Source organism: Ursus americanus, chromosome 36 (assembly GCF_024610735.1).
Source record: "Ursus americanus isolate L20-20 chromosome 36, mUrsAme1.1.p, whole genome shotgun sequence".
Lineage (NCBI taxonomy): Eukaryota > Metazoa > Chordata > Mammalia > Carnivora > Ursidae > Ursus > Ursus americanus.
This window is the reverse complement of record NC_142162.1, coordinates 6,783,932-6,905,827: the sequence shown is the minus strand read 5'-3', so window position 1 is coordinate 6,905,827 and position 121,896 is coordinate 6,783,932. Positions and strand designations below refer to the sequence as shown.

At 45.1% G+C, this 121,896-nt stretch overlaps 1 protein-coding gene across 1 annotated transcript; it reads right to left on the bottom strand.

The window, feature by feature from the left end:
• Positions 1-2,808: 2,808 nt before the first annotated feature.
• Positions 2,809-66,520, bottom strand: GLDN (gliomedin). The gene is made up of 10 exons (XM_045812159.2): positions 66,125-66,520; positions 34,676-34,727; positions 27,001-27,018; positions 26,542-26,649; positions 15,643-15,780; positions 13,372-13,500; positions 10,629-10,712; positions 10,405-10,530; positions 9,252-9,402; positions 2,809-6,679 (listed from the first exon to the last, which is right to left on the bottom strand). Exons 1-10 carry the CDS (start codon positions 66,485-66,487, stop codon positions 6,202-6,204), a joined length of 1,647 nt encoding a protein of 548 aa, XP_045668115.2. The 5' UTR covers positions 66,488-66,520; the 3' UTR covers positions 2,809-6,201.
• Positions 66,521-121,896: the final 55,376 nt, after the last annotated feature.

Genomic DNA, 121,896 nt, shown 5'->3' with positions numbered 1-121,896 from the left:
CATCAAAATCCTAGAGGAGAGCATAGGCAGCAACCTCTACGACATCAGCCACAGCAACCTTTTTCATGACACTTCTCCAAAGGCAAGAGAAACAAAAGCAAAAATGAACTTGCGGGACTTCTTCAAGATAAAAAGCTTCTGCACAGCCAAGGGAACAGTCAAAAAAACTAACAGGCAGCCCACGGAATGGGAGAAGATATTTGCAAATGACACTACAGATAAAAGACTAGTATCCAAGATCTACAAAGAACGTCTCAAACTCAATACACGAGAAACAATCAAATAAAAAAAATGGGCAGAAGATATGAACAGACACTTTTCCAATGATGACATACAAATGGCTAACAGACACATGAAAAAATGTTCAAAATCATTAGCCATCAGGGAAATTCAAATCAAAACCACCCTGAGATACCATCTTACACCAGTTAGAATGGCAAAAATGGACAAGGCAAGAAACAACAAATGTTGGAGAGGATGCGGAGAAAGGGGATCCCTCTTACACTGTTGGTGGGAATGCAAGTTGGTACAGCCACTCTGGAAAACAGTGTGGAGGTCCCTTAAAAAGTTAAAAATAGAGCTACCCTATGACCCAGCAATTGCACTACTGGGTATTTACCCCAAAGATACAGACGTAGTGAAGAGAAGGGCCATATGCACCCCAATGTTCATAGCAGCATTGTCCACAACAGCGAAATTGTGGAAGGAGCCGAGATGCCCTTCAACAGATGACTGGATTAAGAAGATGTGGTCCATATATCCAATGGAATATTAGCCATCAGAAAGAATGATTACCCAACATTTGCTGCAACATGGACGGGACCTGAGGAGATTATGCTAAGTCAAATAAGTCAAGCAGAGAAAGACAATTATCATATGGTTTCACTCATTTATGGAACATAAGAAATAGCAGGAAGATCAGTAGGAGAAGGAAGGGAAGAATGAAGGGGGGGTAAACAGAAGGGGGAATGAACCATGAGAGACTGTGGACTCTGGGAAACAAACTGAGGGCTTCAGAGGGGAGGGGGTGGGGGGATGCGCTAGCCCGGTGATGGGTAGTTAGGAGGGCACGTATTGCATGGAGCACTGGGTGTTATACGCAAACAGTGAATCATGGAACACTACATCAAAAACTAAGTATATACTGTATGGGGACTAACATAACATAATAAAAATTATTATAAAAAGAAATTTAAAAATGAACTACTGGGACTTCATCGAGATAAAAAGCTTTTGCACAGCAAAGGAAATAGTCAACAAAACTAAAAGGCAGTTGATGGAATGGGAGAAGATATTTGCAAATGACATGTCAGATAAAGGGCTGGTGTCTAGACTCTATAAAGAATTAATCAAAATCAACCCCAAAAATAATCCGGTTAAAAAATGGGCAGAAGACACAAACAGACTTTTCTCCAAAGATGACATACAATAGGCCAACAGACATATGAAAAAAATCCTCAACATCACCCATCATCAGGGAAATACAAATCAAAACCATAATGAGATACCACCTTACACCAGTCAGAATGGCTAAAATTAACAACTCAGGAAACAACCGATGTTGGTGAGGATGCAGAGAAAGGGGAACCTTCTTACACTGTTGGTGGGAATGCAAGCTGGTGCAACAACTCTGGAAAACAGTATGGCATTTCCTCACGAAGCTAAAAATAGAGCTACCCTACAACCCAGCAACTGCACTTGTAGGGATTTATCCAAAGGATACAAAAATGCTGACCCGCGGGGCACCTGCACCCCAATGTTTATAGCAGCGATGTCCACAATAGCCAAACTATGGAAAGAGCCCAAATACCCATCAACTGACGAATGGATAAAGAAGATGTGATATATACACACAATGGAATATTCCACCCACCAAAAAGAATGAAATCTTGCCATTTGCAACGACATGGGTGGAACTAGAGTGTATTACGCTAAGCAAAATAAGTCAGAGCAAGACAATATCAGACGATTCGCTCGTATGTGGAATTTGAGAAACAAAACAGATGAACATGGGGGAAGGGAAGGAAAAAATAGAATGAAATAAAAACAGAGAGGGAGGCAAACCATCAGAGACTCTTAACTCTAGGAAGCAAACTGAGGGTTGCTGGAGGGGAGGTGGGTGGGGATGGGGTAACTGGGGGATGGGCATTAAGGAGGGCACGTGATGTAATGAGCACCGGGTGTTCTATGCAACTGATGAATCACTAAATTCTACCCCTGAAACCAATACTACATTCTATGGCAACTAACTTGAATTTAAATTAAAAAAATAATAAAGGGGCAAGATTACTATTTTTAATGGGCTTTTCTTTTTGCTTTGTAATCTTTTATTTACAAAAGTCATCATCAGTGCACACAGGGGCTACCCAGTAGCACGGACCCTCCAGGAGAGTTCTGAAAGGAGCTCTACAGGTCACACCAACAGGTTTTCAAACAGTATTTTTCATTATTTGGGCCAGTTTTATCATAAATTTATTTTAGAACTAAGAACCCTTTTTTGCTTAGTGCTGGTATGAAGTGTCAACTACCTAATCGAACAGGCCAGCGGACAGAAACCATGATGCCGGCTGTGGTCCCGACCCCTCTCTGCAGCCCCTGAATCAGGCTGTGAGAACAACAGGGTCACTCTGATTCTCCGCAGATATGAACTATAAAAGTAACAACAATCATTTCTCCAGAATTGTACAATTTTCACAGCATTTCTCATTTCACATAGAAAAATGCAAGGAGGTAAGAATACTGTTAGACATTTTACGGATGAAACGGAGGCGCCGAGGGATGAAGATACCTGCCCCAATCCACACAAAGTCAATTTTTAAAAATCTGTCCTTTTTTATTTTTAGGCCAAAAGGTGATCCTCTTTTCAAGTTGCTTTGCCTATGCCAATAAGTTAGCAGATCTTCATTGCATTTATATAGTTGCAATTATAGTTTTACAGCTTTCATGTTTTCCTATAAAGAACACACAGTCCATAGCAATGACTTTTCAGTTTTCAGAAGGAGTTAGCAAATTGCAGGAGTTTCAACAGAGGAGCAACCAATGTCATTCTTCAACAGTATTGTTTTTGGTGGTTACCTTCTCCTTTTAAATGTGACATGTAAATTAACAGGAGAGAAAAAACAGAATACACTTGTTTCAACACCTGATTGTATTCAGCAGGGATTATTTTACTGACTAACGTCAAATAAATGACAACCAAAAAAGATCCATTCACCATGATTCACTCATTGCTCAGAACGGTTCAGATCTGTGGTCACAGCCTGGAAGTCATGGTTTTGAATAGCGCCCTCCACCGGTCACAGCAGCGGACTGAACACTGAAAAGCCCCGTCACGTACTTCCCCAGATGGTTTGACATCAAATAGTCACAGCCTACATGTCGTCTTGCACTTGGGAAAGGACTCCTGGCTCTTCAAGCATCGTAGGGTCTCATTTGACCCTTCACTTTACAACCTTGAAGGTAATAGGACTATGGTGGCAGGGTGGGGGGGGCGCGAAGCAAAGACCAGAACACCTCATTTTAAAACTTTCACCCCAGATCTGTTTCTCTGTCCTAACACCTGTGCTTAGTGATACACTGAGACCCTAACTGCACGGCTTCAACAGGGCACGTTATCAGTTTGAGAGGAAAATGCTTTGAAATAGGGTCCGGCCTACAGTTGAGGTTGGGAGGACGGTGTTATTTACTTTCCAGGGGAAAGCTATCTGCTTTAGATTAAAGAAGAATTGGAGCATTCTCTGCTTTGATTCTGACATCAGAAGTGCAGATATTTGGAAAGTGCTCTAAAACAACTTTGATTATAAATGACAGTGTAAACTTCTAAAATGATATCTTGGCTTTGAAACATTAGGTTGTATGTTCTTTTTTATCAGGGAGCCCAAACTTTTTTTTTTTTTTAATAGAGTAGTGCTTGCAGGCAAGATTGAGTAAAATCTTAATTCTTGAAGTTTTCCAAATCTTAAAAAAATCTCTCCTCCATGAAGACAGACTTTCAACCATATTATAACATTACACATTATACCTCAGTCAGACTCCGTTGTCCTGGTAGTACTCTGCCATGGGAAAAATAAAATCCCAGAATGAGCTTTTCTAGAAGTATTATGATTCCATCCCCACAATTAAGGGAGCCAGGATAGCTCAGATATCAAGACGGAGGTTTCTAAAAAATTTGCTCTAAAAGGAGTACTACTAAGTCAATAACCTTTTTTGGTTGCTACCAGATATACAATTAGTATTGTATATGTTACTATTACTAATATACTATTACTATGAAACTATATTCATATCCAGGTCCCCTGTGTCCAGAAACAGCAATGCATATATTTAAATACTTTAAAAGAAGACTAGTATTCATTAGATATATTGATCTTAAACATGAATCTGAAAAGTATTTTTTTTTCAAAGCTATGCTGACATGACTACAATCAGTCTGATAGAAAAGTGGAGAAAAAGTTTCAAATATTGGCTATTTTGAGAATACAGCAACAGTCCCCAGTAGCTGCCTAAGTGTTTTTAGGGGTTAGGGGGATTTAAATATTCAAATCTGTATGGCCCCTAATTTTTAAAATGCTTCTATTAATAAGGCATGAAGCCAGAACGCAGGGCCACTGAGTATGAATGGGAACTCACGGGGAAAAACGCCCGAGGGCATTGCTCTCCTCCCACACACACATGAATTCAGTGAAGGCAAATGGATGAAAAATCCCTAGGTCCCCTTTCTGGCTGTAAGACCCCAGTAATTTTCCAGATTCCGCTCTCCTCTTAGCAGCCCTGCCTGGACCCCAGGCTGCAGAATGTCTAAAGAACAGATATGGCAGAAAATATATACTTAAGGGCATTCAGGTGCAAGTTAAGCTGGATTTTTCTCCTGGCGTCCAAGGGGACCCCATCACATCCTGTAAACCTATATTAGGGAAAGAACAGTTTAGGAACTGCTTTGGGGAGGGCCGCTTCATTTTATGCTGTTCTCACCCTTCCCCTCGACCAAACACCCAAACCATATAAATCGTTCCTTCTTAGTGTGGAACCAAACAAAACATAATAAACTGCCCCTGGTGAATAAGCCTTCCAACAGTCAGGTTCACTTTATATCCTAGCTCAGGGGTCGGCAAGCTTTGGCTGTAAAGGGCTAGAGGGTAAGGGTTTTAGGGCCTTTGCGGGCCCCTACTCGACTCTTTTGCAACGACTCAGTTCTGCTATTGGACAGCAAAAGTAGTCAGAAACTAGGATACGTGCGCAAATGGGTGTAACTGTGTCCCAGTACAACTTACAGGAACCAGCAGTGGGCATGCTTGGCCTCAGGGCCATAGTCTGTCCGTCCCCGCTCTAGGTAATAGCCACATACGGTGCCTCTCCCGCAAACTGCCAAGGGCTTCCCGTGGTCTAGCCGGGTTCATGCCTACTTACACAATATTTACTTCTCTGAGCGCAGAGGCGTCGCTGGGGAAGAAGCCGCCAGGGTGACCCAAGGAGTCGGCGTTTATCCACAGCTGCAAATCAGCACTATCAGAGATGGATGGGAGCCTGCAAGGGCCTGTGTCTGTTTCACTAGCAAAGCCGAGCATGCGGCTGTGCCTGGCTTTTGCTAATCCTGGAGCAGCAATCAGGAGCTGAGGATAATGGTCATTCTGGTGCTGGGGTGGCAGGTGTGGAGGCAGAGAAAGGTGATAAAAAAAGGGCACTCTGGTCCCTCCGCAGCCTGAAAGGGTCCATGAGGCTTCCCAAGGCACTGAAAACAAGTCAGTGCTCAGGAATTCACTGCTCAGCTAATTGGGCTTAGAAACGCGGAGGTACATTTGCTCAGCACGTGGCCAAACGCCCCAAAACCAAAACCAAATGTATAACAGTCGTGACAGCAGCAACAGCCAAGAACCACAGTTTCCCACAGGTAGAGGGATTCTTGCCAGTCCTCTTCGCCAGCCCTTTCATATTACCGGTCAGGAAAACAAGGCCCGAAGAGGGAGGGGTAACTCGCCCAGCTAGTCTGTGGAGAAACCACCCAATCTCAGCCATTTTGGCTTTGTCTTTGCTATTTTCTCCTCAGGAATCTGAACTTCAAGGGGGTTCCCTGACCATATCAACACTCATATCATGAGATTATGACAGCCGAGTACCTGGTTACCCTAAAGACAAGTTTTATGTTGGGGATTAAATGATGCCAGAGAACATCTGGAAGTTTCTGAGGGGAACAGGTGCCTCTCCTCACTGGTTTAATGGAGATGACAAAAACTGCACAGGGTAAAGCATTAAATGGCCATCTTCCCACGAATATAAATGCTGGTCTCTCATATTGTATGATAACATGGCAAGAACAGACTGGGAAGTTCTTAAATCAAAGTTAGCATTGATCTGTTTCCCTCCTAACAAATCAAAAGCAAATGTTATCCTCATATCTTTGGTGTCTGTGACATAAAGGACCCCCCGGGCAATGAAGGCGTTGCCGGCCTTGGCTCTGGGGTACGTGGTATTGACGTGCTGTCCCACCGAGAATGTCCTCTCATCCAACGGGGCGACAAGAATGCTCGAGCCGTCCACACTTGAAGCATAGATAATCCAAAGCCCCTTTTCATCCACAGCTATATTGAAGTACGTCTTGGAATTTGCAAAGAGGTATTTTCGATCAAAATACAGGGCATTTTCAAGCTTCAGAGTTTGGGAGGTTTCCTGGCCAAAATCAAATCTGAAATGTGGAAAAAGGCAGATATGAGTCAGCGTTTCTGTGGACAAGGGTGGTTTTGTTCGTGACTATCCTCTGTTAAACTGGGTGGGGCCTGGGACTCTGCATTTCTAAGTTCTAGGTCTTGCCCATACTAGTGGTCTACCCACAAGGCTCTGTGCATCAAGGATGTCAAGGACGGTCGCTACATGTGAGTGGCCGCCTGCGAGCCACGTGACCCTGGAAACGTTCCTTACCCTCATGACTCCTCAGGTGTTTGCTAACCTCCTGAAATGCCCTACGATTCTTAGACCTGCAGGCGGCCTTAAAAATGATCTAGTCCAGTCTTTGCATTATACAAATGAGAAAGGAGAGGTGACTGGCCCGGGAACGTAAGTAGCCAGAGTTTGAATTTAAGTTTTCTAACTGCAAGTTTGCGGGTTCTTCCTCTACCCCTGCTGGAGTTGTTTTTTTTTTTTTTTTTAAAGATTTTATTTATTTATTTGACAGAGACAGAGACAGCCAGCGAGAGGGGGAACACAAGCAGGGGGAGTGGGAGAGGAAGAAGCAGGCTCATACCGGAGGAGCCTGATGTGGGGCTCGATCCCATAACGCCGGGATCACGCCCTGAGCCGAAGGCAGACGCTTAACCGCTGTGCCACCCAGGCGCCCCCCTGCTGGAGTTTTTAAGATGAACATGTCACAGCAGTCTAAATGAAGCGGGAAATCGCCCGCCGAGAAGAGATGTAGCAAAGTCAGTGTGGTGAAGTCAATGTTCTCATCAGGAAAGTGATTCGGTAACTTGACCTGCGGCGTGGACTCCCCCTGCCCTCAGCTCCTGGAGGCTGTCTGCTTATGCAGACTCCACGCCCAGACCAGATCAAAAAAGCTGATAGTGATCCAAAGGTTACCTAACTCCAGGAATGAAAATTCGGAAACGTTAGGCTAAAAGAAAAGAAGAACACAAGAGGGTGCCATTGAGCAGCAGAAGAAACGGGGACAGTGGGACTGTGGCTGGAGCCTCACAAGCTGGAGGCCAATTAGGAAACCCTGGAGCAAGCGTGAGAAGAAGCCAGAGGCAAGCGAGGGCTGGAGAAGAGCCCGCCTGCCCAGCTCAGCTCACGGGCTTCTCCGAATGCCTGGAGGTCAGGACTGCCAGTGCTCTGGTATCGGTGCCTGGCGGCTGCGTTTCTCAAAAAAGCACACCTCCTTCGCAGGAGAAACGGGGTCTAATTCCAGCCTGCCCCCTGCCCCGCCACCTGCGGCTGGCGGAGAGCAGGGCTGCAGGACAGTCCTAAGCAGCACATCACACGGGCTAAGCTTCGTTTGAAGCCACTCTTTCTTGGAGTGGCTGATCCTCTTTCTGGGGCTCATTCACCCCAGAACTCCCTCACCACCCTCACCCCTAGGTAAACACAGCCCGGGGGCAACAAGGAGGAGAAACACATGAGGAGAAAGGGCACAGGAAGGAGTGCGTCTGGGGAGTGCTGGCTTCTACATAGGAGGGGGGTTGGTTGCTGTTTTCTGTTAGCACAAGACTCTCCAAATGAGGCAGACAGGGAGATGTTGCAATGATGGGGGGGCCGGGAAAGGGGGGGATGCTTCCAGCCCCAACTAACGTGTGTCCCCAGCCTAACCCACACTCCAATGCCAACAAGGTTGTTGTGGCTGGGCCTCATCGAGGGGAGGGGGGAAGGTGGGAGAAGAGGGACCCAGTTTTCCCCCAGATCCTTATCTCTTGTTTGGAATGACTAGGACCATAGCTTTCATCATACTGGCATTATTTCAGATCGGACTCCCGCTGGAGGGCTGCAGGGGCCCTGGTCCATCCTCTCATTTTTACTGGGGACCTGCAGACCACAGGAGGTGGCGTCTTGTCCAAGGCCACGGAGTGAGTAGGCAAAGCTGGAACCTGACCGAGTTCGCTGCTTTCCTGATTTGCCCAAGATGACCTGCTTCTGTCTCTAAAACCCAGAACTTGATGTCTTCTTCAGCCACAAAGACAGAATTTAGCAGTTCTTTTGGGGAGCCAGGAAGACTTGGCTCAGTCTACCCAGATGGCCACCTCCCTCCCCTCTGGGGGAGCGAAGGGGAGGAGAGGTGGCCTGGCCAGGGCTCCATCGGGATGACAGATCAATCTAAACACGAAGGTGCCCGACTTTGCCCTGTCTTCAGTCTTCAGTCTTCAGTGATCTGAGCTGCGACATGAAATTCTTCACACCCCAAGTTTTTCAGAATACAAGTGATGCCTTCCTGACAGGGGAGTGCTAGGTTCTGCCTGCCTCTTTTTTCAAAAGATAAGAAAGCTGCAGCCCTTATTACTCCAGATCTACTTCTCTCTGGTTCTGACCCTACTCCTGGTGTCCCCACCAGCAGCATGCAGACCCCAGGCCGGGGCTGGGTCATGGGGCTCACTCACTGTGTCCTGTGGTTCATTCAGTCAGCAAACCCTGACCGACCCCTGTGTGCCAGGCTCTGGGGCAGAAAGATGAAGGAACCATGGTCCCTACCCTTAGGCAGCTCTCAGATAACGAAAGCACCACACAGGTGCTGTCTGGGATGCGTGAGGAGGGCATCTGTGGCCTGAACGCCTCACCTCACTATGGTGTTGGAGCCTCCTTTGTGGTAGTAGAGCGAGTTGTTGTGAACGGCATGCCCGCAGCCATGGAAATAATACGGCAGGTGCACGAGTGTGTAACTGCCATTCAGCAGTGAGGGCTGGTCTTTGAACTCCTTCACCCTGATGCCTGCAGGGGAGAAGCCAGGGAAAGGCACAGGAGTTAGTCGGGAGGGAGTTTAAAGGACGAAAGTTGAGAGCGAAGTGTCTTGCAAGGGTCCGTGTCCACGTTGGAGTCTCAGACTCCCAGATACAAAGGCCAGTTCTCTTCTCTGGATTCCTGAACCGTCCTTCAAAGGTAGAAGCCACAGAGTTGGCTTTGCCCCTCCCAGGACAACTGTATGGCTCCCTCCCAGACCACTCTGGATTGTTTATAACCTCTTCTATCAGACTGACAGAGGCTTGTCCTGGGAACAGCGAACCCTTGGCGCTTCTGCGATCCCCTCTGCCTGCTCCTGCCACTGCTAACTGAGTGTTCCTCTTTCCTTCTGAGCCAGAGTCCTTCTCAGATGCTAAGCTGGGCCGTCACTGAGCCCTGATGAGATGAAGCAGTGTCTCAGCAATCGCTCTGACCAGTGAGTGTGGCCAGACCCCTTCTGGAACGAGGCTACTGCTACCACCGCTGGCCATCCCTGACCACGTCTCTCTGGGACCGTGCAATCAGAGTCATGCTTCAAGGCAGTATGCCTGCAAGCAGGCACTTCACCTTCTCCCTGGGCTCCCTGTCCAACAGATCTCTAAGAAAAATGGCCAAAAGTGCCCTCCTTCAAGAAAGATGGACAGTGCACAAGAATTTGACATTTCTTCCATGTTATGGTTTGGGGCTTATAAGGCTGTCGTCATAATGCTATTTGTTTCCTTCTGGATCCTTTGCCTAAAACTGGATAAGCTACACTGGGAGCACCCTGGTCCTGCCCCAGTGACCTGAACTGCAAGGCTCATCCCCAGTGAGAAATCCCCAACTGAGAAAAAATGTGCTGCCCATGCATTCGTGCTTTGGAAACAAAGAGCAGTTCTGTGACACCGGTCGGCAGGTGTTTCAGACACACAGACATAGAAAGAGCCTGCAGGCAGGCACCCGATGGAGGGCACAGCCCCCGCACAGATCTGCCTCCTTGCCAAGGGAAGGTACCTGAGAAGTGTTCAGTCACCCAGATCCGCTCATCACTCTTGTGCGCAGACTCTCTTATCCACGTTCCAAATGTCTCTTTAACTTTCAGGACTTGGGTTGGACTTCCGATGGAAGCGATCATGGATTCTACCAAAGGAAGAGAAAGGAAAATCACTCATCTACCAGCTAGGACTTTAAGGCATCCAATTTCTGAATTTCAAAACAAGACGCTTTGCTCCATGTACCTGCTGGTGGAGAATGGTGATCCCCGACCTTCTCATCAGCTTTTCCAACCAAGGTGCCATCGTTCGGTGTAACGCATGTCTCACCTACAACGACGACAGCAATCAGAGCGCGTGCAGGCACTGCGGTGAGAGTCCTGTAACTTCCTAACGGGCGCTTTCCCCACTTCACTCCAGGCTCTAGTCCTATAAGCGTCCCTTACAATAGGCCCACCGCATTTTTGGTTGCTTGCTTATAAGCAACAAGTCAAATACTTCCAATTCCCCCCACCCCACTCCACCCTCACCCTCCGCTTGGGGAGTTCCCAGCAAGCTTTCCATAATCACAGTTGCTAAAATAATGCAATCCCAAGAGAATGTCAGTCAAAGGGAAAAAGTGGCCTGTTCAAGCCCTCAGCATTCTGGGGTGGGGGAGGGGAGAGCCGTACTGACACTTTCCTGGCCCCTCTGGCCAGGTGGTATCGCTATCATGGATTGCATTTTCCTGGAAGGATTTATACCTTCAGGGAAGCTGATGGGACCTCATGACAGGGTGGCCCCCTTTATCTTGTCTTCCTGGACTGCCAAAGGGAGGAACCACAGAGGAAGAAGGAGCCCGGAGATGTCTGAGCTCCCCTCCACCATTTCCCACTCGCGTCTGCTTGAAGGTCGGTGGGACATGCAGGTCCTCAACAGGTGGCTGATTCACAGTTAGTTTGAGGCTATCCCTCATCCTACCTGGGTTGCAATTGTTCCCTTTAACAGATGGGCTTAATTCAGACCTTTGGCGAAGAGGTGTCCAGGGTTGGCAGAAGCAGGACAGAAGGGAGGAAGCCAGCCAGTGTGAAGACAGAGGGAGTGGACTGGGGAGAAGGACCTGGTCTGGGGCAGGATGGGGCAAATCAAGCTTTCTGGACTTCAGCCCACTTGCCTAGACCAATTCTGAGAGGTTCAAATCACCTGCTAGTTAGGAGCTAGGGGCACCTCCATTGTTCCAAGGGAAGCTCACAGGTTTCTTTATCAGTAAAATAAAGGGCAGGACCCCCTGTACTCTAAGCTTCTTTCTAAAAGCGGGATGAGCCTGTGTTTCCCTGAAGTCCTCCTGTCCCCTGCTGAGAGCAGTCCTGGGGACAGTGTTATCACTCCCCCACATGCAATCCTGCTGCCTCTGAGTTTCATCTGGAGTTTCTGTTAAGGAACGTGGGTTTTGCGCAGGAAAGGGACAGAGAGACCCTCCTGTTCTTAGTCTGAAGAAAAGGCTCTCATTAATTCATGTTGTACCAACCTGCTTCTAAATCTGCGGGGGCAGGTGGGGGCTTAAAGAAATGGAATTGGAGGAGGAGAGAAGGCCACGTTCAGATGCAGGATGCCTGGCAACCGAGCACTCATTTCTAGAAGGCAGCGTGGAAGATTACGGCCTCTCATTTCAAGCAGTTTTCACAACCCTGAGGCCCAGCCCCTGCTGACCAGCCTCTTAGTCGGAGGGCGAGGCAGGGGCGGGTCCTTCTGCAAGCACCCGTGTGCTGGCTGACACAGCCTATGGCAAACTGGGACTCTGCAAACGCTCAGCTCAGACTCCCCTCCCTTCTCCCGGGCGAAGGTTCCCGCTTGGGTCATTGTGGGAGGGCAGCTCAGCAAAGAGCTGGCGCTAAAGGAGGGGGTGGTGCTGAGCGCCGGGCAGAATCATAATCAGGCTCCACTGACTGGGGGGTGGGGGGTGACATCTTTGAGAGCACAGATTCGCCCACTCTGACTGCTGAGTGTGCCCCCCACACTGTCTTCCCAAAAGAAGAGGGCACTAAACAGAACGAAAGAGCATTTAGGGAAGTGGCCGTGAAATCCACAGCAAGAGTGGAAGAAACTCCAGGCAGGCTCCTCCTCTCTGTTTGCCACTGAAGTCATGGCATCAAGTTGTGCCTTCTCATGGCCTCAGCAGGTGAGTAGGTCCCAGGTCACCTCCCTGGGGAGAAGTTCTAGCATCACCTTAGAAGTATTTCTCGTTACGATGGCCCTTCATTTGTAATTAGCTTTCAGTCCCATGGCCACCTCTGTCACCAATTGGCCCACAAACAAGTCCTCCTGGCCTTCCAGAGATCAGGCGTCCCTTGCCCTTGGTTGGCTTAGTCTCAAAGTGTGAATTTCCATCTCTGAAAGGAAGATGCTCGAAGAGCAGAGCTTTAGAGGCAGGCAGGCGTGAATCCCAGCTCTGTCACCTACTGACTGAGTGCCCTTGGGCAAGCTACAGGGCTCCTTGGCGTTTCAGTTGGGATCTGTAGGTTGGTGGCACTATCGATTCCCATATTGTGGCACCGCTGGGAGCCTCCAACAAACTAAGCACTTAGCACCGTACCCCGCACATGGTTAGCACGCAGAGCTTAGCGGTGGTGAGCGCAGAACCGTAGTACTGTGTCTCGCCGGCATCAGCCAAGCCCTTCATGCTCCCAGAGCAAATGGCTTAGCCTTTGAGACTGTTTCAGGGGAGAGGGATGGTGGGTTTGGCAAGGAAGAGGAATAGTTGGGATAAACGGGGGGGGGGGGGGGAGGTAGGGAGGGGAGGGTATGGGAGGCCCAGTTCTAAACCTGCTACAATTTCTCACCCCCAGGGCAGAGTGCTCAAGCAGCCCACCAGCCTGGAGCAAGGGGGATCTCTCACTTTAGGCAAAATCTCCACCCTCTGTTTAAAAAATCTGGTTGCAAAGCCTGGGTGAAGCCTGAGAGTTTGGGATCATTAGCCAAAGAGGTGGGTTTCCTGGGAGGGGCTGGTGACCTGCACACTGGCCATTGAGCATGTTTGGCTGCCGAGGGCCTTTAGGTCTTCTGCTTCCGGGTGGTCCTGGAGGACCTGGAGGGCCCGGGGGTCCGGCGGGGCCAGGCGGGCCTTGGTCACCTTTGGCACCTGGTGAGAGAGAAGGGGGTGGGGAGAGAGATTGGTTCAAGAACCATAAAGAGAGATGGGTTTCTCCCAGGGTAAAGGAGAATGAGCAGCTCCAGGGAGGATGGCTGGGCTCCCCCTTCCCAGACCTGACTGCATTCTAGCGCTCGTCCGCGCAAAGTTGAGGAAGCACCCACAGCCGGCGCTGCGTTCCAACTCTGTGCTGGGAACCGTGCTAAGAATTTTACAAATCTCCTCCCCGTTGTTCTCCCCACCCATTCTGTGAGATGGTGCTAGTAGCCCTTCAGTGGCCTGAGTCTTGGGGAAGTTCAGTGCTTTGCCCAAGCTCACAGCTGGGAACAGGGCTGGAACTCAACCTCAGGTGTGTCTCGCGACAAAGCTCATGCTTATTTCTCTGGCCATGTGGAAGGATCTCAACCTTGACTGCTTACTAGAGTCACCTAAGGAGCTGTAATACGATGCTAATGCTGGGATCCCACCAGAACAATTAGATCAAAATGGTGGGGAGACTGGTCGTCTGGATTTTTGAAAGCCTCCTCAGGGGAGCCTGCCCAGCCTGTGACCTTGGGCAGGCAGCTGAACCCTCTGAGCCTGTTTCTTCCTTTCCAGACTGAGTCTCATCCTCCCTGTCTTGCCCTGTGAGGAGCCACTGAGGTCACTGGCGTGAGTGCACTCACTTTCGATGGCCAGTGTGCATGGGTACAGTCCTTTGCAGGTGCTCCTGTCTGGACCCATCATGGATGCCATGAGGCTGGACCATTTAGCCCTTTGGTTTTACCCTCCTGTCCTAAGCTGACTGGTGATCTCAGGTCTTACTAGCTGCCTCTTCTTGGCCAGACCAAATAAGCCTTTCCAGTCTCTCTAAAATGGGCAAGCCAGGGTCACAGAGGCTAGCGGCAGGTCCAAGCCCACTCTGAAAGGGGCAGAGATCTGGCGGCAGGGCAGACATGAGCCATCCTCATATGCCTCGTTTGCTGTCTGGCCAGGGGACACTCAGCTCTGCCCAGTGTCTGGAACTGGGATAAACTCAGGGCGGTTGCTTTTCTGCATAGCTTGTGGGCAGCCCTCACTTGCTAGGTACTGTAGGAGAGTGTGGTATCTGGCATGTGCGGATTCCCATATAACCGAAGTGGAACATGATCTCATATTTTCACAGTATATTCACCTATATTTGATCCTGTCAAATCCCTTCTTAAATTTTCTGTATTTTGCATAGCAACCTCCCTGTTTAAGAAACAAAACGTGCGAAACATAATTTGAGCTTTGGGCTTAGCACGGTACCTGGCAAACAGTAGGTGCTCAACACATTTTGAGTGGCTAGATGGGCGACTGCTCCAAGGTCCTTGCTCTTGACTTATCATCCTAGCTTCTTCAGGACAGATGTCCTGTCTCACTCACTCTCATCTTCATAGTCCCAGCTACTAGCAAAGTCTTGACTTCATAAATGGTGTTCTTTGACATTCACAAATATTTATTGAATACATAAGGAGAGTTATGTTTTTATGATATACGTCCTCTGAAGTACTGTGGTTATAAAGTTCTTCTGCCTCTTCCTCCTCCATGACCATCAGCTGTCACCTACTCTTTCCACCATGTCTTTCTGTGGTTTGCTGTGCCTCTCCCCCCCTCACCCCTCCCAGGTGCCCACTGTCTGCTCTGAACCTGGGCTGGAAACCAGAAAAAGGAGATCAGTAACCCATGTCTGCTCCAATTCCATGTCACAAGGCTTAGGATAAAGATCTGAAGATGACCCTACCCGGACTGTGAAGAAAATGCCTGAGATTTCTGTCACTTGTCCCCGGAAGTATCTTAAGTTGCTTGCTTACTTGTCTTGTTCTAGATTGTGCTAGACTTAAGAGATATTTGAAAAAAGGAAGTCCCCTTCATCCTCATTCAATCTAACCATGATGTTGAGACTGGAGTTATCTAAACTACTTATGCTTAGATCTCAGATTTGGTCTCACCAACATTGGGATAACATGCATGGTTTTCTCCTTTTTGAAAGCACCTAACTCTAAAACATGCCGCAAAGCAGATGGGCACAGAGAGCAGGTAAGGACAGAAGACCCAAGCAGCCTTTCTGCTAAAAACCAGGCTGGGTTCTGGGCCTGTTCATCTGAGAGAGCCCGAGTGCCAGCTGCTTACCTGTGGGGACCACATCATTGGACACGTCCCCTTTGTCTCCTTTGTCACCCTTTGGCCCTGCTGGGCCCTCATTTCCAGTCAAGCCCAGCTCACCAGGGTCTCCCTTCTCCCCTGGAGTTCCTGTGGCTCCAGGCAGCCCTAAGGGGAGGAAAATGATTTATTAGCCTGTAATGCAAGAAATTCTGGTATACCACGTTGTAATATTGTACGTTGTCCTTTTAGGGTGAACAACCAAATACGTAACATTTGTGACCATTTGAGGACAGCAGCATGATATAAACTCATTAAAGACTAGTATTCCCAGGTGGTTCTTCTGAATATTTTAGGGACCTTTGGCTGGCCCAACAGGTTGGAGAGAGGAATGAACCAGAAAAGGGGCAATCACAGCAAGAACAGAAGGAAGGTAAGGCCTGATCCGAAGTCTGCCACCCCGGGAGGACGGAGCGCGCAGAGGGGTCTGTGCGGCGCCCTGAAGGGTGGGTGTTGTCCGCTGCCTTCTGGGTCCCTTGCTCACAACATATGGGGTGGTGGGCCGCTCAGTCATCCTAACTCTCATTGTAGGGAAGCTGCAGCTCAGGCTTGCAGTGCTCATCACTGAGGCCACCAAGTGAGCAGCAGAGATCTGATTCCGTGCTCTCTGTGCATTCCAGTGCAAAATGTTCTTCATCAAAAGAGCACAATGGGGGGCGCCTGGGTGGCACAGTCGTTAAGCGTCTGCCTTCTGCTCAGGGCGTGATCCCAGCGTTCCGGGATCGAGCCCCACATCTGGCTCCTCCACTAGGAGCCTGCTTCTTCCTCTCCCACTCCCCCTGCTTGTGTTCCCTCCCTCGCTGGCTGTCTCTCTCTATCAAATAAATAAATAAAATCTTAAAAAAAAAAGGAGCACAATGGGTAAAGTTGCTGTAGCACAGCGTTAAGGGGGATGGTGATAGTGCAAACAAAATCCGCAGCGGGCGGACTGTCTGCCTCTGTTCCCGGGGAGCCATAACTGCAGGGATGGCAGACCTGCCCCTCTCGGCTAGACACGGGCAAGAGTCTGGGCAATGGTCCCTCTCAGCAGGGATCATGGACCGCACAGCATTCTGATCTCTGGGAGGAAGGAAGCAAACTAGGTGCATGATACGATTGCTCTGGTCCCTGCTGGCAGGTAGTTTCCAGACAGCAGCAAAGGGAGTGGTGCCCGAATAGAGCCTCGCAATTTCCCCGAGGTGAGGAGACAAGAACCAGAGTCTGGGAAGGTAGAGGGGGCTAGGTTTCATGAGACAGAAGGAGGTTGTAAAGACGGAGCTCTGGAGAACTTCAGAGGGCTCTCCTTGGGTCTGCAGGGTGCATCTCTGCAAGGCAGAGCAAGAACAAATAGGAAGTTCCCTGTACAACTCCCCGTGCTTGCCCAGGGAAAGGGCTTCATTCCCACCAGTCAAAGCAGAGAGATCTCAGAAAATGATAGGACGATATTGGGTAAAGTTCTTGGAACTCTTGTCTCAGTACTGAGGCTAAATTAGCCCAAGAGTCAATGCTGCTGTGGGTCCATTATAACTAAGGCTAAAAACCAGCTTCAGAAGTATGAAGCAGAGCTGGAAGCGGCTTTGCTGCCAGAATGGAGTCCACGATTTGAATCGTTCAGTGAATGTCATGTAGCCCATTAACAATTTAAGAAAGAAAAGGATCGTATCCTCTCAGCAGATGCACAAAAGGCATTTGTAAAATGTAACACCCATTCTTAATAAAAATTCTCATCAAGGAAAAAAATAGAAAGAAACCTCCTCAATCTGAAAAAGGGCCTCTCTAAAAATGCCTATTGCTAACCTCATCCTTAGTGATGAAAGGCTAACTGATTTCTCCCTAAGAACAGGAACAAGGCAAGGGCATCAATACTCATTTCTTTTATTTCACACAATACCAGAGGTCCCAGCTAGTGCAATAAAGAAAAAAAGAAAGAAAGAAAGAAAGAAAGAAAGAAAGAAAGAAAGAAAGAAAGAATGGAAAGGATGGGGCTCCTGGGTGGCACAGCGGTTAAGCGTCTGCCTTCGGCTCAGGGCGTGATCCCTGCGTTATGGGATCGAGCCCCACATCAGGCTCCTCCGCTGTGAGCCTGCTTCTTCCTCTCCCACTCCCCCTGCTTGTGTTCCCTCTCTCGCTGGCTGTCTCTCTCTCTGTCGAATAAATAAATAAATTCTTAAAAAAAAAAAAAGATTGGAAAGGATGGATTCAAATCATCTTTATTTGCAGATAGCCAATTGTTTTGTAGAAAATCTCATGGAACCTATAAAAAAGCTACTAGATCTTCTCAGCACCCAGGGACCCTGGGGCCCTGAGAAGGAAAGGGATTGCCTAATATCAGGCAGAGGTATTGCCAGATATGAATCTATTAACACAGTCCCCTATCTGCAGGGCCCACATGCTCATTTTCACAACAGCTTCCTGGAGATACTGCTCAAAGTGACAGATTTCAGGCAACAGGGAAGAACCAGAGGCATGTTTTAGTGCAAACAGACCTTTAGTTCCTCTCAACCTCTATAACCAAGAGGGCTTAAGATCCAACCATTTTCTTTTCTAATTACCCTGCCGGTCCCGGAGATCCCCTCTTTTTTTTTTTTTTTTTTAGACTATTTATTTATTTATTTATTTATTTATTTATTTATTTATTTATTTATTTAAGAGAGACAAGAGGGGCAGAGGGGGACAGAGAGGAAGAGGGAAAGAATCTCAAGCAGATTCTGCAGTGAGCATGGAGCCCAAAGCGGGGCTCGATTTCACAACCCTGAGATCATGACCTGAGCTGAAACCAAGAGTCAGATGCTTATTGGACTGAGCCACTCAGGGGCCCACCCCCACCCCATGTTCCTTCTTATAGGCTCTGGCTAAGTGACCGCCCACAGCCCCTCTCTTACGCTCATCAGCTTGGCTGGTCCCCACTCTCCAGTTGTCCTCCCTCCAGATAAACACTCCAGATTTTAAGATTTGCACCCACCGCATCCCCACTTCCTACCAACCCCACAAGATTCCAAAATTCCTGTTCCAAGAGAATCCGAGAATTCGGGATTGGAAGGCACCTTGGAGGTCATTCAGATTAACCTCCCGTGGCAGCCTAGAAGCCTCTCTACACTACCTGATTGGCTCTTCTCAAGCCCTGTCCGCAGTGGGGAGGTTAACACATCCCATCATAGATCGTACTGGAAACCCTGTACTGCCCTCAAAGGCGATATTCCCCCAAACCTACATCTGCAGCCCTTAGCACCTTTCCTTTATGCCGGGGAAGTGATACACACTCCATATGGCATTTGCTCTTCCAAGTTCAAGGGACCCTGCGCGGACCACCCCCAGGAGGACGGCAATGAGCTCAGGAACCTTCAAGTGCCGGTCACTGTTAGACGACGCAGGGCACAAAGGCGTGTTCGCTGGACTTCAGCCAACCACAGAAACCGCATCTTCGTGAAAGCCCTGACCTGCAGCCGCTGCGGGCGCTTAGAGCCCGGGCTTCCCGCCGCTGCCCTTGGCCGCGCCGGGTGGACGTGCCGCGCGGCTGGAGGGGCTGGGGACACGGCGGGAGAGGCCGTGCACAGGAGCAGGGGCAGCCCCTCCGTGGCGGGCGCGTGCTCGGCGTGGACTCGGTCACGCAGACGGCAAACCGCGCGTGCGGGGAGGGCCAGGCTTCCCTCGCAGCGGCCCCAGGTCACCCTTGCCCACGGTCGCGAGGACAGCTTGCTGGAAAGTGGCGCATCCCTCAAGAAGAGCCCTTAATCAGGGGCCTCTGCCTAGGAAGACGTCCTTTTGTGGGGATTTTAAACAGGCAATCGGGCACATTATCCGAAGGACACAAGAGGCGAGAACGTTGCCATAGAGCCGCTCCGCGCGATGCGCCGGGGAGAACTGACACCTTCTACAGGTTTCACAGGACCCAGATTGCGCCGCGCTCAGGGAAAGGGGGTCTTCTAGTTCCTTTGGGGTCTTCTCTTTCAGGCGTCTATTCTAGTCACAAAGAGCCTCTGCATCAGCATCCGATTTCCCCTCCATTCCTCCCTCGTGTGCCTTTGCTTTCTCCAGGAGGCCGTGTGTGAGACCGGAAAGCGTTCATTCCGGGAGGCGGCTGTGGTCCTGCCGCCCCCACAGGGGTGACACTCTGCCGCTAAAGATATTAAAGACCTTTGCTGAAGAATGGATTTTGACTCTGAGCGGGGCGCGCATGATCGTTTTCTCCTCTTCTGTTAAGGAAGGGTGAGGGTGTTCTGTCTCCATAGAGTCTTTCTCTCATGACAGGTGCCTCCGACAGTTTCCTCTCGTCCCACCTTGGCCGTGCCCTGGCCCTCTGGCCCCCTGGCCCCCTGGCCGTGGCACGTCGGAGGTACAGCACCGCCTAATCCCACTCACCGCCGGAGGTCCCGCGGGGGGGCACTTTTTCCCCTGGCCTGACTCAGCGGCGCTGGGCAGCGCTGTTACACTGTGCGCATCCTGGCCCCCCGCACAGTACGTCCCCCGTGAGTCCCGGCAGGCTTCGAGTCAGCGCATTCTGCAGAGAAGAAAGGCCGGATTCTGCTCCTCTGCCTCATGTGCTAGGAGTGGCTCTCTGCTATTTTCCTTCCCCAGGGGCGCCCACTCAAAACAAACTGTCTCACCAGCTTTAGAGTTGGGGGTTGCGTGATGTTGCTGGGGTCAGCTTCGGCATCCTCGCGGCAGGGGGTGAGGGAGGATGGCTTATTTTTGACGGAACCATCTGTCACTGACGGAGGCAGGGCTGCGAAAGGGGGCCAGGGGGTGTCATAAAAAACCCGGTCCCAAGATGGGGATGAATAAAGAGGAGGGCATTTATTTCTGTTGCATGAGGATTCGATTTTTAAAGAAGGCGATGCAGTATTAACTCTTAGTGAGGAAGCGAGAGACAGATGGGGAAAAAAGCAAATGCTTGGTTTTGAGGCAATGGAATGTCAAACTTCATAGAAGATGCCAGTTGCAAAACCGACCATATTTAAGTCTCTTTAGTTCTTCTCTCCACATCTAAGTTGATGTTTTCAAATGAATACAGGCATTTCAACTTACATTTCCCTCTGGGTTAAAATCAAGTTTTGGAAACAATAGCTAACACCAATAGGGCACTCACTACGTGTCAGGCCCTATTCCAAGCTCTATATAACTTTCTCATTTAATCTTCTAGATGGCCTTATGAGGTTGATACTACTATTGTTCCCATTTTACAGATGAGGAAACTGGCACAGAGTGATTAAGTAACTTGCCCAAGGGCACACAGCTACCACCGGCAGAGCCAGGACCCAAACCATGCTATCAGACGCTGGCTGCAAGCTATTCCACTGTTGTTCTCAGCACTGCTAAGGTCAGAAACCGAGGGTTATCTCCGGTACTTCAGTCTCCTGGAAACAGTGGTTAGGCTAGAGCTCTATACTCTGGTTTCATCAGATTCTTCATCTCCTCAAGAGCCCACAGGGGCTCCCTGTGGGCTCCTGCAGACATGCATCTGGCCAGGGTCCCCTCCGGCGTCCAGGGGCAGTCTCACTAACAGTCCCTCCAGGCTAGGCCTTTCTCTTCTCCCCCTGCAACGCCCTCCACGGCTCCCCTCTGATTATTTCTAAGATGCTGATCACACTTCTCTCTCTTGTCCCTTACCCTTAGCCCTACTATACAACCCATCTTCTACACAGGGCCCTATTTGTCCATTATGTGACCAGGGAAGTTCTGCATTCTCTTCTAGCTGTAAGATACGGCTTCTCTTTCACTGGACGGGAAGCCCTCACAGACAGAAAGTACACTCTATGCGTCTCATTCACACACACACGCGTGCATTCTTCATTCGTTAATTATTTAGTGAGCCTCACCTGGGCCTGGGGAGAGCTGAGCCAAATAATAGAATATATAAGACATGGTCGCTCCTTCCTGGACAAGCACTAGAGCAGAACTATTTAAAAATTAGAAACCATGTTAGAGTTGTGGGAACCCGACCTCCTCACTCTACAGATGGGACCAAGGCTCGATGGTGAAGTGACCCATCCAAGGCCTCAGAGCCGGTGGGGGACCGAGGCAGGTGCTCCCGGAACTCCTTCCACTGCCCTCCTCTGCCTGGAGAGCAGGGAATAAGAGGCACAACATCCACTCCGCCCACCTGCCAGGCTATTCCTCACTGAGCTGCATACTCTTGCTCACGTTGTGCAGGCGTCTCTGAAGGGCTGGGGGCCTCCCAGCCTTCCCCGTAAGACTCAGTGTCAGGCTCAGGCTGGAGGGGTCCTCTGCCCTACGTCCTGCAGGAATTAATGGCACTAGCTCCCAAGGCCAGGCCTCCTTCCCGTCCGCTCCTGCTCTGTGGCACCTCTGGGGCCGCGGCTGTCACAGCTGGGGGCCGGGCCCTCCAGCCTGGAAGCTCAGTGTATAAGAGCAGGGGTCCAGGAGTCAGAGACACCTCCTCCACTTCTGACCTTTGCGACAGTGGACAAGTTACATCCATTCGTGTCAACAGTGACTTTATTGTCCCTCTTGGCTGCGTGTTCCAGGCCCTGGAGTTTAGTTCAAAGCAAGATAGACATGGCTTGGCTGTCATGGACCTCCCATTCTCCCTAGGGAGTCAGACCACCAGCGCATATACAAGCAAACGCAAGGAGAGGGTTTCTGGGAAGGGATATGTGTTTTGACAGAACAGGGAATGTGACCATGTTGATGAGGCAGGGGCTAGACACAGAGGTGGGGGACGAATTTGAAGAGGGGTGACAGTAGAGCTGAGACCTGCACCAGGACTAGCTGCAGGAAGAGCAGGGAAAGAGTATTTCAGGCAGTGGGCACAGCAGTGCAAAGGTCCTGGGGCAAGGGTGGGCTTGGCCTGTTTGAGAAACAGAAAGATAGGGCTTCTTCATCTGGAAAAAATATGGCCAACAAAAATATCCATCTCCTTAAGGTTGTTTTCAAGAGCAAATGAGATAAGTATAGAGAGTCCATGGTAGCATGCCTGACAATAGATATTAGCTACTTGCATGCTATTGTTCAGAGGAGCACTGCTAGAGGGCATAGTCCAGCCTGAGTACTGTCTCTGTGGAACACAGGCTCTTTTTCCCATTTTTAGAAACAGTACTTGTTGTCCCCTCTTTCTGGAATGCACACCCACTCCTCCTCTCTCCCACCCCTGCCTGGCAAACCACCATGGATCCTGAAACTCCCAGCTGGAATCATGCTTCCTTCTCCACAGTCATGACCCTGGCCCAGCAGGTCACATCCTGTGTGAGACCCTGCAGTGCCTCCCTGGGAGCTAACCAGGAGACCCAGACTACTAGTCAGAAGGCTCTGGAAGGGCCTCCCTTCCCCAGCCACACCTGTCGGGCTTTTGTGGGTGCCATGCACTCCGCCTGGGCCGCCCTCTGCCCGCTCACATCCTTCAAGTCTGACCTCAGACTTTGCCTCCCCGACCGTCTCTGTACTGTATCTCTTAACCCCCTGCTCTCTCCTCCAAACGAGTAGCTCACATTGTGATTGCAGATGTATTTGATTATCGACTGTTAAATTCTGCATTCCCACCAAAGATGGAAAGTTCCAGAATAGGGGTTGCCTCTGTTTTGTTCCCCCACTGGCGCTGGGAACCTGTTCAATAAATATTTGCTGACAGATGTTCCCACCCTCTCCTGGTATTCTTGCTACTCAGGGCCGTTCTTGGCCTCCTTTGCTGGCTCATCCCCCTCCTACTTGGTCATTAGACGTTGCTTCTCAGGGCTCAACCCAGGCCCTTCTCTCCGTTAGCTCCCTCCAAAAGTGACGGTGCCCATGCCCACATGCCCACTGGCCCCCTCACGTATACTCTAGCCCCAGGGTCTCCTCTGACCGTAGACCTGACTGCATCTCCAAGGCCCCCCTGACATCCCTCCTGGACGTTTCAAGGCACCTTAAACTCAGCACACGCCATGCTGAGCCACACTTGTTTCCCTGAACCTGAGTTGATATGGGGCTCCTCTCCTCGGGACAGAGCAGTCATCAGGGACAGAGATCTCAGAGTCGGTCTTGGGGTCCCCCTCCTCTTCCGCCTCAAATCCACCCACCCCAGGTACTGCTGATTTCCCCCCAGAATATCACTCAACTCCACCACATTCTCCGTCCCCGGGCCTGCCATCCCTTCGACGTGCACGCTTAGTAGCTTCTGAACTGTCTCCCTCCTTCTGTCCTTGCTCTCCTCGGGTGCTCTCCACGCAGCAGCCACAGTGTTATTTTGGAAAAGCAGACCTGACCTTGTCACTCTCTCCTACCTGAGACCCGTCAGTGGCTTCTCAGTGCTCTCCGAACAGAGCCCGGGCCCCCTGACCAGCTCTCATCTCTCCTCCCTGCAAGAACACTGAGTGCCAGGCAGGGTGTGCACCCATCGTAGGGCAAAGGAAGGAAGCAGAGGAAGAAAAGCACAGCTCCAGGGCTTTGGCCGGGTGACCGGGCCCTCACGCTGGAGCTCAGGGTCCAGGTCAGAACCGAAGCTGGCCCATGGTGGAGCTGTGCTTTCAACAACCTCTCCATAGAGCCAGGCTTGTCAGACAATCTTTGTGTTTGTACCTCTAGGATGGTGTTAGTCCCCCCTTCCCCTGGCCTGCGGCAAGGACAACTGCCTGGGCCCTTAGTGACTCAAGTTCTCTGCTTAACCCTAGTGGAGGCTTCTTGTTCTCATGCTGCTGACTCCTGAGGCTTCCTGCGCTGGGAGACTGCAGCAGAGGACGGTCTGTGTCCTTGCTGGAGGTCCTGTGGCATCTCCAGGAGACCAAGGATTTGGTCTCCCTCCCCTGACAAATGGATCCTGACCCCTCTCACTGCTCCACCACGGCCCCCCTGCCCTCCCTCGGCACAGGTGCAGGGGGATCCTTTCCTGGTGAGGCAGGGCAGCTCTCTGTGTGGCTGCCAATGCTCCCAGGTCCCTCCGAGTAACAACCACAGTTCTTATGATGCCAGGGCCAAGCTGACTTGGCTGCTGTCTCTCTGGCTTCGACTCCACCACATTCGCTTTGCATCCCCCCTGTCCGGCCGCTCTGGCCGCCTTGGTGTTCCTCAGACCCTGTGGGCACTCTGGACTCACACTCTGCTGGAGCCCCCTCCCCCGATAGCCCGCGGCTCCCTGTCTCCCTCCAGGTGTTTGCTCAAAGGCCTCCGGAATCCGCAGTCACCCTCATTGCCACCCCTGCCGCATACACACACTGGTCATTCCCTCTCTCCACGCCGCGTTTTCTCTTTAGCGCTTAGCACCGCATAACAGATGATTCTTTCTACTTACTGAGCTCGTTCATTGTCAATCTGCCCAGACTGGAATGGGGGTTTCACAAAGGTAGGGATTTTGTCAGCCTTTTCATTTCTGCATCTCTAGCACCTAGAACAGTTCCTGCCACATAAATAGGTCTTACAGGGATGAATGAACTTTTTCTGTCCTGGCTTCCCTGGGTCGTGGGCTACATATCAAGCACACGTCTTCAAAGCCAGGGATCTGTAAGCTTTTCGAAAGTCACCCCTTTCCCACCTGCTCCATACCCATGCTAGCTAGCATGGTGGTTTCCTCCCCCTCATAGACGGCTCTCAGAATATTCATTGCTGAATCCTCAGAAAAGGACTGGATTACATCTCTGGGGCCTTTCTGGGATAAACCAAATGTCTGCACACTGAGGGCCATCATTATTCAATGCCCATGCTCATTTATAATTATGATTATTATCTAATGTGGAAGGATCCGTTTCTGCTCCATAATTAAAGCTAGCCTTGTGAGGACTGAGCTGACTGTGACCGTGTGGACCCATCTTCACAGAGGCTGCCCCGGGAAACAGGAGCATGTCGGCTTGGCCAAGCGGCAGAGCCACTTAACAACTTTCTCTCTTTCCACTGGTTCTCACTTAAAGTGCTTCTAAGAGCAGAGGTGATGGGAGAGGGTACTGTGCCATTTGGAAGAATGTTCTAGTAATTATTCTAGCCCAGAGCCTGTCTAGGTGAGTTGGTGCCGCAGAGCTAAGAGGCTGGAAATAAACAAGATGGTTTGGTCGAGTCGGTAGGGTCTGCAGTAGCTCAGAGCCAGGCCTTCTGGAAGCCTCCTGGGGAGTCTCTCTGCCCCCTGCACTGACGCCTCCACTGTGCCACATGCTGGCTCTTGCCAGCTACATCTTCTAGGCCTGCTCCATGGACGCCCCAGAATTGGTGCTCAGAGCCCCTCAGAACTTGCCTACCCCGTCCTACAGCCTCCTGCCAGGCTCTGCACGAGCCCCTGCTTCTCACTGCTCCCTGGACACGTCTGACACTGATGTTTCCAGGGCTTTGCTCGTGGCAATGCTGCCCCTCACTGCAGAGCAGTGGAACCTCTTCGGAGACACCAGCCACAACGGTGTCATCATCCTGTGATGCCAGGACAGCAGACGCCGGCCGCCGGGACCACATGATCAGAGTGCCAGCCTAAGGGGGGCCCAGACGCTACCCTGCTACCCAAATGGTTTAGCTACTCCTCTAGCTGAGAACACCTAGGAGCCAGTATCGATCAGCTGATTTTCAGTCAAACACAAGGATTTGCTGGGCAGGAGGAGGCAGTGAGAGGACAGCACAGGACTTGAGCCTCAAAAGAACTTGGGGCGTCAGCACACACGGCCGTTACACAGCCCCTGGAGCATCCCTCCCCAGGGCTGCTTGCACTGGCCCATCCCATCCCTCCGTCTGCTTCCAAAGTAAGCAGAAGAGCGGGAATCAGTTCCCAGGGAGGCCGCTATCCAGGGAGATGTAAACCTTTGTCAGGGTTTCACCCAAAAGCATGCCCTTGGCACCTCAGCACACAGTGGCTTCCTGGCGAGAGTTAGAGCAGTCCTGCAGGCAAAGAGGAAACACTTTCTCCCCACTACATCCTGCTTGGGCCCATCCGAAAAGCAATAATTGAGATAAGCAACAAGAGAATTAACTAGAAAGTTGCCAAAATACCCATTTTTCCTCTTTTTCCAGTTGCTCCTTTTTCTCCTTTTGGGCCCTGGGGACCAGGATGTCCATCTGATCCATTGTGTCCTGGTAACCCACCAATTCCAGGAGGTCCTGCGTCGAAACATGGGAAACAAGCACATTTTAAAAAACTGTCACTGAACTTAACATGATTTGCTTTAGCCAAATGGATAGGCATCAATGCCTTTTCCAGATCTTTTCCCGCCTCTTCTCTTCTTTTTCCACCTTTGCTGCACCCCCGCTCCCAATGCAGTGACAGATGGGGAATGGTAATGGCAGGTTCTCAAGTGCGAGGGGACAGGAGAGCTTATGATTTGGGTAGAGACAAGGAGGGGGACACACTCCAGATTCTTCCCCCTTTCCCACCTCAGTCCCTCTGAGTGATCCTGGGGAACTAGCCCCCCACAACCTCCCCAGGAAGTAAGGAAATCCATGGGCTCTTACCTGGTGGGCCAGGTGGTCCTACAACAGAAAAAGAAATTTAGATGATAAAGCATGGCTGGAAGGAAGTGAAGCTAGCATCACAACCCCCAAATCAAAGAGCACCTACCCCGTCTTAGTAAGTACTAACCATCTACTGGCCCTAAGCAATCACTCCATGCCTTTTATTTAGAACCCAGCACGTTCACTCAAAAGATCCTTAAAAGCAATTCAACACTTTGCCAATCAAAATCACTTCTGCTTAGGTTTCAGTGGATTAAGAATAATTTCTGAGTGGGCTTCACCATAGATTCATAAATCAGTCATCTCTCAACATTCAGCTTTACTAAATGAGGCTTGGTTAGAACGCAGGAGGGCGCTAGTGCAGCCCGGGCCCAGGTAAGCATCGGGAATTGGTCGTGCTGTCATTGCAGGACTGAGGTCTGGCTGTCGTGAGAAAGCAGTCCCAAGAGCTCTCATTCAGCCGAGGTGTCTCCTGCAGGCCACCCAGGGCGACTGAGAGCAGGAGCTGATTCTCAGGTCCCTATTCTGTTGCACAAAAGGCCTGAGAACAATTGACAGCCCAGATCGGGTAACAAACACCTTGCTTAGTGTGTAATTACCCAAGGATCTAAGGGGTTCAGATGAACCATTTACACAGAATCTTGCAAAACAATTTTGCTTCCACAAATAGGAGAGTCTCATTGTCAATTATTTTGTTTAAGCACTCAGACAAGCCAATGGGTTTATAACATGTGCGGCTGAGGTCCTTCTGTTTCTCCAGAACATATATGATGATTACCCATATTGGAGTAGAAAGGTCTTTCTACAAATCCAAGTCTGTGACTTTTCAGAAGACCACCATTTAGTAAGCACTTACTGTGTGTACCACGCAGCAGCAATCTTGGTCCCTGTGTCTCTGGTGTTTACAATCTAGCTAGACAAGGAAGACACCCTGAAACCACAATGAAACATGAAGGAGAAAGCTACAGAGAAGCAGCCCCTCCAAAGGGTACTGGGGTGGTCTGGTACTCGGCCGTCTGAGAAGATGTCCAGAGAGGGTGAGCCTTCAGCTGTGGCCCTGACACAGCCACAGGGGTGAGGGCTGGGCAGCTCAGGTCGGGGGACCAGCAGGAGCAAAGGCACAGGGGTGGGAACTTCCATGATTCAGGGTGAGAGAAAGGAGGAAGATTGGCCAAGCGGGCATGTGTAGAGATGAGGCTGAGTCAGCACTCGGCAGGGTGGGTGTGGGGCAGCGGCATTTGAATGCCAAGAGGAGAGGTGTAGGTGGTGTCTGCCAGGCAGTGGGGAGCTACAGTAGGTCTTAAGTGGGGGCTGACACCGTGAATCAGTGTTTTTGAGATCCTCTCTGTAGATAGAAGTTGAATACAATCAGGGAACAAGATGAGAGAGAGAAAGAGAGGTGGGATGGGGAGAAAACACCCAGAGGATCTTTGTAGTTAAAATGAGGGGCAAGGTTGTGGACAAATTGGTTGGTAACTATAGAGTTGTAGGGAAAACTAGAAATTCAAGAGGTATTTCAGCAGAAGAATGAGCAGGGCTCCATATCTGATTGGGTAGGGGCAAGAGAGGAGGACTCTTGGATGATGGGGAACCGAGGATATGGATGGAAGGAGACATGAGGACTCTTGGAAGAAGTGTATGAACGTATACTTTCTATACATGCAGTTCCAATTTGAGCAAAAATGATTTGATGAAAATGGTACCACATTTTCCAGGGTCAGTGTAGCCTGTGGCTGCACGACTTTACCACCAGATGGCGCGTTGTGTGTACAGACACGTAAGGAGGTGATGGGAACAGTGGACAGACGGCCGAAGAAATCAATCATCATTCCTGACTACAGATGGAACCATATTCAGATGTGCAGATTGGTAGAAAAAGGTCACCAAGCAGGAATCGGCTGTCTATGTAGGTTTCAAGAGTTCTCGGGACAGCCCAATAACCATTTCTATGCAGCAGGAGTATTGGAGAGAGGTCCTGGCTAGAGCCGTACATTTAGGACACTTTGGTCATGGCCAAAAGTGTCACTATGGCGAAATGTGTAGATTAGGGTTTTCTGACATTGACCTGAGGTTCATTGACACTTACTGGCTACAGTTCTTAGTCATTTGAGTCCATAGAATCACCTAGAATGCTTGTTAAAATGCAGATACCCAGACCCCAGCTAGAGATTCTAATTCAGTTTGCATTTATTTTTTTTTTTAAGATTTTATTTATTTATGTGACAGAGAGACAGCCAGCGAGAGAGGGAACACAAGCAGGGGGAGTGGGAGAGGAAGAAGCAGGCTCCCAGTGGAGGAGCCCGATGTGGGACTCGATCCCAGAACGTTGGGATCACGCCCTGAACCGAAGGCAGACGCTTAACGACTGCACTACCCAGGCGCCCTTCAGTTTGCACTTAGAGTGAGGCCCAGGAACATGCATTTTCACCAAGCACCACAGGTGACTGGGAGGCGGATGGTCCTGGGTACCCCTGACCAGATGTGAAACTTTTCTGGAAAAAGAATCAGTCACTATCAACAGAGTCCTAAAGGGTTCCCTTCCTAGAAAGGCTGAGAGCTATTAGTCTGGAGGCAAGAGTAAATGTCAAGTGAAGTTGTGGGATGGAGAGAGAGGGGGACACACACTACATCTGGAGAAGGCAGGTGATAGAAGAGGCACCAGGAAAGAGAAAATGAACCAAAGGCATAGGAGGGAATCCAGGGGGTCCTGAGACCTGACACTAATGGAGAAGAGAATTTCAGAAGAGAAAGGAGACAAACACTTCCAAAGAGCTAAGAAGCAGAGTGCTATAGTGATGGTGAGCCTGTATCCTGACGCCCACTCGGGATGCCTGCAGAGCTGCCCAAGGGCCCCTTACACCGGAAGAAGCCCTAAGTATGTGTCATTATAATAATGTCAAATGTCAAATAGTATGTGCCAACTGGGCCTTGAGAAAACCATTTTCAAGGTGTTTTCTCAGCTCTTGACTCTTCTCTTCTTCACTAACAGAACCCCTGGGGATACACATGGACAGCCAAGTTCATGTTAGCACTGTATGCGGGGCTGGCCCAATGGGATAATGGAGCCTGTCTCAGGGACTTTGAGCCTTGGTTCCTACGTGGTCCTGCCTCCCACCGCCTCCCTGTTTCACACTGCCTCCTGGGCTTCTGATGCATTTGCCCCACTCCCCGCCCAGTCAAGGACTGTTGTCACCTTCCACACTGGTGGGGGCCTGGGCTGGACATGTGCCCTGAATGCCTTCATCACAGAGTGGGGTCTCCTGTGCTGGTGAGGGCTTGTATCCATTCTATGAGAATCCCACACCTGGAGGAAGATGGCAGTAAATAGCAAATAAAAAGCCCCACTACAGCAAGTGGAGCGTAAAACCACTGAAGAAAGGAGGAAGCGCTTTTCCTGCTTTTTGACCAAGGAACTCTGCGTTTTCATTTGCACGGGGCCCCACAAATGCCCCAGGTGGCTCAGAGTGTCCCAACCCACATTCCTAACCAGAATCAGGTAGAAGTCGGTGGATGCTATAGGACCTGCGCCGCTAGAGTTTTTTTCTCCTTGCAATCTAACACTGACCCGCAGTGCCCCTAGTTATGTAAACTGGAGGTCTGGGGATGGCCCTGCAAGGTAAAACAATCCAGAGAGCCCGGAGAGAGATGATCAGAGAGGAGAGGAGAGGCGGTGACTGGTGTTGACATGATGGAACCACAAGATGGCAGCACTGGGACCCCGGAGTCCCCAGAACCAACTTGGAGTGTCCCGGACTTTGAGGACAAAAAAGCCTTTTTTGCTGTGTTATGCCACTGAGGTTTTATGGTTCAATTATGACCAGAGCATGGCCTAACCTATCTTGACAAATACATCCCTCTATCCTTACAATCACTGGTAACCCCTTGACCTTTTTTTTTTTTTTTCTCAAATAAGCTTTAGCAGGTTTCTGCTAGTAACAAAGAGAAGAATTTCAATGCAGACAGGAAACGCAGGCACAACAGTTATGAGGAAGGAATAATAAAGAGGTGTAAGACTCACTTCCAGTCTCTGAGGGGGGGGCGGGGTATTGGCCAGCGGCTCAAGCTACAGTCCCCAGAGAGCCTGCCCACATGGCTCCTCTCACCACGGCCATTCCAAATCACAGGGCAAGATTTTACTACTTTCCCCTTACACCCGGGATGGTGTCACAATCGCTGTTGCCAGACCCAAGGCACCTGCTTAGCACAGCAATGACCACGAGGGATGTGGCTGACAGAGGAACACAAAGAAGCCCCCAAAGAAAAACTCCAAATAGAAACATGTCAGAAAGGGAGGCCTGGTTCTGCCACTTTAGAAAGAGCTGGTAAAAGACGCAGCTTCTCAAACCTGATAAGGCCAGGCCTGGCCCCTGTGAGATCGATAGCCCTGATTCTCTTCCTCTCCTGTTCCCAGCAGGGACTCCCCGGGGCTTGGGACTCAGGCCAGCCAGCACAGCTTCGGGCCCAGACGGGAGCCCTAGCCAAAGGCAGTGTGGCTCCCCTTTCCCTGGGGAGTCAGGAATACTTGGCCGTCCTTCAGGGATGGCCTGAGAGGGCCCTAGCTCCCACACGTGGAGCTGGAATCTCCCAACTCTAAACAACAGGCTAGCCGCTCAGTGGGGTCAGCTGAGCGAGAGCGTGAGCAGCTATACCAGCTGTTTCTGAGAACAGCCTGTCTGTCGGTTTACCACATGTTGCCCTGGCCACAGCTCTGAGGCCTCGAGACCCACCTCTGTGTGCTGGTACACCCTTTGTGGCTGCCCCTGCTGCCAACGGCTGGGCCGGTCCCAGGGCACCTAATGTGGAAAGGCGTCTTCCCGCACACATCCCCACTAAACCGCAGCTTTGGTCCAATCCCATTTATTTGGTGCATTTCAACTTTGGACTATGGCGTGGCAACCTTAAAGAATTAGAGTAGGGATGGCAAATAGGTTTTATTTCAAGTGCCAATTCTTATCCATTAGTACAGCTTTCTGGAATGCCAGAAAAGAATTACATGAGGCCATGCTCAGTGATGGCTGTGATCCATTCTCAATGTCTGCCCGGGTATAGGGTAAGGAGGAGTAACGAGTGGGGTTGGAGTCCCGCGGCTGTAAGGAGAACAGGAACTATGGATGCAAAGTGGCTCTGCCCTGAGAAGCAGTTCAGAAATGGGATAGTTTAGACATTTGCTGAAAAAGCCCATATGCAGAGTCCACTGGAAATGAAGAGTTACCCAAGTACCTGCCTTCTTCAAGATACCTGCTATTCCAGAAGATATGTCTCTGGGGTCCCAAGGACATCTGGGCTTACGGACAGGCTGCATCCCGAAAAGCATGCTGTTCGTACTCAAAAGCACAAACGGCACTAGCAAAACCTGTAACTACTCTAGAAGCTGAAGGGCCCTCACTATTTGCCTGAGAGGTTCTAGGCTGCACACATCTGTCCTTGTCTCCATAGCAACCACAGCTGTCTCCAGAGAAAGGAGCAGGGATGGGGCTTCACAGTCAGAGCTAGACTAGCCTCAAGTTGCCGGGCCTGCTTTTTCAGAGGTCAGTCCCGTCTAAAGCTAGATCTTATTCTCAGGCCAAGGGACCCGAGCCCGGGGTCTGCTCCGGCAGCCGCTCCTGCCCACATCTTCCTGGGGCTCTGGACCAAGGCCCTCTGCCCTTCTCCCTGTAGTTCCTAGTTCACTCCCGGGTCCTGTCACCTTCCTGCCCCCAGTGCAGACGGCGTGGTCTATCCCAAGGTACGACCTCACTGGGCAACCTGTACTTTTCATACCTAAATTTTAATTGAAGAGCTTTCTGCGTTAAAAGGGGGCCCAGTTTCAAGCTGGCATGAAGGGAGAAGGTGCTGATTTTTGAAAAGATTTCGAGGTGCCAAAGAACAACCTCCTCGACCCATTTCCAACACAGATGTGATTCCCAGCCCCCCCCCCCATCTTCCCTAAGTGGTTTTAACAGCTCCATCTGCATTCACCGAACAGCCTGGCTCTCCTTCTATCACTTCTATAATAAATATCAAAAAGGAAGAGGCTTTTCCTGTGCCTCTCAACGGGGCTTTTGTGCCTGTAATTCCATCCATCTGAGCATTTCTCTAGCGCTCATTACTGTCACACAGGGGAACTCTGAAAAGGACTTCCAAAGATGGAAGAAAGGTGCTTAAGACCCAAGAGTTTCAGAGTGAAGGACCAAGCTGTTCCGAAGATATTTAGTTTTCTGTGAGGGCCGAAATGTGAGTTGAGTAATTCAATTAGCATTTTCCAAGAAGCCATAGGATTATAGCTTTTCTCTCTAAAACTAAACTAAGCAAACAAGAGGCAGACTTGGACTCGGGGTTCCTCGGGGAAGTGTCTTTCTTACCAGCCCACCGCCCCCAATTTAATCACTTCCATAGACCACCATCGGTTTAGTCGTTCAGCAACTCCCACGAAGCTCCTAGTGCATGGCAGGTAATGAGCGGTCGTGGGGAGGATGCTGGCGAGCGGATGGCTTCTCACGGCTGGATGCACACTGCAGGGTTTCTCCGCCAGTGGCGCCCTGTCAACGCGACCTCCCCAGGGCCTGAGGCCAGACACTGAGAAGGTTCAACAGAAGCTTCAAAGTCTCGTGCTTCTGTTTTAAAGTTCACGAGAGCTGTGCATTTACTCCATATCAGATTTTTAATGCAAAGATCATTTCCCCATTGCCTCAGAATGCGGGAGAGGCACAAAATGCTGTATCTGAAATCAGGCTCCGTAGGCCCATCCTTGGGCCTGGCCAGAGCCTTCCTTGGTCTGGGGTAAAACAAACTGAGTGACTGTTCTGGGGTCTGTGTTCTTCCTTGCCCCAAGCTTCCGAAGGCAGGAGGCAGGCACCCCCCCCCACCTCAGTCAGGAAGCAAGCACTCCCCCCTCAGGCAGGGATCAGGCACCCCCTCAGGTAGGACACAGGCACCCCCCCCCCCCTTAGCAGGAGGCAGGCAACCCCCTCCCAGGCAGGAATCAGGCTCCTCCCCTCAGGTAGGACATAGGCAACCCCCTCAGCAGGAGGCAGGCACGCCCCCAGGCAGGAATCAGGCACCCCCCCCACCTCAGGCAGGAGGCAGGACACCTAGGTGCACGTGGTCATAGCAAGGACACTCTCCTCCTCCCCTTCGCAACCCATTAGCCATTCGGTGTCCCTTGGCTTGATGTGCCTCCTTGTTGATTCCCTCCCTCCTGTTTATTTGTCCTTGATTTCCTGAATGGAGGGGAGCCATGATATAACCTTCCATCCCACCAGCACACAGTAGACACCACATACAGAGCACTCTTCATAAAGATGGTTTTCTTGACTAAGTAGCAGTTTGCTTCTAGAACTTTCCATTCATGCCATAAGATAAGGAAATAATTCCTTCTGATAAGAGAGTACCCCTTTCTTTCTTTTCTCTTTTAAAAATGAATGTGAATAAGGAAAACATCTATGGCCCCAGTTCAAGGTACCACACGTTTCTAATTATCCAAGACCTTGGATATTATTTTCTGTGGCTATATTTCTATGGCAATACCAAAAATATTATTTTTCATAATTATATTACAATTGATTTTCAGCTCATTCAAAACATCTGGTAAAAGTAAACCAGTATGTGTTTTTAGGTGTTCGTTCTGCCCTGGCCCTTTCGCTAGCACACGTGTGTGCGGTGTGAGCACCACTTTCGCAGAGCCAGGCCGGCCTACCTGTCAGGCAGATGCCCTTGGTGCTGTTGCAGAGGTCCACCATCACCCGGATCTGCAGGGAGAGAGGGCGGTTAGCAGCACAGAAGACAGCGGGCCCTGAACCCACCCTTCATCCAGATGAGAGCAGTTACAAAGGTTCACAGAGTCACCTCAGGAGAACATGCAAAAGTCTGAGGAAAAGTTAGCCTCAACTGAAAGAGAAACTCTTAAAAGACCTAAAGATATATGATAACAGAAGCTCATCTATCAGTATTGTCAACCAAATCTCCTTGATGGCGAAGGAATTGCTAAATCCAATTTTCGAGGCTGTCATGAGCCAGCCCTCCAGCATCTGAAGGGCTCAGTCTGTGTGGAATAAAGAGGGTGGGCTTGGTGGTTGGGAGTAAGTACCCACTAGTTGGGCGAGCACAGGCAAGGTACTCAACCTCCGGATACTTTGGTTTCCTCTGAAAAGTGTAAATCCTGTAAGCACCTGTCCTGAGTTCTGTCCCCAGCATGTGGATGCTGCCACAGATGGTAGTCATTCTCGTGCCTTGTGGATACTGCCCGCTCATCACTGGATGGCCGCCTGTGGCAGGCGGTCATGCGGCATGGTATCAGCCGGGTGTCTGGACTCCCCACACCCGTTTCGCAGTCCCTTCCCCCATCCACTCTCCATGCTGCTCACAGTGAATGTCATAAAGACCAAATCTGAGCGGGTGAGCCCTGATTCACATACCCTGCTGATTCCTTGCTGCTCTAAAGATAGAACAAAATTCCTTCTTCTCTGGACTCATCTCCCACCACTCCCCTTTCCCTTACTGTTTCCCAGCTTCAGTTTGCTCATCCACAAAATGGACATGGGAATAGTGCTTTCTTTTTAGGATTTTTGTGAAGAGTAAAATCATTTTATGTGAAGTTCTTAGAACAATCTTGGAAGCACACCCAAAAGTATTTTCCGTTTCGTGGAGGCAACAGAGAGTGTAGACAGAAGAATGGATTCTGAAGTCAACTTGCCTATGTTCAAGTCATGGCTTTGCCACTCACAAGCAGTGTGACTGGAGGGTACTTACTTAACCTCTCTGTGCTTCTGTGTTCTTATCTGTAAATGGAGCTAATAGCACCTACCTTATACCATGGTTATGTGGATTAAATGAGTGAATATTGCAACACACTCAGAGCAGGGCCCAGCACATGGTAAGCACATGCTATTTATGTTATTGTGTTAGTTCCTTAAACATGCCAAGAATGACTTAGTCAATTCATCAATTTACCATCCAGTTGTTTTCTACTTACAGATTCAGTAATTTTTAGACCCCACTAATGTGACATTTCAAAACTATGGAGAGAACTTATTAAGAAGTGGATTTGAGACAACTGGATAGACATCTGGGGGAAAACCAAAAAGTTGAATCCTTACTTCACTCCTTACACTAAATAAGTTCATTAAGCGATATTGATAAAACAGTTAAAAGTAAAAACCAAACTCAGAAAAGCACTGGAAGAAAACTTGGGGAAAAAATTTATAATGGCATGAGAGTAGGAAAGAATTTTCCAAGAAAGAAACAACCCCCATACCATATGGAAAGAATGTTTAAATTCGACTGTCTGATAATTTAAAATTTCTGCGAGAGGTAAAATACTACACGCAACAACAAAGGAGAACCATAGACCTTGAAAAACAGTTGTGAAGGGCTGGTATATAAAGAGCTATTGCCGTAAGGAACAGGAAACCAAAAGAAAAATGGGCAATGGGCCCAAACAGGAAGTTCAGAGAAAAAAAAAAAAAAGTGCTTCATTTTCACTTATAGTTAAAGAAATACATTCGAACAATGAAATGCTATTTCCCACTTCTTAGATTTGTTAATAAAAAGACTAACAGAGCACATATCCTGAGAGCGGCCAGAAAGCAGCACTCTTTCGTCCTGTTGATCAAGTGTGAAGCCATACTAACCCTTTTGGAGGGCATTTTGGCAAAAACTACCAAAATTTAAATGGGTCTACCTTCTGATCCATCAACTGCACTTTGGGATTTATTCTTCAGATGTATCCATATGCGCGTGAGGAGACAGAAGTACAAAGATGGTCATTGCAGAAATGTGGGCAAGAGCAAAAACACCCTCAATGTTTATCAGAGGGTCTTGTGCAATGACGTGTAGCATATCCACAGAATGAAATACAACGAAAAACAAAGCATTTAGATCTGCGAGAATGACATTGAAATATCTCCAAGATAAATGAAAAAAAATGCAAAGTACTGAGTGGCATGTATAATGTCCTCTCATTTATGTAAAAAAAGTGGTGTGCACACAAATGTTTCTATATGCTTCTCTCTTGCTGCTTTCAAGATTATGTTTTTGGCTTTCCAGAATATGTATGGAGGGTGCCTGGGAGGCTCAGTTAAGTGTCTGCCTTCGGCTCAGCTCATGATCCCAGGGTCCTGGGATCGAGTGCCTCAAGGAGACTGCTTCTCCCTCCACCCATCCCCCCTGCTTGTGATCTCTCTCTCTCTCTCAAGCTGTCTCTCTCTCAAATAAATAAAATCTCTAAAAAAACAAAACAGAATATGTATTGAAAGAAACCTGAAAAGCCTCAAGTGAGGGGGGAATAGAGGACTAGGGTGGGAGGAAACTGTACTAAACATGATACATCCTTTTGTTTCATCAGAAATTTTCACTCATTACTCTTTCAATTAAATTCTTTTTAAAAAGAACATGTTTTGATTTGAGGGGAAAGATTGTTTTGTCTTCTACCTAGGCTTAGTCTGTTTGCTAGGAGATCCAGAGGAAAACTCACACCTGTGTCTACTTTGTTAAGTATATCAACAAGTATTTGTTGACGGCTTTAGAAATTTATTGTGAGGGGCGCCTGGGTGGCACAGTGGTTAAGCGTCTGCCTTCAGCTCAGGGCGTGATCCCAGCATTATGGGATCGAGCCCCACATCAGGCTCCTCCTCTATGAGCCTGCTTCTTCCTCTCCCACTCCCCCTGCTTGTGTTCCCTCTCTCGCTGGCTGTCTCTATCTGTGTTAAATAAATAAAAAAAATCTTAAAAAAAAAAAAAAAAAAGAAATTTATTGTGAAACATACATATCACAGATATATCAAAGGAGCACAACTTAAAGATGAATCATAAAACATACATGTATATTCCACACCCCCTCGGTAAAAAACGGGTGCTTCTTCCCGTAACACACCAGCCCCATCAACTCTGAGACAGTATACTGTGCAGTGTTCCTCTCCCTTTCATACAAGTAAGAACACAGAGGCATAGAGAGGTGACGTCATGTACTCAAGGTCGCATCACTTCCTCGGAGCAGAGCTGGACTCAACTCCAGCTCTCCTGATGCCAGGTCTGCTCTGCTTTCTATTATGACTCTGATGATTCGCTCAACACAACCAGGCAGAAGAAATTTCGACTCGCTATTTTTAGTCATTTTCATAAATGAATGTAATCAGCTGCACTATGGACAAGATTAATTATCTTAAAAAATGTATAATTGCCCATTGAGAGAACCATTAAAGACTTCACAATGCTTCATTTGTTGCCTGGGGGATCACAGCAGAAGGAATAGTTTGAAACAACAGAAGCATCAATAGGGAAAATTAGCCTTTCTCTTTCCTCCTCATCACCGGTCTGGGGTAGGCACAGTGTCTACAAAAGACAATGAAGAAAGAATTTTCATTTCCTGACCCTTGGGCTCCATTTATATGCTAAATGTCCATTTAGATATTAATCAGTAAATTGTGTTAATCTTCACACAGAAATATTCCTCTAACAGACTTGGTCTATATAAGGTTGTACCAGAGGGAAACATATGGTATGAAAAGTTGTGGCCATAAGAAAGTCAGAAACTGTCTTTTCTGATAGTGATTAAGAACTTGGATCAAAATAAGAGAACTCAGGGGCGCCTGGGTGGCGCAGTCGTTAAGTGTCTGCCTTCGGCTCAGGGCGTGATCCCAGAGTCCTGGGATTGAGTCCCACATCAGGCTCCTCTGCTAGGAGCCTGCTTCTTCCTCTCCCACTCCCCCTGCTTGTGTTCCTTCTCTCGCTGGCTGCCTATCTCTCTGTCCAATAAATAAATAAAATCTTTAAAAAAAAAAAATAAGAACTCAAAACTCATTGTCACACAATCTAGGTTGTCAAATTATGGAATCACATTTGGTATAGAGAGCTTTCTAAATCTTAATTTAGGACTTGAGAATGGTGAAGATGGAAGAGACCTTACAGCTCATTGTTCTGGGGGTGTTAGGCTTGATCTGTCCATGATGTGGCCCTGCCCCCTCCAGCTCCCACCACTTCCCGCCTCCCCCCGCCCCCCAACTCTGCTCCAGTTACACTGACCATTTCTGGTCTTTGCTATGCCTGTAGGTGGTACTCACCTCTTTGATGACACCTCAGCTCAAATGTCACCTCATCAGGAACACTTTCCCTGACTCCCCAACTGAAAATAGCCCTAGGGGCCACACGCCATCACCTCACCTGGCTTTTTGTCTCTGTAACGTTCATCATTATCCAATATTATCTTACTTACCTCTGCATTTATTTATTATCCGTCCCTGCCTCCCAAAGAATGGAAGCATTTTGAGAGAATTTGCTCTCTGTTTTGTCTCTATGCCCTGTGTATAAAATAGTGCCTGCTTCCAGACCCAAAACTTCTCCACTGGGGAGATACAGTTCAAGTAGGAAAGTACATCAATGGTCTCGAAGGGAGAGCTTACCTTGACAGAAGGTGACAATAAATTGCTAACCTGGGTTTATGATGTGAGAATCTGATGGTGTTGGGAAGAGAATGGGTGAGATGCAGAAAAAGCTCCATAGAAGGGGGGGAAAGGCCCTCCCAACCCACCAACACTATTTGGAGGATGCCTTTTACCGGAACAAATGGCTGTCACCCTCAGTGCAATATAAAGAATGGTACCCCTGCGAGCTCAGCTTTAGTGCAGCCTTGGTCAACGTGTCACCAAGGGGGAATCACCTCCCCGGAAGAAACACCATGGCCCGTCGGGGTCATCTCCCCAGTAGGAAGAGCAATACAGTAATGGACAGCTACACCTTGTGTGGGGGACTTGTTCTTGGCAGTGACAACATATGGGTGATGGGAGTAAAGACAACCAAAATGGGAGGGAGGGCCTTGGGTTCCTCATCAGGACGGTTCTTGGCTTTGCCTGAGGAAGAATTCAAGAGCAAGCCATTTAGAAGAAGGGCCAAAGATTTATCAAGTACAGAAGTAAGAAAGGTTTATCAAGTATACTTCACAGATGAAGTAGCAGCCTCTCCTCCCAGAGAGGGAAGAGGAACCCCCTTTGCCTCTAACCAAAGGCTTTGTACATTTTAAATATTCGCTATGCATATGGGGAGGGGCTTACTCTTTAACTTCGGGTTTATCATTTACATTGGGCAGTTCGTTTTTCCATTGTCCTAGGGTTGTGAAATTACGTACAGGGAACAATTTTAAGAATGCCGAGGCCTTGTGGTTTTTACTGTCTGGTGGTCTTCCATGAGTCAGATCTCGTGACTTTTTTTTATGACTTGCTGACTTTTAAGTTAAGGGTCAGCCTAAAACCAAAATGGTTTTACTCTGGTTAACTTGTCTTCTGCATTTCCCTTCCCTCCTGACTCAAAGTGGCTTGTTCAGTGATCTTACATAACTGAGTTTCAACTTTTCCAGAAGTGTTAATCCGGGTACAGCGGGTGGTGTTGGCCACAGCACAGACACCTCCCTGCTCTGCTAAAAGAGAGTCAAGGGTTATCCCACTATCAAGAACAACTTTGGCCAGAGAATCTAAGGATCTTTGCTGGCCAGAGAATCTAAGAATCCCAGGATCTTAGCACCAGATTCTGCAATCATTCCAAGAATTAAGAAGTTAGGCCTCTACATTTATCTCTAACCAGGGAAACAGGGCAGTTAGAGAATCTCCTAGCCTGAAATAAAAGGTTGTTCTAAACTCCAGAGGTTACCTGCCTTAACAATAGCCTGGGAGATAAAGATGAGGGCATTATCTTTCCAGGCCAATGCCAGGGTAAATGGCAGAAAAGTAAGGAGAAAGCATTTCATGTTTAGTTAATATATGAAGTCTCTATCTGTCCTCTTGAGTGGAAGGAGTGCATCCTGATTTCAGCTGCTTTTCTTCCTTGTCAGTCTGACTTAGAGATCTCCAGATTTTGTAAGGTGGACATTTCTGTGGCTGTGTGATACGTACCCAAGGCTCCACACCTTCTAGTTTTGAAACAGAGTCAGTGGACAGGAGCACTGGTAAGATCTCCTTTCAAATGGGGCTTGAGGGACATCTTTTTCAGAACACCCAATCACCACGCTCTAACTTGTGACCAAGTTAGATTCTCTGAACTGGGACCTGGGAAGACTTCTTTAACCTACTGCTGATAGGCTTGAGTATAAGACATTAGAGACCTACAGTAGCTGGCCATAGTAGCACGAGATGACAAAGGATAAGCAGAAGGTTGTATACTGATCAAATTTTAAGAAGTTTGTAAGGTTTTTGTTAAGGCTTATATGATACGTCCAGTGAAGTGGGTACCTCAATCATGGGAGATCATGAAAGGTATACCCCAAGAGGGACACAGACTTTTTACCAGTTTCTTTGCTACTGTGAGGGCATCAGTCTTGCAGCAGGGGGAAGCTTTAGCTCATCTGGAAAATACACATATGGTAACAAGAACGTATAGATAACCCATATTAAATGGCAGTTGAATGAAGTCCAGCTGCAGGTGTTGAAAGGGTCCAGAGGGATGTCTGAGGTCTCTGGGAATAAAAACAGTTTTTTCAGGATTATGGACCTGACAAGTCAGACGTAGCTGGTAGACTGTTTTTGCAATGTTACAGAAGTTTCCCTACCAACGCCTACTCATAATTTGAGCCATCTCAAATGCACTCTGGTGGGTGAAGGAATGTGGGGGGAAAATGGGGTTTTTCAGGGAGCTGAGAAGCACCAAGGAATCTGGGGTTCCCTACAGCCCCAGCTGTTCACTTCATCTACAGCCATTGCTTACCCACCTTAATTTCTCTGATTTAGGAGCAGATTGTTGCCACGTTACAAGGACATCAGGATGGCAAAAATCTTACTAATATTTGTGGAGATTTTTAAGACTTATGTTTGTCCCTGGAATTAAAGAGGTTGTGCTAGAGTTTGGGCACAAGAGACCTTTTAACTGTATTTTAAAGGTTTTGTTCCCTAAGCCTGGGTTGTGACAACCAAAAATGTCTCCAGACATTGCCCAATGTCCCAAGGGGTTAGGGGAGTGGGGTTAAAAGTCACCCTTGGTTGAGAACTGCAGTTCTAAATGTTAGTCACTCTAACCAGTAACACTGTGCCAAGTTGGTCCTCGGTACCCTCTTGTTTTATCCTCAGGCAATGTTAAGAGGTAGGTTTTATTGTTCCCAAGTTACAGAGAACGATTATCTTCCCCAGAATGCTGAGTAACTTGCCCAAGACCCCGCAGCTGATTAAAGCTAGAGCATGGAATTCAACGGCATTGAGCTGAAGCAAGTATCCCCAGTGGTGTGAAATATGACCAAAGTTGACCACTATGGATTTTCTGTATGGGTTGTGGTTTCCCCGAGCAGATTTCTGGACATGCCATACTGTTGCTTAAAAAACGTCACTGGAGTTTTGCTATTCACAGGGTAAAGTCAAACCTTTAGTTAAGGACCTGATATCAACCTTACAAGCCTGGTCCGGATGAGAGCCGTGTTCCCTGTCTGGGTGCATCGTGGCTCTCACTGGCATGTTAAGTTCCCCCAATCTTCTCTTCTCCAGTCCTTCAGGTTGACCCCTGACCTATGGCTAGAAGGAAAGTGGGGTTGCATTCTTTTTGTAGCTGTCCCTCTTCGAATAAAATGTATATCTGCAGTAAGATCCCTGGGTGGCTCAGTCGGTCCAACTTTTGTCTGACTCGTGATTTCAGCTCAGGTCACGATCTCAGGGTTGTGAAATCGAGCCCTATGTTGGGCTCTGTGCTGGGCATGGAGACTGCTTGAGAGTCTCTCTCCCCGTCTGCCCCTCCCCACCTCTCCCTTTCTTAAAAAAAAAAAAAAAATGGGTATCAGCAGAATATCAAAGTGGCTCCTGCCTTTAGAAGCTAAGTTGAGGACCTCCTAAAAACTTTCTCTCTTAAAAGTTTGTGTCTTGAAAATTTCAAAGAACATTGGATTTTAAATCCATTTTCTGGGATGAGATTAAGTATGTGTAACCCATAGAGAGAGCAGATTAATAGACTGCCAAGGCCTGGGGGGTGGGGGTGGGCAGGGAAGGGGCAGTGCCTGCTCAAGGGGAACAGGGTTTCTTTTTGGGGCGATGAAGAAGTTATGGAACTGGGCAGTGATGACAGTTGTACAGCACTGCAAATGTAAGCAGCACCACAAAATTGAACACTTTATTTTATTTTATTTTTTTAAAGATTTTATTTATTTATTCGACAGAGATAGAGACAGCCAGCGAGAGAGGGAACACAAGCAGGGGGAGTGGGAGAGGAAGAAGCAGGCTCATAGCGGAAGAGCCTGATGTGGGGCTCGATCCCACAACGCCGGGATCACGCCCTGAGCCGAAGGCAGACGCTTAACCGCTGTGCCACCCAGGCGCCCCAAAATTAAACACTTTAAAAGGGTTAAAAGGGTAAATATGTTAGGTGAGTCTAACCCAATAACAAAGTATGTGTTTAGAAGTTTAACTCTTTTAGGATAATTTGTGTCCTCCCTTTCCTAGAACAACTCAGTATCCTGGGATCATAAGGAAATGTGTTGGGGGATAATCTTAGGTTAATATTTCCAACATTACTACACCACACGAAATTCTCAGGTTTAAATATTTTTCCGTATTCTGCAGAGTTATGACTAACACAGTTTTGCCTTATATCTTGTTCTGATGGGAAGATATAAAAACTGACATGGTTAAAACTGATTTTAGGAACTTCACATGTAGTTATATTTAATTTATGGCAAAAGAACAATATTGTCCCAATCTACAGGTGAGAAAACTGAGCACACTTCTTTACGTTTGGAGCTCGGAATTGAGGGGGCCATTCAGACATTTAAACTACCATTTATTATAAAAGTGGGCATTGAAACAGTAATAGTAGGAGTTACTTACTTTTTTTTTTTTAATATGTTAAGTCATTTTGGGAGTTGCTTTCCACTGTGTTAAATATAGGATTAGTTGGGGATGGTGTCTAGAATTGGGGTGAGGGGTTTAGAGGGGAAGTGGGGCAAGAAGTTAAACTAATCTGGTTCAGAAGAAAAAACAAACAATAAAAAGACCTTGTTCCCTTTTATTTTTTTCCTTCAGTCTCAGGTGATTGTGGGCTGTGTTTATATTTCAAAGACATGATAAAATGTATACAGCAAGGGACGGAGAAAGAATATAAGTTCTTCTAAGAAGGGCTTGGGTTTCCTAAGGTCAATAATTTACAAGTCTTTTAAGATACACAGGGGAAGTTTGGGGATTGATGAAGGAATAGTGAATTTTGAATTGCCTCTAGAGCTAACTTCTGTTTTGTGAAAAATCTGTAACATTAGGATCATTGCTCTCAATTCCTCCAAGAATTGGCTTATAACTGAAATGACATCATAGATTGATCCATCTGTACAAATACATTATTCTCAATTTGTTTCTTTCCTTTTGGGTACATATTTCTTTTTTTTTTTTTTAAAGATTTTATTTATTTATTTGACAGAGATAGAGACAGCCAGTGAGAGAGGGAACACAAGCAGGGGGAGTGGGAGAGGAAGAAGCAGGCTCATAGCAGAGGAGCCCGATGTGGGGCTCGATCCCGGAACTCCAGGATCACGCCCTGAGCCAAAGGCAGACGCTTTAACCGCTGTGCCACCCAGGCGCCCCTGGGTACATATTTCTAATTTTAAATTCTTCTGGTGGTATTGCATAACTCCCCTTGGTATAAGACAGGTCCCCAAAGAGGGTGCAAAGGGTATTACCTTCCCAAAATCTAGAGCCACTCCCAAACACAGCCCAAAGAAAGAACCAACAATATGATTGTCCCAGTCAGGCAGAAAGCCAAACCCTTTTATGCAAAACAAGACAAGCTAAAAGGCAGGAAGTATCCTTGGGAAAGAAAGAATCAACGAACAATGGTTTTGGATTTGGAAAGGAAGGCACAACGTGATATTTTATTTTCCTCTCTTGACTGGGTACTACAGACAGAGACTCAGAAGAACTGTTTCTGGTAAGAATGTTCACCTGTCGCTGGCTTCGGCCAGTGTTCCTCAGATCCCCTTTGTAGGCTCTGGTATCTACCAGAGTGTCCCTGGGCTGTTTAAAGGAATAATTAGCAGTTTGCAAGAAAACCCCTCCATTTTGTCAACTTTGGGGGCCCTCCTTTGAAGGTAAGGATGGGGGTGTCTCTAAGGCCATTAATTTGGCAGTCTTTTGTTTACAGTTGTATAGTCTTTTCAGAGTGGAAAAAACAATTCAGACACAGGATTAATAGAATGAGCATTCGAAGGAGGAAAGGGGAGAACAGTAGGAGTGACGTCAGTCTTATGGGTTTTTTTTAAAGCAACCTCTTACATCTTTAATTTTTCTTTAGCCTTTTGCAATGAATCTTTTGATGAGCTATTTTGGAATTCTGAAACCTTTTGGAGATGTCTGCTTGCCCATTAAAACAGGTATCCTATTCTGTTTAAATTGGCAATGCTTGCTTTCAAGTGTACTTCTTCAATGATCTTATCTAACTGGAATATTCCCCATCATGGCCATTGTGTTTCTAGGTTGTAATTCCTCTGAGGGCTGGCAGCAGCTTGATAGGACCCTAGCTGCAAACAGAGTTAACTTACATTTCTGTGTGGCCATATCTAGCCACATGTGGGGTACAACTCACATTTCTGTTTAGCCTTATTTCGGGGCCCCTAACCCATTGGTTACCAAGCCAAGTTCTTTAGGACATAAAATAAGCTTGTATATTTTTATAACTTCCAAGACCAAAATTCTAAGATATAAAATAAGCATGTGTGCTGGAAGGTGGAACTCTTAACTCCAGAATTGAAGGATATTAGTCAAGGCTTTATTTACACAATACAAGACAAAATAAACCTAAGCACCTAAATACACCAGCAGTGACCAAAAGATGGCACCATGGACTGGCCAAGAGAAGGCAATGTACACCACCAGTATTTCTAGCATGGACCAGCAAATGGGGACTGCAGACTGGAAGTGGATTCCAACATGGAACTGTAGACTGAACCAAGGGCTAGGGGACTGGTATTCTGTTAGAGCCTCCTGTCAGTCTAGACTAACCTGTTCACCCTGGATTAGAAAGCCAATTAGATGGTAACTCAAGCACAGAGAACCAAGAGTGACTCACCAACGGCCCTCAGAAACAGCGAGAAAGACAGTGAACTCAAAAGGGCTCACTGAGCACCAGGACTGTGTTTCCCATTGTCCCTGAACGCCATTAGAAGTCTGCTTCAGATCCCACCACTGCCACCAAATCTGTTAAAAAACAAAATTCAACTGAGTAAATTTGAAGATTTAATTGGCTTTATTAAAATGGTTCATGAATTGGAAGCATTGCATCTAGCAAGTAGAGGGGAGCTCTGCTGAGCTAAACAGAAGAAAGGGCTTTCAAGGCAGAGAGAGGGCATTAAAAAAAGAAGAAGAAAGGAATTTATTAGCAAGGAATGCATAGTTTAGGCAAGGTTGCCCTCTTAAGGGGAGCAGCAGGGATCTATCAGTAAATTCCCTAGTATTGACAAGGAAATTGCCTGTTGACTAGCTAAAGGTTATATTCCTTGGAGGTGGGGCAGGAGGTTGAAACTGCTGCTAGGTTAGGTACTAAGTCTTAGTTTGCTGTCTTGGCCTAAGTGATGCTATTTGGGGCCTGCAGCTTTCTTTTTAACATAAGTATATCCTGGACAAGAATGCTCGTGGCAACATTGTGATGGCAAAAGCACTTGAACAATCTAAATGTTCATCAATAAGGCAGTTGTTAAACAGATGAAAAAGAATGATGTAACATGTTATGTCCTCATCTGGAAAGACGGCCTTAGCATACACTTAAGCAAGGTGCAGTCAGAGCCACAACACACAATACAACTTTCTGGTTAAAAAAGGATACCTAGACAAGTCTGGTTAAGCACAAAGGAAAGTTGGGAGCGTCATGAACCAAATCACTAATTGAGATTCCTTTTTCTCCTGGTGGCTGAGACCAGGGGAATAAAAAGGAGATTTTCACTTCTTAGCGTATACAGTTTTAGAAGACATGTTGGGATAATGAGTGATTTTTACTTTGTTAGGTTTTTAGTAATTTAGAGGGAGAGAAGAGAGCATACAAAACATTATGCGAACTCAAAAGATGGGTCTAATGGCCCAGCTTTCCCTGGGAACCCAAACATCATACCTTCACAATTACTCCCATCACTTGGAATAACCCAGACCTCTGTTGCTTCTAGACAAATGAACATAGAATGAACTAGAACAATCATCTAGTCCAGTGATTTTTAAAGTGTTCATTAGTCATAAGATTTTTCTTTTTCCCACATAAATTGCCAAAACCCAAAACATAAAACAAATAAAAATTGAGCTACTCTGGGTGAACTGGGGTGAGGTTGGCCTTATTTATCTGCAAATGAGAGGTTTGGACTAGACATGATTTCAAATTCTGCTCCAGCCGGAAGATGGGGGAGAGGAGGTGGGGAGGGACACCCAGAGACCTAGAGTCATGGGAGGACGGAAGGGAAAGCTGAGGACCCCAGAGAGTAAGTGGAGTAGCTGGTCCAGGTTCACTCAGCTGGCTTCCAGAGCTGAGTACTATTTTCTTCCACAGGTACCTTTTCATACTGCTGAGCCTTTGCAAAAGGAACTGTCTGAATTCCACTCGAAATGCAAAGTTTTGCTTTAGTTTAGTTTGAATATGAATAGGATATTAGATTTTTACTACTTGAAAATGCATCAATCTTAAAGAAGTCTTTTCTGGGCAAAAGTGAAAGGTTTAGTCAAAAGTGCTTCTCATCAGAATGAGTATTGCTAACTGCAGTGAGTCGCCACTGTTCATCGGAACACAAAACTGCCTGGTGATTGGCTGGCTCCCCTCTTGAACTACCTTCCTCTCACCTTTTACTCTCAGAATTGATTCATGAAAAAGTAAGAGAGCAGACCTGCACAACCACACCGGCTTGCTCTGGTTTGAGCCCTGCTTAAACAATGTATGCTGCTGTGGCTTCTCCTAAGTTCCCCAAGCATAGTCTCTGGTTTATCAGCTGGAACACTGTTCAAATTCCAAGTTACCTTTCAGATCTGACCTATTCTGTAACTTAAATTCCATTTTTCTTAGACAATTGAACACTCTTGATGACTCCCTGTAATTATGCAAATTGCTGTTATTATGCACATACAAACGATCCTTTAGAAACGGCTCCAGGGAGCTGTTAATCAGCCTGCCATTGACTGTAGAGATGGGGCTTTGAATGTGGGGGCCCAGCTGCTGGAGGGTTAGACCACAGGTGTTGGAGGAATCCCTCATGGGGTCTGCAGCTGAGGTCAGCCACCCTGGACTCATCCCCGTGAAAGACGAGAACTCACACTGGAGCCAAGACATGGTGATGACAATCTGCAAATCCCAAGAGGAAGGTGAAGTTTGCCTTACATGGGGCTGAAATTCTTGAGTATGAACTTGGTCCTGCAGGCCCACAGGAAGATCAGCCAAAGGTCCAGGCATTTGTCAGCTCAAATAAGAAAGCCCTGGCCATCCCACACCAATGGCCTTGGGGCTGAATGCTCCTGTCAGTTCATCCTGACTGGAATCCTGGGAGTCCAACTAAACCCTGCCCAGCCTTCCCCAAAGACCTCTGTTCCCACTGATTGCTGCCCCCCCACCCTTTGAGCCCAGCAGCATCACCATATGGCTGGTTGTTGGCACACTTCTCATGTGTTGCTCTGGCTTCTCAACCAGATGGGCTCATCGGTAGGGACTGTTTCATCCTTTTTCTGTATGCTCCACTGACTCATTAGTTCTCTTCCCCAATGCATTAGAATGGCATTGGGCACAAAGTAGGTGCTCAATAAATACTTCATAATTGGTTACTCACTCAACTGGAAGGAGAATGTACTCCTCAACCAATGATATTATTTCTTTCCGACCAGCAGTAACATTGCTGATGGGAAGCGAACATCTAGCATGTGGCTGCCTATCTCTCTTTGTGCCTGCTTGTTTAAGATAACTTTATTTTGGCAGACATGCCGCTAATGCCTAGAAAACAGGAGCTTGGAGCCTCCAGGATTATCCTATCAGGGTTCCGGAGACAGGGCTGTCCCCTTCCTGCCCACATGAACATGACTGCAAAACCAGAAACAATTGATATTCCCCTGGTATGCAGGGAAATAACCCAAACCTTTCACGCTCTCTTGAGCAGAGGCACCTGAATGAGCTCTGCACCCAGCTGGTTAAGGCTGGGGCAGCTAGGCAGAGACTGGGGTGCTGACATGTAGGGGAGTGTCAAACATTAGTGAAAATCCAATGCCATGCTGCTATTTACCAGCTACTCTTGCTTTACTAAGTGGATTAGGATGGGGGTAGAGGCTCATCTGCCCTCCAAGCAGAGGTTGGACTACTTCTCCCTGAGGCATTTCCTTTGCAGAGTAGCGTCTGCAGAGCTGAACTGAATTGCTGGAGACAGTACAGCCTCCTGCCACCCTCCTTCTCACCCTGGCTCAGTCACTGCCCAGACGCTAACAAAATGCTGAACAACTGATTACGGAGTGCTGGTTTAGAGTCCACGCACAAGCCTCAGCCAGCCCTCTTGCATGCAAAGTCATAGAAGCTGAAGCGGCTTGGGTTGGGCTCAGGACTCATCAATCCCAGTTGGAAGAGGTGGTTCCAGCAAACATCCTCACCCAATGTCTCTGACAAAATTGCTTTCAGCTGGAATCAGGGCCCGGGGACATTTATTAACACTGGGAACATCTGAAAATGTGCAGTGCAAGTTCCTGAAGGAGCATTTCCTCCCCAGGGTGTGCTTCGAGGACGTCTTTGGGCTCTGACCTCAGGTCCAACAGTGGTGGCAGATATTTCTTGTGTCTTGTTGACTGAGCAAGACCTTGTACAAGTGCTCCAGACCCTTGACAAAATCGGACTCATGACAATACTTACTCCAAGCAGCAGCTGGGAGGAGTAACGTAGTCCTCATAAAAACAACTTTATATGTTTGTACTGGTGTTATATAAAGATATTGTTTCATGATTTGAACATAAATGAAGTGGTTCTACTTTTTGAAACATCATTAATTCATGCTATTTAAAAAAATATTAGACTAAAGTCTAGTTGCTAGCTTGAAAATGTAAAACAGAGTAAGATTTATAAAAACAGCCAGACAAAACAATAAGCTCCCTAAGCCATTGAACAGAAATTGCCATTGGTCATTACGACTCCCTTCTTAAGCCTTTCCCTTCTCCTACCAGGCACCCCTCAGAACCAACAAGTCCCGGGTTCTCAGTCTTATCCTGTGTGCAGTCCAAGTAACTGCCCCTCAGGAATGGCCAGACCTTTTGCTTTTCCATCTGTTGATAGGCTGGGTGAGAGTCATTGGCAGCAAGGAGCACTGCTCACACCAATGGGCTGACCCAACTCCAGAACCAGAAACCTGGGCCACTCTCGGAGAAGGCTCAGAACACGTCCTCCCAGTATCTCCTATGCTCACATCATTCTTCTACCACCAGATAGGAGACAGATGCAAACACAGAGATGATGTGACATTGGGCCTATCCTGAAACAGTTCTCCCCACAGCCCCCATCATAAAAAAAAAAAAAAAAAGCAGCTTAAATCAAGTTTTTAAGCTCAAATCCTTGCCCATACTTTAAGAAGTTGTCTTGGAGTGAATCGTCTATTTTCAAATCCAGCCATCTATTGACTAATTCTGGCCAATTGTTTCTTAAAAGGAAAAGAACAATTTCTTTTTATTTCTGTAGAGTATAAGCACATGCAAATGTAATGGAATAGCTTCCAAACAAAATTATATGTAACTATGAGAAAATAGCGGTGATGATTTGATCTCAAGATCTTGAGATGGGGAAGAACATCCTAAGCGTAAAAGCAAAAGGAGAACCCATAAATGAAAGGCTTTATAGATTTGACTACGTGAAATGAAAAATTTTAACTCCCCTTGAAACAAAAAAACTCTAGAAAAAAAAATTAAAAGAGAGGAAATACCCAAGGCCAAAAGGTGTGGTACAAAGAACACGGGCTTTGGAGTCAGATCCAGCTCCATCTGATCTGAATTCCAGTTCTTTCACTCACTGGCCTGTGATGTCAAGCAGCTTAACCTCTCTAAGCCTCAGAGACCTGTCAGCCATGTGGAAATTACCCAAGGCCATATGTTTCTTCCCCTTGGTATTATTAAAAGGTGCCTAATTGGGGCACCTGGGTGGCTCAGTGGGCTAAACATCCAATTCTTGATCTCAGGGTCGTGAGCTCAAGCCCTGTGTTGGGCTCCATGCTGGGTGTGGAGCCGACTTAAAAAAAAAAAAAAAGAAGAATGTCTAATTGAGCTATAAGCACCCAAAACAAGGTAAAACTCACAATGTCTAGCATCCAATAACAAATTACCAGACCTGAAAAGAAGCAGGAAAACAGAACCCATAATGGGGGGCGGGAAGCAATCAATTGAAACTCACCGAGAAATGGTATCAGTGAAGGAATTATTAAACAAAGACAATAAGACAGTTATTTTAACTGTATTCCAAATGTTCAAGAAGCTAAAAGCAAGACTGAACATGTTAAATAGAAACATAAAAAAATATAAAAAACACCTAATTCAAACTTCTGGCAATGAAAATTACGATGTCTGGATGAAAAATGCACTGAATGGGACTAAAATCAGATTAGACATTGAAGAAGAAAGATTAGTGAAGACACAGCAATATCAGCTAGCTAAAATGACACAAAGTGAACGGATCACCAATGAGCCGTGGGACAACTCTACGTGTGTAATTAGAGTCCCTGGCTGGCAGGGTGGGAGGGGGGGAGAAAAATATTTGAAAAAATAATAGCAGAAAACTTTCCAAGATTTCAAGAAAACTATAAATCGGTATCTCCAGCAAGTTCAACAAAACCCAAGCACAGGAACCATGAAGAAAATGATACTAAGGCTTATCATAATAAAACTGCTTAAACATGTATTAAAAGGAAAATCTTTGGGGTCGCCAGAGAAAAAAAGACACAATCCATACATAGGAATAAAGACAGGGATAACAACAGTCTTCTTGTTGGAAACAAAGCAAGTCAGAAGATAGTGGGATAACATCTTTAAAGTATTGAAAGGAAAATCAAAATAATTGTCAACGATGAAGGCAAAGACTTCTGACGTTTTTATGCTGACCCGTATCATGCTGGAGCTAAACAAACCACCTGCTGTTCAAATGCCTTCTTGCTCCCGCCCAGCACTTGCCTTGTGAAGTCCTGTCCATCCTTCCAGGCTTGGCCCAAATGCCGCCTCCTTCTTGAAGCCTTTCCTGACCGCCCACTGGATTTTAGTCTTACTTCTCTGAGGATCCTATTATCCTTTGCTCTGTGTCATGAGTGTTTGAGGGTTTGCCTTTTCCTTTCCATTAGCCAATAAATATGTTGGGGGCTCCTGTCTTGTTCTTCCTCATCATCCACAGTGTGCGCCCTCACCGCCCAGGATAGGCACTTAGCATTTGTTATATTAACCTACATATTACTTATTTGCTTAAAGGATTCCGTTAAACTTCTAAGATATTTCTGACTGATTTAGAAGTACCTATTTATTCATCAGCAAACATTTGATAAGCCAGGCCCTGTGCTTATAAAGGTAAGAGAATATCTCTGGGCACAAAAGGCTCACAACACAGTTAATTGGTTTAAATTGGTTGCTTATAAAAGATTTTTTTAAAGCAGTCTGAGTTTAATATGGAGTGGAGGGATTCTTGGTTAGAGCACCCCAGGGTCCAGGTAATGAATATCCTCCTGTTCAGAATTTCTACTATATCCTGGGGACACTTCCAACTGGGACCCCTTCCCAGACTCGTATGCAGCTCCCTCTTTGACCTCTTCACGTGACCATCCAAAGGAAATCTCAGGGTTAACATACCTGACACTGAATTCCTGATAATCCCCTCAAACATCTATAGTTCGGCCACCTCAGTTAATGGCGATTCTATCTTCCATCGCTTGGCCACTAACCTTGAAGTCATTTAACATCACTTCTTCCCCTCACACCTGTAATCAGGCTGTCAGCAAATTGTATCAGTTGGACCATCAGACATATCCACTTCTTATCATAGCTGCTGCCAGCACCCTGGTCTAAGGCACTCTCTTCTTTCACCTGGATTATCACAATACTATATCGAAAGCCTCCCTGCTTCCACTGCCCACCCTGCTCCCGTAGAGAGTCTAGTCTAAGCACAGTGATTTCCTTGAAAAGACAGGACACACCAATCCACTCCTCTGCCTAAAATCCTGCAAAGACTCCCCCTAAAGGTCAGTGTCCTTACAACAGCCCACAAAGCAATGTGCGAACTGTTCTCCAGTCCCCCCACTTTTCTCTCTGACCCCCTTTCTGACCTACTTCTCCGTCCCACTCACTCTGCTCCAGTCTCCACCTCAGGGACTTTGCATTTGCTGCTCTGCCTGCATGGCCCTTCCCCAGATATCCACATGGCTCGCTTCTTCCTCCTATGAGTTTTCGCACAAATGTCACGTTCTTGGTGGGGCCTTCCCCACCCACATGACTTATAATTCCATCTTCATCGTTCCCACTCTCTAATTCTTACCCCTGCTTTATCATTTTCCACAGCACTTATCACCTTCTAATACTGTAGGTAATTATGTACTTTGGTTTTTGCCTGCCCTTCCCTTCCAGAACATAAAGTCCAAGAGGACAGGGATTTGTATGCTTTCTTCAGACTGTTTCTCATGCACCCACAATAGTGCCTGGGACATACTAGGTGCTCCATAACCACATATTGAATGAATGAACCTCTGACAGGTAGAGTAGGCCCCTAATTCTTACCAATACCTGACACCATCTTCTTTTTGGTGAGTAGCATGAATTCTGAGGAAGGAATTCAAAAAATGCTCCGGGACCTACCTTCGAAACTCTTAGCAGGGCAAGAAACCAGAGTCAGAGACTGACAGATACCTGACTTTAGATTTGCATTTGTTGAGTTGTGGAAGAATTCATCAGTGAAGAGGTATTCATCAGCTACCTCGCTAGAAGCATGGCGAAGAACGGTGAGATGTATTTAAAGAGACAAGGTGACTAAAGGTGACAAATTGGAGACCAAAACTGTACACAGAGTTTTAGTTTGTGTGATATAGACAGATAAGTACAGAAGGAGTGAGGGAAGGAAAAGATGAGTGTTTTGAAGTGAGCTGAGAATCACTTGTCCTCTCCTGGCCTCTAATGGAGTTTTCTGAAGCATGAGTGTTGCTGGAATAATCTTTCACCAACCATTAGTAACAATATTTTGTGCTCACATTGTTCCCTTCAACAAGCATCTTCAGATAATTTCTGATTTTTATCTAAGCATTCTTATCCTTACCTTATAGTCAGAAAAATATATATAAACCATAACAAGTAACTCGTCAGTGCTGGGGAATGGACAAAGAATTAAGCCATTATCCCCAAACTCTGCCCTGTGGCATTCTTTGTACATAGCAAAAGCATTTGTGAAGATGTTTTATCAACCTACTCCTTACTCAGACCCCTCCTCCTTCCTCCTTGTATCAGAGAATAGCTATAGGCGGTTACTCCAGAGAACGTTTGGAGGAGGTCCGTAGGGGTGAAATGCTCACCCACAAAATAATTAGTGATGCTGTTAGCCATAGAACACTGGCTGGATGGGACCACTGGTCTGACAAACACGCTGTTCCTATGGGGTTTAAAAAATGTTGGTCAATGAAAGAATGAATGCATGAGTTCACATTGGACATGAATAAAGATGTTTGTAAAGTATGCTTAACATAATTAAATTCCCTAAATATCTAAAAAATACATATATTTTTTCCTTTTGGACCTGATAACCAGAAAAATAACTAAGAAACACCATTCTTCTAGAGGTCTGTGTGTTTCCCCCATCACCTGAGATTCCAAACTTTAGAGTCATCCTACGATCTGCCCTTTCTCTGGCAAATTCTGTTCATTCAATCTGCATTGTTTTTATTAAGGTTTCAAAATTCCCTGAAGCACAGAAAGCAAGCATTGGAGAAATACTAAATTATCAGTAATAATAAGCTAACACATACTGAGTTGTAGGCACCATGCCAAGGGCTTTACATGGATTACTGAATTGAATCCTTGTGGTAACACCTAGGATAGACACGGCTATCATTGCCTTCTTAAGGATGGGACAACGAAGCACAGAGAGCTTGACCTGTCAAAGGTCACACACCTAAAAGGGAGCCAGGAGTAAACACATAGTATGATTCTAGTACTCATTGTAAAGGCCTTTCACTTTTTAGACTTGTAAAGACCTCTCTCTCAAAGCAAAGACAGAGTTCTTGGAAGCAGGATGTTCTCCTTTCCCTGAATGCTTTCTTTCTTCAGTTATCCTTCCCCCCCCCCTTTTTTCTCTCTTTTCGTTTCATATTCAGTCTCAAAACAAATTCAACATCCTCACTTAAAAAAATTTTTTTTAATTATATTTTAGAGGGTGGGGTGGGGCAGAGGGAGGGGGTGAGAGAGAATCTCAAGCAGGCTCCACGCCCAGCATGAAGCCCAATGCAGGGCTCGATCTCACAAACCTGAGACCACGACCTGAGCCAAAATCAAGAGTCGGACACTTAACCGAATGAGTCACCCGGATGCCCCTTGGCATCCTCACTTCTAAATTAACCTGCTTCAGTGTTTCCTCAATTTTGCGCATCTCAATGTTGGATGAATCTGGACCAGATGGTTCCTTATTCTTTCTTATATCCAATTAGTTACCAGTTCAATTCATTCTCTGTCTTGGCATTTGTAGGATAAAGATTTTCTTCGCCATTTCTGATGCCACCACCTTAGCCAGACGTGAATCCTTTCTTGCCCGGACTAAGGCAATTACTTCCTATCTTTCTTCTTGCCTCTGATCTCTCCCCTGCCTGTCCTGCACGACACCACCAGACCAGTCCTATAAAACCACTTTCTTCATGACTCCTTCCTGATGAAAGATCTACAACGCTCCCAGTTGCTATCAGATTCATTCTCAACTTCTCAAGAGTGTAAATTTAAGGAATTCCCCTCCTCCTAGCCCAAACTCCCCAGCGCAGGAAGATCTCCTTCCTCGCTCTTCCAGCTTGAGACCATTGTCATTTCAGTCCCTCGAGCTTGGCGTAAGTTATCATCTGCCCTTGGAATGATTCGCCCTCCTTGCCTTCCCAAATCTTACCAACCCTACATTGCTCACTTCAAGTTCTGTCTCTTCCATGAAACCTTCCTTCATAACTTTAGTGAGAATTTATTTTCTCCCTTCTTAACTGCTCCAATGTTCATCACACATCTCACTATAAAGGATTTTCCTCTAAAGTCTCCCTGTTCAGAAAGATTGATTCCAAGGTCCTCAGGGTTGCCTAGAGGGAGAGGGCATTTTTCACCTCTGAGTGAAAATGAATCCAGACTCCAATAGTCATCCATTAAGTTACTCAAAAACTGGGGAATTATTTTGCAGTTGTCAGTTCATCATTTTAGCTTGGGTATAGTTATCCACATTTTTCCCCCACGTACTTTACAGTCTTTACGTACAGCCCAGGCAGGGTCTCCAAAGTTTCCAGCACTTTGGTGAGCACAGGAAACTTTCTGAATGGCAGTTGAAAGGTTGTTCTACCTTTTGCGTTCAGAACAAACTCCACAAATTGCATTTTGAATGACCTTTAGTTGGCCTTGTTGTTTTAACTCTACCTTTCAGTAAAGAAAATTGTGCCTTGAACTTTAGTTAAACTGGAAGTAAATTATATCTACTTAAAATATAGAGCTGTTAAAACCCAAAGAGCTACATAAAAGCAACTGATGGGCTGAAAAATGCTCTCTTTGTAGCAGAATCACAACCGAAAAGCTTCAGTTTATTTCACACAACATGACCTTTAGTCTGTAGATAAAATGCATGTAAATTAAGCTTGAATGTCAACTAGATTTGGCCAAGGATTTCTTTTACGGGAGCAGGCAGGGGAGGGTGAGTTTGAGGAATGTAGAGAAAAAAAAGTATCTTTTTCTTTTTTCCTCAGATAAGTGTGTTTTGTCAGATCTGAATCCTGTTCTGATAGTTCCCACATAGGTAATCCTATTCTCGAAAACATGAGACCCCTAAGAAGTAAATTGTTCTTCTTTCTTAGAAGTTGTTTTTGCTCTACCTTCTGCTCACATTTTGTCGATTTTCCAAATGAAAGCATCCAAAACATTTTTTAGGACTGCCACCAGCAGTAACCAGTAGGAGTTAACAACAGCTGAGCCTGTCAGAAAGGGGGTCAAGATGACTCCCTCTTAGTGAGTGTCGAACCTCGTCATTGGTGGCCATGTAGAAGGGGCAGGGGCCCAGGAAATCCTGACCAGCTCCAGAAGCCCTGTCACCGCGTCCAGGCTAACTCTATTTCGCTTTCATGACAAGGTGATTTAGGCTGGTGTGATGTCAAGCTGGTGTCAAGAGGCCAAATATTATCCCAAAGCAACAGCTGATAAAGCACATGTGAACAGACAACTTGGCATTGTGAAAGAATTGGTGATAAAGCATAAACCCCGAAACAAGATGCTGAGATAATGGGGCAAGAAGGGCTAACGATAAAGTAATAGTGAAAAATCTTCATAACAGCAACAACAAGTAGCTCCTGGGAACCTGACTACACCAGGTGCTATATTTGACCTACATCATTTCCCTTAAACCTCCTAAGGGCACTATGAGGTGCTTGATAGTATCTCAACCTTACAGATGAGGAAACTGAAGTTTGGAGAAGTCCGAAGATTTGTCCAAGGTCGCCCAGCTACAAGGCTGTGGGCTCAGGATGTGAACCCATCTGATTCCCTGGTTCACACTGCTCGCCACCACAACACACTCAGGGAAGCAACAGAGAGAATTTGGCTGGGAACCTACGAGTGAAGAAGGAATCCCAGGTTGCTCAAATTAGGGCTGCCACACAATGGCTGAAGGTGGCAGGAGTACCGTATGGAGGTGAGACTGGGCCAGCCATAGAGAGGACCCTGGGACAAGGGCACTGGAGATGATGAACAACCTCTTGGCATTGGAAGACTCATGATATGAGAAGTCATTCTGGAACTCACCCAGAAGAGGGCTTCTGCCCAAAGATCTCTCAGCCTGTGGTCTAGTGGGCAGGGCCACTAAATGACAGGCTGTTCGGGGGGTTCTGCTCTCTCCCCAGAGTGGAGTGGCACTATTCCAGGGGGCATGTGGCTTTGAGTTCCAAAGGGACAAAATTCTTTTTATCCCTGGACTACAGGCAGTATCGGCTGAAGGAAAGGCAGGAAACAGAGAGAGTGGACAATTAACTAGGCCCCAGAAGGTCCATCCTGCGCAGGCAGTAGAAGTTTAGCAGGCTTATTCCTGCTTCCCTCACCTCTAATGCTTTGGCGAGAAAGAGACTAAGGGCTTTTTAATAGTGCCAGGATCTAGGAGCAGGTCCAAATGGCTGGTCAACACAACTGCCCTGTTCTCATGGGTCCACATGCTCAGTCCTGGCCCACTTGTTTTTTACATATGTCCTTAGAGAATCATGACAGCTTATATCTACACTGAATATTTTATTTGCATGGATGCAAAATGTGTTTTGATAAAGTGTCTGAAGGATGTAACTACGGAGCTGGCTCTCACCTGACTTCCTCAATGTGCCATCACGAGTTAAGTTTATGGGTGTGTTCACAGTACCAACATCGGACATAATCTTAGCAGGCCTGTAGCTTCAAGTTCTCCTCCACCCTTAATAGACACTCAGAAGTGGCTTCTGACATGCAAACCAACACAGCGTCAGGTGTGACATCCCAAGTGCCCATGTGCACCTGCTGCTTTAAGGAAGGCCAGGGAAACATACGCAGGCACTGCATGTGGGTTTGTGCCTTTGGCTGCCCTGTCTTTTCTTGTTCTTCTGTATCAGGCCTCTGATATCTCATTAGGGACCATTCTGTAGGACCTAATGGTCCTTCCAATTGAAGAGAACAATGGGGTTTGAAAAAGGCTTAGATATAGGATTAACAGTGGTTAAAAGCTGTCCTAACATGACTGCTCTTGACTTGTGGAGCTGGCCTAGAAGGAGCAAAAGGCCTGAGGGCCAACTTGGCCCTGCAGCCCCCCTCCAGGGTGGAACCACACTTTGGGTCAGCTCCATCCTAGATTCTGTCTCCTCGGGGGAGGTCTTAAACCCTATTAGAATGGCTAAAATTAACAATTCAGGAAACAACAGATGTTGGCAAGGATGCAGAGAAAGGGGAATCCTCTTACACTGTTGGTGGGAATGCAAACTGGTACAGGCACTCTGGAAAACAGAATGGAGGCTCCTCAAAAAGTTAAAAATTGAGCTACCCTATGATCCAGCCATTGCGCTACTGGGTGTTTACCCCAAAGATACAGACGTAGTGAAGAGAAGGGCCATATGCACCCCAATGTTCATAGCAGCAATGTCCACAATAGCTAAATCGTGGAAGGAGCCGAGATGCCCTTCAACAGATGACTGGATTAAGAAGTTGTGGTCCATATATACAATGGAATATTACTCAGCTATCAGAAAGAACGAGTTCTCAATATTTCCTGCAACATGGATGGCACTGGAGGAGATAATGCTAAGTGAAATAAGTCAAGAAGAGAAAGACAACTATCATATGATTTCTCTCATCTATGGAACATAAGAACTAGGAAGATTGGTAGAGGAAGAAAGGGATAAAGAAAGGGGGGGTAATCAGAAGGGGGAATGAAGCATGAGAGACTATGGACTCTGAGAAACAAACTGAAGGCCTCAGAGGGGAGGGGGTGGGAGAATGGGATAGACCGGTGATGGGTAGTAAGGAGCGCACGTATTGCATGGTGCACTGGGTGTTATACGCAACTAATGAATCATCGAGCCTTACATCGGAAACCGGGGATGTACTGTATGGTGACTAACATAATATAATAAAAAATCATTAAAAAAAAAAATAGAGCCATCTTACGACCCAGCAATTGCACTACTAGGTATTTATCCAAAGGATACAAACATAGTGATTCAAAGGGGCACATGAACCCCAATGTTTATAGCAGCAATGTCCACAATAGCCAAATTATGGAAAAAGCCCAGATGTCCATCGACAGATGAATAAAGAAGATGTGGTATATATACACGATGGAATATCACTCAGCCATCAGAAAAAATGAAGTCACGCCATTTGCAATGACCTGGATGGAACTAGAAGGTATTATGCTAAGCGAAATAGGTCAATCAGAGAAAGGCAAATGCCGTATAATTTCACTCTTATATGGAATTTAAGAAACAAATAGATGAACATTAGAGGAAGGGACAGGAAAATAAAATAAGATAAAAACAGAGAGGGAAGCAAACCACAGAGACTCTTAACTCTAGGAGACAAACTGAGGGTTGCTGGAGGGGAGGTGGAGGAGGGTGAGCGAAATGGGTTATGGGCATTAAGGAGGGCACATGATGTATTGAGCATTGGGTGTTATAGTGTTCTGTGCAACTATGAATCACTAAATTCTACCCTTAAGCTAATAAAAAAAACCCAAAACAAAACAAAATCCCCCCCGGGGTTACCCCAATCCTAGAATAACCCTGATGTAGTTGCTTAGGTTCTCCAAAGAAACAACCTCTAGGATCTCCTCCGCTCCAATGGACCACAGTCTACTGAGGAGTTGGCAAGCTTTTTCTGTAAAGAGCCAAAAAGAAAATATTTTAGGCTTTGTGGGCCATATGGTTTCTGTTGCAACTACTCAGTTCTGCTGTTGTCATGTGAAAGTAGTCACAGACAATATGTGAACAAACGGGCATAGTTGTATTCCAACAAAACCTTATCTATGGTGACTAAAATTTGAATCTCACATAATGTTTGTGTGTCATGAAATATTCTTCTTTCGATTTTTCCCCCTCACCCTTTGTAAATGTAAAAATCATTCTTACTTTGTGGGCTGTTCACAATGGAGCAGCAGACTTGACTTGGCCATAGGGCACAGTCTGATGATCCCTGGTCTGAACTCATCTGGAAGTGACTCCCTCCAAGACGTAGGAAAGGGAGGTTAACCCCAACACAGCCAATGTAGGGCTTTCAAGGAAGTATGGCATCGACGGAAACAGGAGCTGTGACTATAGGTAACGTGATTTTCCCCCTATAAACAAGATAATGTATAGATCCATATAAGCGTCCCTCATTACCGCCATCACGAAAAGCTCTGTTACAATAATGCATTAGCTCAACACAGCTGCATCTCCTCCTTGAGAACTATCCTTAGAACTGGAGCACATGATTTGAACAGCCACAGTGCCGGGAATCTCCATCCCCTGAAGGTGGAGCTGATTTTTAGAAAGAGCCAAAAAACAAAACAAAACCCAACCAAACCAAACACACATAGAAACCCATCTCCACTCAACCAACAATAACAATGGCACAGTTACTAGTATCCTTGCAGAACCAGGGTGGGAAATTTGTGAGGGAGGGGGTGTGGGGGAGCTAAATAAAGCCATTTCTGTTCAAAACCACTCCTGATTATAAGATGAGATTGCTGGGAACTAAGCTTGGTAGTCCTAAGATGGCCCCTAACAATGGGAGTGTTATTTGGCCAACACACTCGGCCAGTTAAAAACATTTTTTTGGAATTTTTTGGTCAATATCTTAAAGCCAAGAGATTTCACATAAAAAGTCAGATTGTTTTTACTTCTCTTGAAAAATAAAATAAAAAGATCAGGCACAGTGAGCTCTTGCCCTTCCTACAGGAACAATCGGTGAGAGCCCCCCCTTTAGACAGTGCATGCACTTCAGGCTGGCACCGTCTCTGCCACGCCCTACTGCCCCCGCCCCCCCCGGAGTCCAGGGGCAGCAGCCATGTAACCTTGTGGTTATGGCCTTGTCACTTACAGTTAGAATAACACAATCACATGGTTCAAAAGTCAACATAATACACAAAGCTGTACAGTGAGAGGCTCATTCCCATCTTATCCCCGCCCTCCTTAAGTAAAGCACTTTTGTTAATATCTTCACTTATTTTTCTGCTTCTTCCTTACACACGGTAATACAATATATATATTTTTTCTGTCTTACTTTCTTCACTTAAAATATATCCTAAGGATTATTCCCATAACAGGACATAGAGAATTTCCTCATTCTCATTTTACAGCTACCTATCCCAGTGAGCGCACAGGTTGGTTTATTCAACTAATTCCGTATTGACGGGCACGGGCTGTGAATAGTCTTTTGCTTTTACAAATATTCTACAATGAATATGTGCATATGTCATTTCATAGGTGCTAAAGTCTGTCATGCAGGATAAATTCCCACAAGTGAGGTATCTGGGTCACAGGGCAAATGTATTTGTGATATTTTCAGGCATTGCCAAATTGCCTTCCACGTGAGTTGTACCATTTTGTGGTCCAGACAGCAATGCAAAAGCCTGTCTATTTCCCTTCAGCTTCCCCAGAAGAATGCGTGGTCAAACTTTCGTAGTTTTGTCAGACAGGTACAAATTATTTTTCAGGGCAGGTGTAATTTGCATTTTTACACCAAGGCATCTTTTCTCACACGTTTACCTGGAGACGTTTGTATTTCTTTTTCTGAGAACTGTGTTCCATTTTCCTATTGGATTCCTATTTCTGTTGATTTTCCTATCAAATTCTTGGTTTTTTTTCTTGTAAACTTATAGGAGTGCTATATATATTCAGAAGAGTAGCCCTGTATCTATGATATGAGGTGCAAATATTTTTTTTCCAGTTTGTCCTTTGTCTTTGCCTATGTTTATGAGGTGTGTGTTTGTGTTTGTTGTTGTCTGCCGTCCAGATGTTTTATTGTTGTGTGTGCTTTTTAAAATGTAGTTAAATTTATTTACTCTTTCCTTCTGGCTTTTGAGTTGTTAGAAAGAAAGATTTCCCCCATTCCAATATTAAAAAGGAATTTACCCATATTTCCTCCAGTCATTTAAGGATTTCATTTTTTTTTAAATGTAAATCTTCAACCCATTTAGAGCTGGTTAAGATGCACATTGTGAGAAGTAAAACCTTTTTCCTACTGGGAGCTTGACCCTAGATTTTGGACAGGATGCTGAGGCTGTCGGAACATCAATACCTGTAAGACCTGGAAGATGGGATGAGAGAGCAGCTGATGGGAGGAGAAGTGAGACAGGGTGGTATGAGGTGGGGTGGGGAACTAGACAGGAGCCCCCTCGCCTGCAGGAGTTCCTGGCAGGTGGTTTCCCATTATTGGTCTAGCTCAGTGGTACCCAAGGCCCTTACTACTTTTCTCCAAAGGACCTACTTACTTTTAAGGATTTAATGTGTTTGGTTGTACCAAAATAACTGTTCTAAGTAATGACGAGTTATGTTGCCCTTTTAACAACCAGTTTCTGGGCAGAATGTGCTAGCCAAAATTACCATGCTGAGCTGATGTACTTTCAGCCAAAAGCATAGAACTTTGAAGCGTCGGTTAGCTGGAGGAGGCTCAGCTTGGATAAATGAACCATCTGGAAGACTGTTTGAAATGCTGACATTGGTGTGCCTACAGCTTATTTCTTTGTTCCTAGATCTCTAAGGACATGCAACCACAGTGGGGGGACCTCTGATCTCATCCTCATTCAAAACTTACTGGTGCTGTATAACTGGGTGGGGGAAGGTGTGACTTACCATATGAAGTGTGCACACAGACCTCCACAGTGTATACTAACTCTAACTGTATGTGTACTAACTGATGCATGTTAACTGTGTAAGTTCTCTTAGCAACTTTTCCACTAGATGTGCCCGTGAAAGTGCTTTTTCTTTTTCTAGGATTATTTATTTATTTAAAGATTTTACTGATTTATTTGAGAGAAAGAGTGTACGTGAGCTGGGGCACAGGGAGAGGGAGAAGCAGACTCCCTGCTGAGCAGGGAGCCCGATGTGGGGCTCAACCCCAGGACCCTGGGGTCATGACCTGAGCCAAAGGCAGACACTGAGCTGACTGCGCCACCTAGGCGCCCCTGAAAGTGCTTTTTGAAACATTGTTTCCTCGTGTGGATAATTCTCTATTCGGAGAAAAACAGGGCGTAAAAATGAGAAAAATTTGCAAAGATGAATGATGCTGGAATAAAGTAAAAGGCTTTCAGCAATAAAATTGGTTCCTGTGCTTGAAGCAGCGGCCTCAAGAGAGACCTGGTGGGAGTGAGATGCTTAATGCAGCTATCAGGAGGAAGGCATGCCAAGGTCCAGGCATGCCAGACTGCACCTCTAACAGCTCAGAATCTCTGGGGGTGGGATCTAGGTATCATTTTTAAAGCCCCCCATGTGATTTCAATGTGCAACCACTGCTCTTGAACCATGCTGTTCAAAGTGTGGTCCTCAAATTAGCAATATTGGTGTCAGTGGCTGCTTACGAAAAATTCAGAATCTCAAGCCGGAAATTAGAACTTCTGAGTCAGAATCTGCATTTGAACAAGACTGTCAAGGTATGCACATGCATATTAAAGTAGAGAAGCAGTGATCTAGGGCAGCTTTCTCAAAGTGGCACCTGGAACCCCCTATATCTAACTCACCAAGGGGCTGGGAAGGTAGGGGAATGGGGGTCAGCTGACTTCTTCAGGAAGACAATTCTGGAGATGATTGTTCTGTAAGTGTGAGGGTGGGACGGTGGAATCTGCATTTCAGTGCGCTTCCAGGTGACCCCCTAGCCTACTGCTTGAGAACTACTCCCAACAGGAAAGCCAGCAATATGACCGCTGTTTTCTCCTGACCTGCATGGAAATTCCCGCAATGGCGCTCTAAGGTCAAAGCATACCCACTGCAAGTGGGGGATGAGTAGGTGATGATCTGTGAATGCTTCTCAGCCTGCCAAACGTGATGTTTCTACTCTCTGACCTATAAGAGAGCAGGTGGTGATAGCTGAATCTAGCTTTCAGACTGACACAGAAATGGGTCTCTCTGCTCTCTTGGGTTAGTGACTGAACAAGCTCCAATACGCAAGCTTCTACCTTAAAAGCAGGATTAAAAATATAAAATGTTGATGCTCACATGCGTCCGTCTTGAAGGGTTTAAAAAACCCTCAAAATGCATGGTAGAGAGCCAAGAGAAAGAGTAAATTCCCTGAAAGGAGATTTCTTCATTTTACAGAGGTCTTTTTAATGTTTTTGCTTGGGCCCAGATTTTTAAATGATAACACAGGTGAAAAGCAAAAAAACCAAAAAAAAGCCAAGAATGGAAAATTTGATCTTTCCCAAAAGATGCATTTGTGGTATGGAGTACTTCCATGATGCAGTTGTAAAAGCATTTCAGCTCATATAAGATATTTAAAAGCTTTTCTGATACAGAAGCTTTAAGTGAGTTTATCTTCAAATACCTAGGATTCCGAAGTATGGCTCACACTTGGGTTGGGGTGCCAGAACCAAAATCTTTGTACTTATAAAATGAAATAAGACCAGTGCGGTTGTAACGGATAATGAAACGGAATGGGGAACTGCAATGTGATCTAAATGTAATTGTTAATTATTGAGTTAAAAATCAGCAAAAGCAAAGAAACTTCAAACCGGAAAAAAAAGTTTTGAGGCTTTTACGTTTTTAAGAGCAGAGTTTCTCAAACCTTTTTGGGGGAGACCAAATCTAATGAAAATCTAGTGAAAAGCCATGGGCTCTCTCTAGATGCACGCCCCCTGAGTGCACAGTGGTAATTTCTGGAGTTCCATAGACCCGCTGGAGCCCGCATGCCCACCTCAGCTTTCACAGTGGATTTTAAGAAAATTTCTCTATTTTGATCTCTCCCACTTGGAACCGCTTTAGACCCAAAAGCACCTTTCTCAGCACCAAGGTTCCAGGTGATTGGTAAAATTAGGGCTGATTGTTTTGCCTTCAGCCAATCTCATGAGGATGGTCCTAGACCAGGTTAAAAGCCAGGCCACTAGTTGAAGCCAGGGAAAGAATCCTTTTACTGAAGAAGTCTGCGTTCTCAGAAATGTTTTCCCCCGTGCTCTTAGGGGGGGCCCCACCAGTGGCGCAGGCCGAGCCCGGAGCCTCCGTGGCTCCCTTCACACCACACTGTGAAAACTTTTGTCCGAAGTTAGGAAGGAAAGTAGGCTCTTAAAAACACCGCCTGCGCCCCTCATTTTACTTGCAGACCCACAGATGTCAGAGTGGAAGACAGCCCTTTCAGTCCCTCCCCCATTTAACGGAGGAGGAAACGGACCTCAGAGGACTGAGGTGCTTGCCCATGTGACCTCCCCAGCCGCACTCACACCCAGAGCCCCTCTCTCAGCACCTCGCCGTCTAGCCAGGGGAGCCCAGGGCGTCTGGGCCTCTCTCCCCACGCTGCCCGCCGCCCACCCTGGCGGAGGCACCACGGGGAACCGAGCCCCCGCCTACCGGCACCATGGAGTAGGTCATCATCATCAGCATGTCGTGGCTCTCGGCGCGGATGTGTGGCGCGGGCTCCCCGCCGTGGCTGCGCTTGTTGCGCGCGGCGCCGGCGGGATCCGGGGGTGGCGCGGGCGCCCGGCGCGGAGCGCAACTCAACTCAGCCAGGAAGGAGCGCAGGGCGCTGTCCTCGCGCTGCTCCTGGCCGCGCTGAGCCTCCAGCGCCCGCACCGCCGCGCTCAGCCCGCGCCACTGGCACAGCGCAAACACCGTGCCCGCAGCATTGAGCGCCGACAGCAGCGCCACCGCCGCCAGCGCTCCCCGCAGCCCCCAGCCGGCGCCCCCGCGGCCTCGCTCCGCGCCCCTGGCCATGCTCTGCGCGCCTCGGGCTGGGCTGGGCAGGGCTCGCCGCCTCCCTCCGGGCAGCCTTTATACGCCGCGGGCAAGCCGTGGGCTGGTGGCAGCGCCGTGAGTCACGCTGCCCTTTGCCCGGGCTGGCGGGGCGGGTTGGGGACAGTAGTAGTGGCGCCTGAGAAGCCCGGAGGGACAGGGGGGTGAGAGGGGGAGAGGAGCAAGTGGAGATCGGGGGGCGGGGGGGAAGGGGTGGGCAGTGCTCATGCTCCTGGTGCCTGGCCAAGAAAACCGGCAAGCCCAGGTCTCCCTCCTTTTCTCACTGCCCTGCCTGTGGGCATTGTTGTGGCCCAGGCCAGCAGAGTGAGCGGCAGACTGAGGGGGAGAGCAGGAATTCTTAAGGCGGCAGAAGCCACTGGATTCCACTCCCTTCTCCCCCCACACTGACCTCTTCAGAGAAAAGGATCAGCATGCCCAGATGCCAAGACATGTGCCCACTGTCCCTAGTGTTCATGAAGGACCCTAGGTTTGCTGCTGGGCAGGGACCCAGGCTGCCCATCACGTGGCCACTGAAGACCCCATGAGATCTTTCTGAGGAAGGGAATGGATAGAGACAAGGAGACAGTTGGCATTGGAGGGTTAAAAAGGCCACCCATCAGAACCAGAAAAGCCTTGTCCTGACTGAGAAGCAGGAGTCCTCTGTGAAGGAAAATTTCTAGGATGTGACAGGCCAAGATCTCCCATAAGACCCATATCTAGGAGGCAGCAGGGTGGGGAGAAAAAAAAACTCAAGGGTGGAAATCAGGAGACCTGGTTCTACCCCCATTCTGCTACTACTCAACTGAAGGGCTTTGTGCATGTTGCGAGACCACTCCGAATTGATTCTGAGGTGCTTTTAGGCTGAAGAGCTGGGACTATTAGTAGACCCTTTCTGGACCTTACTTAGCCTGCCTTGTTTGAGGGGGCAGTTGCCTCATGCCTCCCAGTTACCTCTTCCTTTTCCTGTCAGCTCAGATGCCTGTACCTCAAGGATCACTATCCCCCAAATGCAGAGTCACTTCTCAGTCTCTTCAGAGGACCTCTCCACCCTGTTTCTCACCTTTCCCCAGAATGGCTCTGCCTCCCTGGTGCCCCAGGGCCCACAGGAGACCCTGGTGGTGTTGGAAGACCCCAATTAGAAGCCAAGATTGCTGTTTCCAGAGCCCATTATTTCAAAGGAGGAGGTGGCCCTTTGCCATCAAGCCAGCTGGAGCTGTCACGGTTCTGTGTCAAAGTCTGGATTCCTGAGTTTTAATTGGGACATTGACCAACTGGCATATTCCTAGGAGAGCATCCAGGATGAGAAGGACTTAGGAAAGCATGAAGTTCCAAGTGGTTCATGAAGGACCTCAACTATGGGGACATGATGTCTAAGAGGGAATGGAGGTGATAAAGACTTAGGATTTAGGAAAGCATGAAGTTCCAAGTGGTTCATGAAGGACCTCAACTAACATGGTGGACATGATGTCTAAGAGGGAATGGAGGTGATAAAGACAAATTTGTCCAGTTTCTCTGAACTCTAACATACGTGATCTATTTGAAGAATGCCATGTATCTTTATCTTATCCAGGCTTAAGATGCCAGGCTTAAACCAATGGAGAGAAGCCACAGAGAGACAGCTGGGCATCAGGCTCAGTAAGATCTTCATTTAATTCACTAAAAATTTAATGAGCTGTGTGTCAGGCATAGTGATGGGCATTGGAGGTACTGAAATGAACAAGGCAAGCAGCTTGCAGTGTGAGCAGTTGGAGTCCCATGGAAACTCCTGAGTTTCTCTTTATCCTGGCATTCATTGTAGTTACTACTGCCTGACCATGTCATCAGTGCCCACTGGCAATAACAGAGTAACAGCAGCTGAAGTTAGGGGCCACATATTGTTTGACCTTGTCTCTCCCAACACCTAGCACAGTCCCTGGCTTGAAATGGCCATTCAGTAATTACCTGTTGAATGAGTGAACGAACAAATGAATGAATAAAAGGCTGTAGAGTGAACATATGTCTATGTAAAATGATGTGTGCCTAGTGGTAGTAAGGCTTAAGCATGAAACTCTTCTTGTGCCACCGAACTGGAGCTACCTTCCTTGAAAGACTGCCTGTCCAGTGGTGGGGAGAGTAACTGTAGCCTGACACACACACCTTCAACCCCTCTGGTTCAGAGCCCATAGTTAGTAGAAGGAAGGGAGTTTCAGTTACATTTGGAACCAGCCAGGCTTTATCTGATGACCTCAGGTGAAGGACGCTACCCTTCTTGGGAAGTAGGACTCAAAAGGTTTGTGGGATTGACTTTGGGCTGGATGGCTGGAGTACCTGGGATACTGCACTCAGAGCAGACAGGCAGAAAGAGAGCAAAGGGAAGGCAAGATTCCTCTCCCACTCAACACTTCTTCCCATTCCCTCTCCAAGTCTTTCTGTGTAGGAATATAATATTTTATTGGAAAGGAGAAGGGTGGGGCAAGTTGTTATGGCCCCAAGATGGCTGTATGCAAGCATCTGGCCTTGCTCTGTTCTCTTTTCCCTTTCTTCTCTGTCTTCTCTCTACACCCTTGCTCCACCACAGCTCCATGCATTGACCCTTCTCCTTCACTGTCTTATTTCAGAGTTGTGCCTGTTTAAGGCCTAGCTCAGAACCCTGTTCCTCATCAAGCCTTGCCTTTTGTACCATACTCAATTCTCCCTCTTCCTGAACTCTGCAAGCCCCAGGGACTCGGAGGCTAGAGGCATGGGCTTTGGAATCAAATAGAACTAAGCTTAAAACTGCACTCTAAATTTACAACTTTGGATATGTTACTCAGCTTTTCTAAGGAGAGTGTAATCATATCTATCTCATAGGTTGTGAAGATTTAATGAGAAAATACATGTAGAGCACATGGCATATAGAAACACTCGGGGTGGACATTAGTGCTATTGCCTATGGGCTGTCTGAACTTGCTGACACCCTTGCTGTGCCTTGGGCTGTTGACCGAGATCTTCTAGATCTTACTTCTTTTGTTGGGTTATAGTATGCTTAAGAAAGGGACCTCTCTCCACTGTGACACATCAGGGGCTTATGCCAAGTAGGAATGTTAGATTAATAAATTGATTAGCTAATTACACTTTTTCGGATGCTTTTTGAGGAACAGAACTTTTCAACGCATGGTAAACTTGGCCGCTTTTCTGAACACAGTGGCTTTGAGTTTGGTTGTTTGGGGCCCTTCCATCTCTAACTTCCTAAGCCTGCCATGACTCCTTGAGGGGTAGATACATCTGTGTAGACTGTCCTACCTAGTGTTTCTCAGGATGGGCTGGTACTTTTAGTAATAAGTAATTCTAAAAAAAAAAAAAGTTAGCTATTAATCTGGCCTATTTTGTTGACACAGGGGTTCAAGATAGAGTGAGGACACAGGGAGATATCTGACTTTCTTTTTCTGGAGACCAAAGAAGCGAAGAACATTCTGTGCTATCTTTACAATGAGAAGTAGCTTTTCCATTAAAAGACAGATGCTTCATTTTCAAAGGTTAAATAGAATGGTCCTCAAAAAATGATTCCAGCTCGTAAACTTTAGGGCCCTGGAGAAAAATATCCAAGTCAAGAACATACTCCAACTTTAAGTCCACAGCATTTCCTCATGACCGTGAAGTGAATAATTTTCATTTACTCTCAGGCCTGATCTTGGGTATTGTCGTCCTCTGTGATGAAGTTGGCGGGTATGCTGTGACTCCTGATGGTGCTGCCTCCCCATTCCCACTCTTCCTCCTTGCCAGGGGTTAGGGAGAAAATCTCTGTAATAGTTGCCACCAAAGTATATTATCCGCCCAAGCATGTTGGGTTTTTAACTCAACATTTCTACATTTTAGCCCCATGAAACTTCAAGCTCCCCAACCAAAAAGAGTCAGAAATTTCTTTTCTTTGTTCATTCACTCATTCATTTATCCATTTATTCAACAAATCAAGTGCTTACTATCTGTCAGGAACTGTGCTAGGAACTAGGAATAGGATGGAGAGCAAAACCAGACACCATTCCTGCCTTCCTGCAGCACGTGGTCTAAGTGGGGAGATGGAATTATCCAAGTAATTGTGTGAGGGTATAATTCTAAATGAGACAATGAGATAGATGATCTGAAGGAAAGGAGTGCTATTCTGTGAGATCGTATCACTGAGGAACCTACCCTAGATGTGGAGTGTGGGGTCAGGGAAGATCTCCCTGAAGAAGTGATGGTGTTTGAGCTAGAATCGGAAGATTAGCAGTTGTTAACTAGGTGGGAGTGTGGGTGAGAGAGTTGTAGTAAGAGGGGACAGCACGTGTGAGATCCTATGGCAGGAAGCACCATGGTTTATTTGAGGAACCATAAGAAAACCAATATGGCTGTAAGATGAAGACCATAGGGAGCAAGGAGGAAAAGGGAATGAAGTGAGGCTGGAGACTGAGTTAGGGGCCAGACTGTGGGTGGGACCTTGTAGGACTGGGGTCTTTAGTGTAGGAGAAATGGGAAGTTAGTTAGGGGTTTTGTGTGTGTGTTGGGGTGGGAAGTTGGGTTGATGAAGGACAGATTTTCATTTTCAAAGATTACCTTTTATTGCTAGGATTTGCAGTGGCTTCTGTCACTACAGAAACCATCTCTGACCTCCACCAGGCTTAATCTCAGCCTTCAAACCCATCTTTCCAAATGAAATAAGATGACATTGAGTTCTAGAAAATGCCATTTTCTCTTTCATTGCACATTTAAAGGTAGTTAAAAAAGACTCATGACTAACATTTAGACAGTTTGGCTAATTGTGATACTAGCTGGAGTTTTTGTATGATACCCAGCAGGTATTTGCATTTTTTGAGAAGTCGGCCTTTGGTATTTCAAGGTGAGAGCATCAAGTCAAGTCATCTCTAGCACTGGAAATAAGAATAGATATTGCTTCCCCTATGATATTTTGGTCTAAGCTGGGGAAGTAACAACAGCTTTCCACCTGTCATAGGTGCAGTATCTGAGTCACCCAAACATTGTTAGACATGGAGCTGTCCGAGGTTGTGCAGTAGGGCTATTTCAAATTCTCTGTCTATACTTTCTGTGCTTTATTTCCTTTGTTTGTGATAAACATGTACCCCCACCCCACCCATCCTGCCCTCCCAGTGCATCCTAGCCAATCATCACAGGTTGGGTTCTCTGGAATAGATGAAGTGGAATTTGGGGTGCAAGATGTTTATAAGAGATCAGTATCTGTGGAGGAAATAGAGGAAGCAGGATTAGGTAGAGGGAAAAGTCCAACTCAGTGCAGTCTCGCAAAGCCACAGGCAACTCTTTGGGGAGCTCTGAATTGAGTATTGTCCATTGGAGTGTCCCTTGTCAGGCTAGAATGGGCTTGGTTTTCACCTCAGTCTTACCCAGTCACAGGACACATGTGGGCTGCCCCAGAAAAGGTGTGAACTTGGGCCAGGTGGCTCTCAAAGCTGAGGCATACCCTGACCTCACTCCCTGCAGCTGGGCAGCAAGTTCTTCCTTGAAAGGGAAGGTGGAAGGTGGGGCATATCTCCACATCTACCATATCAACCACCTGATTCCAATATTAGTGAACTTTACATTGTAATCATATCAGACAGTGGAGAGAAGCTTTCTTTTTCACCTAGAGTGATGGCCTTTCGGTAAATAAAAAAGTGATTGTTTTCAGAAACAGAATGAAAACACGAAGAAAAGCTCTTCCGGTAGCTTTGAAATGGCTAGATCCATGGAAGTAACTTAATTCTGAAAAGTCCCACTTAGGAAACTTGAGCCACTGTTTTTGAAAGGACAAAACAAAGCTTTACATGTGTAGGGCACTTCAGTTTTCAAAGTACTTTCTCATGTCATTTGAGCTCCATAATCAGCTTGTGCAGTGAGCAGAGCAGGTCTTATAACCATTTCACAGATGAGAAAGCAGGGCTCACAAAGGTTAAGCGACTTGCTCAAGATCATACTGTTGAAACCTCACCAGCATTCATTGAAAGTGGGAACCTTCTTGACCCAAATCTTGGGCCAGTCAGGAATGCTCAAGATGATGGACAGGAAGTGGAAAAATAGGGCAGGGAAAGGATTCAAACTGATGAAATGGAAAAGGACTTAGAGCGGCGCTTGGCTTGAAGACAAAAACAAAGGCGGGGCAAGCCCTGATTGCTAGATATGTAAACTATGCAAGAGAAAGAAAGCCAGTCCCTAGTCCAGCATTTTATGGAGGGTTCAGGGAGAGCAGTGATGTCAGAACGATTTCCTGGAGACCAAGTAGGGGAACTGTCATCCCTGCATCTCAGAGATGAATATGGAACCTGAACGAAAGGTGAATTTGGGGCCTGGGAAACCAAGACTTTTCCTCTTTGGGGTCAGAAGTCAGAATGACAAGCAAACCTAGATATGCCTCACCTCTCCAAAGTCTAAGTGAAAGGGACCAAAAGGGATTCCTGCCAATACCGAGTCTGGAGAGATGGCACTCCATCTGCACAACCAGGGGACTGGAGGACTGTCCTCAACCAGGGGGAACGCAGGTCAGACTACAGACCCTGAACCGAGATGACTTCTTCTTCTTCTTCTTTTTTTTTTTTTTAAGAGATGTGCATAACTATGATGTTAGGTTATAGTTCTCCTACACTTTCCTTCCTTCCTTCCTATTCTTCCTTCCCTTTCTTTCTCCCCCTTCCTTCCTTCCTTCCTTCCTTCCTTCCTTCCTTCCTTCCTTCCTTCCTTCCTTCCTTCTTCTTTTGGTTTACAGTCTCACAAAGTTATCAGGAATGAATTATTCTTGTATGTCATTTTACTTGGTCTCTTTTTAAAAAAAACTTATTTTATTGTGGTAAGAATACTTACATGAGATCTACCCTCTTAACAAATTTTTAGGACACCTGGGTGGCTCAGTTGGTTAAGTGTCTGCCTTTGGCTCAGGTCCTGATCTCAGGGTCCTGGGATCGAGCCCTGCATCAGGCTCCCTGCTCAGCGGGGAGCCTGCTTCTGTTGCTCCCCCTGCTTATGCTCTCTTGCCCTCTCTGTCAAATATATAAATAAAATCTTTAAAAAAAATTGTTATATGATACGGTATTGTTGACCATAGGTGCAATATTGTACTACAGATCTCTAAAACTTACTCATCTTGCTTAACTAAAGCATTATGTCCTTTGATTAGTAACTCCCCATTTCCCCCAACCCTAGTCCCTGACAACCACTAATTCCAGTCTTTGATTCTATAAATTTAGATACCTCATATTAGTGAAATCATGTGATATTTATCTTTCTATGACTGTCCTACTTCACTTAGCATAATGCCCTCAAAGCTCATCCATATTGTCTCATATTATAAAATTTCTTTTTTAAGGTTGGATAAGATTCTATGATATGTATATGCCACATTTTCTTTCTCCAACCATCAATGGATATTTAAGTTGTTTCCACATTTTGGCTATTGTGAATAGTGATGCTATGAATACCAGAATGCAGATAGCTCTTCAAAATCCTGATTTCGATTCTTTTGGATAAATACCCAGAGTGGGATTGTTGGATCATATGATAGTTCTATTTTTAATATTTTGAGAAAGCTTCATACTATTTTCCAATGCAGCTACACCATTTTACAGTTCCACCAACAGTGTCCAATTTCTCTACATCCTCAACAACACTTGTCTTTTTTTTTTTCTTGACAATAGCCATCTTGACAAGTGTGAGGGTGATATCTCATTGTGGTTTTGACTTGCATTTCCCTGATGATTAGTGATGTTGAGCATTTTTTCATATACCTATTGGCCATTTGTATGTCTTCTTTGAGAAATTATCTACTCAATTATTTAGCCCATTTTTTAATTAGGTCATTAAGGTTTTTGGTTTTTTTTGCTACTGAGTTGTAGGGGTTCCTTATATACTTTGGAAATTAGCCCCTTTTCAGATCTATGGTTTGAAAATATTTTTCCCATTTCATATGTTTCCTTTTCACTCTGTTGTTTCTTTTGCTGTGCAGAAGGTTTTTAGTTCGATGTAGTCTCACTTGTCTATTTTTCCCTTCTCTATTTTTGCTTTTGCTGCCTGTGCTTTTGTGTTAGATCCATGAAATTATTACCAAGACCACTGTTGTGAAGCTTTTTCACTGTTTCTTCCAGGAGTTTTACAGTTTCAGGTCATATATTTAAGTCTTTAATCCATTTTGAGTTGATTTTTGGGTATGGCGTAAGATAAGAATCCAGTTTCATTGCTCTGCATATTTATGTCCTGTTTTCTCAGTTGAAGGGATTATCCTTTTCCTATTGTGTATTCTTGGTACACTTGTTAAAAGATCAGTTAATCGTATATGCATGGATTTATTTCTGGGTTCTCTATTTTGTTCCATTTGCCTATATGTCTTTCTTTATGCCAGTACCATGCTGTTTTGATTACTGTAGCTTTGTAATATATGTTGAAATCAGGAAATATGATGACTCCAGCTTTGTTGTCTTTCTTAAGTTTGATTTGGCTATTCATGGTCTTTTGTTGTTCCATATGGATTTTAGAATTATTTTTTCCATTTCTGTAAGAACTGTCATTGGGATTGTAATAGAGATTGCTTTGAATCTGTAGATAACTTTGGACAGTATGGACATTTTCAACAATATTAAGTCTTCAAATCCAGGACCTTGAGATGTCTTTCCGTTGGTATTTTCTTCTCTTTCTTTTATCAGTGTTTTGTAGTTTTTAGTATAGAAGTCCTTTACCTCCTTAGTTCAGTTTATTCCCAAGTACTTTATTCTTTTTGGCACTATTATAAATGGGATTGTTTTACTATTTCTTTTTCAGAAAGTTTGTTGTCAGTATACAGAAATGCAACTGATTTTTGTATGTTGATTTTGTATCTTGTAACTTCACTGAGTTATTTTATTCTAACAGTTTTTCATGGAGTCTTTATTGTATATATATATATATATATATATATATATATATATATATATATATATATTCATGTTGTTTACAAACAGGGATAATAATACTTCCTCTCTTCTGATTTAGATGCCTTATATTTATTTTTCTTACCTATTTGCGCTAGCTGCTACTTCCAATGCCATGTTGAATGGAAGTGGTGAAAGTGAGCATCCTTGCCTTGCTCTCGATCATAGAGCAAAAGCTTTTAATTTGTCACCATTGAGTCTGATATTAGTTGTGGGCTTTTCATATATGGCCTTTATTATATTGATATAATAATTATATATTATATATATATTATATAATTATATTAATTTCTTTCTATTCCTAATTTGGTGAGAGTTTTTATCATGAAATGGTGTTGAATTTTGTCAAAAACATTTTTGCATCTGGAGACAATCATATGATTTTTATCCTTTATTCTGTTAATATGATGTATCCCATTAATTGATTTTCAAATGTTGAATCCTCCTTGCATCCCAGGGATAAATTCCACTTGGTTTTGGTGTATGATTGTTTTAATGTGCTATTGGATTCAGTTTGCTAGTATTTCACTGAGGATTTTTGCATCTATGGTATTGGCCTGCAGTTTCCTTTTTTTGTATGTGGTGTCTTTGCTTTTGGTATCACGGTTATGCTGGCCTCATAAAACGAGTGTGGAAGTGTTTCTTTCTTTCCAATCTTTTATAAAAGTTTGAGGATTGGCATTAATTCTTTAAATGTTTGGTAGAATTCACCCAGTGAAACCATCTGGTCCTTGGCTTTAGTTTAGTAGGAGGTTTTTAATTACTGATTCAACCTGCATGCTAGTTATAGGTCTGTTCAGATTTTTAGTATCTTTCTGATTCTGTCTTGGTAGGTTGTATGTTTCTAGGAATGTATCCATTTCTTCTAGGTTATCCAATTTGTTGTTGTATGATTGTTTATAGTAGGCTGTTATGATCCTTTTTCTTTCTGTGTCATCAGTGGTAATGTCTTCTCCTTCATTACTGATTTTTTTTATTTGAGTCTTCTCTCTTTTTTCCTTAGTCTATCTAAGGGCTAATCAATTTTGTTTATCTTTTGAAAGAACTGACTCTTAGTTTCATTGTGTTTTTTTAATTATTAATTTCCTATCCCCTATTTCATTGATTTCTTTTCCAGTCTTTGTTATTTCCTTCCTTTTGCTCATTTTTGGCTTAGTTTATTCTTTTTCTAGCTCCTTGAGGTGCAAAGTTAGATTGTTTATTTGAGATCTTTATTCTTTTTCATTCCTTCTTCTTTTTAATCTCAATAAATTTCCCTTTTAGTATTGCTTTTGCTACATCCCATAAATCTTAGAATGTCCTGGGTTTTGTTGTTGTTTGCTTGTTTGAGCTGAGGTATTTTCTAATTTCCTTTTGGTTTCTTCTTTGAACTAATTTTTGTTCAAGAGTATGTTGTTTAATTTCCACGTATCTGTGAATTTCTAAGTATTCCTTCTGGTATTGATTTATAGATGCATTTCAGAAAAGAAATGTAGTATGATTTCAGTCTTCTTAAATTTGTTATGACTTGTTTTGTGACCTAACATGTGATCTATCCTAGAGAAAATTCCATATGTATTTGAGAACCATGTGTGTTCTTCTGCTGTAGGTTAGAATGTTTTGTATACGCCTCTTAGGTTCATTTGGTCTATAGTGTTGTTCAAATCCTGTGTTTCCTCATTGATATTCTGTCTGAATGTTCTATCCATATTAAAAGTGAAGTACTGACGTATCCTAGTATTATTGTATTGCTATTCATTTCTTCCTTCAGTTCTGTCAATGTTTGCTTTATATATTGAGGTGCTCTGATATTGGGTGCATCTATATTTATAATTGTTATACCTTCCTAGTAAATTGACCCTTTCATTCTTATATAGTGTCCTTTGTCTCTTGTGACAGTTTTGACTTCAAGTTTATTTTGTGTGGTACATCTATAACCACCTCTGCTCTCTCTTGGTTACCATATGTATGGACTATCTTTTTCCATCTCTTCACTTTTAGCCTATGTGTGTCCTTAAATCTAAATAGAGTTTCTTATAGATAGCATATTGTTGGGTCTTATTTTCTTATCTATCCTGCCACCCAACAGTTTCGATTGGGGAGTTTAATCCACTTGCATTTAAATTAATTATCTGTAGGCATGGATTTACTATTGCCATCTTGTTGTTTTCTGTTGGTCTTGTAATTTTTTGGTCTATCTTTTCCTCTCTTGCTGTCTTATTTTGTGTTTTGTTGATTTTTTGGTACTAATATTTTTAAAATTCTTTTTTCTTTTTTTTTGTGTGTAACTTCTAGAGGTATTCCTGGTGTTGGTGCTTACCAGACTTTGGGGCTTACATAAAGTATCTCATATTTAAAAGCCTATTTTAAGGTCATAAAAATAGTCTATTTTAAGCCGTTCGATCACATAGAAAAACTCTACACTATAACTTCTCTCTTCACATATTTTGTTGTTGTGTCAGCACAATATCTATTCATATAGTTTCTCTTTTAACAGAGTAATTTTTAATATTTTTGCCTTTTTTATACTAGAATTAAAAGTAATTTACCCACTACCATTATAGTAACACAGTATTCTGTATTTGTGTATATATTAACCTTTACCAACACGTTTTATACTTTCTTATGCTATCTGAACTTGAAGAACTCCCTTTAGTATTTCTTGTAAGGAGGCCTAATGGTGATGAACTCCCTTTACCTTTTCTTTGTCTGGAAAGTCTTTATCTCTCCTTCATTTTTGAAGGGCAGTTTTGCCAGGTACAGTATGCTTGGTTGGCAGTTTTTTCCTTCGAGCACTTGGAATTTATCCTACTATTCCCGTCTGGCCTGCAAGTTTTCTGCTGAGAAATTGCCAATAGTCTCATGATGGTTCCCTTGTATACGGCAATTTGCTTTTCTCTTGCTGTTTTCAAAATTCTCTTTTTGTCTCTGAATTCTGACAATTTGATTATAATGTGTCTCAATGTGAACTTCTTTTACTTCACCGTTTTTGGTATTTTTGGGGCTTCTTGGATTTGGATGTCCATTTCCTTACCCAGACTTGGGAGAAATGTTCAGCTATTATTTCTTCGAATAAGCTTTTTGGTCCTCCCTCTCTCTTTTCTCCTTCTGGAATTCCTACAATGTATATGTTGGCCTGCTTGGTGATAACTCATATGTCCCTTAAGCTTTCTATATTCTTTCATTTTTCCCCCCTTTTTACTCCTCTGACTGAATTATTTTCAATGACTTATCTTCAAATTCACTGATCCTTTATTCTGCTTGCTCTAGTCTGTTATTGAACCACCTCTAATGAATTTTTAAGTTTAGCTATTGCATTCTTCAGATCCATGATTTCTGTTTGGCCCTTTTTTTATATTTTCTATTTCTTTATTGAAATTCACTTCACTCATGTTCTCTTGACCTCAGTGTGCATCTTTATGACAGTTATTTTGGTTTAAAAAAATTTTTTTATTATATTATGTTAGTCACCATACAGTATATCCCTGGTTTCTGATGTAAAGTTCGATGATTCATTAGTTGCATATAACACCCAGTGCACCATGCAATACATGCCCTCCTTACTACCCATCACCAGTCTATCCCATTCCCCCACCCCCCTCCCCTCTGAGGCCCTCAGTTTGTTTCTCAGAGTCCATAGTCTCTCATGCTTCATTCCCCCTTCTGATTACCCCCCTTTCTTTATCCCTTTCTTCCTCTACCGATCTTCCTAGTTCTTATGTTCCATAGATGAAAGAAATCATATGATAATTGTCTTTCTCTGCTTGACTTATTTCACTTAGCATTATCTCCTCCAGTGCCGTCCATGTTGCAGCAAATGTTGAGAACTCATTCTTTCTGATAGCTGAGTAATATTCCATTGTAGATATGGACCACAACTTCTTAATCCAGTCATCTGTTGAAGGGCATCTCAGTTCCTTCCACTATTTAGCTATTGTGGACAATGCTGCTATGAACATTGGGGTGCATATGGCCCTTCTCTTAACTACATCTGTATCTTTGGGGTAAATACCCAGTAGTAAAATGGCTGGATCATAGGGTAGCTCAATTTTTAACTTTTTAAGGGACCTCCACACTGTTTTCCAGAGTGGCTGTACCAACTTGCATTCCCACCAACAATGTAGGAGGGATCCCCTTTCTCCACATCCTCTCCAACAATTGTTGTTTCTTGCCTTGTCTATTTTTGCCATTCTAACTGGCGTAAGGTGATATCTTAGTGTGGTTTTGATTTGAATTTCCCTGATGGCTAATGATTTTGAACATTTTTTCATGTGTCCGTTAGCCATTTGTATGTCTTCATTGGAAAAGTGTCTGTTCATATCTTCTGCCCATTTTATGATTTGTTTATTTGTTTCTCGCATATTGAGTTTGAGAAGTCCTTTGTAGATCTTGGATACCAGTCCTTTATCTGTAGTATCATTTGCAAATATATTCTCCCATTCCGTGGGCTGCCTGTTAGTTTTGTTGACTGTTTCCTTGGCTGTGCAGAAGCTTTTATCTTGATGAAGTCCCACAAGTTCATTTTATCTTTTGTTTCTCTTGCCTTTGGAGATGTGTCATGAAAAAGGTTGCTTTGGCCGATATCGTACAGGTTGCTGCCTATGTTCTCCTCTAGGATTTTGATGGATTCCTGTCTCACATCGAGGTCTTTCATCCATTTGGAGTTTATCTTTGTGTATGGTGTGAGAGAGTGGTCAAGTTTCATTCTTCTGTATATAGCTGTCCAATTTTCCCAGCACCATTAATTGAAGAGACTGTCTTTTTTCCTGCTTTATCAAATATTAGTTGCCCAAAGAGCCGAGGGTCCATTTCTGGGTTCTCTATTCTGTTCCATTGGTCTATGTGTCTGTTTTTGTGCCAGTACCATGCTGTCTTTGTGATCACAGCTTTGTAGTACAGCTCGAAATCCGGCATTGTGATGCCCCCAGCTTTGTTTTTCCTTTTCAACAGTTCCTTGGCGGTTTGGGGCCTTTTCTGGTTCCATACAAATTTAAGGACTATTTGTTCCAGTACTTTGAAAAATGTCATCGGTATTTTGATCGGGATAGCATTGAAAGTATAGATTGCTCTGGGTAGCATGGACATTTTAACTATGTTAATTCTTCCGATCCATGAGTATGGAATATTTTTCCATCTTTTTGTGTCTTCCTCAATGTCTTTCAAGAATGATTTATAGTTTCTAGAATTTAGATCATTTACGTCTCTGGTTAAGTTAATTCCAAGGTAAGGTATGGTTTTTGGTGCTATTGTAAATGGGATGGATTCCCTAATTTCTCTTTCTTCAGTCTCATTATTCGTGTATAGAAATGCATCTGATTTCTGAGCATTGATTTTGTATCCCGCCACATTACTGAATTGCTCTATAACTTCTAATAGATTGGGAGTGGCTTCTTTTGGGTTTTCCATATAGAGTATCATGTCATTTGCGAAGAGAGACAGTTTGGCGACTTCTTTGCCAATTTGGATACCTTTTATCCCTTTTTGTTGTCTGATTGCTGTTGCAAGGACTTCTAGTACTACGTTGAATAATAATGGTGAGAGTGGGCATCCTTGTCGTGTTCCTGATCTTAAGGGAAAGGCTTCCAGCTTTTCCCCATTGAGAATGATATTTACTGTAGGCTTTTCATAGATGGTTTTTATGAGATTGAGGAATGTACCCTCTATCCCTACACTCTGAAGGGTTTTAATCAGGAAAGGATGCTGTATTTTGTCAAATGCTTTTTCTGCATCTATTGAGAGAATCATATGATTTTTGAATTTTTCTTTCTGGAGAAAATCTAAGACACTGATAGATTTGCAAATGTTGAACCACACTTGCATCCCAGGGATGAATCCCACTTGGTCATGATGGATAATCCTTTTAATGTACTGTTGGATTCTATTAGCCAGGATCTTGTTGAGGATTTTGGCATCCATATTCATTAGGGAAATCGGTCTGTAATTCTCCTTTTTGTTGGGGTCTTTGCCTAGTTTGGGGATCAAGGTAATATTGGCCTCATAGAATGAGTTTGGTAGCTTTCCTTCTGTTTCTATTTTTTGAAATAGCTTTAGGAGAATAGGTATTATTTCTTCTTTGAATGTTTGGTAGAATTCCCCAGGAAAACTGTCTGGGCCTGGAGTTTTATTTTTTGGAAGATTGTTTATCACTGACTCATCTCTTCATAATTAATTGGCCTGTTTAAAAAATCAATTTCTTCCTGTTTCATTCTTGGTGTTTATGGGTTTCCAGGAAGGCCTCCATCTCTTCCAGATTGCTTGATTTATTGGCATAAAGCTGTTGATAAAAGTTTCTAATAATCCTTCCAATTTCATTGGTGTTGGTTGTGACCTCTCCTTTTTCATTCATAATTTTATTAATTTCGGTCCTTTCTCTTTTCTTTTGGATAAGTCTTGCCAGTGGTCTGTCAATTTTATTAATTCTCTCTAAGAACCAACCAGCTTCTAGTTCTGTTGATCTGCTCTACTGTACTCCTGGTTTCTAATTCATTGATTTCTGCTCTAATCTTGGTCAACTGCTTCCTCGTGTGTGGATTAGGCCTGTCCCTCTGTTGCTGTTCCAGCTTCTTGAGGTGAGAATATAAAAACTGCATTTTAGATTTTTCTATTCTTTTGAGTGAGGCTTGGATGGCTATGTATTTCCCCCTTAGGACTGCCTTTGCAGTATCCCATAGGTTTTGGACTGTTGTGTTTTCATTCTCATTGGTCTCCATAAATTGTTTAAATTGATTTTTGATTTCCTGGTTTATCAAATCATTCCTGAGCAGGATGGTTCTTAGTCTCCAAGTGTTTGAGTTTCTTCCAAATTTTTCCTTGTGGTTGAGTTCTAATTTCAAAGCCTTGTGGTCTGAGAATATGCAGGGAATAATCTCAGTCTTTTGGTATCGGTTGAGACCTGTTTTGTGTCCCAGAACATGGTCTATTCTTGAGAATGTTCCATGGGCATTAGAATAGAATGAGTATTCTGTTGTTCTGGGGTGTAGTGTTCTATATATATCTATAAGGTCCAACTCGTAGAGTATGGCATTCAAAGCCCTTGTTTCTTTGTCGATTTTTTGCATGGGTGTTCGGTCTATTTCTGATAGTGGAGTGTTGAGGTCCCCTACTATTAACGTATTATTATCTATATGTTTCTTTATTCTGGTTAAGAGTTGGCTTGTGTATCTTGCTGCTCCCCTGGTGGGGGCATATATATTTATAATTGTCATATCCACTTGTTGGATACATCCTTTAAGAGTAATATAGTGCTCTTCTGTGTCTCTAACTATAGTCTTTAGTTTAAAACCCAATCTGTCTGCTATGAGAATTGCTACCCCAGCTTTCTTTTGAGGTCCATTGGCGTGAAAGATGGTATTCCATCCCTTTACTTTCAGTCTTAATATATCTTTAGGTTCAAAATGAGTCTCTTGTAGACAGCAAATGGATGGGTCATGTCTTTTTATCCAATCTGCAACCCTGTGGTGTTATGGGAGCATTTAGGCCATTTACATTGAGACTGAATATTGAGAGATGTGATTTTAATGATGCCATGTTGCCAGTAAAGTCTTTGTTTCTATAGATTGTGACTTTGTTCTGTATCACTCTTGGGGCCTTTTTACCTTTATAGAACCCCCCTTAATATCTCCTGTAGGGCTGGTTTCGTGATTACAAAATTGGTCAATGACTGGCAATTCTGAAAGGTCTTTATTTCTCCATCAATTCTGAGTGACAGCCTTGCTGGATAAAGGATCCTTGTCTGCATGTTTTTCTCTGAAAGAGCTTTAAAAATGCCCCCCCCCAACCCTTTCTCTCATTCCAGGTCTGTGTAGACAGGTCTGACGTAATTCTGATACCTTTGCCTTGGTACGTGAGAAATTTCTTTGCCCTGGCCGCTTTCAATACTGTATCCTTGGATCTAATATTTGTGAATTGCACTATGACTTGACGTGGCATAGGTTTGTCGTGGTTGAGCTTGGGAGGGGTTCTCTCTGCCTCTTGGACACGAATGTTTGTTTCCCTTGCTAGATTAGGGAAGTTTTCAGCTACAATTTGTTCAAATATCTCTTCTAGACCTCTGTTTTTCTCCACCCCCTCGGGGATGCCGATGATTCTGACATTGGAACGTTTCATTGAGTCAGTAATCTCCCGTAACCTATATTCTTCAGTGTGGATTTTTTTAAGTCCAGATTCTATTTTAGGTTTCTCTTCTACTAACCCATCCTCATTCGCTGATACGTTCTTCTGCCTCATTCACTGTGGCCCTCAGATCCTCTAGTTTTGACTGCATTTGGCCAATAGAATTTTTAATTTCTGCCAGATTTGCTTTCATTTCCGCCCTTAGAGATTCTATATTCTCGTTATTATTTTCGTTAATATTTTTTCAAGCCTACACATCATCTTGACCATTGTTACTCTGAATTCCATTTCTGATAATTTGGTTATATCCGTATCCATTAGTTCCGTGGCAGAGGCCATAGACTCATTGTCTTTTCTTTGCTGGGGGGGATTTCTCCATCTCGTCATTCTGATGAGGAGAGGTTGCGGGGTTGTCCAGACCCCAAATTATTGACCGGGACCCAGGCTGTGTGCCCTTGTTTTATAGGGATCTTAGGGATGTGGGCTTCTTGATTTTTCAGCCTGCCTTCTGGGGGTGGGGCCTGCCGCGCCGATACTCAGGCAACCCTGTTTGGGTAGAGTCTCCATGTCCCCTGCGAGGGGGGATGGGGATGGGCACACTGTGAGCCGGTATTTCCAGGCTTTTGTTCTCTGGCGGCTTTCCCTGGCGGTTTGCTGTGCCTCTTCTGAGAGTCAGAACAGCAGTGGCCGAATCTCAGCCTCTGTCTCAAAACAGAGGGATTGTGGACCATTCTCCACTGATGTTCTGGCCACTTTAACTTTGTTTCTGTTGGTGCTGCTCAACCCTGCAACGTCCCGGGATGTGCGCCCCACAGCCGGCGTCCCAGCCCTCACTTCCAGGGCCGGCGTGTCTCTGTCCTTTGTGTTTCTAACACCGCCAGCCGCCAGCTGCCCTGCACGGGCTCCCAGAGCTCCTGGTCTCAGTCTGGTTCCAGTGAGCACACCGGAGCTCCGTTTCAGTCTGGTGGCGCATGTTTCCTGGCTCACGGTCTGTCTGCTCTCTCGCGGGTGCCAGTCCGTGAGTCCGCCCGCTCCCCCATGCAGGTGGCTACCGCTTCCCATCGCCCGAATGTGGCAGCTCCCTCCCCCTTCCATTTATCTTCCGATATCTGTGCACGGTTTCATGGCTCCCCACTTCGTACCTCAATACTCAGTGCTGGAGATGTTCATTTGTAGAGATCCAGATGTATCTTCCTGCATCTCAGGCTGATTCCGTGGATGTTCAGGCTGGTCTGGTACCTATCCAACTCGACTCAGGGGACTGGCTGAAAAAGGGGTGCCCTACTACTCTGCCATCTTAACTCCCTATAACAGTTATTTTGAATTCTCTGTCAGGTATGTCTATGATGCTATTTCACTAGGGTTGTTTTGTGAAGATTTATTGTGTACCTTTGTGATATTTTTGCCTGATTCTTCATTTTCCTTGACTCTGTGTTGGTGTCTGTGCATTAGACAAAACAGTCACCTCTCATAGTCTTCACAGACTGGCTGTGTCCAGGAGAAGACCCCCATCAATTGGCCTGGCCAGAGATTCTAGGGGCTTCTCAATCTTTTGTATTAAACCAATCCAATTTCTATGTTATTTGCAGCTCCCAGATGTCTAGAGTATGCTGGATCCTATCAGTGCACTGGGACAAGTGAGATTGAAGCCAGTTCCTTGGATGGTACACAGAAATGTTGGATCATTGGACACTCTGTCCAACTTTTCCTTCCCTAGGGAGAATCTGGGAACAGTTTTCTATCTATCTATCTATCTATCTATCTATCTATCTATCTATCATCTATCTATCTATCTATCTATCTATCATCTATCTATCTATCTCTGCTTGCTCTGTGCAGAACCAGGAAAGGGTACCATAGGATGACTGCCAACCCAAATCTTGTTTCTGATCTCACTAGCCTCCAGACAGCCAGAATATGTCTGGCCACATCAGCCCTCCAAGACAGGCAAGTCAGAACTAGTCCTTTGGGAAGCTCCCAGAAAAGTTGTGATGTTGGAAGCCTGAACTAACTCTTTCCCTCACCAGGGAGAAGCAGGCAGATGTGGTTTTGCCTGCTTGCTCTGTGCTGAGCAAAGGGGAGGAGTCATGGCATTTACCAGTCTAAGTCACTGTCTCTGTTCTCCCCTGGGTGGCTAGACTGTGTTGGACCCATAAGAGTGCCAAGGCTGGCAAGACAGAAGCCAGTTCTCTGGGAAGCCCTTTTGGAAACGTTGGGCTACTAAAGGCATGAACTAACTCTTTCCCTTCCCTGTGAAAACCCAGGACTTGGAGAGTTTCTTCCTGATCATATCTAGGGGTGGGAATTCCGGCAAAACTATGTCCTGAATTTCCCTCCTGGCTTCAATGAGCCTGGTTTCATGTTTGCAAAAACCTTTCAGTTAGTTTCTGAATTTCTCACAAAAGGAACTTGTCTGTGAGTTGTTGCTGAATCAACGTGTTTATGGAGAAAGAAGGTCTTCCTACTCTGCTGTCTTTCTCATGTCACCCTGAGATAACTTCTTGAATGGAACCTGTGTTGCTTTCTTAAAGTTGTTCATGTAAGCACCTAGTCTCTGAACTGCCCCTTCTTCTTTAATCAGAAGGCCCCAGTATCTGGGTACCACTAGGTATCCTGGCAAAGAGACTCAGCTGGATTGAGGGGGGTGTGTGTGGAACTGTACAGGTGTACTGTGTTCTACTTCTACTGCCAACACTGGGCGATGTGAGAAAACTAGAGAATGAGAGTCTTCCTCCTGGCATCTTGACTGGGTGAATACTGCCCACCACTTGTGGGTCTGCTCCATCTTAAAGCACCTCAGTGATTGTCACTGAGCCCAGAGAGCAGACAAAATAATCTACAATACCTAAGGAGCCCAGCAATACTCTTAGGAAAGAGGTTTGCATAAAAACAAGCCACTAAAGAACAATAATAACTTTAAAAATAATTAGAACATTAGGATGTAAAGATTCTAGTAGAGTACGGAAAAACTTTCTGGAGCCAAAAGACAAGATCTGCACACAAGTTAAGTAGATGGAAAAGAGAGAGATAATATTTCAGTAGTAGAAAATAAATCTCCCAAGCTAAAAAAAGACCCAAGACTGCTGATTAGAAGGTTTTTGGCAAGTTCTGGGCAAGACAAATGAGTCACAGCTTGGTAAATTCCTGAAGAATCTAAGGATACAAAGAAAATGTTACAATCATCCAGAAAGAAAGTACAAGTTACTGACAGAGGAAAAAAGATCATGGGGACATCAACTTTCTCTTCTATAACACTTGGAGCAGAGAGGATTATGGTGAATCATGTGAAGATCATTGAGAAGAAATAGTGCATACCAAGAATCCTGTAGCAAGACATTGTTCCCGTCAGAGTGAAAGAAATATATCTGAGGATATGCAAAGATTCAAAGGATGTGCCACCTACATCATCCATCAGAGAAAAAGATATTAATAAAGGATCTAACCAAACAATATATGTATCAGTATAAAAGCTTCAAGATGGGTGGAGGATAAAAAGGAAAAAAAAATAGTGATGAGCAAAAATCTTTACAATATATAGTTACATTTGTATGTATAATAATAGACTGTTTAAGGATGTGTAATAGAAGTACTCAAAATAGAAGAGACATATTTCAAGGGAAATGTTAATAATAGCCTGGAACTGAAAGTACCAAAGGAGAAAGAGGGGAAGGAAAACTTTCCCACACGTCTCATGTTGGTGTGAGAGTGGGAAGTGAAAGCGTTCTAAAGGATTCATCCTTCAGGGGAGGAAGAACAGCAGGAGAATAGAGTTTGGGGAAAATAGTGGGGGTCTTATCTTCATGCAATGGAAGGAAAATATGAGTCTGACTATAAGTGACAAAAAAGAGAAGAAAGCTGATATATTACAGAAAAAGTGGAGATCCCAAATTAACTAGGAAAATAAAAGAATTGAATAACAACTCAGTACAACAACTAATTAGTACAAGGAAATGGAGGGGAGATGAAATAAGCAATGAACAAAATAGAAGAAACAAGTCACTGATGACTTGTTTGCTGAATACAATGTATACTTTTCAGTCTGAAGGTCAGCCTTATTTGACCTCTCTGCAAACTTTGATGGTCTTCATCACTCCCTCCTTCTTGGCATTCCTCCCTATCTTGGCTTCCACAACATTATTTTCTTCCAGGTTTCCTCCTACTTTTCTGACCATTCCTTCTCAGCCTCCTTCAACTGTTCTTTAACCCCTATTCACCTTGATTGCTAGTGTTCTCCAGCGTTTTGCACTACTTCCTTTCTATACAGGCTCTCCCTCGGTGATTTAGCTCACTTCCAAAGCTTCTGACCACCACCTACCATGAATGACTCCCAGACTCTTCTCTGCAGCCCAGGCCTCTCTCCTGAAGTCTGGACCCACAAGGTCAACTACCAATGGAGGGGCTCCATTTGGAGGCCCACAGGGACCTCAAATTCAACACATCCTGCATTCCCTAAAAACAAAGCAAAACAAAAACCCTTATGAAGTCAGAAGAAAGTACCATATCATTTCATTTATTTATTCATATCATTTATTGCTTATTAGTTATAGTAAGATGTTTTTCATGTTTTACTGATCAGTTGTGTGTGTGTGTGTGTATGCAAATCCTTTCTCTACTTAATATTCTGCATCCCCTTCCTTCCTCCCTGACTTGTGCCTTAATCTGGGTCCCCATCACACCTCCACCAAATTACTGCAACACTTTCCTGAGTGCTCCTTCTGCTCCTGGTTTGCTAGTCTATGCAACCAGACTCGATTCTTCAGTCTGAGTGATATGTTTATTATACAAATCTGATCATGCCACTCCCCTGCTTAAAATATTTCAATGGTTTCCTATTGCCTTCAGAATGAAAACCAAGCAGGCTAGCATGACCCACACAGGGCGTCCCATGATCCAACCCCTGCCTGCTCTCTCTAGCCTAGTTCTCATCACTCTACATCCTTACCTTATATCCCTTCTTGTAGATTCCAGAAGGTTCCTGCCCATCCTTGCTTCATGCCATTGCAGCACTCATCTCTCTACCTTTTCCCCCTTTTCTCCTTCTCTGTCTGGTTAACTTTAATTCATTCTTCAAAACCAAATTCTGATGTTCCCTCTAGTGAGTTTTCTTCACTCCTGACCCCACCTCCCTGGGAGGGTGAACTTCCCCAACTATGTGCTCCCACTGCAATTGTGTTTACTCATCCTGGGTGTACATTCCATTGTTTTATAATTGCTTTTTACCTGTCTGTCTCCTTGCTGGTTCATGAACTCCTTGAGGACAGGTCTACATCTTCCTCATCATTATATTCTCAAAACTTAATGCAAGCCTGGCATACAGTAGACATTCAATACATTTTTGTATGACTGAGTATGTGATAAAATGAAATACTCTTGCTATACTTTCTTTCTGAGACTCCTTTCCTGACCACAGAATTAATTTGTTTACTTAGAAGGGAGAATAATCAAAGTAAATCCAAGTAATCAAAATTCCTCTGGTCTTCTCCCAAAGGCCCTTCCACCCTGTTTTCATAAGAGGACCCAAGCCTGAGTTTCCAAGAAGACACTGAAAAGGGACCAAAGTCTCAGGGCCAGTCAGCTCTCAAGGGTACCTTTTTGGGTCCCTTCCCCTGTTTGCTATTGCTTGATTCGTGCTAAGTTTGGGGTGGGGTCCTATGTGCTGCAGCTGGAGCCTCCTGAAATAGTGCTTCAGAGTGTCTTACAGTGGATCAAAAACTATGATAGTCAAGAGCCCAACACCCTGAAGCGGGGAATCAGAGGGCAGAAGGCAGTACATGGCAGAGACATTACTCAGACTTGAATGGGAATGCATTAGAACTCTTCAGAGAAACAAGTTTCCCATCCTATTGGCTGTATATAGGATGTATATATAGCTAAGTATAGATTTTGTATTATATATATAATAAGAAATTGGCTTAAAATGATTATGGAGGCTGACAGGATGAATTGGCAAGGTGGAGACCCAGGAGATCTGATGATGTGGTTCCAGTCTGAAAGCTAACAGCCTTGAGACCCAGAAAGAGTCAATGTTTCAGTTTGAGTCCTAAGGCAGGAAAAAGCTGATGTCCCAGTCTAAGGCAGTCAGGCAGGAGGAATTACTCTTACTCTTACTCTAGGGAAGGTCAGCCTTTTTGTTCTATTCAGGCCTTCAACTAATTGGATGAGGACCACCCACATTAGAGAGTCCAATCTCCTTTACTCAGTCTATAAATTTAAATGTTAGTCCCATCAAAAAACACACAGAAATACTCAGAATAATGTTTGACCAAATAAAACTGGGCACCCCATGGCTCACAGGTTGACACACAAAATTTTTTTAAAAGATTTTATTTATTTATTTGAGAGAGAAACAGAGAGAGCATGGAGGGGGTAGGGGCAGAGGGAGAGGAAGAGGGCTAAGCAGACTCCCCACTGAGTCCACTGCTGAGCTCTTATCCTGGGACCTTGAGATCATGACCTGAGCAGAAGTCAGACACCCAGCCAACTGAGCCACCCAGGTGTCCCAACACATAAAATTAACCACCTCAGGAGGCAATAGGGTGAGCAGGTGATCCCTACCTCCAGCTATTATAAGATGCATATAACCTATACACACATACACACGCACACACACCACACACTCACACCTGCCCTCTAATTTAGGCTTCCCAGAAAAGATAGTTTCACTCCTTAAGAGGCATTTTTGGAAATTTATGGAGGCATTTGTCACAATCACAATTTGTTACAATGATGGGGGGGTGTGTGCCGCTGGACGGGGGTGTCAGATGTTCTGCCATGGTCAGAACAGTCTATACCACAAAGTACTGTCAACATGACTTTCAAATGTCCCACTAGATGTTTATGTCTATGAAAACCCTGTTTGTAATTATCTGGTTCTAACATCCAACTCCATTTTATATATAAACGTGAAAGACTTTTTTCAGTTTTAACATGAACTGAATTTTTCTAGGAATGCGAGATCGAGTGAAGGTAGCCCATTTTGTTTATGACTTAGTAGAGTTCCCCAGTATCCCCATGATTCTGGAAAATCATATAATGAATAGCAATGCCAATCAGTATTTGAGTGGCCCTTAAAATCCATGTGGATCTGTGCATTTATAACTATTGTATTCACGGTGATTCTGCACATATATGCAGACATCTAACTACTCATTAGGTCTTCCAGTGCAGCTGTATACACATTTTTTTCTGGTACTGAAATACTTAATATTTTACTATAAAATTTCTTTGCTCTTTGATTATAACAGTGCCTTATTTATATATATGTATTTTTTTTAAAAAGATTTTATTTATTTATTTGACAGAGAGAGACAGCCAGCAAGAGAGGGAACACAGCAGGGGGAGTGGGAGAGGAAGAAGCAGGCTCATAGCAGAGGAGCCTGATGTGGGACTCGATCCCGGTACGCCAGGATCACGCCCTGAGCCGAAGGCAGATGCTTTAACGACTGCGCTACCCAGGCGCCCCTATATATTTTTTTAAATTATGGATTTTGGAGGGAAAATTCTGTGTGTAGACAGATTGTGTTATTTATGGTTTTCATTTGAGCATAACGAAGAGAGAGTTACAAATTATGTTATAAAAAGAGACATTGGGTGTAATATGGTTGAGAGCCACTATTCTAAATGAACAAGTGCCTCTGAAGGGATGTTCCCCTACCTGTCAGTCCCAAGCCTGGCCCCAAGGGGCCTGCATGCAGTGAGGAGGCTAGGTCCCCAGTAATCTTATCTTCCATTTTGGGGAAATGTCAGAAATTAATGAGTCCTGGGGCACCTGGCTGGCTCCATAAGTGGAATGTGTGACTCTTAATCTCAGGGTTGTGGGTTCAAGCCCCACGTTTGGGTGTAGAGATTACTTAAAAATAAAACCTTAAAAAAAATTAATAAGTCCCTAAGCAACTGGCTACTGTCACTGAGTGTAACTGAGATATTTCTTTGTTCAATCAAGGGCTGGAAAGATCAAGAGGGCTTTGTGCCTACCTTTCAGGGGCTTACAAGCCCTGCCTCCTCCATGAACGCTGCCTGGATCAGGTCTACCACCTTGAGGAAGCTCTCTCTCCCCTCCTCTGCTCTGCCTACACGTGCTCCCCCTTAAATTCTTTTCATGAGTTCATTTCTTATCTCCTCAAATGGGCTGTAAATTCCTTGAGAGGAGAGATTGATGTGTCCCATGTCCTGAGGCGCTAAGAATGTTGAATGAATGAATGAACAAATTAGTGAATGAATGGATGAATGAATAAAAGAATGCATGATTTGGGGGAGTCTAACAGATGGCTCTACCAATATAATACCAATATCTTTGGAAATCAAATAAGGGGGACCATTTTGTCCTTATACCCAGCCAGCTGGCCAGCTGATGCCTTGGGCTTTAATCAGGAATTTAATTAGCCCTGGCACCTGATTCTGGAAGAAATGGGGAACAATGATGAGCATAAGCAGGGGAGAGCTAGGCTGTTAACCAGCCTGACATATGGTACCATGTATCACCCACTGGCTTTCGTTTAGGGCTGGACTCAGTCCTAAGTTACTTTACTTCTAAATGTTAGATGCGTTTATTCTCTTTCCTGATGTTAGATAATTAAGACCTTTTATTGACTGTCTGAAACCTAAAGTATGTGGTACTTTTGGATGTTGAGGGGTATATACAAAGTAGTTGCAGATGTAGAAAATGGAGGTAACATAGTTCTGGATAGGAGTTCAAAACACTGGGCGTGGTCCCTGACATTTTCCACCAACTAGCTGCATGGCAATGGAGAAACCAGTTGATATTTCCAGGTTGAAAAGTCTATGAATCAACGGAATGCAGTAAATGACTATTTAAATGAATTGCACAGTGATTCATTGGCAGAGGTAGATATACCATGAAACGAAAGATGCTCACACTTCTAAGACCCCTCATTGCACACTGGCCTCTTCCCAAGGCCCTGTGCCTCATTTTGTCAGATGGTATTATTACCCTAAACCTGGGTCTCTAATTAAAGTTTCTTCCAGGTTCAAAATTCTATGTTTCTGGCTAATGGGCTTGAGGAAGGGCATTTTCTTCTCCAGTTTTATACCTTGCTATTTTTGAGGGTCAAGGAGAGTGCTCTGTCATAGGTACATTGTTTCTTTCTTTAGGTATTTGGCATGATTTTGGACAATTCCAATAAAGAAAATAAAACCACGGAGTGAAAGTCTAGATCTGTGGGATTTACTAGTAAAATATTTAAACTCGAGCCACATTCCATATTTTATTGTAGTTGAGAATTCTACCCACAAAATTCTTTGACTGTAAGGCCCATGTCATGTTCCTATTAATTTTGCTCAAGTCTCATTTCTCGTTGTCCAGGAGACCCAACATTTGACTTAAATATTACAGAGGCACTTCTCTTCCTTCATTTTCCTAGAAGAGCTCTGACCTGGCCTCTTGGAAGCCATGGCTGGGAGGTATGGGTAAACTATGAATTGAGCTGACAGTGTTCAGTAAAACAGGTATTTACTGTGTGGCAACCCAACCTACACTAATCGAACTGGGATAACTGGGGGTGGTCAGGAAGTCTCTTCATTATTTGCCAGGTGAGTATGAGGCAGAAGCCCCAACGTTAAGTGTCACGCTGCTAGCCCAAGAGGACACAGCAGAGACGGCAAATGGTGAAGGAGGTAAATATCTTCAGGCTCAAAGTCCTTACAATGGAAGTTTTCTTCTCTGTCTCCTCAGTCTTCACAACATCTTGCCCTGCCAGCAACAAGCACCCACAGGGTCTTCATCTTCAGTGGCTTTCCAGAAGCACTGTAAGGGCCTTGCTCTGGAGCGTGCTTTGGGCATGCACTCACCTTGACAGAGTTGATGTGGGCTCAGGAATTCTCTTAATTACTTTGTCTTTCTTGTTACTGACATTTCATTCCTTTTCATAGAGAGGGGAGCAAGAACTCTTTGTTTATTCTTCCTGGTGATTTTCACCAAAAATGAGGTCATGGTTCCTTTCTGCCTTCGATTTGTGTCAAACACAAGCCCCAGCCTTCTGTTATTGTTTTTCTCTTCAACCTTGTTTTCCCAATATAGAATCACTTCTTCCATGGCATTAGGACCCACTGGGAGCCCCAGAGCTGAAAGTAAAAACTCCAGATCAGTGGACAGCTGAAGTGCAGTTCCAGTTCACATTTACTCTGCCTGTCTGATATTTGCATTTCCACTTATGCTTTTTCTCATTTCAATTTCATTTCCACCTATTTGTTAGTTGGATTTAGATTGGTGTTTAGTTTTGAACCAGCTTTGAATTTGCCTTTTTTTTTTTTTTTGGCTCGTAATTTTTTAGTTTATATTATTTTACTGCTGTTATGTTCTCAACCATCCACAAAGTGGATTAGAAGAACTGTATTCTAACACAGCTCTGATCAGCGTGTGACCTTGTTCCCCAGCATGCATTACCTAATTTCATCATGCAGGAGCTTAATAAACATGATGGTTCCTCTCTTTGCAATGTTCTAGTGTCCCATGAATTGGCTTTGTTTTTATTCACTCTTAGTTCTATGTTTGTATTTTTAGACTAATTCCCAAACTTACTTGGGAATACGTTGTTAACGTATAAGCCTAATGGTAATTAAGAATAGCTAGATTAATTCCCATCAAGTTAGGGCTTTATAAATATAAATCTTTGGAAGTGAGGAGAAACGTCTACGTTTAAATAAGGAGTGTCCACTCCGTTGGGGGCTGGAGGGCCGTCCCCTGACCGAGAGGAATATGTGGAAATAGCCCCATTCCATGTGCTGCCTGATTGTAAAATAGCACCAAGCATGTCTTCGTGCTGCCTAGTCTTCAAGGGGACTGAGAGACGTTGGAAAAAGTGTCAGAAAGGACACAATTTTGTGTAGTTAAAAAAAAAAAAAAAAGCATGCCCCTCATGTCTCCTGATTTTGTCCACCACACAGACCTCCTCTTTCCCACCCTGCACACCCGTCTTCTGTTGTCCTGCTGTAGGTGTCAGAAACCCTGCGGTTTCAGAGACTTGGAGCGCTTCGTCTAGGGGGCAGGGGAAAATCCACATACAAACACAGCACTTGAAATCCCTGTGATGATTAGGAGGTGGGGAGGGGATAAAGCGTGGGGAAGGCTGGAAGGCAACATGCCAGCATCTTTCTCCCTCTTGTTCTTCTCCCAAGGTAGTGGGAGTGAGCAGTGGAGCTAAGAAGGAGATGACTGGGGGTGGGAAGCGGGGGCATGGGCATAGGGGTCTATGCTGAACTATGCAGTTTGCAAGCACTTTCCTGTTATCTCATGGGGGTAGGTCAGTGGCTCCAGAGCCATTTTATAGTCCTAGAAATTGGATTTCAGAGTGGTTAAACACATTTTCCCAGAGGACAGGCCTGTAAAAGAAAGGGCAGAGCCACACCCAAATCCAAAAATCTGGTGTTGGAAAGCTCCCATGCCATAAAACCTCTTCCTCTCTTGGTTCCTCTTTGATGCCTCAAGTTCTACTCTTTAATTTCTTTGGGAACTTAATGAATTTTTTTTTCCTCCTATAGGACATCTGCATTTTAATTCTTTAGGAAGCATTATGTCTCGGTGTGAATTAGTCAGTTGGCTCCCTCCCACCTGAGAGCAGCTTCCTACAGAAGGAGCTTCTTAGCAGGCAGGGAACGAGAGGGCTGGAGAGGGCCAAGCACGGTAGGCACTCATTGGCCACCCAAGAGCCCAAACTCTTGCAGTGGTGATGGCATGGTTGTAGGGGTGTGGGGAGAGGTCCAGAGAAGGCGGCCCAGGAGACCACTGGAAGAGAATGCAGCAAGAGGGCAAAAGGTCAATTTCCTTCTTTTTACTGAGCCAGCTAAGTAAGGCCTGTCCAGGACCCTTGTGGTTCCAGCAGTCATTTGGTACAAAAGAAAACACTGAATTCCTTGGAGCCATTATTGAGGCTTGAAAACTTGGAGCCTCTGTGTTAGCAGCAGTCTGGGAACAGTTCAGCCAGAAGTGGGATATGTTCCCTGCAGACTCATAATTCTAGGAGCTACATTGTTTCCTAATGGGATCACTGGTTCTGCACTCATGGTGCTGAAAGGGACCCCTTTCAGCAGGAGAGAAGCTTAAAGGTCCTACAATCAGCAACTGAGACCAACAGCGATAGGGACTTGTCCAAGGCCACACAGTGAGTTAGCTTGGTCCAAAGTTGTTGCAATCAAGTGCACTGGAAAAACCCTAATGGGAGAGTTTGGGGAGGGAAGGTGGAAAGCATTCTGTCAAGCATTAGATTATGACAAGTTCTTCTCAGAAGGTTCTCTGTACTTCCAGAAGTTAAAAAATGTGATGACTGAAGGGGGCCTTGTGGGTAGTAAGCATTTTGGTGGTTATTGCTGACATTTGAGTATTTCCACTTGGCTTTTACTATTTGGATGGTTAGCAGCAGCAGCAGTAACAAACTCTTATGTAAAACTTATCTCTAAATGCCAAAGTGGTTTCTTTCTCTAAATATAGTCTACAAAAAGAGAGAGGTGTTTGCATAAAGTAGCTCTCTATTAGTCTCCCTTTGTGCTTCCAGATCAGGTAAGGGGCTGCGTGGTTCAGAGAAAGCCCCCACTTGTTCTCCACTCACTCAATAGAAGATCAGGGAAGGACACTGGACCTGGCAATTAGGCCTCCTTCCTCTGAAGAGGTCAGGGCCCTCAAAACTCACCCATGAGTCCCCCACAGTGAGGCAAAAAGGGGCCCCACAGGCTCCCCTCAGTCTACTTCAAGCGCAGGAAGAGGCCCCTTCACCTGCGCAGCCCAGCTCTGGCTGGTGGTGGCTGAATACCACCTTCTCGCCTCTCACACAAGGGGAGGACTTTGCTCCCTGACAGTTGCTGCTCTCAGGAATTTCATTTAGCAGGTTTTTTCCTAAAGAGCATTTCTCTTCATTTAGTTCATAGGATGTTGATGGGTTTCTCTTCCTTTGGCTCCTCCATGAGGGCCTAGGCCTCCCCACTTCCCAGGACAGAGTCCAGCTGCCAGCATACTCTTCCGTAGGCCTCTGAGGCCAGAGGATGAATCCATTTTGTTGTCCATGTGCTCTACTTACATCTGTTCAATTCAGCAGATGTTCAGTGAGGACGAACTCTGGAGTAGGTCTAGAGCACATGGCAAGGGAAACGTCTACTATCTGGCCTTGTGGAGTGTGTAGGCCAGTGAGGGAGACAGCTTTGGGGACGGGAAGGGATATAGCTGAAAGGGACCTTGGGAGTGGGGCTGAGGAAAGAGGAGTGATGAGGCAAATTCCGTGTCTCCCCAAACTGAGGTATTTCTTTGGGCTTGTTGGGGCCACAGAGAGCTTCAAGAATTTCCAGTGTTCCCAAATGGAGCATCTGGGAATGTCCCTCTGTCCTTCCTACTCATCTGGCACCTGAACATGTACTGTTCTGTGTTCAGCTGTTGCTGTGTCTCTGAGTTCTTGCCTCAACCAGATGACACATCTTTTCAGGGCAGTGCCACTGAATCCCATCTGCTTTTCCCAGGGCTGAGGTGGAAGCAGGTGCTCCACGGGTACGTGGCTAACATCCTTGTGTTGGGGAAAATCAGGCAGCTGGGCTGGGAGTAGGATTCATGGACAGTAGAGGCCCCAGGGGCTCGACTGCCTTCCCTTGGTCCCCTTCACCCCACTGTGTGGCTCTTGAGGACTGATTTGCTGCCAGACTTAAGGCCAACAGCTCAATGATGTGCTGTTCACAGTGTGCAGAGGACAGAGCCATGAGCAGGGATGGTGCCATGGAAAGTGCCTCCTCCCAAAGGTGAAAGAACATTGGACAGGGAGACCTGGGTACGGACCCCAGGTCCTTCAGCGCTTATTCACTTGAATCTCCACATCTGTAAAAGGGGAAAATGACCTCTACCTCCTATTATTGTAAAGATTAAAAGTTAATGTGTATGATAAAATGGCTAACCTTTGAATGTCGAAGGGATGTCCCAACTATGATCTCATTTGAACTGCATGGTAGGGCAAGCATTATCATTTCTATTTCACAGATGAAACACCTGGGGGTGAGAGAGTATAAATGACCTAGTAGAGATCAATATCACAATTAAGAGGTAGAGCTGGGCCTTGTGCCCAGCTGGACTTTGGCCACCATCTGCTACCATGTAAAAGGACAGCTGACACATTGTACAGTGTTATATAGGGTTTCAAAGTCCTTTCAAGTCCACCAACTGCTGATGCTTCCTGGGGGAACATGTAAATGTCCAGTGTTGCCATGTATGAAACATCTGGGGCATAATTTTAATGAGGATGTTGCAGTCAAGGAAGCTGTGAGCCTTTGGTAATCATGTGGGTCCAACTGCCTAACTGGCCATCACTTTTGGGTGACAATGACAGATTATGAGGATTGCATAAGAACCACTGATAAGAATGTCTACGAGGTGTAATGATAAGCTCTGGTGAGACAGTTTGACGACACTACAGTGCATAAAAGTATTTGTAAGAATTGTGCTTCTGCATTTGACAGAATCTGCTTATATCTTCAGAAAACTTTGTTATGAACAAATTTAAATTAGTCTTTCATGTCTGACTTCAGATGCTTAAAGTGGTGCATCTGAGAATAGGAATGTTGATTATAGTGTTGATAAGGAAATGGATGTATATTCTATCAATAACTATTAAAATCTGCTAGACATAGGCTAAGCCTAATGTATCTGGTTAAAATAAGGGAATTACATTCCACCTTCAGCCTGATTAGCCAGGGTGTGGGGTGAGAGTCTTAGGCTGAGCTTGGAAAGGAAGAGTGTTTTGCCAGTAGGAAGGGAGGCTGCACAAGAATGGGGAAGCCTGCTGATGACCCAGGGCAAAACCTGGCAAAGTAGTTGTTCTCTTAGAGTTGTGCAGAGAATGCAGAGGGGACGGGGTTCCATCAGTCACCTTCAGCTCTGCAGGCTACATCTCAGGGTGTTTCCTATGGAAGTTCCAGAAGAAAATCAGCATGGTCAGCTTAGGGGAATATGTGGTTTGTGTTGGAACACTGGACATACCACATTACTGGAAAGATGCACACTGGAGAACCAGCAAAATAAAACGCAACTTTCCAAATGTTGGCAATGGTAGGAGATTCAGTTCCAATGACCAGTTGTTTATTGAATGAATGCCAGTGCAAATCATAACAAATGCATTCTAACCATGACAGCCACAGGAAGGACACAAAGAATGCAGTGTCCCTGATTCCATGAAACAGCTCACTGGAATCTGTGAATTCTAGAACCTAGAATGGGAGGACTCTGACATGCTTGCCACATTACCAACAAAGACAAAGAACCCTGGGAGGCTTGAGGCCACAAAGATCTGGGCATCTGTAGGTCTACCTCCCCAGGAGATACCTCACCCATGCGATAGTCACGTGTAGGGCATGGGTGATAGGATTATTGGATAGGACGCTGACTGCTGACTGCAGGCGGAATGCGCACAGTGGGAATCTGGTACTGGTCAACCTATCAAACTAGGTAAGTCCTTGGTGTCTGAGTAGTAATAGAAGACTATTCCATGCTTTGGCAGGGATTGAGAAGACATTAAAATGTGGGGCTAAGAACACAGCTTTGGAGTTGAACAAATGTGGCTTTGAACTTCAACTCTGCCATCAATGGAGTGACTTTGGGTAGGTGGTTTCATTTCTTAGAGCCTCAGTTTCTTCATCTTTGTTGTAAAATAGGAGTGGTATTAAAACTTTCTTGTTCAATATTGTTGGCAGTAAGTTAGAAAATGTGTAGAGTGCCCAGCACTGTGCCTGACGCATGGGCACTTACCACATAGCAAAGCAGTACCCTGGCCACTGTAGCCTCATGGGGGTGGCTAAGCAGGAGGCTGAGGAAGGATCCTCTGACTTCAAGGTAGGTCTGGATCCTGAACTTCTAACCCCGCCCCCCAAATCTTCCTCTTAAAGGTGTGGGGGTATAAGGAGGGGCACAGTCTAGTTCCCTGGCTGTGTCAAAGTGCAAAACCTCCATTCCTACCCTGTTTGCCCCAGATTCTGTCAAGGACACCAGAACTATGGAATGGCACTGGTGCAAGTGTCAGTAGAATTGAGATCGGCTTGGTTCTGCAGCTTACGGGCTGGGTGACCTTGAACAAGTCCTGTAATCTGCCAAGGCCTGGGCTTTCTCATTCGCAAATTGGAGCCAAGCTTATCTGCTCTGTTTGCCCATCACTGGGTCAAGTCCAACGTCATTAGCCTGGCATTTAAGCTCCTTCCATAATATTCCTTGGCCTCATCTCGTAAAATCCTCTTCATGTCCACACAACCCTACCAGACCAAACCTTTTTTTAGCATTTCCTTCATACCAGACAGAGCCTTCCTGCCCAACTCTATAAACCTTTACATCCCCTGCAGCATCTAGCACAGGGTCTTGAATAAAATAGCTGATTATTTTATCAATTAGGGTTAGGTTTACATGTGCAAAGAAAACTAAAATAACAGTAGTTTAAAGAAAATGGAAATTATTTCTCTCTTATGGCAAAGAGGTCCAACAGAAAATAACTCAGGGCTGGGATGGTGGCTCCTGGTGTCAGGGGCCCAACTCCTTCTGTCTTGCTGCTCCACCATTCTTAGCACATCACCTCATGGTCCACTATGGCTACCAAATTCCAGACATCTTGTTCACATTCAGCCAGCAGAAAGGAGAGGACAAAGAAGGCAAAGAGTGTATTCTCCCCCTTTAGGGAAGCTTTACATGGATGCTATACATGACATTTCTGCTCAAACCTTATCTGTTAGAGATTAGTCGCATGATCATCCTAGCTATAAGGGAGGCTGGGGAATATAGTTTTTAACTGAGCATACTGCCATTTCTAATAAATTGATAGGCAAGAGGGAAATAATGGATATTGATATACCCCTATAGCTGCCTCTGCCAGAGTTACTTTAAGAATTAAAAATATGAAAACTCACTACCAAGTTTAAAGCCTCATATAATATGTAAGATTATGATCACAAAAACACTTACCTTGTTTGTAATGATATGGGTATCCTGATCTTTAAGCTGGAAACAGCCCGATTCTTCCTCCTTTCTGGTGGGAATGTGCTGACATGTTTATTAATGAATGCTAACTCAGAGCTATAAGTGAAGATAAAATCTTAGTCCTTTTCCTTCCCGCATTTTACCAATTGAGGAAACTGAACTCCAGTGGCTAAGTGATTTGCCTGTGGTTATAGAGCTATTGAATGAAAGAGCCAAGACGTGAACTTGAATTTCCGGACTCCATCTAGGCTTTCTCAGCTCCTCCTTGATGAGTGGTCCATTCAGCTTCTGAAGGTCTTGAATTTTGTGGGTCTTCCTGCTCACCTAGCACCCCTGGGGGCAGATCTAGGTCACCGTGTTGTCAGCTGCATTCCTGTCAGCACGTACTTCAAAAAGCCTTCAGTCTGGAAAAGGGAAACAGCAAGAAATAGAGGAGCATTTTGTTTAAATAATGAGGGCATTACCCCTTTCCCTCCATACCTAGTATACACAGGTCCCTGAATCAGGCACTGAAGGGAGATACAGAGAAGCATATACAATGTTTATTGCCCTTGAAGATTTGGATGTATAGACTCTTTTCATTTATTTATTAAAAAATCATTTCTTGAGCATCTATGAAAGGTAGACACTGGGCCCAGCACTGGATATGTAACAGTAAACTGTGCAGATATGGTTTCTGCTCTGAAATTGCTTATGGTCTAGTGGGGGACAAAGACCAGTAAACAGGCACCTATAAAGTGGAATTAAAAGTATGGTGATGGGTAGGGGACAAGGTACTCTGGGTAGGTCACCAAGACTGGGGTGTCTGTTGCGAGGCGGGCAGGTATCAAGGCTTAGTGGATGAGATAACATTGAGCTGGAGACCCGAAGACTGAATATGTGTAGGTGAAACAAGTGTTGTGTGAGACATGGTGGGTGGGAAGGAAGAGGATTCCAGATAGAATGTCCAGAAGAGTGTGTGTGTGAGGAGTTAAGAAGGATTTACCATGACCAGAATGTGGCAGGCCTCAGTGATAATCCTGGAAGTGGTTGGGGGGAGGGGAACGTTAAGAAATGTGACTGCAAAGGTGGGCAGGGACCAGCAAATGATGGCCTTTGAAAAGTCTGTTGAAAGTTTATATGTTATCTTGAGGTTAGTGGGATAAAGGGCTTGAGGCAGATTTGTATTTTATTTTTTTAAAAGATCTTATTTATTTGTCAGAGAAAGAGAAGTGCACAAGTAGGGGGAGCGGCAGGCTCCCCACTGAGCAGGGAGCCCAACATGGGACTCGCTCCCAGGACCCCAGGATCATGACCTGAGCTGAAGGCAGATGCTTAACTGACTGAGGCATCCTGAGGCAGATTTGTATTTTAGAAACAGTCCTCTGGGCTCAGGGTGGAGAATGAAATGGAAGCGTTAGTCCAGACTCAGGAGACTTCTCAGGAGGCCGCTGCAGTAATGGCGGCCTGAACCAGAGAATGACCCTGAGAGGTAAAGAAGAGTTGATGGATTTAAGAGAATTTTGAGAGGTACACCCAACAGGCTTTGGTGACTAGCTGGAAGAAAGAAATGAAAAAGATGGAGGAAACCAATAATCATGAAGAAAAAAATTAAAAATACCAAAGACAGTTGCTAACAAACAAAGCCATAGAATAAATGCTATCCAGAAAGAAAATGACGGCATGACCATGTGTTCTGAGGAAGAGATAATTTCTGTGGGCTAGAAAGATTTTGGAGGGCTTCCCAGAAGAGTTAGGACTGGTGCTGGGCCTTTTATATGGGTAGGATTTGGGTGAGGGGAGAGGACATTCCAGGCTGCACAATGATGCAAGTAAGATTATTGAGACAGAACAGTGTGTGATTTGTTTAGCAGATGGTTTGGTCATGTTTTTTTTCGGGAGAGATCCTGAGACCTGGTTCTCCAGGGTGTGCAACTAAAACTTGCTGAGGGACTGGGGAGATGAATCTCTTTGGTCTCCCAGACTGGTTCAGAGTTCTTTGTGTACGCCAAGGCCACTTGTGTTGGAACCTCAAGAGGTCTGTGAACCACTAGACAGCCCAGTATGACCAAAACGCCATGGATCCCAGTTTCCACCAGGAAAAAAAAAAATAACAAAAAGTCTTCCTTCCCCAAAAGGAATGTTTTTATGTTTGCGAATCCTCTGCAGTAACCTGGGTCCTCATGTTGAGACCTACCGCCCTAGGGTGTTGCTACCCTATTTCTAGGCCTCTGCAGAGCCCTGACTGGCAGCTTGTATTGTGAGGTCTGTGAACCCATCGGGGAGACTGCCTGAATCCAACGCTGTGGAAAAAAATAGCTGTATGAGTGGGTACGTGGGGCAGCCCCTCTGGTCCTGGGGTGTGAACTCTTGCCAGACACCATCCCCTGTCTGAGCACCCTGCACCAGACCTCTAGGTACTGGCCCTAACCTGTATGCTGATGGCATCTTGGTCCCACCTTCTCTGGCTCAAAACCCACTGGTGTCTCCTGCTTTGACCCGGCACTGGCCCTAGGTAAGGTAAATACGGATTAACCTCTAATGGACCAGCAGCGCCACTTAAGGTCCTGGTGCTGTGCTGGACTCTTTACTATATCATCTCTAACACTCAGAAACCTCTCGCAAAGTGCATGTTATTATCCCAATTTACCAAAGAAGAAACTGAGGGATATTAAAAGAATAGCCAAGCGCACCCAGCCTACCTGTCCTCTGTCCTGTATATCACGTGAGTCAGGGAAGTCCCTGAAATAATTGTGGCAGGTACTACATTTTATCCTCACAATACCTTATCAAGATAAGTACTATTCTCTTTTTATAAATGAGAAAACTATAAGTGAGATGCAGAGAGCTGAGATATTTATCCTAAGGTCACACAGGCAGGAAGTAGCAGAGGTAGGATCCAAACCTAAGTCTGCCAGCAAAGCCTCCTCTCTCCACCTCTTCAGGTACCTGAGCCAGGCGGGGGTTGAACCTTTTTTCCTGAATCAAGGTTCCAATGCCCAAGTAGGAAAGCACAGTGATTCAGAAAAATAGTTACAGTGAGGTCATGTACCCCAGTCCCCACCCACTCTTGTGTGATCCTTTTGAGGTTTTTATAGATGGGAAAACAGAGGTCAGGAGATGAACAAGGGCTTCATATGGCACCAAGCTACCATTCTATTTTCTCAGTCCCTTCTGCCCACTCCATGCCACAGGGACATGGCCCCAGCTTGGGTGTTACCTACACCCTGCTCCTCCCCCGTCACCCCCCAGCCTCCTGTTCAAAGGCCAAGACTACTCAGCTTTGATTCAGGTTGAATGAGTCATTAAGGGTAGAACAAAGAAGAGAAGGCCTACTCCCTTGCTAGATGAAATGAACCCGCCCACCTTTTGACATCTTTTTGTTCTAAATGATGATGGTATGCAATGACTCAGAATTATCATACTCAAAGAGACTACTTTGTATTTTTCTTGAAAATGAAGGAACAATGTGTGAGGAAAGGAGCCGAAATTGGCTTAAGAAGGGAGGGAAGGATGACCTCGGGGCACATCAATGCAGAGTGGAGGCTGAATGAATGTGCAGGAATGGGAGGGAACAGCAATTCCTCAGGGCAGAGGAGAGCAGAGAGGAAGCCCATGTGGGGGCCAAACAGCAAAGCCCTTCAAGGCCCCTCAATGGCAAAACCTGAAGACGCAACCACCAGTTCCCAAGCCTACTTGACTCAAAGCCAAGCACATTCTCAAGCAGCTGGAAGCAGGGGAGGAAAGACATTTTCAAAAGAGCTTGTGTCAAGTATCAGAGAGCCTCTCCATGCCAAGTAGACTGGCTAGTGGCAATGAGGGACTGGGAGAGGGACAGAGTGTATTGGAGCCAACTCTTAACATGGTGTTCCTCTTGGGAGGAATGATCTGAGAGGATCTAATGTACTACAGCCTGCCCTTAAAATGTGGAGTAACTAGCCTCTTGCCCAGTCGCTGCAGGTCACAGCTTGGCATTGCCTAGGGCCTGGTTCCTGGTGGTGGGAAAAGAGGACAGAATTGGAAGCCAGAGAGTTGGCGCTTTCTCAAGCTTAGCACTAGATGGGCCTGGGGTAAACCTCTCAACCTCTCTCAGAGTGTTTCCTCTGAGGAAACAGGAGGTGATTGCTACAACCTACTGCAGAGGTTGGTGGTTGGGAGGATGAAATGAGATTATGCGTGAAAGAACTGCTCTGTTCACTTTAAGATGCTATACAAGTCGTAGTTACTGTGTTTACAGACATAGATTTAACCTCTTCTGACAAGATTTGACATCAAACTAGGAATCTAAGGCCATGGGGGCATTCCATTCCATTCCTTAGCTTCTGAGACACATGATGACATTGGAAATGCATTTATTGGGAGTGAAAAGTTTTCTGATGAGCTTCCTGTCCTTTGCAATGAATTCCAGGCTTCCCATGGTGCTCAAAGAGCTCTGTAGGAAGCTGCCGGGGAAAGCCCACCTCCATTCTGGTTGCTATGAAACTTCATATTTGGTTCTGCTCTGTGAGCATCTCCATTTCAATCATTTGCACCATTACAAAGGGTGGAAAGACTTGGCAGGAAAGTAGTTTCTTGTTCCATAGCATTAGGTTTTGATAATGTTATCATTTTGAACACAAAAAGTTCACAGAAGAGCTGATAATGGGTGATATTTTAGAGCTGGAAGAAAATTAGAAAATCATGTAGGTCAACCCTGAGATTTTCTAGGTGAGGAGCCGAGGCGCAGGCAGGGGAATTGGTTTTCCCCGGGTCTCACACTGGAGTCAGTCCCTAGGAGTCTGACTCCTATTCATGTGCTCCTTCCCTGACTCCAGGGTCAAAAACTCAGATGTCTTCAGGGTCTAAGGAGGGCATTGGTGGATAAGATGATAGGGAATGGTGGGACATTCAGTTTAGTTTTCTTTACATTTATTCTGTTTGGGGTTTGCTGAGCTACTTGAATCTGTAAACATATCTCCCACCAAATTTGGGAAATCTTCAGCCGTTAATTTTTTTCAACTATTTTCTTCTCTGCCATTCTCTCTCCACTCCCTTAAGAACTACAATGACACAGATGTTAGACCGTTTGATATTGTTCCACAGGTCCCTGAGGCTCTATTCATTATTTTTCAAACATTTTTCTCTATGTTCTGCAGATTGGATAATTTCTATCTTCCAGTCTACTGATTCTTCCCTCTGTCATTTGCATTCTGCTATTGAGCTCATCTAGTGAATTTTTTATTTCAGATGTTGTATTTCTTAGTTCTAAAATTTCCATTTCAGAAAAGTTTCTATTTCAAATCTACTGACAACTTCTTCCTATACATTTCAAGAGTGTTTACTTTAACACCATGAAGAATGATTATAACAATTGGTTTAAAAATTTTTTTTTCTTATAATTTCAGCATTGTCTTCTCTTATCCCTTGACAATTGGTCAGATTTTCCTGGTTCTTATCACATTGGGTAATTTTGGATTATGTAGATATTTTATATGGAATATTATGTAACTCTGGATCCTGTTACAATCAGAGCATGTTGATTTTTTGTTTTGTTTTGTTTTAGCATTCAAGCAAACCAGTTAAGTGCAGACAGCAAGTTCTGTCTCCCTTTCTGTATGCAGACGATCCACTGTCAGGTCAGGTTCGAAAGCCTTTGCTGTGCGTTTGGGTGTATTCCACACATGCAGAGCTTGGAGGTAAAGCCCAGGACTTATGTTCATTCATACATGGAATCGCTTTCTCCCATTCTTTCCTCTCCAGGATTTCCCTCACATTCTTCAGCTCCCATAAGCACATTTCACTGGTCTCTGGCCAGAAAGATGGGGTCTTTCTCACTGTTATAACCACTAATGACATCACGGAGTTTCATTCTACTAGGCCTGCCCTCTGGATAAAGTGGCAAGAGCAAAGAGAAAAAACTGAGGACTTCCCTTATACTCTTCACGTAGCAAGGGTCCCTTTTCTACATTCTTCTATACAGAGGTACAGATTTTTCTCAGGGATTTTAGGTGCCTGAGCTGCTGCTATGGTGGTGGCAGTGTAATTTGGAAGCTGCATCTGTCCTTGAGACTGAGCTGAGAAAGAAAATATATGAGAACAAGAATATTCCCCACACACTGGCTTGCAAGGGCCCCCTTTCCAGGTCATTTGTCCAGAAAGATGGACTGGTTCTTACAGTTGTTGCTGTCTATGGCTGCTGTGCAGTTTAATGAGTCAGCTCACCCACAGGTCAAAGCCAGGAGAAAAATTCTAAGAAACTCACTGCCACCATATTGGTCATATATTGAGTTTTCTTTCCTCAGTCCACTTGCTTTTACTTACTTTTCAGAGTCCTTATTAATTGCTTTGTGTGTTTGTATTTTGTTCAGAGTGTTTAGTTGTGAATCAGTGTGTGTGAGAGTAGTGTCTCTCTTCCATTTGGTTGGACCTGGAAGTCTAGCCAAACACTTGGAATCCATCTCTTTTGGTTGGTGCTCCCCTAGGACTTAATGGCACAGGCCCACGGATAGAAACTGTTGTATTTAGGAATCCTATATCCCCTGGTCTGGTGGTGCCAGGTCCCAGGAGTATATGGCTCTAAATTTTCTGCCTTATTTAGGTTGATAATTGAGATAGATGTTCATTCAACAAAGGTGTATTGAATGTTCCTATGTGCTATATCTTGGAGCTACAAAAATGGCTAAAACATCATCCCTGCCCTTAATGAGCTCACGATTCAGTGAAATAACAGAAATTTGAACTAGAAATTTGGGATCCAAGCTTGAAATCTTTCTTAAGGTCTCTTGTGTGCCTCAGAACCACAACACATTGTTAGAGAGTATTTCCCAGCCTGATTCTGGGCCTTTCCTTTTCTAGAAAAGAACTGTTGAAGGATCGTCTCTCTCTTTTGTGGAAAACCAATAGCAAATTGCTTTTACAAAACAGTATATAAAGTATTACTTTTAGTTTTGTGAACCCTACAAAATGCCAAGATTACTCCATGTAATAGTTTTCTCACCTAATAAACATAGTCTTAGTGAATACAGTCAGGTTTGGGGCTACAGGACTCAAAGGGGAAATGAAGACATTGGAGGGTGTCCAGAGTAGCACTTGAAGTGGAAAAAGGATGAAATCTGATATTAAAAATAAAATGAGGGGGAGAAGCTGAGGCCATTTGCCAAGCACATAATTCTTCATAAGGAAGATTAACTACTCTCCCAGGCCATCTCTGCTATCTTTTCTCTTTGAAAGCACTTACCTTCTCTTTCTACATCAAAGTAATGCCAGTGTGTTGAATCTGGGAGAGGAGATAAAAAGCAGGAGAAAGAAGAGGGTTCAGCCATTTAGCTAGTACAAGTAGATGCCATGCATCACATCAGCAACAGTGTTCTGTGTATTAGTTATCTTACCATCCTCATGATAACCCAGCACGCCTTTGTGATAAGCTTTGTGATTCCTACATGGTTGACAGGGAGACAGACCCAACGGTGATGTGATTTTCTCAGGGTCCTAACAAGGAAAATGTAGACTACGACCTAGGTATCCTGAGTACAGGTTCTGTTTTCTCCACTGCCCCAGCCATAAGACCTTGGGGTCTGAATGTTTTCCCTTCTCACATCACGAGAGCCACAGAGATTTTCTGTGCAACATATGGGTCATTCTGAGGAGTTTGGGGAAGAGATATGAATAGTGGGATCCGAGGGCTCACAAGAAAGAAAGAAGTCCACTGGGAAGCTAGAACGCAGGTTCCCCAGACCTGTATCTCCTTGGAGTATAATTCAAGCAAGTGCTTATTTCCCTCTCTCAAAAATAAAAAATTCAGAAACTGACCATGAGACAAAGTAAGGAAAGGTGAGGTAGGGGTGGGATCATTCTCCAGGACCTCTTCTTCTGACCAGGAGAGTGATTTGGGGAGAGAGGGGAGAGTGTGTGGTGGGTAGTAGTAGCAGCAGGGTGGTGGAATCATCCCTAGTTCCCACTGAAGTTCTTAATTAGTCATGAGCTGATTCTCTAAAAATGTCACTGTAAGCTCACATACAATTATATTTCTCTGCAAAGAGAAAGGAAGGTGCCTGAGACCACTTGTCCCCACCAAACAAGCTGGGTCTTGGCCAAAATCTTTGAAGGTTTGTGGCATCAATAAATTCTCTAGAGAGGTATCACATCTTTTGGATTTTTCTGTATATTATATTTTGAATGTCATCTTCCCTGTCTCCTTTCCCCCGCGCTGGTTGGGTCCTTCTCACTTTTGCCAGTAGGCTCTCTGCCACCAATGCAAACAAACATAACTGACCACAGATCTTCATGAAACATTTGCTTTTGTTGGATCCAAAAGACTTCAGTGTCTTCCCATTGCATATAGGAAAAGCCTAGACTTGGTAATATTTTCCGAACATCTCCCCTACTTCCTTTGACATGAATCCTACCTTCAATCCAAATGATTTATTTATTGCTACACAAATATGCCTAGACTCTTCCAACGTTCCCAACTTTTTCCTGTCTTATGCCAGCCCTCCCCTTTTCAGTCCTCACCACTGATGGGAGATCACTCCTCCTTCAAAGATGGGCTGGTCACCCGGACTCTAGGCAATTCTTTTTTTTTTTTTTTAAGATTTTATTTATTTATTCGACAGAGAGAGAGACAGCCAGCGAGAGAGGGAACACAAGCAGGGGGAGTGGGAGAGGAAGAAGCAGGCTCACGGCAGAGGAGCCTGATGTGGGGCTCGATCCCATAACTCCAGGATCACGCCCTGAGCTGAAGGCAGACGCTTAACCGCTGTGCCGCCCAGGCGCCCCTAGGCAATTCTTCCTTCCCCTGCAATTATATCTTTGATTATCTGGACTCCTTGTACCACATATAATCATCCTGTAATTGCCTTTAGATGTCTGTAATTTGCTTCCACCTGTGGATGTGACAGCACTATGCCATACTTTTCTCACAGAATAGGCACTTAATATTCTATTGCACAATTTACTAGAGATTTAAAATTTCATATGAAGATAAGTTTGTCATTAAAAAAGGTTTATTATTTTCAGTGAAGACTTAGGGTGCTTGAGATGGTAGAAGAAAAAGAGATGGAGGGATTTCTTTTTTAAAGCTATTTGTCCTTCCTATGTATATTATATAACTTCTGATTATTTCTGGTGTTAAAGAAATAGTCCCTCTGGACCTTCTGAAATGATTCAAACTTTGAAATGATTCACCAGGGTGACCCAATTTTTTTTAAAAGAAGAAAAAAAAAAGAAAAATGAAATATTGGCTCCTTTGAGGGGAAAAATAAACTGGCTACACTTTGATTTTTTTCAATATTTTGAAAGAATTGAAATGCACCACAAAATGCAAGAGTTTGCTTTTGCATCTTTGGTAGCAAGTAACAACATGAAAGAAAGTTCTAGGAGACAACTAAATTTCAGGGAAGAAACTTGCCAAGTTTCATGACACAAAAATGAAGTATTTGCCTCTGAATGAAACACATTTTTGACCTCTCCCCAGGATATAGACATCATCTTTGGATTATCTCTTTTCTACCGGTCTCTTCTTGGGCAGGAAAAGTCATAGAGCTGCAGCCAGCACCACTCATCTGAGCATGCCTCTTGAGAAGGAAAGACCAATTGGCTCAGTTCCTATCACACGGATCCTTTGGAAGTAGGCAGGGCTTTTTTGCCTGACTTTATACTTCAGCACCTGTCACTGACTGACCAGCTGATCCGAATGCTTCTTGTTTCCCAGCTTCTCATAGGGCTCTAGATCTTACCTCCTCCTCTGTCTTCAACATTTACTCCTTTACCCACTGAACTAGTTTTCTGTTGCTACATAACAAATTATCACAAACTTAGAGGCTTAAGACAGCATAAATTTATTATCCCATGTGAGTCTGTGCACAGGTATGGGATAGCTACTCAGGGTCTCACCAGGCTGGAATCAAGGTGTTGGCCAAGGTTGCAATCTCACTTGAGGCTTAAGGTTTTATTCCAAGCTCACCGCTTGTTCAATTCATTTCCAGCTACTAAAGGCCACATGCCATTTCTAGCCACGTGGTTCTCTCTACAACATGGCAAACTGCTTCCTCAAGGTCAGCAGGAGAGCCTCTCTTCTACTTGGAATCACTCTGACTTCTGGGAAGCCCTGCACCCTTATAAAAGGTCACCTGCTTAGTCCAGGCCCAGGATAATCTCCCTTTTAATTTAAAGTCAACTGATTAGGGACCTTGATTACATCTATAAAACCCCTTTTACCATATAAGATAACATCATCACAGGTATGAAATTACATCTTTACCAATCCTGCTCACTCTCATGGGGAGAGGATTCTACAGGGGACTGGAATCTTGGGGACCTGAATTCCATCTAATATAGAATTATAATAGAATCAGAATTCCACCTACTATATCTTAGAATTCCACCTACTTTATCTACCCTCTCATGTCCTCAGTCAATGGGGCTCAGGCTTCCATTTAAAAGTTTGACAGAATAGGTTCCAGGTAAGCCCCTCTGTCATTCCTGAGCCCTTCTCTTGATGTAGCTTCCTGGCTCTTCTCTTTGTGTTTCTACCCCCAGATCCTCTCCCATTGCCCCCTCCTCTGTATACCTGATGAATTAATGCAAGTGTCTCCTCCTTTGTGACCCTCTTCCCTTATTTAATCCCCACCCTATTCCACCAAGCAAAAGTAGGAGTTCTCTGTGCTCCCTAATACCCTAATGAGCCTCTGGGCCAGTAGTCATCTGCTTTACTATCACCTTGGCATAGCTGCCTCTCCTTTTGGCTCTTAAGTCTCTTTAGGGAAGGGCTCTATCGTGTCCATTTCTATCATCTCAGAGCAAAGGTGCAGTAAAAGGCACATACTAGGTGCTCACTAAAGGTTGAAGGAAGAATGGAAAGCCTAACAACAGTCCAGCAGAAAGTGTGTGGGAATTCAGGGGATGTTGTCAGCTGGTTCAGAGCATGGGGGTATGAAGACAACAGTGGAGGGCAGTGACCAGCACCTGGTGCTCCATGTGTGAAGTTCATAGTGTCTGACTTTGGTTTTGAGACAATCCTAAGCATATGACTATGTTCTCCATTCATCCCTGCTAGGTGAATTTTTCCTAGACATATGACAGAGGCCATGACCTTACAGTTCTTTTCTCAGGAATCTTAAAATCCAAAATTTTCCTGTAATGCACTGAAGAGTTGCTACTCACGGGTGATGTCCTACATTGAAAGGAAGAAAAGCAGTCACTTGGGAGTAGTAAACTATTTTTTTTTAAGATTTTATCTGACAGAGAGAGAGAGAGAGAGCACAAGCAGGGGGAGCAGCAAAGGGGAAGAGAGAAACAGGCTCTCTGCTGAGCAGGGAGCCCAATGTGGGGCTTGATCCCAGGATCCCTGGTTCATAACCTGAGCTGAAGGCAGACACTTATCCCACTGAGCCACCCAGGCAGCCCATAAACTAGTTTGAATTGCAATCCTAAAGCTCACCTTATAGAGTTTCTGTGCATTTATCTCCTTAAAAAATAAATTTTAGGGGTTCCTGGGTGGCTCAGTTGGTTAAGCACCCAACTCTTACTTTTGGTTCAGGTCACGATCTCATGGGTGGTGAGATGGAGCCCCACCTGGAGGGACCACACTGGGCAGGGAGTCTGCCTGATGTTTCTCTCCCACTGACCCTCTCCCCACTTGCGTGTTCTCTAAAATAAATCTTTACAAATAAATTCTAAAAATCTGAATAATATGCTGAGAATTTTCTCTTTAAAGAGACACAGAGGTAATGCCATATCACTGAGAATTTCACAGCTTATGATTATCTTACAAGACTTTCTAAAAGTTGTAACTCCAATCATCTCCAATCTACTTTTCTTTCTTTAAAAAAATACAAATTTAACTATGGAAGTAATATTTGGAAAATGCAGAAAGTGTAAAGAAAATAAGCATTCTCCATAATCTCACCACCCCCCGAAAACCACTATTAACATGACTTGGTTTGGAAAAAAATAGGAAGAGAGTTTTGCTCCTGGAAAGGACTGCTGTCTCCATTTGATACTTTGCAGCAAACGTTAGCCTTAGTGATGATGCTGGGTAGAGGAGAAACACAAGCCACATAAAGGTGATTTTATTTGGTGAGATACACTTCCTGGCTAGCACCTAAAGGGAGATGAACAGGGAGAAAGCAGTGGTTTCCATAAACCCCTAAGACAAGGAATGCACTATGCAAATCCAGCACCAGGGAGAGCGCCAAGTGGGAACTTCAACTAAATGTTTATGGAACCTTCCATATGTCTTCCAACCCAGAAAAAGAGCAAAAATGTTAATCTTTTAAATCATTAAGTAAACACAATGTCAATATTTAATTTAAGCACAGTTGCCTTTAGAGCACACTTAAGGTTTCTAATAACGTTTCCCTCCCCCACCCTATATTTTTTCTCCCTGACCTTTTATTTCTGGACTTTTCTGCTGCAGAGCTCAGAAGCACTAAAAGCGCTATCTACCACCACTATCATCATCACCTCTCCCACCCCATCTTTTTCATTTTAACACCCCCTGCATGTTGCACCCTGCCCTTTCCTTTGCATTTGCTGGATCCATGCACTCCCTGTGACCCTGGTCCCCACCTATCTACTCACAGCCTGGGATCTTCAGGCTTCTAGTGGACATTTCTTCTTACTGACCTACCAACAACACAAAGTTGAATTTATCATGTCTCTCTTCAACTTGGCCCCTCTCTCCCCTCTCACTGCTTCCTGCCATCTAACCAACTCCATTTGTCAGTCCTTTAGGAGAGCTGTCTCTTCAGTCATTGGCCATTCCCTGTGTACACACAACCTTCTGGTTTTCACCTCCTTATCTTTGTTCAGACTGTTTCCACCACCAGAGAAACAGAGGTTTCAAAACCTGCACTGACACTTCAGAAATTCTAACAAAATCTATCTACATCTATACTTGGCACCTCCAAGCACTCATGTGTTTAGGGTGGGCTATGTGTCTATGTTGTTTATATTCTTGACTTATTAGTACTGACATTAATGATTACAACTTATTTAAGGGCTACTCTGTGCCAGGACATCTTCTTTAAAAAGACATAGGCAGAAAGAGAAAAAAAGTAGCTCAGAATACTAACAGGCTGTGATTGAAGGGGTATCAAGAAATAGCTCTCCCAATCTCCCAAATTCTTTCCTTGCCCAGCCTGTCATGCCTAAATCCTATTATAAGAGTGCATGTCATTGGGGACTGAAGGTTTTCACCCTCACCTCCTTCAGTACTCCCCCAAACCCCACCCCATCTCACCCCTACTGTTGAGTGCAAAGACTTCTGGGAGCAGGAACATTCTAAGCTGTTAACAGCTAAAGCCTTCACAGAGGACTCTGTCCCACAGTGACAGTTGGCTAAAGATAGTGAATGAGAGAGGTCCTTCAGGAATGGGTTGGGAGTGAGAATGAAAGGGGAAAGGAAATAACCAGATTTATGAAGAGGTAGACCCCAGGCCCAGCCTCCTCCTGGCCTACGGACAGAGTGTGTTGTGCCTTGTTTAAAGCCTAACTCCTTCCTCAGCCATTCCTGCATGCCTCCAAGAGGGTCCACCGGGCTCAGCCCTGCAGGGGACCCAGAGATGAATCAGACATGGATCCTGCCCTCGAGGAGCTTACTGTCTAGTGGTAGAAAGTGCCAAGTACCATATCAAAGGCAATTCCAAGGGCCATGGGGCTTCAGAAGAGAGAAAGATGCAGGCTGGTCATCAAGGAAGGGCTGCCAGAAGAGGTTGCATTTGAGCTGGACTTAGGAAGGTGACAGGGAACTTTCCACAGGCAGAGACTGGAGGTAGTGTTAGTTATGGTGATGGACACCTTCAGTCCAATACTGTGCTCTGTAGGGCGGTCGGTCACTGGTGAAAGGTGAGAAAAAGCCCAAGGAGACTGAGTGTGTTCTCCAGTAAGAGGACACCAGAAATGACATTTTGCCTGCTTGGGGCTTCAGAAGAGAGAAAGATACAGGCTGGGCATCAAGGAAGGGCTGCCAGAAGAGGTTGCATTTGAGCTGGACTTAGGAAGGTGACAGGGAACTTTCCACAGGCAGAGATTGGAGGTAGTGTTAGTTATGGTGATGGACACCTTCAGTCCAAGACTGTGCTCTGTAGGGGGGTCGGTCACTGGTGAAAGGTGAGAAAAAGCCCAAGGAGACTGAGTGTGTTCTCCAGTAAGAGGACACCAGAAATGACATTTTGCCGGCTTTAAACATTTTTCCCAATGTTGCCCAGATGAAAATAGGCCATTATTTATTTATAGGGAGTAATAGCTAAAAGTTGAGACCTCAGGGCTGGAATGACAAGTGCACTCTGAGGGTGGTTAGGTTGACTCTCAGCCCCATTATTCTATGAATCTGTATTTGGAGGGAGAGCCAATGATACACCTCTGGGCCTAGGCAAGGTCTCTCAGTGAATGCCCTCAAGCAAGCAATGATGCTTCACAGTAGAATGGGAGATGGGACCCCAAAGAGTGAATATGCTCAGGACTGTTCACTTGAATTTGCAAGAGTATCAGGTTGATGTTTAGTTCATGTCTGCCAGCAGAAACAGTATGGGCACATATTTTGAAGAGTCTGTAAGCAGAAATGAGAAAGAGGAGGACTGGAGTTGACATGGGTGGGGAGGAGTTGGTAATAAATTGCTTGATGAGAACAACCAAAAAAATGGTCAAGAAGGGGCAGCTGGATGATACTATAAAGATAAAAGAGGAAACTTATTTAAGAAGTCCATACTTTAAATATTTAATCCAGTTCTTCTTTTTCTCTTTGTTGCTGTTTTAAAATTGTAGCTCTACCATTTTGTAGAAACTATGGAGGGACCTTGTGAAAATTTTTCTTTGGCAGGGAAATCATTACCCAAATATGACTCTTTTAAAAATGTTTGTACAACTTCCAAGAAAAATTTTTAGTCTTTGGTGGCATCATACTCTTTGGACTTTGGTTTTTAAGCCCAGGTATAACCAGTATTTCCTCAGGAGTCTAGTCATTTCCAGTGAGCTGAATTTAGTCAGCAGTAACCTTAATCTTGGAAAGACAAAGCAACCCAATGATACCTGATGGAAGAGAAGTTGGCAGATAAATCAGGTCTACTCAACCAAAGGATGAAGAGCACAAGACTCAGGCCTGAGAGAGTAGTAGCACACCTTGGAAGGTGGCATTAAAAAAAAGGAATGAAGGCATAGTGGGTCAGCCAGAGAAGGGTCAACGTGCAGACCTGTGGCTCCTGATCTTAAGAATCCTCTGGAGGGAGGAGGAGACATTCATTCTCTGCTTGACCTTTTATACACCTGGCTGGGGTGGGGGTGTAGTCCTGCCATCCAGAATGAGGTGAACCCTGCTTCTGGTCAACCCAGGATCTAAAAGGCTCAATTGACCTAACTTGGAAAGAAAGCTTTGTGCCCTCTAAGTTTTATGCTTAATGTCTGCCATTGCTGGGCAAGAACTATCATAGAATAGTGCAAACAATCTCAGTATCATCAGAGTTGGGGAGGCAAATGACAAGGGGCAACATGGCCAACTCAGCTACTTGGACTTAGATTGGCAATTTGCCCTGGGTGAGAAATTGCCTTTGGGGGTCTTCCCACATCAATTTTTTCAGCCTCTAAACTCAGTCTTTCTTGCCTTTGCCTCCTGTAAGTTGCCTTCAAAGTCCAGCTTTTCTATACCCTTTCCCAGCCCAAGCAAAATGTCTCTTTAACCCTTACTGTGGCAGGTCCCTTTGGATCTGATTTCTCTTCTGACAGCTTCTCCACCCCCTTGTCTGATTGAATTGTCTCACCTAGGGAGGTGGTTTCCTTTCCTAGCTTTCTGTTCACTTCTCTTCGCCTCTTTCTCCTTCCTGCTGTTTCTCTGATCACACTTTGCTGGCCTTCAGTCCTATTGGTGTCCAGTTTGTCCCCTACTTTGTTTTCTGTTTCTGGGGGTGATGATTTTCTTAAGGGAAATGTTCTTGTTGTTATACTTTTAAACAAAGCAAACAAAGAAACAAAAAAAAACCCCAATAATTGCACTGACAGGGAACTTCAATCGTTTGATACACTAAAAAGGCACTGAAGATGGATGTAATCCAGGGAAAATGCTCTTCCTTGTAGGAGGGAAAAGCAGCAGGAGCTGGTTCCTAGTGTAGGGCTAGAGGAGGAGCTGGTGGTAGTACTGCTAAGACTCTGCAAGTGGCACAGGAGGTCCAGAGCTTTAAGCCTCACAGCTATGGTGGGAACAGGCTTTTTAGGGTTTTATTCTTGAAAGTCTCTGCCTATTGGTAGAGTGAAACTGACTCCTTAATGCTGTCGCATGTGACTCAAACCTTTCTAGTGCACCTGATCATTTGCTCCAGGGATGATTTCCTATGAAAAGAGCTGAAAAGCACCACAGTGATTTCTAGAGAGTCTTAGCTCTGAAAGATAAGCTAATAGGCTGTTTGTGGCCCTTCTGGTTAGTTGTGGTTTGGGGTACAAGCATAGAACACTCAGTAACTTATGTAGAAAAATGTTGGAAGACTCCAAAGAAACCTAGACAGGGAGGGAGTCAGCTGAGGTCAGATCATGGAGTTTCCTTTTAGAACTCCTTAGGGGTTACTTCCCTCTCAAAACACTTTATGCATTTCTACGAAGAAATGGGTCTAAAGAGTTTTACTCAAACTGGGCTCAGGACACTTAGGGGACCTGACTGACAAACTGGAAGAGCATCTTTGTGGTGACATGGTCCCTCTTGCCTGATCAGCTGCTCTTCCACCCTCCCTGCTGCTCAGATTGGCTCTGCATTCTATAGACTTCACACAGAAGCACCTGCATAACCAAAGGCCCTCCCATCTTTACTTCAGTCCAATGAAATTCTACCTCTCCTCCAGCCCAGCTCAAATGTCACCTCCTCTGTAGAACCTTCCATGAGTGTCCTGTTGGAAGTAAACATTTTCTTCTCTAGGCTCAACAACCATTTGGTTGGGCAGTCCCCTAGACTCTAAAACCTGGACAGCACGTTAGCAAAGGTCTTTTCTCCCCCCACTAGGCTGTAAACTACCAATGAAAGGAAGATTACTGAGCCCCCAACATCAAGATAAAGCCAGAAAGGTGGGACTTATTTTTTCAGCCATTAAATTCCTACGAAGGGGTTTCTCCTTGCTTTCTCTCTCCATGGGGAAGTGCCTAAAAGAGCCCCTCATGGCCTTGTCTTTGCAAAGGCACAGTCCGGTCTGCAGAAGAAGGATTTGAGCAGCTGACCACATGGCCCATCTTTTTCATTCTCCAGCTGACCTGATCAAAGGTCACTTTGGGAACAGCTCTGTCCTAAGAGCCACTAAGAGCTGTGGGGGCAGGAATGGGGGAGGAAAGACAAATGTCAAAATTCTTGGATGATACTGTGCAGCAACTGGCCAACGGGAGGATGAGAATGGGTGAAAGAGCCTTTCACCTTTAGGGTCAGCAGCATGCTGGGCTGCAGGGCCAGGAGGCCAGAACATCTGTCAGCTGGGCAGCAGCTACTATGAATGAATCGCCTTTGTCTTGTTGGGGGCGGGGATGAGTGTGTATTTATTTGCTCAACAGAAAGCCATGTAAACCAGGGATCAAAAGGAAGCCCTGGTGATGGCAAGAAGCCCAGTTGCCATCAGACAGCAGATGCCACCAACTATGGGAAGTAATACATGGGAGGCTCAGGAGGAAGGGTCCTCTGTTTTGGCAGAGGCCCCTTGCCTCTCTGTGAAACCCTCTGAGGTGGAGGATTGAGGGATCAGAAGGTGCCTTTGCTGGCTCCCAAGAAACCTAAAGGGATGGAGCTGACCAATGGCGGTCTGGTCCAGCCACCTTCTTTCCTAGCTTCCCACTAGTCATGTGAGCAAGCTCACATTTGCAGACAGCTCAGGACTCGTTTTCTAATTTAAGAAAAAATAGTAATCCATTGTCCTAGGGATGATTCTTTGCCCCCAAACCAGTTCCTTTTTCTCACTTTCTCAGCAACAGCTTAAGTGGGACAATGATCTTTAGCAGTTGAGCAATTTCTGAGTCATACTAGCAATGCTAAGAGTTACTGAGAGAGCAAGGATTCAGGATTTTAGAAGCAAATGATGCACAAGATAGGCATGGAAGGAAATGTTCTGGCCCACTGCTCAATAAAGGAATCCCCTGAATTTTATCATAGAAATGGCAGAGCTGGAAGAGTCCTTAGAAACCATCTATTCCATTTTCTCCCCTCCCTAGGCAACTGCTTTCTTTCTACAGATGAGAAAGTAAAGTGGATGATAGTCAGGGATGAGCCACATAGTGCCAGGAGCTGAGCCAGAGTGAGAAGCCACGTCTTCCTGATTCCCACCTGATCTTTCCACAAAGAATGTTTCTGGATTCCTTTATGTTAATTTCAATGATACATATCAACTTTTAAAAACACAGGCTTATGACACATCTCCCACTAAACGCCTTATCATAGCATGCAGCATGAAGTAGTTATATCATTACTTTTAATCATCAATCAAGGCCATAAAGGGTAGTGAGATGTCAATGTATTTTGTCAATATAACAATTGAAACAGTAATTTCTTACACTTAATTTTTCATGGCGTAGGCTCCATAAAAGTTTGAATTATTCTATAAGTTCTAAAAATGATAAATAAGCCAAAAATACAAAGTAACTTAAATGTCATTAGGGCATTAAATCTCAGCTTATAGTCAGTGGACAGATAACCTTATACGATCAGCTGGGGCATAACCCAAATCAGTAGGGAAGGACCATTTGATTCTATGCTACCCCAAAGAGTAGCTGCATCCCAGCTCGTGGGTCCTCCCTGTCTCCTTACGCAATTCTCCTCTCCAGCTCCTGCTTTGCTCTCTGAGGTCAGTACTATGACTAGAGGCAAGGAGCTGGGTTTAGAAGATCCTTTCTCTGCCTCGAAATCATTCTTCAAGGCCCAGCTCAAATGTCTTCTCTGTGAAGCTTTCCTGGGTCCTCCCCCTCATTCCTCAGAGTGACCCAAATTGTTCCCTGTTCTCATGCTCCCACGCACCCTGTCCACAATGTCCCTTATAGTCACGGCATAAGGTGACTGCTAGGTCTCACCAGCCCTGGAGGTATTCTTGTTCGTAATTCCTGATCTTTCAGCCTCAAACGCTACTATGAAAATGTCAGTGCTAATTGGTAAAACTGGGATTCCCACAAGGTCTGGTTCACTAAAAACAAGATGTCACTTCTGGGGTGGGCAACGAACAGAGGGGTGAGAGATGGAGCTGGCAGAGGAGACGTTTGCAGGAAAGCCTTGTTGAAATCGTGGAGGTTGAGGTGGACTATGAAAGCCTGGGCCTTGGAACTGACCCCTGGGTCATTGGAAAAGAAGTCCATTGGTGGTGGTGGGGGCGGGGGGACTAAGGGGCTGCAGCATCAGTTCTGAGTGATACAATCAGGAAGGCATTAAACATTTGAGGCAACAGCCATTATTACAAAGGAGAAAATGGCTCTCTATGTACCACCCCATAGGCCAAGCATGCTGGGCCAAGTCTGCTATTATTTGGCTTGAGGCTTGCCTGTGGGGAGATGAACAAACAAATTCTAAAGCTCTTTCCGGGCCTAAAGGTCTGGGATCCCAGGGCTGCATGACCTGGGTTTCCCCCACAAACCTGTTCATTTGTGTCTCTGGAGGGAGGTGTACACCAAAGTTGTCACCTGGTCCTTTTGGAAATCGTTGAGTCGAAAAGACTTGGTTTTCCACTTATCTTTATGGTGATCCTCAAAGGAAGTAATTCTCAATTCAACTGATACACTGGCATGAGGTTGTAAGTCCTAACCAGGGAGACAAAATCAGAAACGTCTTTTCTTGGGTGCCCAAAAATAGTTCATTTAAAATAATTGTCTTCTAAAACTATATTTTGGAGGCATATAAACATTAGTTTCAGAATAATGTTCTCAATAATTTATTTCACAAACAGGAACACGAAAAATAAATGGTGGTGATGGCAGAGGGAGGACTCACAAGGAACAGCATTGTTTTCTTTTGCTAAGTAAAGACATGGAGGGAAAAACCAAACTCTGATCTACTATCATTGTTTCACATTCAGCAAAGAATCAAAAAAGTGAAGAGGATATAATCTCAGAATAAAGGACAGTCCTTCACACTGAATTGAGATCAATATAAAAAGAACCTCAATTCAGTGAGAAGTTTACCATGGAAGGACACTGGTCCATGGATTGGCCCCAAGGATCACTAGTTTAGAGGTGATAGTGTGTGCCATCTTGACTTGGAAGAGGGGTACTCATGAAAGCACGTCAAATCTACATCCATTCTTTTCTGTTCAAATCCTCCAATCTCAGAGGAAGAATGTACTTCACTTCTGCTCCTCAGGTTCTTTCTCTCAAGGCCCTTTCTACCATAACCCCTACCCAGAGGTTTGCTGTAAAATGAACTCCAGGATCTGCCCCCTCCCCCAGCCCCAGTCTGACACAGACCCCCCTCCTAGCTTTTATCCCCTACTGCTCTGGAAATGTGGTCTTTGCCCTGCTGCCTCCCATCCTCCCAAGCTCCTCTTAGACTCTGCTGTCTGGCTTCTAGCCTCACCTCTCTGGAAACAATGGAAAAATCTAGAAGCAACTTCCTGAAATCCAGGGGCCTTTCCTTGGTTGGCCTCAAACTCAACCTGTCTGTGATCTTTAAAATGCTCCCACACACCTTCAAACATCCTTGTACCTGCCTTGGTCGTTTTGGCCACGTTTTACTGAGTCACTTCTCTCTTTTCTCACTCTTCTCTCCACTCCCCAAACTCCCCTGCTGCCAAGAGCTTTGTGATCCATGACAGGGCCAGATTTCTTTCCCAAAACAGTCCTGACTTGCTGGTACCTCATTTAATCTTCCCAGAAACACAAAGAAGTTGACTGCCTCAGTCAAGTTCAAAGGGATGGAGGAGGCATCAGTCTGGCTGAGTTTGGACTTTTTTCCATTTTTATTCCAGTCTCTCACTTAACTCTAGCTCTCTATACCCAACATCAATGCCTTCCTGAGGGCCTCCTAGGTGTGAAGTACTCTGTTGCATGCTTTTGAGGACCAGGATGTTAATACCACACAGTCTCTTCCTTTATAGGGCTCCCCAGCTTATGGGAGTTGGGGGGGTGGAGGTAGCAGAATTGATGTTTTGGTTACCAGGAGGCAAGGCCATTTGGTGGGAACTCCAGGAGAGAGGGGCAGTAGGTTAGGGGAAGATCCCTGGTGGGAACTGAGAGAAAAACGGCCAGAGTAAAGCTGGTCTGGACTCTTGCTTAATGCTTTGGCTAACGGTTCACTTGTCCTTCTGAATCACCCTGGCATTAGCAACAAAGAATAATGCACGATCCTTCTGGGAATAAAAAGCATTTAGTAACGCTTCACAAAAAATTCTTTTGTAAATATTGTGTCCTACCTCAAAATTATTATTATTTTTTTTAAGAAAAGAACGTTGTTAATTCACTGCAAGCCCACTCGGACGCTGAAGAATTTAGAGTATTTGGCTAGAGAGCTTTGTAATGAACAAGCGGTTCAATTATTCTAGTTTCATTATACAACGTATCAGACATTCTTTGGCATC

Coding starts and splice junctions, on each gene's coding strand:
- GLDN (XM_045812159.2), bottom strand. CDS start 66,487: ATGGCCAGGGGCGCGGAGCGAGGCCGCGGGGGCGCCGGCTGGGGGCTG. Junction 13,501..15,642: donor CAATGATGTGGTCCCCACAG/GTAAGCAGCTGG, acceptor CTCTCTCACCAG/GTGCCAAAGGTGACCAAGGC. Junction 10,713..13,371: donor GCTCAATGGCCAGTGTGCAG/GTCACCAGCCCC, acceptor TCGTCGTTGTAG/GTGAGACATGCGTTACACCG.